Source organism: Pagrus major, chromosome 1 (genome assembly GCF_040436345.1).
Source record: "Pagrus major chromosome 1, Pma_NU_1.0".
Lineage (NCBI taxonomy): Eukaryota > Metazoa > Chordata > Actinopteri > Spariformes > Sparidae > Pagrus > Pagrus major.
The window spans coordinates 14,844,235-14,987,867 of NC_133215.1; the positions used below are offsets into that span (position 1 = coordinate 14,844,235).

General features: G+C 40.9%; 9 protein-coding genes across 11 annotated transcripts in view; 5 read left to right on the forward strand and 4 right to left on the reverse strand.

Moving 5' to 3' along the window:
* The first annotated feature begins 14,503 nt into the window (after positions 1–14,503).
* On the forward strand, positions 14,504–16,760 carry cdkn2a/b (cyclin-dependent kinase inhibitor 2A/B (p15, inhibits CDK4)). The gene is made up of 2 exons (XM_073474955.1): positions 14,504–14,626; positions 15,834–16,760. Exons 1-2 carry the CDS (start codon positions 14,504–14,506, stop codon positions 16,083–16,085), a joined length of 375 nt encoding a protein of 124 aa, XP_073331056.1. The 3' UTR covers positions 16,086–16,760.
* A 1,295-nt stretch (positions 16,761–18,055) lies between these two features.
* mtap (methylthioadenosine phosphorylase) lies at positions 18,056–32,553 on the reverse strand. The gene is made up of 8 exons (XM_073478562.1): positions 32,441–32,553; positions 31,306–31,392; positions 30,796–30,854; positions 30,381–30,548; positions 26,108–26,210; positions 24,929–25,168; positions 20,453–20,575; positions 18,056–18,832 (listed from the first exon to the last, which is right to left on the reverse strand). The coding sequence occupies exons 1-8, from the start codon at positions 32,462–32,464 to the stop codon at positions 18,794–18,796; spliced, it is 843 nt and encodes a 280-aa protein (XP_073334663.1). The 5' UTR covers positions 32,465–32,553; the 3' UTR covers positions 18,056–18,793.
* A 1,399-nt stretch (positions 32,554–33,952) lies between these two features.
* On the reverse strand, positions 33,953–38,330 carry toporsa (topoisomerase I binding, arginine/serine-rich a). Its single transcript, XM_073476990.1, has 2 exons — positions 38,168–38,330; positions 33,953–37,015 (listed from the first exon to the last, which is right to left on the reverse strand). The coding sequence occupies exon 2, from the start codon at positions 37,010–37,012 to the stop codon at positions 34,565–34,567; it is 2,448 nt and encodes an 815-aa protein (XP_073333091.1). The 5' UTR covers positions 37,013–37,015; positions 38,168–38,330; the 3' UTR covers positions 33,953–34,564.
* A 2,395-nt stretch (positions 38,331–40,725) lies between these two features.
* ndufb6 (NADH:ubiquinone oxidoreductase subunit B) lies at positions 40,726–42,983 on the reverse strand. Its single transcript, XM_073464377.1, has 4 exons — positions 42,722–42,983; positions 41,490–41,582; positions 41,093–41,137; positions 40,726–40,860 (listed from the first exon to the last, which is right to left on the reverse strand). The coding sequence occupies exons 1-4, from the start codon at positions 42,899–42,901 to the stop codon at positions 40,795–40,797; spliced, it is 384 nt and encodes a 127-aa protein (XP_073320478.1). The 5' UTR covers positions 42,902–42,983; the 3' UTR covers positions 40,726–40,794.
* Positions 42,984–44,750: 1,767 nt separating this feature from the next.
* On the forward strand, positions 44,751–57,063 carry LOC141006677 (PRELI domain-containing protein 1, mitochondrial-like). The gene is made up of 6 exons (XM_073478906.1): positions 44,751–44,944; positions 46,306–46,512; positions 47,592–47,817; positions 49,698–49,811; positions 50,361–50,439; positions 55,497–57,063. The coding sequence occupies exons 2-6, from the start codon at positions 46,421–46,423 to the stop codon at positions 55,616–55,618; spliced, it is 633 nt and encodes a 210-aa protein (XP_073335007.1). The 5' UTR covers positions 44,751–44,944; positions 46,306–46,420; the 3' UTR covers positions 55,619–57,063.
* A 2,381-nt stretch (positions 57,064–59,444) lies between these two features.
* Positions 59,445–83,127, reverse strand: mxd4 (MAX dimerization protein 4). The gene is made up of 6 exons (XM_073473229.1): positions 82,867–83,127; positions 82,169–82,268; positions 78,430–78,459; positions 65,866–65,980; positions 63,821–63,983; positions 59,445–62,510 (listed from the first exon to the last, which is right to left on the reverse strand). Exons 1-6 carry the CDS (start codon positions 82,928–82,930, stop codon positions 62,344–62,346), a joined length of 639 nt encoding a protein of 212 aa, XP_073329330.1. The 5' UTR covers positions 82,931–83,127; the 3' UTR covers positions 59,445–62,343.
* A 20,998-nt stretch (positions 83,128–104,125) lies between these two features.
* Positions 104,126–114,254, forward strand: LOC141002547 (uncharacterized). 2 transcript variants are annotated; one of them, XM_073473910.1, is made up of 6 exons: positions 104,126–104,179; positions 109,885–109,929; positions 110,340–110,384; positions 111,150–111,294; positions 112,406–112,567; positions 112,702–114,254. In XM_073473910.1, the coding sequence occupies exons 1-6, from the start codon at positions 104,159–104,161 to the stop codon at positions 113,793–113,795; spliced, it is 1,512 nt and encodes a 503-aa protein (XP_073330011.1). In that variant the 5' UTR covers positions 104,126–104,158; the 3' UTR covers positions 113,796–114,254. The 2 variants fall into 2 exon arrangements, with proteins under 2 accessions (XP_073330011.1, XP_073330004.1); XM_073473903.1 differs by lacking the exon at positions 104,126–104,179 and adding an exon at positions 104,905–105,230.
* A 6,670-nt stretch (positions 114,255–120,924) lies between these two features.
* pdcd4a (programmed cell death 4a) lies at positions 120,925–139,468 on the forward strand. Its single transcript, XM_073465882.1, has 11 exons — positions 120,925–121,428; positions 129,386–129,688; positions 129,821–129,918; positions 132,673–132,786; positions 132,934–133,155; positions 133,322–133,419; positions 133,749–133,863; positions 135,356–135,463; positions 136,720–136,830; positions 136,950–137,089; positions 137,663–139,468. The coding sequence occupies exons 1-11, from the start codon at positions 121,383–121,385 to the stop codon at positions 137,712–137,714; spliced, it is 1,407 nt and encodes a 468-aa protein (XP_073321983.1). The 5' UTR covers positions 120,925–121,382; the 3' UTR covers positions 137,715–139,468.
* A 161-nt stretch (positions 139,469–139,629) lies between these two features.
* The window catches only part of mogs (mannosyl-oligosaccharide glucosidase), an 8,136-nt gene continuing 4,132 nt past the window's right edge, over positions 139,630–143,633 (forward strand). Inside the window, exons 1-4 of one of the 2 annotated variants that reach the window (XM_073465862.1) lie at positions 139,630–139,699; positions 142,012–142,375; positions 143,170–143,393; positions 143,524–143,633. The exon at positions 143,524–143,633 is cut by the window's right edge and continues 84 nt beyond it. In XM_073465862.1, coding sequence (XP_073321963.1) covers positions 142,027–142,375; positions 143,170–143,393; positions 143,524–143,633 — 683 coding nt within the window. In that variant the 5' untranslated portion in view covers positions 139,630–139,699; positions 142,012–142,026. Of the gene's footprint in view, positions 139,700–139,886; positions 139,908–142,011; positions 142,376–143,169; positions 143,394–143,523 lie in introns of those variants that run through there. The other variant, XM_073465871.1, reaches the window with a different exon arrangement.

The following is a 143,633-nucleotide window of genomic DNA, read 5'->3' on the forward strand; positions in this document are numbered from 1 at the left end:
CCAAAGTCAGCCACACTAGGAGAGTGCATTTTATAGAAAGGTAAGCTATGCTGATGGTAAAATAATCACCCTAAACATGATTGCCATTTAAAACGTAATGAGTGTTGTAAGGGCATTTTATAATAATCAAAACCACGCGCTCAGAAAGCAAAGGTCTGTCATTAAGTATGACTTGGCACCACGGAGGCATGAAACTCAGGAGCCAAAGTACCTATATGGGCAATAAAGGACTTAGCATTTGCTTATCATGAATTTATTCACTTTCTCTTTCTTTTCGTCTAGCAGGTGGAACGTTTACAAGAACAAGGCCAGGAGTACTACCATCTACACTACTACTATCCCTCATCCATTTTCATTGACTTCTAGCACACTGTAAATTTTAAAAGTTGGCTTTACTTTAAAAAGGTCAGGAAACCAATAACCTATAAGTTTAAATTGTATGTTTAACAACTTAAAATTATTTGTCCACTTTACTTGGTAATTTGGAGTAAGATCACTTTGTCAGATTTTACAGTGTATGAAGCAGAGGAAGAGGAAGAAGAAATGATATCATTGATATTATTAACTGTAAATAGGTGTGGCGTACTTGCAGTATTTGACAGAACACTTCTGAAAGGCACAATGAAAACGAAGGAAACATAGTACAGAGTGTTGTGAAGTGGTGTGGAATCATGGGAGTTGTTGTCTTCATTGTTAAACAACCTCCACTGCCGATGAAAATCTATCTGACTCTGGCAGAAATGTTCACAGTCCAGGTAATGTTTCAAAGTTGTATATGTCCTGGGTTTTAGTTTAGTTATTTTCTGTTGTAATTTCCTCATGTGTTTTGCTTTACCCTTTCTGTCTTTGTATTGTTTTCATTATAGTCCTTCCATATTCAGGCTACGTTCAGACTGCAAATTTAGATTTGTTTCTCAAATCAGATCTTTAAAGGGGCACTATGTAGTTTTGGAGAAGAAATTCATTATTAATATATTAATGAGGTAATAATACAAACACAGAAAATACTTATGTTTTCCACCACATATAAACAATAAAAATTTCTTCCACAAAACTACATAATGCACCTTTAAGATAGATTGCCGGCACGATCGTGCAAATCCAAGTGCAGGTGCTTATGTTTTTGTCAGATTTAGGCACAAAAACCACTTGGTTTAGGGTTAGGAAAAATGTTTTGGCTTAAAATATCTGTTTTGGTTACTACAAACACGCAAACAAAAGCGGCTGGAACTTGTCCCGTGGTTTCCATAAAAATATCCAGTGTTGTCACCCTTACAAATATTGAAACGCTGTCTCAAACTGCGTCCACTGGCTTGCCAGCCTGGTCACCTATGACTTTACCAGCATCCCTTTCACCTCTAGATTTGAAATTTAGGTCATAAACATGTAATGTGAACTTGATGACACCAGAAAAATGTCAATATGGTACATAGCCCATGACACGTACAAATGCAGAAACAGGAACTTTAACTTCCAACATTTTATCTTGGCGACTGGACTGTTGTTCTCTGTGTTGTCTGTGGTACCATGCAGATTTGAAGTTGTTGGGGTGTGTTGCATTGTGAGTGACACAAAAGACAATCTGATATGAGCGTCCAGACTGAGACACACCTGTGGAAATCCAATTTAAATCGCATTTCAAACCACCTCCAAATGTGCTTTGGATCCAATTTGCAAAAATCACATTTCATGTAGTTTTTGCTGTCCTAAAATCAATCTTGATACAATCTGGATATGCCAAAAAAAGGAGAGGTTTTGGCTGCCTGTCTCAACATGACTTTAGTCTTTTTTTCCCTCTTTCAGTTCTCAGGATGTCTGCGTGGGCTTCGTTGCCTTCTGGATACCTTCTGTTGTTGCGTTGGAACGCTCTCATTTGGATTACTCTTAGTTGGACTTAGTTTTGTCATGGACATTCAGCCACCCTCAGTTACTTTGTGTGGCCCTCTCCACTTCTGTTACCACCTTCATGAAATTGATTAAAGTTGACTTTTATTCATTATACCTTCCCGTGTGTCCCGTGTCTGCATGTGGGTCCTCAAAAAGGACATAACCTTGAGATTATTCAGGTCACATTTGGACATGTTCGACAACTTCCTTCCTCTCTCTTTGACGTATCATCACATGTTTCCTCAGAAGCATCAGGCACCCAAATTAAACACACCACCACTTTGTATAAAAATAGATTTCTCTGGATCCGAACATTACCGGAGATGTTTGGGATAATGAAAGTGCACAACTAGACAAATATAGAACAAAGTTCTAGTTGTTTTAGACATTTTAATGATGAAATGTTACATAATATATATTTTAACCTTAAAATTCTTTCTTCCTGAGCTTTCACCCTCATCTTTCTGGCTGTTATCATCATTTAGAGTTTGCTCAGTAACATATTAGGCACGTTTTCTTAAATATCGTTTAAGTAATAAATGTAATGAATGTTTGGATGGATGGAAAATATTTCTTCATGATGAGCTCTTTCCATATCTCTTATCCACACTTCCGTTGTGTCCAAAAACATTTGGAGGGTGATAGTCTCAGGATCAGACCACACTGCATCACTACTGAGTAATCGTCTCAAATCCATTCAGTAAACGCCCCCGCTCCCCCTCAGCAAATGGCAAACACACAGGAAGTCAGCATACAGCAGTGTGGGCAGAACTGGATTTCTCGGAAGCAATTGATTTTACTTGGAAATAATTCACAGTGAGTAAAATTCAAGAAAACTTCAATGTTTACCTCACCAGCTTGACAATCCATCAGTCCAAGACCTCTTATTCTGACAGCAAGAGCAACAGCAGGGAAGAGACAACTGACCACGCCCTCAGTGCAGAGCACACACTTATGCTGAAGCTTGCCTTTTACCAGAGAAGCATATCATCTCTTCAATCTCTGTTCTGTAAATACGAAAACACACCGGGTGTTCTTTTGTATCTCTAATACGAGGTGGGAGTGTGAATGATGCCAGAAAACACGACAACTACAGAATCCTGAAGCATATTTCTCCCACTCGCCTCTCTGTGACCGTTCTTGCTAATCTTCCTGAAATATTACTGTCAGTCGTTTCAATCAGGCTGCTTCTCAACTGAGCATTATTTTGGCCACCCACACATCTCTGAGAGCGGACATGACTGGCTTTGGCCGGAACTCATCGAGGGGAAGAGCTGATCTGATGAAACAGTATACTGAAAAACCTCAAGATAGTTTTACATCCGCCAGACTGAGGAACAAAACACTTTTTTTTCCTACAAATGGAAATTATGTCAGAGGTGTTTAATCCGGATATCTGCTGCCATTGATTAGTTGAACCATGTTTTCCTCTTTAGTGTGTTGAACAGAGGTTTAAAACAAACAGTTATAACTCATAAATAAATCTGTTTGCTGAACAGTGAGTTAGAAATAATACAAAACGATGATGTCCAGCCTTACGGAAACATAGTGAGATTAATGTGGACGTGTTGAGTCACCTATTACTTTTTTCTTTACAACCCTCTCCCTGGTACTTTCCTGCTTAACAGCCTGATTGCATTGTCTGTGTGCCTGAAAATGGACCTCAAGCAAGGCCTCAACCCACGCTCTGTGACAATTAGTCAGTCTTGTTGTGAGTGGCTAGTACCTACAGTGTACTGCACTGTGGAACTACGCCATTGCAAGTGTCTTCAAAACGACACCTGAGTAAAACTTTATGTGTACTATCTTCAAAATGTATTTAAAGTATCAAAAAGTACTTAATGGTTTTACTATGTGATGTTTTTGGATTAATATTACTGCTGCATTAATGTGCCTGCTGTGGAAGTTTGAGGCTGAGCTTATTTTAAATATAGCTACGCCTGTGAGCTAGTTCAGGCAGACAACAGGAGCTGCGCCGCTATACACGTGGCATGCCCTACTCTCCACAATCATCTCCCGAACGCATCATCTCAATTTGGCGGTCTATTCAAACAGCAATAATTTCCTAACTCTCCCTCTGTGCATGTTTTTTCAGCCCCACCACCACCCCAGCATCCAGGTTCAAGATGTTTTGCTCATCACTCCCTAATATCTCTCTGTAGACATATCTGTTGGGAGTGAGCACTTGATGGTTTTACTATGTGATGTTTTGGGATTAATATTACTGCTGCATTAATTTGTAATGCAGCAGTAATAATATTAGGTCACTCCCTAATATCTCTATGTAAACATATCTGCGGGGAGTGATGAGGTCGGAGCCCAGGCGCCAAACTCTAACCGTGTTTTGCTTCTGATAAACATTTCAAACGTGAGCTGTTTGGCTGAACAACTTTACTGGATAGTTTACTCTACGGCATGCTGATGGTCTTATTCTATACGATCATCTTATGTTTGTAGCAGAAAAACAGCCTCTTTTCAGCTCTGTGGCAATGGATTTTCCAGCTGATCCAAGAAAAAGTTTTGTTAACTTAAGAAGAAGGAGAATTTTCTCCTTCATAGGAATACTTAATCCTTCAGTTCATCACAAACATTCAAAATCAGCACTTTTGGAGATACACAGCTTTCATGGACAGGAAGTAAAGTAAAAAAAAATTTTAATATTTGCCCTTGAGATGTAGTCAAAGAAGTAAAAATTATTTATTTATTTATTAGTATTATAACTAGTATTTATAGTACTTGTAGTTATTTTTTTGACAACTTTTTACTTTCACTCTTGACATTTTAACACAAACATCTGTACTTAATACAGCAGAATTATTGATTATTCATCGATCGCTTTACCAACCCAAATCGTCTGTATGTGACATCCGCAGAATGAAACTCAACAATCATCTTTCTTTCTGTTGCATTTACAAACAGCTCGAACAAGTTCAAGTTCAAGTTCAAGTTACTTTATTAGTACCCAGAGGTAGATTTTGTTTGCAGTAGAGTCCTCATACACACATATGGGAAAAACACAGAGGCACATATCACACATCATCCAACTTAGGACAGTGGAAATTAAAAAATGGCAAATTAAAAAGTTCTTACAGGTCCAGATCATATTAAGATATTGAAGTGAAGTGAAAGTGAAATCCTACTGATTCTACCTTTAAGTTTAACAGCCTTTGAATTATATTAATACGACCTGAGGTTCAGCTAGCTTTGCACAGAAATATTTTTTACTTTTATACTTTGAGTACATTTCAGGGCCTGTCCTTTCTTACTTTTACCTGAGTAAAGCAGTTAATTCAGTACTTCTACTTTTACCAGAGTCTTTTTTTACACAAGTATCTGTAGTTCTACTTGAGTAAATCAAGTGTGTACCTTTGCCACCTTTGGATATAGTATAAACTTGTGTAAAATGGAACTACTACTACTACTAAGTACCTCAGATTTGTTATTAAAAAAATACAGTACTTGACTGAAAGTACTTAGTCAGTATTGCTTGCTGTATCGCATATAAAACATAAAAGAGGTGCAATTTTTCCCTGTGAGTAATAAAAACTGGTGGAGGCTTTAAAGCATACTGACAAAATCCCCAAAAGTCCCCCACGAGGTTACACACACTTCATAAAGCCACTGCTTTTGTTTGCGTGAGCATATCTTTAGGTGCTGAGAGTAATCACTGTCATAATAAGGAGGGATGATGTCACCTCCTTGTTAATCATTGACCAACCATCGGAGGTACTCGTGTGCTACCTTTATTACCCAGGCTGTGTTGTCGTTCTGTCCAAATCCTGATCCAGATCCTGGAAAAATAAACAGCTGTAAACTGACTGTACAGGGCGTTTTGATATCTCCAGAGAGAATAAAGGAACTAAAAACTGCAATATTAGCATGTGCCCTGCCTCTGACCTCGGTCAGAGCACAATAGAATCCTTGTTAGAGCAAAACTAAGTCAACGATTTAATTTGTAAAAACTTAGCATTGATGGTTAATTCTTTCCCCTTTTTGCTGTCTCATTCTTTCCACGTGTCTATCTAATACAGCATTACTATCGAGGCCAGTGGCTTGAGACAGTCATACAGACATGTGTGGGCGGTGGCTGCTCCGTGTACATGTGACTGGCACAACAAGAAAACGGCAGCAAAGGCCGAGCCTGCGTGCCCTCCACAACCTCCCTCCCTCCCTCCCTCCACGCTCTGCTCTCGATCTGCAGAGTCCTAGAAAATCCGTGGCCTCAAATGCCTCTGACACACTCACAAACAGCTTATTGATATCATGTGCGTGTGTGATGAAATGAGACCAAGGGTGGCGCACACGTAACACTCGGCAGCTACACTCAGTGTCAAAACTACAAATTAATATGTGTATAAAACTGTCAATACATTCTTAAGAAAACAAGAGCAGAAGCCATTTGAAAAGACACCACTAAAGGCTAGCTTTCACTTTCATGAACACGATAATAACAGGCTTATTTTTGCCAGAAGTAAAAACACATTTCCAGCCAACCATCAGTGACATTTTATGTGTCACGCCAACAGAACATGTCTACCAAACAGTGAAACCACTTCAGTTACAGTGAGAGGATGATTCAGCATTCACCAAGAAGCCTGATAACCTTTCCATCCAGCTCAACACTTCAACAGAAGCAGGAAGAAAACGTAATAATAATAAAATAATTGCGCAAACCAGTGGATATTAAAAGCGTCTGCGTGATTTACACTGAGCATGCACTGAATTCTCCAGCTGATTTGCCACAAAGTATGCGAGTATTGCTCTAAATTGTCTTGTGACAAAAATCTGAAGCATGGGATGAATCTCCTATTTAGATTTGAGGAGCCTAAATTAAAATGTGACGCATCACAAACCCAAAACAGCACACGGCAGGCAGATTTATATTTAGAAATTTCCCCAGAATGAGCCCTGTCTGGTTAGAGGTTGATTTGCCTGGAGGCCTTTCAATCTAATACATGCTGTGGTGTGGCTATTAAATATAAGGGGATTGCTACGTGCATTTGAGTCTAGCTAATTCAATATCTAGCAGAAATGTCTCACTTTTGCCAAACAATAAACAACCAAACGGACACTAGTTGAGCTCAGAAAGGCCACGCATAGGTCAAACCTGCCTCACAGAAGAACATGTTTGAAGCCACTTCCTCTTAAATTAACTGTTTTCATCCTGCTAAAACCATTCGAGAAGTGCAACAGCTTTGTAAATATAAATAGTTGAGAAAAAGATTCGAGTCCTGTTCTGATATTAGCTGTATAGTATTTTGGCAAATGAGCAAGATGAGTAAAGAAGAAAGAATTCAAGACAAACTGCATATTATGACTGAATGAATGGACCAATTATGTGGGTATTAAAAAAGTATAAAACAAATCCCTCCCTGTGTCGGGCTGTTATCCCTCTGCTCATGGAAAGTGTTCTGACAGAAGGACTTCAAAGCAAAAACTGCCACCATAACAAAGGCTTTATCAGCAGTTATATACTGAATTGTGTGTGTTTAACCTACATCATGGTCTGAGATGTGCCTTTGATGAGTGGCTCGATCAGTGTGGAGGTCATATCAGGATACATGAGTCAAACTGCACAATAACAGAGGACCTCACTGAACCGTTGCACAATTTTGCCTCGGCAAGAAGACTGCCGAGACACCACAGGCCTAAAAAAACAGTTTGGATTCGTCATTTTTAATTCTCTAGCAAGTCCGAGTAAACTGAGACATCAGGCAATTAATTACTGTCTTTTATCTTACAGATACAACACTACTGCTGTAACCAAAAATACAGTACATATTAATTACTGTGTTTTATTTCGCAATTGCATGGTTGTTACTGTGTAAAAACACAGTGACAAAACTCTGATTTCCTCCACAGTCAGTTACTTGTCAATGTCTTCCAGTTAATCAATTTCACAGTATGTTTCTGTGCAGGATATATGAGTCAGACTGCACCACGACGAGGAACGTCATTGAACTTTTGCACATTTTAACCTCGGCCCGAAGACCGTGTAGTCACCTAACAGTCTAAAAACAATATGTATTAATCATTTTTAATTTCCTCGGAAGAGTTGGTTGAGTGACAAATAACATCAGGCAATAAAAATAGAACAATGTGGAGGGCCAGTGTGGAAATTATGGAAATTATTGTATTTTATCTTATAGTTACAACACAACTACTGTGACAAAAACTCAGTAGTCTTTTTTTTTAACACTGCTACCGTGACCAAAAATACATAGCACATAGTAATTACTGTTTTATTTTAAAATTATATGGTCGTTACTGTAAATAAAAACATAAAAAATACTGTAATTTCTTCTACAGTGAGTCACTTGTCGATGGCTGCCAGTTAATTGTTGTGCAGGATGCATGAGTCAAACTGCACCGTAACAGAGAACTTCATTAAACTTGAAGACCGTTTGGACAGGTCTTAAAACAGTTTGTATTAATCATTTTTTAATTTCCTGGGAACTATCAGAGTAGATTGGGACAAAAATAACATCAGGGAACTAAAAACAGAACAATGTGGAAGGCCAGTGTGTACAGTACATGGTAATTACTGTGTTTTATCTTACAATTACATGGTTGTTACTGTAAATGTCACATAAAACAATATTGTGATTTGTTCTACAGTAAATCAACAGCTGCCAGTTTTTTGTTATGGATTTCACGGTGATTTCCTTACAGTGCAGGATATGTACAAGATACACCAGTACTTGGAAATTAGGACGTTTTATCTTACAGTTACATGGTTGTTAGTGTAAATAAAAACCCAGTAAAAACACTGTTATTTCCTCTATGGTAAGTTACTTGTTAATGGCTGTCAGTTAATTAATTTCACAGTATGTCTCTGTGCAGGATACATGAGTCAACAGAGAACTTCATTGTACTTTTGTACAATTTAACCTCGGCTTGAAGACCGTTGAGTCACCACGGGTCTAAAAACAGTTTGTATATCATTTTTAATTCTCTGGGAAGTGTCAGAGTAGGTTAAGTCACAAATGACATCAGGCAATAAAAAAACAGAACAATGTGGAAAGCCAGTGTGTAAGTAGGGCAGAGCCTGCACCCTTCACAGCATGGTGAAATACCACATATTGTGTCAAATTGCTTAGCAGCAATGAGAGGCTATCAATAGACGTGTGTCTCTGCATAGAAAAGCTAGCCCCAGAGCGTCTGCTCATGCCACTGGGTGGAGGCAAAACCAAGCAGAAATATGACAGTTATTGGCTTATTTTGGATAAATTGGTTAAATTTGTTTACATAAGGCCTCTCTGAAGGGGCTGAAATATAACATTTTGACTTAGACTATTTGATTTGACTTTAACTACAAAAGGTGCTGTGCAAAAATAGCTTTTTTTCTGTATGCACAAGCCCACTCTTTGATGTGGAAATGACAGAGAAAGAGTAAACAGAGCTAGAAAAAAAAGAAGCCTGCATGTTACAGAGAGCTAAATGTGACTCGTTGCTGCAAATCGGACACTTCAGACTCTTCTGGATCGAGTGCCGATACATGTAATTAGAGTAAAAAAATCTATGTGTAAATCAATGATGTGCCAAAGTGTTACGCACATCAAAAAGGCAGACAATAAAACCATTTAAAACGCGTAGTAAAAGGGGGATTTTGAAAGAACACTCAGCAGGAGGTGATTTCATTTGCCTGGAATCAGAGTGAGGTATTCCCCTTCTCGGCTGTCGAGGACAGTGGTTGGATCAGAAAGTGTGGTTCGGTACAGAGCGAAGTGTGACTGATAGGAAATAAAAAATAAAGTTTCATTCATTTATCCTCGGAACATCAAAATACTGAGCAACCAACTGAGGTATGTAACTCAGAGGAGGTTCTGTGGGAAACACCATCCGACTCTGACAGATTACAATGATGCCCACATCACTATTGACCACTTTTCTTCAAACTAAGCTGCTAAATTTAGCAATGAAGGGGAGGACTTTCTTCCTGAAGCATTTTCCTGACCAAAAGAACGTTCCAAATGCACTGATGTCATGAAGTCGAGCCCTACAAAGAAAAACCGCCATGTAAGACATGTTTGATGATGGCCTTGGTTGTTATTAAAAGCCAGCTTTAATTGTCCCCTACAAAGTCTTTCCGGTTTTTTTTTCACTGTGTAAAACTGTGATCTGTTTACTCTTCCATACTTTAAACAGAACATAAAAGGCATAAGCCATAACGTCTGTAATCATTCACAGTGCCCTTTTTTTTTTCACACCAAACACACACACAGACGAACACACAAGCACAGACACACATGCGTGCGCACCCAGGGGACTTCCAGACCAACACACCTCCACCCACACTCAAACCTCCGTCGCTACAGGCTGTGAACCCCGCGACGAACCCACATTCCACACAGGTCTGCTCACATTTACACAGATAAACTGAGAATTAAGACTATTGACACACACATACACACACACACACACACACACACACACAACACCACCACCACACTTACTGTCTGACCAAACACTTGTACAGCTGCAGCAACATCACACAATCAGTCGTGTCAACGATGATGAGCGCGGAAGTCATGTGATAATCAATAAGCATTTGCATCATTTCATTGCTGTCACACACTCACACACTTTCCATTTAATGCTACTTTATATTACTACTGAGGAGAGTTGTGTACTCCTGTGTATATTTATTTAACAGCTTTAATTACTTTGCACATTAAAATTTTACACACAAAATATATGAACATCTTATAAACGCTGATGACTCAGCATATGAAACAGCTACAACAGTAGCATGCTATTAATGCAGCAATGCCTCAGTAATAATAATCTAATTAAATAAAATACATGACATAACTCTGACTTGTTAAAATTCTTATAAAATTAGACTAAACCGGAGTTTTGATTAGCTGATAAAACATTAAATACTGATTGTTGTGAAAGACTTTTTTTGGTGTCACCCTGAAATGAAACCATCCACGGAGCCTTGTGTCCAAGGACCCGGTGAATTGGCCTACATACAACACAGTAATTGTGTTTTTTTTCCTAATGACATACATTTTGGGGTGTGTTTTAATTTTCATTGTCACCATGACCACACCCACCCCCAACTCCCCTGTCCCAAATTTCAGCCATTCTCATCTGGTCAGACTAACTCAAACAGAGGTCGTTCTGCTGTATTAACAGAACTAAAAATGACTTTTTGATTTTGAATGCAGAACTTTTACTTGTAATGGAGTATTTCTACTTTCTGACTATTTTTACCTAAAGGTGCACTATGTAGTTTCAGAAGAAAAAAATTCCAACTCAGAAAGTTAATATTTACCACAGCGATAAGGCAATGATACAAACTCAGAAATAGTCATCTGAAATATTTTTATATAAACAAGCCATCCTCGAGGGGCATAAGTCCTCAGAACGCTGTTTGAAGCTAAACAGGTAGCTACTCAAAAGGGTCCTACAAATATAAACAAAGTAAAACGGTTTGAAATTGTGTTTTCCTTTGAGGACGGTATGTTTATTTAGTTAATTCAGTTGTAAAAGTGAGGATGTTTCTCTTCTCTTAAAATGTCTTCCCCAAAACAATAGTGTCTCTTTTAGTAGAGGATATTATTACTCTTTTCCCTACTGGTAATAAAAAAAAACAAAATAGGGCATTTAAGAGTTTACCATCTGTTGTTCAAACAAAGTTTTCTGAGAGATGCTTCAGAGGTTTTTGTTTTTATTTCATTTCCATAATAATTGATCAGATTCAGATGTTATTGACCTGATTACATGGAGTATTTAAAGCTTTGAATTATGTAAAATATCCAACTTAAGTCATTACCTCAACTCAGAAAATATAACTTTAAACTTTCTGTTTTGATTTTATGCTTATACGTGACCCTGAACACAGCATCGCCAGACATTATTCATACGAGGAATAAAATCAGGAAGTACACAGCTGCCCACAACTATGCTGAATAATCAACAAACAAAAGATTATCATACGTTTTCTCATAAGACTGGTATTGTGTGTGTCATACTTTGGAGGAGATTTGCAAAATTTGTCCAATTCCTAAGGAACTATAGGCTGAAAAGTTTGCCGGGTGGTCATAAGTTTTGTCTCGGTGTGCTTTGTCATGTCGAAAATGGGATGACTAATGGCCTGACGCTTCAGATCAGCAGACACACGGCATACAGGCCAGACCAGTGAAGGTCTGAATAAACAAATAAATCCCAAACAGTCTTTAAATCCTGTTTAATTAAAAAGTAAGACGCTTACAATGAATCACATTTCAGACTAAACTTCCTCAGTCACCGCCCAGTGTCACCGCCCATTCAATCTGATGGCAAACGTGATGCATTTTATTTTGATACAGAGGCAGCTATTATTCCATCCATGCCAAACAATCAGTGCACCCGCCCTCACCTCAGGCAGCACACATTCCATTTACTGATCAATTATAGGTCACATTCTTATAACACAGGCCTACACACACTGCTCCGGTGGTTGGCTCTCCTCCGTCGTGGCCACGTGTAATTACTGGAGATCACACACAAAAGAAAATTCCTCATCCAGCAGCGGTCAAGCAGGTTAGACGACGGAGAATCACTATGTTACAGTTTCGCTATGACTTATTAAGATGACATGTATGACTGTTGGTCTTAGTTCAGTAGAAAAACCATTGATTTACACATAATGGCTGCTGTCTTTTTCTTCCTGGAGACAGAGGGGCGTTCTCAACTCTCTTTAGGTTTGGTCCACAACCTAGTTGTCATAATCAGCACCCTGTTAAAAATGTATTTTAGTCTAATCAGCAAAAAACAGATCCACTTTTAACTTTCAGTTTGTAACAGGTGACCTCAAACAGCTGTTGTGTTATATTTTACAGAAGTGTGATTGCTGTTTTGTACACTTTAGAGCAGCCACCATGTCTGGATTACCAATCAAGTAAGATAGAAGGGCTCCAATGGAGAAAAATATATTAATATAATATTAAGTGGTCTTCAGCATATGGGAGGATCGTATGAGGTCAGGGTAGATAATCACTGCAGGAGAAGAAATTTGCATAATGGTGCTTCATAATTTATTTCATCTCATTTGTTAGTTAGCATTTCTTGGTACAAGCTATTTTTTTTAATGACATTTTAAACTTATAATGCTTTTAACAAAATTCATTTTTTCAAAGAACTCAGGGGTCCACAAAAGCTTAAAGCTTTGTGTGTGTCCACTGGTTTTAATTCATTTAAATGAAAATGTATTTGTGAATATGCAGCATGAAAAACATGAGAAATGATCAAGGCCTTAAAGGATAAATCCACCAGTTGTCTACATTAAAGTGTGCTGTGTCTTGGGGAGTACTGCTACTATGTGAAAAAGTAGTATAAAGCCTTTTTGTGGCTCCAGAGGAAGCTGCATGTAATCTGGTAAACTGCCTCCAGTGATGTCACCCTGTGGCTAGATTGTATTGTGGGTAATGTTTTGAATGTTTTGACTTACATTTCCCACAATGCATCACTTAACCACTGAGTGACATCACTAAATTATATTGTAATCACAATATCTGTCAATATAATATTTTGACAATATCATGCAGGGCTAAAACTGACCTTCGGGTGTGATGGGATGTACTTAAGTAGCTAACATTTTGTGGTACTTGTACTTTACTCGAGTACTTAGTATTTTTCTGCTACTTTCCACTCCACTACATTTTGGAGGCAAATAACACACTTTTTACACTACATTTATTTAAACACTTTAGTTATTAGATACTTTGCAGATTGCATACTGTTTAGATTTTTTTTTTTAAACAATAAAATACAAAAAAACACTGATATCAATAATCAGAAAAATGCTGAGTATCAGATTCAATAATCAGCCAGGTCGACTCATAGTATATGCAAATATATGCATTTTACTTTTACATGTACTTTTTATACTTCTGTGCACTTAAGTACATTTTATATCAGATGCTTTGAGACTATTTGTATGAGTGACTTTCACTTTTTAAAGTTTTATTTTATAATCATATCTCTGCTTTTAAAAAGCATGACTTCTGGGGACTTTTCACAACACTGATCTTCAGTGAGCTATTTTGAGTCAAGTTCTGTTTCCAGGATTAAAATGTTTCTTTAAGACTCTGAATGAGTTGAGGCATTCATTTGGCCTTCGTACGTGCGCCGCTGAATTTCTCCGTGAAAAACCAAACTCCCGGGGAGCTGCGTTTTTTTAAATTTCGCATTTATCGGGAGTAAGCTGGTTTCCATCTCAGCAGCACAAGATGAGCGCCGCCGAGGAGGAACAGGGTGGAAGCGTCGAAGAGCAGTACAGCAGCGCATGCGCACGATCGCGCCACTGCACCAACCATGACGTCACCCATTCAAAATACAGACAAGTCTAGGCATACACACCGACTGAGCGCTGGACAGGCGATGTAAGCCCGCTTTACTTACGCGACCCAGACAGCCTCCGGCCCGGACGAGCTGACGATCTCTCGGATGGTTGAAGACAAGAGGCGGCGCACCAACACCCGGCCGTGATTGTTCAAAACGCGCTTTGCGGCGCGCGTGTGTGTGTTTTTTTAGAGCTGTTCTTGTTCCTCAAATAGGCATCATCAGGCTACCTGTCAAAGCAATCTGTCACACGGGTTATCGCTGCAGATCGGCGGGGCTGACAATGACTCTGGAGGATGATCTGACAACAGCCGCAGCGAAGGGAAACACCGCAGATGTGGAGTATCTCCTGCAGGCCGGAGCTGAAGTTAACGGGCTCAACTGTTTTGGACGAACCGCTCTCCAGGTCAGTGTCACCAGATGCTCCTCATCGGCCGAGAGAAGCAAGTTTTTACGCACTAAAAATGTGATTCGTGGACAGAGTTAACATCATCAGCCTCTTCACATGACAATACGCAGTGCCAAAAGTGGAGGGGAGATATTTGAAACCGGGCTATAACATGTTTTATTAACTTAAAAAAAAAAAAAAAAAACAACGCATGTGGAAATGACGCGCGGCCCCGTCGGGATCAAACTTCTGCTTGTTTAAATGAGGAAAAACACCTCGCAGCTTTACTTTAGAGGTAAAGTGCGCTAAAATAAATCTCATCAAGCCAAATGAAACGAAACTGTAAGTTTGTTTGGAGCCATTAAGACGACTGCACAGGTCACAGCTCATATGTTGAATGTTGTTGCTGCGTAATTATCATTTCTCGCTTTTGTTTTTGTTTTTTAATCGAGCTGAAAACGACCTGTTTAAATAATATCTAGGCGAGGGTCATCTTAACATGAGGTTGTGTTAAAAGTGGGAATATTGGTGTTGTAATAACGCGTCCAGGTCATCACAACTCACTCAGGAAATGTGCTAAATCTTTTTCCACACACATTTTCATGTCTTTATCTCTAAAATAAGCGTCGCCTGAGCACAAATAACATTACTGCACCACGGCACACAATCTTAAAGCAGAAAATGTGTTTTATGTGTTCATTTTCTCTTACTTTATTGAAGAGGCTGTCAAAATGCAAATCCACAATTTGAAGTGATCCGACTGCAACGAGGAAAAACGCAACCCTCCTTCTCTCTCGTGCCAGTTTCATAAAATATCTTTTCTCTTTAAGATTAAAGAAAACGAAACTACATTTGTAATAACGAGCCTCTTTATGTCTACACACGGGATTTCATTTGCGCACTGCACACATTGTTTTGGTGCGTTCAGTGACACATAATGCTTCTTACTCTCATACACCTACTCTGAAATATAAGTTCAACTAAAGTTAATTGTGGTTCATGTAGTGTAATACTTCACCCTGGTTTTTATAGCCCTGGTTCAGTCCTCGTAATGCGACATGCACATTAATAAAGAAGTGACAATGAAGTAATTATTTTTACCATCCATACTCTGCTCCTAAATGCGCCTCTATAATATTCCTTATAAGGTATTAACCATAAATGACTGATTATTTCTCTGTCTTTAAAACGTTACGTGTGTAAATGTGTTTATGTCGTTATAAAGGTGATGATGATGGGCAGCACGCCGGTGGCGAAGGTGTTACTGAACCACGGAGCGGATCCCAACGTGGGGGACAGCAGCACCGGGACCACCCCGCTGCACGACGCGGCCAGGACGGGCTACCTGGACACTGTGCGGCTGCTGGTGGAGTACCAGGCTGACCCGCAGGCCAGGGACAATGCAAACTGTCGGCCTGTGGACTTGGCCGGTGAACACGGCCACGCAGACGTGGTTGCTTTTCTGGAGTCTGTGTGAGATTGTTTCCTGCTGCTTGTGGTGAACGGGGACTCGGAGCTCTGAGGGAAAAAAACGGGGCCTGGTGAGGCCTGCAGCCTAAATTATGCACATTTGACTGTTTTGCTGTAAAATACGTTTTTATTTATTTGTCTTCTATGCTGTATAGACATCATTATTTTATTTCTAACGAAATCAGGGTTATCTATAGGACGAAGGGTCGCTGTCATGACAATAACAGCCTCGATGCTGATGTAAACCGAGGCTGGCGGATTATTCAGGACTGCTTTTACGGCGACATTAGTACAATTTGTTATTTTTACATCTTCCGTTGTACCACTGAAATATTCCGATAAGCCTGTACAGAATCTCACTTATAAAGTGTACAGTTTTACTATTGTATTTCTACAACGTTGTAGGCTATTTTTAAAATAGGATCATTTTCATCATAAACCTATGAGGTGATAACCGTGTTTTTAAATATCTTTCAATGTCAGATATTTCACCAAATAACGTAAAAGCCATTCAAAAAAATATTTTGCACATTTGACGCACTATTATTTGAGCATTATTCTGCAGAGGCTCGGAGTTTGTACATGTGATACTCACCTCGGACATGATGCAATTTATTAAAGATGTAACATTTATTTTAAGTGTTTTGAGGTTAGACGCAAAGATAATATTGTTGTGCTTCACATATTGTGTGATGGATGGATTAGGTACCAGAGAATAAAAATAAAATAAAAATAAAAAAAACGGAATCAGTCGATGATCGTGTGAGTTTGTTTCAGTTGGGAGTTTGAACGGCTTAAATGAGCAAATCACCCCTGGGCGACAAAATTACTTTCTGTTAGCCGACTCCTCTTCGGGTTTGCTTTTGTTATTAAATGAGTTTTTTTGTTATTGACAGAGACTAGGCTAAGTGTATTTCCTTAACACCGCATGGTAAACAGGCTGCGGGCAACTTCAGTTCAACACGCAAATAAGATCAACGCTGATGTAATAATTTATTCATTCTCCGTGAAATGTTTGAGGCGACATGTCAATTCAGATGGGACTAAAACATGCGTGTACACACTTGAAATATTATAATCTATAGGGTGACAGAAGCTTTTTGTAGAATAATTTTGTATAAAACTGAATTAGGTATAAAAGGACGTCAGCCTTTAAGAGATAATACCGCACAGCGCACTGCTGCGAAGAGAACCACAGCGAGAAAAACAATATAATACACCAACGTGACTCATAAAACAGGATGTGCATCTAGTTAAACATTTGCTTCATTCAGTTTATGCAAAGCCGTTTTTTTTTTTATGGCTTTATGAAACCAAAGTAAGATTTGAGATGAGCAGAAAAGTTCCCAAAACCACGAGGCGCATAAATTACACTGATCTCCTTTGAAATGGGAGTTTTGCAGGCTGTTTTTATCTCAACAATAATTATGTGGAGGTCACTGTTCAATGAAACCATTGACAAGCTTCTCTCTCTAAAGACATTCATGCCTCAAGATCAGTAATTCAAATCTGAACTCTCAAGTCAGAGGGGCGTAAATGCACCATTACTGTAAACCTTTTTTTTTTTCTTTTACTAATTCCCATTATTTATTGCACATTAACCTTTTTAGCACAGAATCTAATCTGCAAAAGACCATGTAGATTTTACTAACTTAAAAAAAAATAAAATAAAATACCACTTTTTTTTCATTAAGTGATTTTATGCTGTGTATGCAGCATTCATATCGTTGAGACAAGACAAACGGAAATAGAAGAGGAAATACAAAAAGACCAAACGTTTTTAGATTGTGTGCAGTGTGTGTTGAGGTGCAGCAAACACGAGTGGCAACAGGAAGTCCCAATACTCCTATAAAAGGCTGATTTCATTCTGACTTGAAAGGATAAGCTTTCATCTTGCAGTAGGTCAAACATGTCAGGCTGGCAAAAAAAGTCTTTCATCTCCGTCAGTGTCGACAAATGCTGTCAAATACATGTATATAAAAAGTAAAACACTGATGGGTTTTAATTCATGAATCACATATAACCATAATGAATCTAAAACAAAAATGAAAGTACTTCACAAAATATAAAAAATGTGCTCAAATAAGCAAAGATGTAAACATGCCAGTGTTAATAACAAGATTTTATAGCCTAACTAGCTGGAATGTATCCAGTCACTGAAGAGATTCTACTTGAGTAAATACAACAAACGTTCAAGACATCAGATTTGACATTTATAGGGATATTAATTGTTCCTAAGGCTGTAACAAAGTTTTCATGTGCTACACTTGCAAAGCATTTGGATTGAAACCTGCATTAATGGCAATAAAGACACCAGTGGTTTACAGGCAGCAAATACAAATTTGAAAAGATCACAAAAAATATAAATCCACAATTATTAATATACTCTTAGTAGACTTAAAATCTTTTTTGATCTCAAGTGGTTTCGTACGTAAAACATCAGGAAACACCTGCTGGACTGATGATACTGATGAGTGTTCCAGAGAAAAATCGTGACCTGTGAATCAGTAGGAAGAGGGAGGGGTGGGTTATGTGTGTATTTTGAGTCAAGAAAAACACTGAAACTCCAGCTGAAGACAGAGCACATGCAATATTTATGTGAGGCACTTTCTTGTGATTCACTGATGACAAATCCACAGGCAGGGTTGAGTCTGTTGTCCGTGTCGGTGCGGGAGGTGTCTGGGATCCGTGAACGTTTTCTACTCCATTGTTTTCTCAGTGTTTTGGTAACATTACTGAAGATTGTGCCATCGACTGTAACAGAAGAAACAAGACAGCTCATTTTCCATGTACGTCCACGATTATAAGACAACAATAACTACACAGATCGTGTTAAAGTTGACTAGCATTAGTTTCAGGGCAGGCCGAGGCCAAAAGTTTCCAGAAGGTAAGTTAATTTGGTTAGACAGTCGATGACAAAAACATACTGCATAAATTAAAAATTAAAAATCTGTTTCCAAAAGTTATTACAAACTAATGTGTTAGGGATAGAAAAATACATATTAAAAAATAAATATTAGGGAGCATTAATGCAACAAATTAATAATGAGCAAATATTTAAAAGTTTTGAATAGAAATGTAATTACTTACCTTCCTGTATCCTCGAAGTACTTCAAATACATTCAAAACTATTGTTGAAAATGGATGCAAAGGATGTACCCAGTCTAAAAACACGTGTCTTCCTGAAGTGCAATGAAAAAGTTAGGGAAGACAATTCTGGAGAAAGATAGTTGAGTGTTGAGTCGCATTCCCAGGTCGTCAAATACCAACGCTTTGGGTTAGGATTTCGGGCCCGAAGCATCAGAATTTGACAATCTTGGAATAAAACTCAACAATCAACGATCTTTCTCCAGAATCGCCTTCCCTACGTTTAATTTAGTCATTATCTATTCACTCTCATGCTGATGGAAAGTTGAGTTGTAGCATTCCCTTTAACAACTGAAGTAGATGGGGACTTGTTTCTAAGTGTTTAAAAAAACAACTGAAAGAAACGTAAATGGTTCCATACAGCTGGTCTGGCATAATCCAAGTGTCCAGAAGCCCAGAGAGTCCAAATTAATTTGAAAAGACGTAACTTACACCCTTATTAAAGCCGAAATCTTCACTTTAGCTGCTAAGCTAAAAGCGTCAGCATGTGCCCTGTCTAAAGTGGGTGCACATGCTCAATTGTGTCGAGGGTGTAAATAATGTCTTTTCAGATCAATTTGGACTATAGATTACACCGGATCAGCTGTATGAAGCCATTTTAGGATTGTTTTGGGGTTTTTTCCCAGCCCCCCATCTACTTCAGTTATTTAGGAGAATGCTGCAACGCTGTTTTCCTGTCAAGCTCCAAAAAATGTTTTTTTTGACAACAAAACTTCACACCGCTTTTCCACCGGCACGAGAGTGAGTAGATAATGCTACATTTTTATTTTTGGATGAACTTATCCTTTAATCCCGCATTTATATACACAATTGCTAAATTTAATGAGTCAAGACTGTAATATGTGTGTTTTCATGCTCAGTTCTGTTAAATACAGACTTCCACTCAAAGTTAAACCAGCTGAGTTTTACTTTTTAATAGCACAAAAGGTGCACAATGACAGTGAGTCAGCCTCGCTCATGGAGGTAACTGTCATCAGCTCTCTTGTGCCTCATGATAATAACGGTAATAACCACCTTCTTAAACAGGCTGTGTTTAGAGAGCGGTCATGCTCCAGACGGTTTGATTATTCTCACAGTTTAAGGAGGTGGCTGGGTGAGACGAATACATAATTATATATTAGATCTCAGTTCAAGATACCCAGCTGAAAAAAGTAAACAGACCCTCTTTCACAACTTCTCTAAAGACTTACTGAATGGAAATGAATCATCATAAAGTTGACAACTTACTTTCAAAGTCTTCATTGTCTGAGCCCAATCCATCTGACTAATCTGTGGTATTGCAGTTAGCAGGATGCTGCTGGCTTTGTTGGCGTTTTCCTTCATCGTCTTCAGCACGTTGTCAACACAGACCTAGGAAAAAAAGCAGCAGCCGTGTGGTAAGAATCCTGTACAGCAACACAAATTTCACTTCCTATAAAAGACTCAGTCACTTTGTATTTCCCGAAAATGTACTTTCACATGTATCCTTACAGATGCTAAAAGAATATTTGCACTGTGAAGCACATTGTGTGGAATCAGCAATGTAAAATCAGACCTGAATATCAGATGTGTTTATACATCTTTCAGAATTAACATACAGTTTACATGTTTACACTTTTACAGGGAGATAATAAATGATAAAACTTTCAGCAGTGAGGCACATTATGAAGATATTTATGTGAGTATCCTATGGCAACGCTGTGATAGCAATCTAATAGACTGTGATATCATGGGATGGTGTAGAAATAGCACGCCGTTTTGTCATGTCTACACAGTTTAAGCTTTTAGTGAGTCATTTAACAGCGGGTTTTTTGGACATGCAAGAACGGTCAAAGTCAGGTCATGTTTGTCAGGTGACTGCCGTCATGGTAACAAAAATAAACATGTGGGTAATGTTGTCAAAAGTTTGGTTAGGTTTAGGCACCAAAACTACTCGGTTAGATTAAGGAAAAGTTCATGGTTTGGGTGAGACATTCACATGTAAGAAATGCAGTTAAATGACACAGGAAGCAAAAAAAGTGTTGTGATAATACGCAAAATAGCTTAATTATTAAATAACATCATTCTGTGTTACCAGGCTGAATGATATTTGAATTAGGGCAGGGCGATAGTGTTGTCACAACACTGGAATTTCTCATTTCTTTAGGATACCTTAAAAAAAAAGAAAAAAAATGTTTTTTTTGATATTCAATACCATGTTGGGAAAACTGACAACAATGAGGGTGAAATCTTTAGATTTTATCAAAAGATGTAACAAAACGTGTTACTGTGTGTACATCAGCATTAAAGATACATTTATTCAACATCAATTTATATATAGTAAGTACAAAACATGGCAAATTTAGGACCTAAAATAAATTATTTTAAAAAAAGTCTGTTCAATTGCAAAATGAACTGTTACTCTTCACACGAGTAATGCATTTTTTTTACTTAAGAATTGGACTTGTACGAGGGACTTTTGTACAACAGAGCACAGTCTGAAGAATCTGAAATTCGATAAACAATAACACTGAATTATCACCCAGGCCTACTTTAAAGCCCATTTCATTTCGAGAAAAAGCAGATGTTACTGCACAGATGTCAAGCAGAACTCCAGTTCAGTCGTGGCCAACCGGATGAGCTGGTGAAAGTTTGTTAGTTTCATCTCCAGTTTAACCAAATCACAATCAGATCTCAGCCACACAAACACTAGCCAACATAAAAAACACTTCACATCAGTGCAGATGTGAGGATCAGTATACTGTTTTTAATGTAGCCAGCTGTGCCTTGTACTCCATGTGACTCATTATGTGGTATTAATGAAGCATTTAGTCTTGAGCCGTTTCACCTGCCATGTCTTGGACACTGGCAATCATCACAGTATTCATATTATTCAGCACTGCAAAGAGAGGGGAAATAAAAATCAAAACATTGCAAAAAGCATGTTTATTCATCTGCTGTAAAATGGAGGCCTGAGTCATATGTTCAAGATAAAATATCTACGTTTATCTGCATGATATTATGTGGTAACTACTCAGCCAGACATACAGTGTACAGCACAGAAAGTTACGACATTACTTCCGTCCTGCGCTCGTGTTTACCTCCTGTAACCTTCATTAACCCGTTCCTTCCTTAAGTGCTTTGTTTTCATGTCAAACTCGCTGACTAGATTCATGTTTTTGTGGTGTTTGCCAGGATGAAGACAGTGAAGCTGATGACTCAGTGTGACTCAACCTCCTCTGGCAGGGCTTCCACCGGAGGCTGGCAGGCAAGCTGACTGAAGGGGGGGGGGGAGAGAAGGCCAGGAGGTAGTATGAGGCTGGGAGGGAGTAGACAGAAAGGGGGGGGCGGAAGGATGTGGCGAGTGTTCTGCAACAGGAGGGGGAAGAGGTCAGCTGCAGGAACTCGGAAGTGGAGTTGTGAGTTTGGCTGGATCTGTGACAAATAAGCCGAAACTCGCCCACATGCAGTATATCAACTGCACTATCCAGAGTGTCTGACACAGAGCATAGGTCACTCGGAAGCCATTGGAAGCCACAGATACTGTAGTCTGCTGGCAGAGCACAAATGGTAAAAAACCTCTGCTGAGAACGCATCATACAAAAAGAAATCTAATTTCTGGTCTGGGAACATTATTCTTTTCTTAAAAATGTAATGTTTTAGTGATGTACCAACTTTAAAAACTGTAGAAAGCTCAAAATGTTACTTGAAGCGACTGAAACTTATCATGAAAGAAGCCTTGTTATTCTGATCTCGCCTACAAGTCAATACTTCTGCAAATCAGCTGAGAGCAAGAAAGAAAAGTTAAACTTCATACAGGACTGCCCTAAAAGTGATCAAAAAGTTCATTTTTATTATCCTGACCAAACATCATTTTGGCTGTTTATGTCTGTTTGCTTGTTATTTGTTTGTTTGTTTTCATTAAATATCCTGGAAAAGTACACATCATATCTTAGGAGTGCAAGAATCCATTGATCCGGATTGATGTGTCGATTCAATGGTCAACGATCATATATCATCAAAGCAATGTGAAAATATCAATCCATATCATTTTTGTCATACACCTTTAGACATTTCTGTAGCGCCTGTGTCACCTTTTGTCAAAGCACCTTCCTAAACATTGAAACAGCGCTATCATTATTATTATTATTATCATTTTTATTATTATTAGTATATGGCCAACTGATTGTTAAATGAAAAATATGACATTGTCTCATATTGATCGCAGGGCCCTGAAATGAGTTGAAATCAGATCGTGGCAGACATTATGATAATGGTGAATATTGTACCGTTGACCAAAGAAATGATATCATATCACATCATATCATATCATATCATATCGTGATGAAACTGGTTATCTACACCCCTAGTCTGGCATAGCCAGCACCTGAGAAAGGTGATGGTACCCTTGCAAAATAGTGTCGAGGGGGAACTAGTTTTGATGGAACACTCACACAAGGGGAGGCAAGTCCTGGCATTAAAAGAGCTAAATGGTAAAAACTGCCAGCTGGTATATGTAAAAACCGTTAGCGAGCAGGTTATGGTAACTTGCCTTTTTCAACATGTAGCTTGCTAGTTTGGAGGTTGTTGTCGTTTCCCGTAGAGAAGGGGATTTAAAAAAAGTGTACATACACATGTATGAGAAAAAGGCTGCCAGAAACAGGCTTATACCAACAGTCTACATCCAGTGAGTCAGACATGACTTAATGCCCAAAACAATGTGTAACTATTTATAGAATTATTATTACTTTTAAAGATTATTCTATTTGGTATTTCTGCTTTATATGATAGTGATATTAGAGAGACAGGAAAGGCAGGAGAGGGAGAGAGGATGGCTTGCAGCAAAGGGCCTGGGCTGCAGCAGTAAGGACTCCCCCATAATAAATCAGCATAAAGTGATCAAAAATAGAACGATCTGAAGCACAAAGTGAGGAGGACCTCATGCACACAAACGTTTCCTGTTTGCATGAGGACACTGATCACTACAGTTAACAGTGAACAAGGTTGTTTTGTTAGAAGCACAACTCAGAAAATCTTCCATCTGAAAAAAGTGAAGAGAAAACAAGCTAGTTATTATAGTCTATCCATGGTTGTAAAAAAAAAAAAAAAGTCATTCAAAAGAAAATAAAGAGCAGTGATTACTGCCCTGATGTGCTGTGTAGAAAGACTAACTCTGAGTTAACGTGGGAGGACAGGGGATAATTGAGCAATAATTGTTTTATTGCATACTTTGGCACAAGTGGCCCACACCTGCACATTTTAATGGCTCAGCACAATTTTATCTGAAGAGATTATTTTTGCAGAGCCATTGGTAATGTGTCATAGATCCTCAGGGGTTCCTTGACCTTATTTTATATCACTGGCTAAAGGGACCTTGGCCACAGTTTAGAAAATCAGCTGTCTGATTAGGAGGAAAAGGGAAAATAGGGAGGGCAAATCCCAGAGAGAAGGTCTAAGCAGTAGAGGGATGAATAAAATGGAATGAACATATGAAGTAAACAACTATGTAAAGTTCTGATGAGAATGAACAGATACCTTTGGATGGTATCTGTCAAGCCAAAAGGAATAAACTATAGTCAGGAATACAGTCCAAACAGAATAGGAAAGAAGTCACATCACCTAACGTGCAGCAACCGTGCATCACTCTTTGCTGACAGTGACTCACACATGGCACAAACAAACAAGGACAGCAGAGACATCAAGGTAATAAAAACCGAGTGTTAAGACCTCCAGCCTGCCACTCACCGCCTCCTCATGTTCCTTCCAACAGTCGTAGTCTGTTGCCATGGCGATGCTGGCATAGCACAAGCCGGCCTCCTTGGCGAGGATCACCTCTGGCACAGTGGTCATGTTGATGACGTCGGCACCCCACTGGCGGAACATCAGGCTCTCAGCCCGCGATGAGAAGCGGGGCCCCTCGACTGTCAGCATAGTCCCTCGCACATGGCACTTAATCCCCAGGGTCCGCGCCACCTCCACCAAAACCTGCACCAGGACAGAGCGTTAGTAACCGTCTCCAAAAGGCCAGTGACAGAGGAGGGGGGGAACTGTTGACACAGTTATAATGCATTCATAACAATCTCTACCCTGCGGTGATGAAGGAACAAAAACATTTTTATGGATCTACTCAACTGTGATCTCAAAGTCAGTTCTTTTTGAAAAAATGTATTTCATTTTCTAACCAACTAATTGTTTTACACCACAGGCAATGATGACCTGTGCCTCATCCAGGTAAGTGTTTACTCGCGTAACGTCATTCCTATCAAATTATTGCGTTTGCTGTAACGTTACTGTGCGATGCTCACGTGAAATTGCAGGACAGTTTTTTTTCCCCTTCTGCGAGAATGATAATCATGAATCTGTGTTCAGCATTGCTTGTCTCAGTGTTGACATCTACCCGACGCTTGTTGTTTTAATCGTTGAGCAGACATATTCAGGTAGGTGCAAAGTTCCTTGTTTATATGCTTAATTCTTTATGTGTGTGAACTGACCTGACTATGAAGCATCAGTAGCAAAAAATATTAACTTAAGTTTCTAAAGTTATTAAACTGTGTTTCTTAGCTTTATTAACAAGTGTGTGACAGTGCAAAATAATAGAACGTTTCTAAAATTATAAGAAGGAGTCCTCTCTTTTCTGTTTATATGTTTTACTAGCACGTGTGTTAATTGACATAGATATGAAGTGTCCATTGCGCAAATCATAAAACGTTAGTTAAGAGGAAATGCAGCCATCTCCACTCCTCCTCTCCTCCTCCTTCTTCTTCTCTCATGTCTCCTCTCCTAAATTAATTCAGCAGCAGGGGTCACATTTCAGTAGTGAAGATGTTTCATTTGAGACCAACGTTTTATAGAAACAAAGAGACAAAAACAAAGTGTCAGGGTAGTGACTGAATGACAAGGGATATGTGGTACTTAAGGACTCACCTCTCTGGTTTTGTTGCAGAAAGGTTCAGCCATGGGGATGTGACACACTCCTGGGGGACTGGTAGGCTGTCCATCATGCAGCGTCTGAGCTCTCTTGGTAGTCCTGGACAGAGAAGTAAACAGGAAGTACTGACAGTTATTGTCAACATGAGGCCAATTCAGATGCAGACGTGTCAGATTGAAGAAGTTAAAAAACTTCGAAATACTAAAAGACTAAAACTGATTTCAAGAACCAAGCATTAAGCAATAGTAATTAGTGTCACAAACATAATCTCAACAATTAGCCCGTTTAAAATCTTCTAAAGCAGCCACAGTTTTAGTGATAAACTTTATGTTTATCAGAGTGGTTGAATTTCTCCATCATTAAACTATTTAACATGTTATGAACAAGTCCTTTCACAGCTTTCCAGGGCTATAATAAAAGCATTAACAGACACCAGCAGCAGCAGCCTGGTCTCTTGCACCTCGACAACAATGGTTGTTCAATTCACAGCTGTGCTGAGTCAGTGAAGTTCCACCAGGCACGGCGCCAGCATGCCTCCCTTCAGTTCTGTATGGAGACGGGTCGGGAGACCACAAGAGACTGACTCAATTAGCACAGTGACCTGAGAAAATTCAAGATTCTGTGTCTTCCTGCATCTCTTCAGCTTGTTTGCTACATACTGAATTCTATTTAGTATGTTCAGTTCTGTGAAAGGTATGCAGATCATTATGTAATCGAAAATAATTTAGTCATGTAAAGTCGCATCAAGTGGTTTTACAATTTGCACAGCATACAGCACCCTCTGTCCTCAGACCCTTGATTTGGATAAGGAAAACTCTCTCCCAAAAGAGAAATTAACGAGGGAAAAAAGGGCTTGTCTATGGCATAACTCTGGTTTTCTTCCTTTTTCCCAGGGATTACCTAGTCATACCACAATTATCTCAAACATCTAAAATATGAATCTCTCCATTGACGGTAATCTTTAAAGTTGATGCCCAACCCCATCTCTTACTCATAACCCTGGCAGTAGAAGACTTAACTCAGTGTTTAAATAGTTTGAGCCAGCTGCAGCTCCACCCTGCTGCAAAAAGAAACAGTGTGTGAGATATAAACTATGAGTAGAGGACAATGCCTATTTATGCTATAAAATCGAGTTATCTTGGCCTGGCATTTCATTAGCAATGTGATTTCAGAATGGCCGTTGCAAATAATGGCTCTCACAGTCTATAATTATCAGCTGTTCAAATTATTCCTAAAATGCAAAAATAATCTGCAACGGACAAATGATAACGAGATCTATACGGTGACACTTCCAAGATCAATGAAGTCCGGCTCCTCACTTGAAAGACCAAGGTTTAATTTTTTTCATGATAATCCAATATTCAAGTGTGTTTTTAATACTGATACTTTTTAAATAGAGATATCAGTGATTCTGAGATGCCACTTGGTCAGTAAGAGCAAAGTAAGCACTATTAATCAGATGTCAAGATTAACTGTAGTACTAAACAAAGTGAATTTGAAAACAAAAAACAAACTGGACAAAGCCAGCAGCACTAACGTGTTGACATTGAGAAAAAGTATGCAGCCAGAGCTAACATAACAATTGTGACGTCATTACAGTGAGACACTGTACAGTGAGTGCCTTGAGAAAACATGTTGTCACATGCTGTTGGACAAGTCTGAACAAGTCCCAACAAGAAACTTCCTCATTTCTGATAAATAGATGTTGTCTGTGCTCACTTGATGTAGGTACTAGTTGAGCCATTCATCGGCTTCACCAACACAGCCACAGCACAGCCACAGGCAGCGTGACGGAGGCGATTATAAGTGTACTGGAGAACACAGTGGCACAACTGTGAGAAGGCAGTTTAACCAGCTGGATGCCAACTCGTTGGTAACAAATAAGCCATCCTATTTAAACTGCACATATCGAGTTATTTAATGGAATTTGTGCAATCAGCTAACAGAGAGCACAACACACCCACAGGGTCGTGCTACACAGAAAGTGTATATGCATATGCCTGGAGGTCACACTCTGCTGAGTTTTCCCATGTCAATAAATGAAAAAGATACTCTTAGGTTTACCAGCAAGTGTGACTAACTCTGAGTGTTACTTTCCAGTGATTATAACCCAGAAATACAAGATTATTTACAAGGGTTCTGCTGCAGCTGGTATTTATTACAGATAGTCACATGGAATTAGTCAAGCTAGTTAATTTGGGGTCAGCTCTCAGTATCAAAACCACAATGCCACATTCAATATTAACCTTAAATCATTATTTTATTGGACAAGGAGACCTATGATGCTTTTTCTGTTTTTCCCTTTCCTTCAGTTATATAGCTTCTTGTGCATGTAAAAGGTCTTGAAAGTTAAAAAGCCCCAAGTAACAACAACGGTAGCTCCTATCTCCCACAGAAAACACAGCTGCTGAAGTGTCTGAAACGCCTCATCAGCAGTCCCGCCTTTAACTCTTCTTCTTGACATCACTTCGTCACCATGTCACACATTTGGCTAATATATAACTATATTCACAGTAAAAGTCAAGATAACTGGAAGCTGAAAACGCAACGGAGCCAACCAGAGAGATGGTGAGCGGTGCTGGCTCAGGCGTGTGTGAACTAACCAAACAGAGCAGACTGGGTATTTGGGAGGGAGGCCTTAAAGAGACGGGAGTTAAAAGAGGGTCTCAGACAGAAGGGGACTATCGTGCTGCCGTATGAGAAAACTGGTGTGTTTTTTTGTGCATTAAATATTTTAAACCTATTCTAGCAGTAACCCAACAAAAGTGATTAACCAAAAATTAGCATAATGTGTCCTTTGATAATAAACTCCAAAATTAGGGAGGGAAAGCACATCACTGTGTGAACAAGCGCTCTCCATTACAGCCACTTAAAGGTGATAGTGGGTGTTAGCTCAGTGACTTGAATGAGAACTGAACGCTGGAATTCCAACAACTCATTGAAAGTGATACATTAAATGAACCCTGAGACAGACAGGAAGGAAACCTGAATGTTTACACAGAATAATCTCTCTTTGGAAAGTTCATGCTCCAGAAAATAAGTCATTATATATTGGCGTGTATTGTCTCAATTCTCACCAAGCAAAAGGTGACACTTGAGAGCTCAACAAAAAGTCAGAAAGGGGTTAACAAGTCTTCCCACTGGACGTGATAGTAAAACACATATTTGCTTTGATAAAAGTGTCAACTGTGGTGAGTCAAGCCCTCCCTCCCTCACTCAGATATCTGGACACTTTTGTCACACAGTAACTTGAATCCTGTCAGTGAGATGTGTGGGAAATTGCTTGAATGTTTGCACAACAAACCTCCTGTACAATCTTGATCGGGTAACAACCAACCAAAACCTTTAACAGAGGATAAAACTATTTACGGGCACACATTAAAGCTCCAGTGTATAGGATTTAGTGGCATCTAGTGGTGTGGTTAAAGATCGCCTCACTCTCCCCAACAGTGGCCATTACAAGTCATGAAAGTCTTCCCTAGAACCAGACTTTTGTTTGTCCGTTCTAGGCTGCTGGACCCTGTGATTATACATTAATTAAAGCATAATTATGAATGGTACATTCCATTTCAGCCAATATCATATTCAATTTCTGCCCCTAAATCCCTCTAAAACAATCAACCCATTTACATAAACAGTCATATACTTCCCCTGTGCGAAGTCAGATGATGACATGACATGAATGTTGTATTTTAATAGCAGTGTTAATAAAAATATGGCAGATATATGATTTAAGGGTCTCAAATAGAAATGAATGCGATTGGATAGACTTAAAGGGGCTCTGTGGAAGTTTTGTATTGTGCTGGAAGCTGGTTGTTTGCTCATGTTTGCGGAAACCATTTCTAAAATAACATTAGCTACTGTTGCTCTCTGTTAGCAAAGCGGGGAGAGGAACTGAGACGAGGCACTCGAGAAGGTGCATAAAGTCACATCCTTTGGACTGTCGCAGATAATCCGGCCCGAGTCCTTCACAAAGAAATCCACAGTCCAGCAGCTTTAAAAAACTTAAACAAAATCATCCACAGGTTTGTATAGGCAACTGAGAGAGACGTTACAATCGGTTCACATATGGCCAACAAAAAAAGTGATAAATACCTGTAAATTGGTATAAACATATATCCACTTTTTGAAAACAAAGGATAATAACTTTAAAACATAAAGTATATTAAGATTACAATTTAAATCATTTGACATTCTCTGTTTCATATACATTCTTAAGAGTATGTGGAAAGACACATAAATTATCTGTTGTGGTCACAACCCACTCACCTGTCAATGAACTGATCTATGATGACGATGTCTCCTGGCTGAATCTCCTCACGGAGTGAGCCACAGGCCGTAGTAGCCAACAAATGTGTACAGCCCTCTTCTCTCAATGCCCAGATGTTGGCCTGGAAGTTCACACTGGACGGCATTATAGTGTGTTGCCTCCCGTGCCTGAGTATAGGGAAAAGAATGATCCATTATACATTGTTTGTATTGATTTTTAGGTCAATGTCAGAAACATGAAAATGCATTTAACTTGCACTTTGCTATTAGACTGAGGGAATGAATAGTGCTCCGTAAGTGCAAGGTTTTTCCACTAGATGGTGCTAACAGATCACATTTTCATAAGTCACATTTTAAAGTAAGGTAGAATACTATATAATTACCATTTATAACTATAATATATACCCTTTCTCACCTTGCAAGAAGCACGCATTCCACGTTTTTTATCTTCCCCAGGATAAGAGCATCGGATGGCTGTCCAAGAAGAGCAGAATAATCCAATTATAGATAAAAACACTACTGTTAGGTATCATTTGCTAGTAAAATAGGCCAGAGCACCAGTACACACTGCTCTATTTGGCAAGAAAGATATTAGAAGAAGTTCTTGAAGGAAAAATAAAATGTGGAAATTAAATTTTTTAACTGTTGTTTTCATTACTAAATACTGCTCATACAAATGCACACACAGTCAGGACATATAGACATGCATTAATTGTGGAGTAATGTCAGAGTCATAGAGCTGCCACACAGTTGGCGCTTCAAGCAGTTAGGGGTTCAGTGCCTTGCTCAATGGTAACTCAGAAGTGCCCAGGAAGTGAACTGGCTCTCCAGCTACCAGTCCAAACTCCGTACTGTGGACTGTGCTGGACTTGAGCCAGCTACCCTACTGCCGCCCCCAATTAAGACCTCACAAAACACAACTGACCTTTCCATATGGTGTGTCAACATAACGCTCAGTCCTTCCCTCCAAGATATCTGGATCATCGAGTCCTGAACCACCGATTATTCCAATCTAAATGAAGAGTGTGAGAAAATCATCAACAGATTATGACATGAATCACAATATGGCCAGGCGTATAATGAAGTACTGTAGTGCTGCAGAGATGCCCGGTCCTACATATCCTGTTCTCCAGATGTAAGAAAACATGTTAGGTTTGTTACACACCCCAACAAATGTTACATGATCATGATCTTCATGATATTTTTCAGGGAAAATGAAAACAGTGATGCAAAAATGATCATTCCCACTAATCAATGAATCATACTGCAATCGCAATATCTGTAGAATAATCGTGATTATTCTAACTTTTTTCGGCAGCTTTGATTACAAACAAAACATACTACAGCCAAGTTTTGGAAATCTATTTATCTACAGATGACACCTTGATGGGTTAGTGCATTGTTTGTGTGAATGTAAAACTGAGAAAGAGCCAAACGTCTTATATAACCAGGACATATATTCAGCTGACAGGCTACTTCAGCTGATAATCCTTGTATTTGTGTAAGGTGTGGTAGGTGTGGACCTGCTATTTTTACTCCACCACTGTTTAACTACCTGCTGACAGGTGTCACGTGGAGCGAGTCAACGCTGCAGACCACGTGCCAAATTAACAGTACCTGAGATGGTTCACCTTTAGCTACTTTACAGTACAACTACAGCAGCCCTGCAGTTAGCATGCACAGGTTAGCTTGTGTTATTCAGCCACAGTCGTTTAGTTTGAGGGCTGCACATTGTGAGTACAGCTTTGCTAATGCCATGCTAACAGCTAAGATGTTGATGAAGCTTCTCAGTCATGGTAAATCTAGGTGCTGCATCGTAGGCAACTGGACTTTTCTTGAAGAAACTGAAACAAGTCCAGTTGCCTACGATACAGCACCTAGATTAACAGCTAAGAGCTTTTCCCGCACTTCCAGGTTGATCATGGCTGCACATCTGGCATTAAACACGCTAACTTACTCAGCTAGCTGCTCTCATTGATTTTCCCTCTGCCCCCCCCGTTCAAACGCACCGTGTTCCGACAGCAAGACTTCTCAAGTGACATTAGATGTTAGGTTATTACCTTTATAGGCAGTGCGGAGGCCATGTTGAAACTATTCTTCCCTGTAAAAGTGTAAATTTGGCTAACTTGTGAGGAAGACGCTTTATAGCCTCAACCGCTAACATCCGCCAGCACGCGGACGTCACTCTTTTCCTGTTTGATATGCGCGCCTTCAAAATAAGAGCATGTTTGCGCCTTGTACTTGCACTGCTGACCGTTTCTCTCCAAAACAAATGACTTATTTACCTTAAAAGGTGCACTGTGTAGTTTTGGGGAAGACATTTTAATCAGAAGAGTAAGATCTTCATTGACTGATTTCTTTTTATACCTAAACAATCTACACTCTTTGTTTTGATGACTGAATAAACTTAATAAACAAACTGACCATAAAGGACAACAGCTTCAAACAGTGTTCTGGGGACCTTATTTTCCTCTGAGGACAGTTTTTTTATTCAGTTATGGACAGAATAAATATTTATATTTTATCAATAATATATTATATATTGAGTTTATATACTGTTTCTGTGGGAACAGACAGTTTGCTTTAGCTGTTAGTATTTTTGTAGCTAACAACCAAAGTGAAGAAGACAGCTTATTCTGCACATCCAACAATATTTACCACACCCCTATGAGACTTAAATAACCGTGTATTGTGTCCTCATTGCCTGTCTCAACCAAGTTGATAACTGACTTTCATATTATAATAAAAATGGATGCTGGAAAGTAGAAGAAACTGCACACTGAAATCCAAAACACAAGACGATGTTTCAGAAATGACCTGTGGCCCTGTAAATAATATTGTGTGTGATTTGTAGTATTAAACTAACCTATTCAAAAACAGACGTATGGCCTTTGCCACTGTTCCCTTTCTCTCATCTCTGTCACAACCCTATAGCAACTGTTTTTTAATAGTTTAGTATCAAGATCAGTGTACCATGTCACCTGTGTGCTGTGTGGAAACACCAATCCTCAATACGTAGCAGTTCTATAAATATTACAGAATATATAAAGAACAGTCTGCAAGCACATTTGCACTGCCTGTTACGCAACCAGCAAGTTTGACTACATCATTCTAGTGCTACTTCTACTGCCACACTTAAAATATACCTACATTTACTGTACATACATATTCTACTGCACTGTCTACACCTGCTTCCTGTTTACGACCTCTTTACATCTCAGGATATATATTTATTACTACAGTATATCCTTATTTTACTTTCATTTACAAGCTGTTCTCTCGCTGAACTTTTTACTCTTCATGTCTTACTTTGATCGCAATTAATTTGAACATTATTTTTACATTTTTATATTTAGATATATTACATATATAATATACCTGAGACCTTAGAGTACAGCTACTTGACTGCAATTTTTGTGCAGTTGAAACAATGAACAAAGCTTTAGTCGAGCTGAACTCCGATTACAGTTGGCAAACGTATGGCCACTGGTTATTATTAATATGAAATCAACACAATACAACCTACATGAAATTAACAAAAAAAACCAACATTAATTAATTGGCACATCACATATGCTCATGACAATTTATTTTAAATAAAATCCATTACAAAAGAACCCACTCTGAAATCCATAACAGGTATTACTCGGTGAGCCGCAGGTAGAAATTGTTTTATCTCAAGAATATAGCTGACTTATATTAACAACTAACATCACTGTAATCAACAATATCCCTGAGAGCACCTTAGAAATAAATCCATTAAAGAAAATTAATTTCAAGAATATCTATTGACACTTAGAAAAGATGTGTGAACAGTATTAGTCCATTAGTCCATGTACACAGTGGCACCTTGAACGTAAAATAGGATGCTTTTCGGTGACAACACAGTCAAGAAACTCAACCTAGATGGTCTTAAACGGTCCTTTAACCAATGATGAATACTCTCCAGTTCAACACAGATATTTGTGTCTGTCATGAAAAACAGCGTCCAATGATTTGTCACAGTAAAAAATACCTATGGTGGTGTTTAAAGGGATATGTGTATTCATCATATCCTTTAAAAGGTCTGATGATGACCTTCAACATATTAATCTTTATTTTGATCTAAAATACTGCTTGCAGGCATTAGCAGCTCAGGGTAAAGCCATCAGTTCCCAACCCACACAGCGGGAATTTCAATTTAACTACGCATTGGAGGAGGGAGAGGCAGTGGCCAGTGGGTCATCTGTGGTACTGTCCATCAGGTTGTCCTGGTTAGTGCTGCTGGCCTGGGTGACACCGTCGTTAGCAGCAGAATCACTGTCACTGTCAATGGTAATGACCGAGGGTGAGCCCTTCTCTCTGCGTTCACTACTCTTGTGCCTTTTGCTTTTCTTCTTGTGTTTCTTCTTTTTCTTATGGTGACGTTTGCTTCGCTCGCTCGAGTTTCCCTCGTTGACGAGCTCCACACTGAGGCTCCTGCTAGTCTTTCTTGACCTCTCTTTGGATTTTTTACGCCGTTTCTCTTTGCTCTTTTTCTTGTGTTTTGTTGACAACGCGGGGGAGTGACCTTCGGCATGTGAGTTGGGAAGTGCGTTTTCTGACGGTTCTTCCAAATGCCTTGTTTTGTATTTCCTCTTTCCACCAGGCTTGTCATGGTGAGATCTCTTTTTTGCAGAAGGGGAGCGACTGCTGGAATAAGACTTAGATCGAGAATGCCTCCGGTCCCGTCTCCGTGAATCCCTGCTGTGGCTCCTGGAGCGAGAGTACGAGTGTTGATCTGAGTACTTGCGGCTACTGTAATAGTAGGACCGTCTCTCTGTGTAATGTATCCCACTATCACTTCTCTCTTGGCTGTAATGCCTATATGACTGATAGCTGTGATCACCATCCCTGCTTTTATAGTTACTGTCACATTTTGAGTAGAAGTCTCTGCCACTGGAGTGAGAATAACCACTTTCTCTGGACAGAGTGCTGACGCTGCTGTGGGAGACTACTGGGCTCTTGCTAGAGTGCCAATTCTCTCCAGTTCTTGACCACCTTCTTCTCCTATGGGCTCTGTCCTTTGACCAGTGCTTCTCTCTAGATCCGTCATTACCATCAAATCTTCGATCCGTGTCTTTTCTGTCTGACTTACTGGACTTCCTGTGCCTGCTAGATGTTGAGGAGCTACATCTTTCTTTTGTATCCAATGGATGATAGCGGTCTGTTTCTACATTTTCTGTCTGTCCAGCACCGCTTCGATCGCTGCTCTGTGATGCAACGGGACTGAGACTGGAGAAGCGGATGTGTTGAGGTAGCAGCGGCACTTCTTTAGTATCTTCACAGGCAGATTCATCAGAGTCGGAGGAGAGCTTAACCAGCTCAGGAGTCCGATCTGCTGTCGGCTTAACAAAACCTACAATGACACAGTCATCGCTGTCAGAAGACAAACAATCATCTTTGTGACCTTCAGCCTGAGTCACATCGGTTTGGTTTAAAGGACTCATTTGCTGTGGCGAAGCCCCAAACTCTTGTGTCTCCTCCTCTGAACTGCTGTCCGAGTCCGAGTCGAGGACTGACAGACACTCTGCTCGGCTCTGCTCTGCTGTCGTAGAATATGATGGCCCAGGCGTCTCATCGTCCCACATAGAGTGGCTCAGAGTAGATGTGGAGTTTCCTGGAGTATCCAACTCCACCGAGTGTTCCTCATCCTCCGAGATGGCTATTACGGAAGAGTTGGAGCTGCTGTCTTCATTAGAGGAAGGGGCTGGGCAGTCGTAGACAGCATGCTGGTCATAGGCCTCAATATTGTAGGGGGACTTTGCATAGCTGATGAACTCGTGCAGAAAGTGCTCTGTGCGCCCCTGGAGGAACGGCCGGAGCTCTTCCTGAATAGCTCCATCCTCCATGTCAAAACGTGTAATGCGAGACATGATGATGTGTTGAACTATGTTGACTAAAGTGCCATGGGCCCCATATAGCACTATGAGTTCTCTCTTTAGCCAGGGGATCAGTCTATGTAGGCAGGCAGGATTTCTTCTGAAGAATTCAGCTGAGGTGTCTCGGCAGCGTCCGCCATCGCGTACATTCCTCACCCTCACCCCCTGTCGGTACAGTTCCCTCCTGAAGTTGACCATTTCCTGCTCTCTGATACGGTTCACTGCCCTCCCTTCACTCGCTGCTTTCTTCTTGGCTGCCAACCTCATCATCATGCGCCGGATGTAACGGTCCTGTGGCTGTTGGGGATGGTTTGTTGAGGCTTCAAACATAACTCCATTGTCTGGAGGTGTAGAGGTCCTTCCCTGCATCTGTCGATGGACTCCAGTGAGAGTTGTGCGGTATCTAAAGCGCACTCCCCCAAAAGTCCCAAAAGAGCCATTGTCCACCGGCTGCAGGTCATACTTCTTAAAGTTTTGCTCTGATTTTATACTATGATAGATTGAATTAAACGGCTGCTTGCATAGAGGGCACTCAGCTTTGTTCTTGGACCACTCATGAATACAGCGGAAACAGAACTTGTGCAGGCAGAGGTCCAGGTAAGAAATGTTGTTAAACGAGTCCAAACAGATGGGACACTTGGAGTCTGGTGACACCTCTGCAGACATTGTTTTAGAGGTTTTCCTTTTGCCACTCTTCTGGCTCTGCTGCAGGGCAATCTTGATTGCTGACATGATCTGACGAAGAAGAAAAAACATAGGGTTTAAATTTTTACGAAATGGGAAACTGTCATACTTACCCAATCAGAATGGTAAGGCAAACATAGAGATATGACCACATTACACTGTATTGATAATGTTTTTTTTAACTTCTAGTACACCTGCTCTGCACATGAGAACAAAAATGCTATTTTTTCCAAATACAGTATGCACCAGATTCTTTGTGGATGATTATGACCTGCTGCTGTTTACTTTCTTGTTATCATGAACATTTTCTCATCACTATAACATTAAAATAAGTCTTCAAACAATTATTTTCTACACATCATATACGTTTCTCTATGGACAAAACTGTTATGTCTATTTTTGTCGTGATAAACCAGCTCATTCTGTTACATGAACATTACTGTCTCCTCTCCAAAATGTAAACAGTTCAGAAACATGCATATCTAACTTGCATACATTCAACACCCTGCATGTCCTTACTCTCTCCATATATGACCTATCTTATAATAACGACAAGAAAATCGTGTTTTGACAGGTAGCCTAACTGCTTGTCACTGTGAAGAGAGTATAGTAAATAACAGGAATTGGTGCTTAACTCGAACAGACAACGGATGGTACTATATGACAACGTTGTGACAATCCATGATACGTAACCTTATGTGGTACTGTGGCGGTCCTGACGTTATATTAGGTCGCTGTCCATGTTAAACCCTGAAAATGTCTCACTCATCTATCGCTAATATTGACAGACATGTCACCACTTAAAAGACCACGTTAGTATAAACCTATCATTTGATTTGATACTTGTTTTTGGTCCTTCGTCACCTTCAACTGCGTTATTGTTTTCGGTTTGTTAGCTTAGCAGGCTCGGCTAGTACAGCACCTAGTTACCTCCCAAAAAGTGAGAAACGATAGTGTCGGTAAACATTTTGAAATAAGGGCTGATATTAATTGAGCAGTCCGTGAAATACAAAAAAAATATTCTGTCGAAAGTATTTTCACATCACCGCTGATCCAAACGGCGAACACGAGCTATATTATTAGTTAACGAACTGATGAACTTGGTTAGCTAAAGTTAGCAAGCTAGCTTAGCAGGCTAGGCTAGGACGTTGTCGCTAGGTAGCTACGGAGGCTAGCATAGGGGAAAAGTTGTGCGATATTTACCTCTGACCTCCTCAAACACGTTTACAGCTGGCAACTGATACGCTCCCTCCGTTTTGTGTGAACACGTTCATTTTTACATAAATGTTATTCCGCAGCGACTGTTTAGGAAACCAACAGCTCGACTTCACAACACTCCTCCCATGTCGGAACCTGCGCGGAGCGACACGCTCAAATCCACTTCCGCCCTTCAGAATAAGAGCGCCGTCTTCATATTGTGAAGAGGCACCTAAAAGTACATTTTCACACGCAAAATGTAACCCTGGATATTTTATAAGGATGCAACAGTTTTTTTAACCATCTTTTTTTGTTTTCGTTTGAGATAATATCTGTTTAATCATGTACTTGATGTAGTGTAAGCCGCAGGAAGCACACTTCCGGCGGATATTTAACAGAATAAGTGTCATTGAGGCCTTGTTTGTATGTTACATGATACCAAATATTGAACATTCATAGTTATTTATTAGATGAGGGGTCTGAATCCAGTTAAAAGTAGTCTGAAGCATGTCTGAAACATCTTTCAAGTCGATTTATGTTCTACCAGTTTTACTAGATCAAAAATGTACAACCAAAACAACATTTTGAACTGCCCTACATAATATACTGTAATCTGATATTCTTCTTTCAACTGGCATTTATCAATGTGTAGCATTTGAATGCTTTTTCCTCACATTACACCCCTCCCAAGCATTCTGCCTCAAAAGAAAATGCATCAAACAAGCAGTGTTGGGCAAGCTACTTGGAAAGTGTAGTGAGCTAAGCTACCAGTTACTCTACATTAAATTAAGCTTCACTACACCGAAGCTACCCCCCAGAGAAATGTAGCAAGCTAAGCTACAGCAACATGGCAAAAGTAGTTTAACTACATTGAAGCTATTTTTTTTTTTATATTGGAACAACTTCATTCCAAGGCAAAGCTATCTCAGTGATCAATAAAACTGTCAATCAGCTCACGTTCCATTTCCATGGAGGCCATTTTAGTTGGGTGGACCCTCTACAAAAGAAATAAAATTCTACAATTTTGTATATTGTATTATTCAACTATCAATGCACACTTAATTCTAACATCCATGGACAATCATGCACCTTACTACCATAGCAATATCCACCTGACTTGCACTAATGTACAGTGTCCTACACTGTAGCACATTAACATAATTAAACAGTGTATACTCAGCAAATAGTATATTATAGTTATAGTTTTCGTTAGGGTTCTCTAGGCTGTATTCTAGTTTCAGCTTTTATATTTATATTTTATATTTGAGTTAGTCTATTTAGTTATTTATATAATTCAGCCTTTTAATTGTATTTGTTTCTCATTGTTTTTGTATTTTGAATCATGTCAAGTGGCTGTAACACTTTAATTTCCCTTTGGGATTAATAAAGTACTCTATCCATCTACCAGTATCCCATATAACTGGCAGTTTCAAAAGTGGTATTTTTAGGCCCACTCTGTACTAGTAGCTATATCTACATACATTTTAAGCTGATAATTTTGACTAACCACCATACTTTGATTTTGTGTTTCTCTGTTCCCTCATTTCCCCACCTCTTACCTCCTATATGTAACGTTACTGTATTTGTTTATTATTTAAGTTTGTCTTTTGCAAGTTGTTAGCTGGTGTTTGCAGACTGCACTGACTTGTGATAATTAGCTTGGTTGGCGATGGTTGTGTTAGCTTATTCTGGAATCACCTGAATGTGTGTTCTTAAATTTGTGTTCGAAGTCTTGGACGTTGAGAGCAGCTTCTTCTTGGGGTTGCACAGCAAGCACCTGAACACATAATTTTTCTCTGTTGTTTCATTCAAACTCATGTATTTCTCGAGGTACGGCCACGGCGACTCCCTCGGGATCAATTCGTCTCCGTCCTCCTCACCCTCTGCCATCTTTCCATCAAGTAACGTAACTCACTCAAGCAAGCTAACTTGTCTGTATTCCCCTGCAGCAGAGACGTTGTAGCCAGCCCAAGGATTGGTCCGTGATGTCACCGTCATACGGAAGTGCTTCTGTCGGCTCCACATACACGGCCGTGTATGGCGGTGGCGTCACTGACTGATCCTTTTATTTCAGACCGCAGCAGAAAGCTCCGCTACGCTGAGCTTCAGAGATGTTTGTAAAAATGTAGCTTGTGTGGACGCTACCGCACTACTTGGTTAATAAAAGAGCTAAGCTACTGAAAAGCTATTTGATTCAGAAAACAGCGACGCTACCACCACGCTACTGAGAAATGTAGTTAAACTAGTAACGCCGCTACTTGTAGCGACGCTACTGCCCAACACTGCAAACAAGTACAGTAACGTGTCAAAATGCGATTTACAGCTAACTGCTCCACTACTAAGGTTTTGGATTTTTACAAACAATTTTTTGACATGATTTGTCAGTGAACTGAATAAAATATATTCAAAGAAATACTACAGCTTCTGACTTGTGAAAGCATCAATACGTGCTGACTGTGTACTGAACGTGCTTACTTGTTTGTGTCTGTGTACAACTACTCCTAAGGTTGAATTGAATATGTGACCATTTACATTCATGTTTCAAGTCACTAATACTCGTGGACTGACTTTGAAATATTTTATTGGCATATACACAGTTTTTACAACAGAAAAATGATTGAAACATTTCAACTTCAGTGATGACCATGGGACTCAGGCAGATCTGGAACAACTTCACCCGTTTCCAGGATGGTGTCACCCTAAACACAAGAGCAAGGACAGAAACATTTACAAATACTCTTTTCCTCCATCAGAGAGCAGCTCCTCTAGGCTACTATCAAAGCATCTCAGGACAATGGCCTGTTTGCATGGAAACACCTGCCATGGCTGGTAAAGCAAGCTAATATGCAGCTGTACATACAAAAATGACAATAACTTTTACAGTGACCACAGGAAAAACAATGTTAGAATTAATAAATGAGTCATACTTACTGGGAACAACTTGGGTTTCAATTCCACAATGCCATATGGCCTTTTCTGTGGGCGACAAAAACCTTGTTATTTAGTATGACTACTGATCAATACATTGTCACATGACCATTTATCTATTGACAGTACACTTGATAGTAATAAAGTCACTGCTACATGTCTGTTATTTTCACGTGCTCTTTTGCTTTCTTTGCAAATCTACCTGCATGCTACCTCAACAATGACAAACACTTCAGACACGATGCATACAGTTTTCAGTAGTCCTGCTTACCAAGTCATAAAATCCTGTCCATCAGATATGTACCGCATTTGTAACATGTTCTATGTCTCTATTCATTTAATTGTTTTTTGTTTTTTTTACTAATATTACAAATAATGTGAAACAATTCTGTTGACTTACAGCCACATGGTATTTCACGTAGTAGTGAACAACCCAAGCAGGTATCAAGACGCGTGTTAATGCGAAGACTCCACCTTTGTATGCTTTGTAGGTCTGTAAGGAGATACAAATTAGAGGCAGGAAAATATTCACATTAGAGAAGTACATAATGATTGACAGTGTCTATTCTGCATGTTTTAAACAGATAACGCATACTTCAACATGAATGGAGCTAGGCAAGAAGTTTATGTATGTGAGCAGGGTTCATGTGAATGTTCTAATCTGACCAGACACTTAATTGATTGCCATTGTTTTTGTTTTGTTTTGTTTCTTGGCCAGTGAGAGAAAAACCAATCACTTGCATATTTTATCAGCATTTGGCTGGAGGCTGGTGTCAATTTTGCCCCCTGCATGTTAGATAATCAGCTCTAAGATACTTACAAGTTTTGTTACGTTCAAAAAGGAAACTGAATCAAAATAGTTGTTGTTTTGTGGACTTGTGGTGAAACATGTCGTGGACTCAAGCAACTCACAACAAGTAGGACTGTTACAAATGACTATACGTAAAAAGATATTATCTCAGTACTTATTATCAAGCAAGTTATTAATTAACTAATAGGTCAATTTCAAACAGTATCAAAATTCTCTAAAATGTAATTCATATCTGCTGCAAAAGATAACTTAGGAAGACCTTTGCACCAAATTATAATGTGGTGTTCACTGTAGATATTGTAAAGCTCACTGAGGTAATGTGATTGTGATTTCGAGCTTCATTAATAAAAGTGATTTTGAGTTTTTCCTTTCATCAACATGTACAGAATCACAGGTCACCGTGCAGCATGTAAGAAAACCATCTAACGCAGACTGACTAAACTGTTCAGTCAAATAGCAGCAGGTTTATTTTGCTTTATTTAACCATATGTAGTCACAGCAGAATATAATATAGCGGTAAGACCCTCTATACTAAATAGTCAAATGCTAAATGTAGTAGTTACAGCACGCAGTTTTTTTATTTTGACAGTCTAAAACCAGAGAAAGCAGCAGTCTAAGCTGGGTTAGCATTAGCTGTTTCACCACACTGGAGGCAGATGAACTTTTAGCTGTGTAGCTCTGAATATGTTAGCTTTATTCAAACTGACAGCATCCACATCATGTAAACTGTTTAGCTTGTTTACTGATATATCGGATGTACTCTGTCATCTTCAGTGCTTGTTTTGCTAGCTAGCTAGCATTAGCTGTGTATCAGGACTCACGTAAAGTCTCCACAGGCTCTTGGGCTCCAGAAAGCCAGCCCAGAACTTGGCGACGGCGCCGGGAGGTTTAGCTGGTAGCACGGGCTCCCGCGGGCTGAGCTCCTGGTCCTTCAGCCACTGTCTCCGGAGCTTCGAGAGCTGCTCGAAGCGGAGCTTCTCGTCTGGTGTGTACCCAGACATTGCTTATTTCTAGATATTCAACCTCGAGATACCTACAATGACACCATGGAGGACACTTCCCTTTGCTTGCAAGCGCACCAACGAAGAAGAAAAACAGGAAACGTGTCACAGATAAGAGAGTCCGACAAAATGTGGTGCGACATCTACTGGACCGGAAGAGTAATGGTGACAAGGTGTACTTTTTTTTTATTCTCCAAATTAGTATGCAATTATAAAACTAATTTAGTGAGCGACAAACTGCTGTATGAGAATTGTGTCAGAAGCAGAAAATCTCTCTGACTATATGATGGTCAGGTTTATTCACTGCAAGTAAATGGTTCAGTGTTTTTTTATGACATTCATGACATACAATATGTGACAGGTGTCACACTTCCCCAGAGGTCAGCATAGTGACAAGTTGCATTGATAAGTGTATTATGCCCACTTTTATCCACTAGATGGCGAAAACCACAAGGATGATAAGGAGCATTTTCATGAGCAGCAGGTGTTTTAAAGAGGCAACACTGATTTCATGTCATAATTCAGATTGCTGGTCTTGGTTAGTACTCCACTGCCTTCAAATATAATCCCCGGATGATGTCATAGTGGTGTCACCATGGTTATCTCGGCTTGGGTTTGGGTGCTAACAGGAAGCATGTGTTACAAACTGAAGGGGTGTGTTTGGGAGGCAGAGAGGGCCTAATCACTGAAAGGCACTATTGAGCGACGTTATGGGACGGGGAGAATCCAGTGATTTTGTAGCTTGACCCATTCTGCAGCTTAAAAGTCAGGATATCTCAGCCTCTCCTATACGTTCCCCCAACTCTATCGATGTGCAATAGGAAGTTGCAGGAGAGCCCTGTCAACAAATGGCCTTTTTCTCCTGATTCCTGCTGACATCAGTGCTTGTTTTTTTGTTTTGTTTTTTGAGTACCCAAACCCCCAAACCACGTGTCTCAGCTGAAAACCAATGTATGTGGGTATTTAGTACTGTTCTAGATTGATTCAGATCCAAATACTGACATTTAAAATGCAAGAAAACATACTGAGCTATTCTGCTCAAATGTTTTATAGTACAAATTAAGTGCATGGCAGTTTTAATTTATTGAGCTGACCAATGCCTATGCTGGACAGTACGCCTGCGTCTGCGGACAGCAGACTTTGCAGGCCTCCTGCGTCTGCGAGCAGATGGATAAAAGATAAAAGATATCCTAAATGTAGGGGGTTCGATTTAAAACCTCCCGGATATGCTCCCATGATGTCATAGGGATGTGATTTGATTTAATTTAGTTCATTTAAAACATAAAATGCAGTACAAATTATCTGTTTGTTTAGTCCCTTAGTGTATTTCTATGGCTGCAGTGTCCATTTGAAGAAGGAAGACGTTGTTAAAAATGTAATGGGTCCTATTTATAACTCCACCAAGACAAGTTTAACACTTTCACGCTCATGATTAACCCTTTTGGTACCAAGCCTTTTTACGCTGACACCACTCCAGCTATTTGTATTTTGTTTATTGAGTTATAATGTCATCATTTGACCTACTGATTGGTAGGGTCTTTGTGGTATGATTACACTATTTTCAGTTTCACATTTTTTTAAATTAACTCCTTTGTTGAAATATTTTGTGTATTTTTGATACACTTTTGATGCTCCACTCAAAAAGATTGAGTCTTGAAGAGTTGTTGTGGATAAAGAGCGGGTGGTAGGGAGAGATTAACAAGAAGCAGGTCTAAAATCCAGATTATAAACTCTGCATGAATCCATGATGATGCACACTCCGGTACAGTAGGTGGCGACATGCAGCTGTCACGTGGGTTCGCTATCACACGAAGAAGAAGCAGAATAACTCGTAGAAGAAGAAAAAGAAGAAGAAGAAGAAGAAGAAGAGTGTATACAGTGCGGCGCTCTGACCCACCGGCTCACTACTTTGTCGGTCAAACGTAGGATAATGGATGTAATTAGCTAACATTAGATCATTTGTGGGGTTACTTGCTACAGGCACAACATGCAGGGTGTCTGCGGATATGTTTTAGCTTAGCATTTCATTAGCAGTGACTTCAGGTAAGACCTCTTGTTTCCCGTTAACCCAGAGCGTTTGAAACTTCACCTGAGTCTACCTGGCGTTAAGGCTAGCCAAACTTAATTGAGTTATTGTTATGCTAAGCTAGCTGTCAAATCCTCTACACTCAGGATTGAGCTGTAAAATAAGTAATGCACGGCTTGCCACTCAGTGTCATCACCACTGTAACACGTCAAAACTGTTAAATTAGTTGAGCATTTTAAGTCAGCTTTAAGAAGCTAGCTAGCTAACTGTTAGCTGTCAAGGAACTCATGTTGTTAGCTGTGACATAAGCCACCCAGCTTGCAACAACAAGGCACAGCCTCACCTATAGAGCAATGTAAAGCCATAAGTCAAGGTGACATGTGTACAACTTGCGCAAGAAACCGTAATAATCAATCATCGATTGTGTAACTGATTGTCCAACTGTTGGAAGAATTGAGACTTAAAGGGGCACTATGTAGTTTTGGAGAAGAAATTCAAACTCAGGTTTTTAATATTTACAATATTAATGAGGTAATAATACAAACTACATTTTTTGCCTTAACTGAATAAACAAGCTGTTCTCAGAGGAAAATAAGGTCCCCAGAACACTGTTTGAAGCTAGAAAGGTGGCAGGGTCCGCCACATATAAACAAAGTAAAACAGCATGAAATTGTGTTGTCCTTTAAGGTCAGTTTATTTACTCAGCTTAGTTTAGTTAGTTTGTTAAGGCATAAAAAAAAAAAACAGTCAATGAAATCTTTATCTTCTGATTAAAATTTCTTCCCCAAAACTATAATGTGCACCTTTAAATGCAAGAAAGTATATCTTATAGGATCTGTTGTGAAGAATGTAAACATAAGCTAACATATAATGCCAAGGATGTTTTAAAACTTTTTAATCGTCATTAATAACAGGTACCTGCTCATTTAATTGGGAAAAGATACATTACATCATATCACACTAGCAGCATTTACATTCTGCCAGGCTCCAGTTGTACAAACACAGAACAACATAGGTGTGTAGAGAATGCTGGAATAACTATTGTATTGGTAATGTAATAGGTTAATCTGTACACGCATGTATTGATGGGTGTACAGCAGGGTTGGGCAATCAGGAAAAACCTGTCGTGGTATAAATAAATGTATGTTGTGATATGAATAAATCTGGTGTTAAAAAAATTCTAGAAATAAAAGTAGGATAAAGCTTTTTATACATTAAATAACCAGATAGAACTGCAAAATTAAATGTATAGCAAATTAAGGTACATAATCGTATATTAAAAAAAAAATTCTATAAAAATCTAATAGTGCCATAAAACATTCCTGGTCATTGATATGCAGCCAACGGTTGGTAAATGCCTTTCTCTTCACCTCTGCAGGACCGTGCCAGACTTTGGATGGAGTCAGCACCCAGGTTTTCAATTTCTTGTGTAGTCACAGCGAGGGACCTCAGGGTTCATGATTCAGGCCATCCTGTAAATCAGCGAGGGAAGAATGGTCAAGTATTTCTGTAACACCGCAGACATCAGGAGTACGTGGGACCATGTTGTCTCTGCTTTTTGGCAGAGGTACCCTAATCCATTCAGGTATCGTAGTATGTTTCGTCATCAGTATTTTAACATAGAAGGTCATTGTGAATGTGGTTGGTGTCAAAAGTCAACACAGTCTTGAAAATATTCTTGTGTTTTAATCTGATATTTCAACGGCAACAATAATTTGGAACAACTTCATCATAAATATGATGGGAAAGTGTTTGAATTTTCTGATCCTTATTGATGAATTAGGACTGTCACACTTTCACAATGTGATTTGGATGACAACTCTTACATACTTGCAGGTATCTAATTATTACATTGCATTAGAATGGATGGAGTGGAGTCTATTGCTGAATCCTACTATACGATTTAGTTAAACTTTATCTACATTGCTTTGCATTTGTGAACCAAGAACTCAAAAGACCCTTCAGTCGTGATTAAGATGGAGAACTGAGAAAACATGTCAGAGAAGTAAAACTAAGTTCAGCATATTAATAGTTGTGTGGTCGACCTGTTTTTATTTGCATTTGACCTGACCTAACAAATGTCAGAATCTAGGGGTCTTTGTCCTATTATATCTCACAAACATTACAGTAGCATTAATGAGCAAAATGTAGCACCGGGACCAAAAAACACACGTACATGTTTTTTTTTAATTGACTGTTTGAAACAGCTGAAACTATTTTATTAAACAGAAGTGAAATTAATCAGAAACTGATACGAAACTTGAAAGTTAAAGGATGGGTTCACATTTTTTCAAGTCTGTTTGAATTTACATATGGGCACGTGAGTGTTGTTTAACGGCAATTTTTGCTTGCTATAATCGTTCCTAATATTCATACTGGCCAGAAAGAGATCCCTTCCTCACATGCATTCAGAGGAAGTGTCGGCGGACAAAATCCACTGTTCTCCTTCTGTGCAAAAATGTATTCCAGTGTTGAACTGTGAGTCAAAGTTAGTCTTTTTAGTGTTGAATCCCACATTTCCACAGACAGGGTTTCCTTGCTGAGCTGCAATGGTGGTATAGTTTCTTTAACTTAACCCAGAAAATTGTGATCTGATCTTAAAACATGAACAAATAACTGTCTGTCTGACATGGCTGTGTGTTGGCTTGTGTTTTTTTCGATCAGCACCCATGTTCTCACAGAGGACGTTGTGTACCGGGAGGTGACTGCGGACCACCGGCTCCTCTCCAGACGCCTCCTGATGAAGACCAATCGTATGCCTCGTTGGGCAGAGGTTCTCTTCCCCGCCGGCATGTCTCGCTCTGTATACATCATTGAGGACTCCATCGTGGACCCTGTGAACAGGAGCCTGACCACCTACACCTGGAACCTCAACCACACAACTCTGATGGTGAGGTGTCTGATTCTCTGTGGTTTGTTGCTTTAAGGGAAAAATCTGAGCTCTTGTTGCTGCCAATTTCCCATAAGCCTTTGCAAAATATCTAGATCTATGTTTGTCTTTATCACCCAAATCTTAAGTTCTTCCCATTCCAATGTAAATTTAGTTGACGTGTTACTCTTCACAAAACGTTTTTGGAGCTTCACAGCAAAACAGTGTTGCAGCATTCTCTTAAACAACTGAAGGAGAAGGAGCCCCAACAAGGCAAATTGGTTTGAAAAGACATTATTTACACTTTTATTAAGCTGAAATCTTCACAAAGTGGAGTTGTATGGAGCCATTTTATGTTTTTCCCCCCATTGTTTTTACATTTTAAAACAAGTCCCCATCTACTGCGGTTGTTTAGGAGAATGTTGTAATGTTTGTGTTCCAGGAATGTTTTGTGGACTACTACTGAGTAGATAATGGCGATGATTTGTCAATCTTGTGTTTATAACTTGTTTACACTGCCCTCAAATGGTCTGAAAATTCAATTATCGTGGATTGTGGAGTACAATTCTGCTTCAGAGAACTTTGGTTTGACATCACTGTTAGATGCCATTGTAGATACCGTATTGCAAACGTTTTACCTCAAAATCAGCTCAAAATTTCAAAACAAATAGTATTGCAGTCTCTCTTCACTTGATACTGTACACTATGTTGGCAGAGTATAAAAGACTGAACTGTGTGCCATGACTGCAGTCACATGTAGCTGCTTACCTCAGAACGGAGGAGGAAATATTAATTAATCCAGCCTGATGTTCAAAGGAGGCAAACGTTTGAACACAGTTCAGATGTAATAATCTCCCCGGGAAGAAGGACCTTGACATGAGTTATGCATTATGCAGCTATAAGATGTGCTGTTTTCACTCTCTTACTGCTGTACACCTTACGCTAAAGCATGAGGGATTTATTTTTAATCTACAGCAGCATGAAACATAACTGGAAGTTAAACTAACTAGCTCGTGTGATCAAAGCATTGACAAATGCAACCAAGAAGAATCTGGGGGGATACAGTGTTTTCTGTTGGAAAGAGTTATGGAAACTATTAAGTAGCATCTTCAAGACAAATGGTGAGATGTCTTCATTAAAACAGTGGTAAAGCTTGGTAGCAGATTTTTCTAATTTAAAATAGATTTTAAATTGAGAAATTTAGGGATGCAAGATATGGATTGTTTTCCTTTCAGTCGATACGGATATGCTAACCAATAATTTCACATTTTTGTATTTTAAAAATTACTTCATAACCTGTGGTTTCTGCATACCTGAGAAAAGAAAGGCCAAGTTGTAACGAACAAAAATGGATGATTTAATATTCCATAGCTTTATTAAGATTTGTTGTGTTAAAATCCGTAGACCTCTCTTGTGAAACATTTCGTCCTCCTCTGAAACTGTAAAAACGTCCACACCGGTGATGACATGCTTGACGACAATTATATAATATTATTTACTCAATTTATTGGCTATAGTTTCACAGATACCAATATGTAGCCGATAATATAAATTTCCCAATATTGTGCTGATAATTTGCATCATGCATCACTTGAGAAATTAATTTGATCCAGTTATGACCATATGAATCCAAATGAAATGATAAAATTCCCAAATATTCCCACCTGTATTTGGTCTTACTCATGTGTTTAATATCTATAGTGGAAGTTAAAATGAATTCTCAAATGTTTTAAAGCTAAACCTAACAAAAATTCTCACCACATTCATATGAAATTATGAAGAACATGCAAGAAAAGTGGATTTATAGCACCTGTATGTTCATAAAAATGTTCTTTTACGTTTGTTCCTGAACTGTGTTCCTTTACCTTAACCTGCCGTCACTTTTCTCTCTCCCATGTCAGTCAGTGGAGGAGCGTTGTATTTTCCGGGACTCAGTGGAGCAGCCAGCCACCACCCAGCTAAAACGGGAAGCGTGGATATCCTCAGGAGTTTACGGCTTCTCCAGACCTATTCAGGTACGTTTACCCTCTTTGTACAGTAAGTAATTACCATTAACTATTCAGGAGGGTAATGTACATTAGAATAAAGTGCTTTTTCCATTGCATTTTTTTTTTCCCTTTTTAAAAAGTCTTTCTGATTTCAGCTACTAATAGCCATTATGTTCTTTACACAATTCATCAGTATGGAGGTTGAATAGCAGTAAGATCAATAAGCTAGTATTATCTAGCCTAGAGTGTAGAAGTGTCTGCTTCACTTGTTTTTATCCTCGAGTGAACGTACAGAATCCTATTTTCAAAGCTTTAGTTTGATTTGTGGGTCACAGTATGAGCAGCAGAGGCGTGGGAGCCTGTGTGGAAATGCCAAAATAAAGAAGTTGGAGATATGAGGGGAGTGAAAACGGTGCCAAAAATATGTCAACCTAAAATTGTTATTATTAGATGTGGAAGATGCCAGGCTTGCTTTAATTTCCCCGGAGAATAGGAGGGAGAGGACTGCTAGCTAAGCGTTGTTTTTCAGACGGTTCCCCCCCATGTAAAGCCATTTCCTGTTCTGTCTTTTCCCAGGAGTTTGGATTGGCCCGCTTCAAGAGCAACCAGGTGAAGGCCATGAAAGGGCTGGAATATGCGCTGTCCAACTTACAGGGTACGTACACTTCAGCAGCAGAGACGAGAGTAAAGTGCAAGGGAAATAGAAAGGGGAAACAGAACAGTTTATTTTTAACTGTTGCCATTTCTGGAAATGAAAAAACGCATACGAGATCTAGGGCTTTCTTCCCTCCAAGCATCGGACTATGGCAGATCATACATTATATATTTTACTTATTTATGGCTTAATGTAAACATTTCTATGCTTTGGAGACATGGCTGAACATTTGTGAAACATACTGATGATGCATTTTCCCAAATCTGGTGAAAGAAATTCAATTTTGAATGATACCCTCCCAAAAATGATTCACTTTCTTTTTGTGCAAGATCAACTCAAGTGTAACCGAATGGCTTGAAGCAGTAATTACTTTGGAGTTGGAAACTTGTCTCAGTTAAACCTCTCAGCATTGCCTAAATGTTTGTCATGGAAACAGGTTAATTTAAGACGCCTAAAGGTCCTTGTTGTTGATCAGAAGAGACATGTGACTGGAGAGGAGACATGAAACCATGACGACTGCAGTGACAAACCGCTTGGATTTCTGAATTCAGGCTCTGACCAAAACTATTTATGTAGTCAGTGCTGCATAAACAAAATACTGCATGAAAGGCACTTAAGAAGCCAATCGCCTGAAGGACAAATAGGGAAAAAACATCAATGACCTGATACCACAAACATGATTCAGTTTCAGACAACTTTATTTAACCCACCAGGAATGTACACACAAGAAAAAGTAGACGCATAAATAAATAGATAAATAAATAGATAAATACCAAGGAGCTCAGTGGCATAAAAAGATCATAATAATCTATGAATTAAACATTTAATAAATGGTTTGATCAAATCAATTAAATCAATAAAAAACATCTACAGATACATTGTAAAACTAATTAAAGGGGAAGTCTATAAAATACGAGTCTGCAGTAACACATAATGGCTGCATCTAACAGTTAGTTTCACTGTTGATTAATCTGATGATTTTCTTGACTAATTGTTTGGTCCATTAGATGTCGGAAAATAGTAACCGCTACCGTCACTTTCTTCCAAATGCTAAGTTGACCTTTTTGCATTTCCGTTTTTGTCCAGTAGGTGGTCAAAAACACAAAGGTATTTAGTTTGATATCAATGAAGAGCAAGAAAACCAGAAAATCTTCACATTTGAGAAACTGGAAGAAGCTTTTGGCATTTTTGGTTTAAAAAAAACACTTCAACTGGCAGAATACCAATGTTTTGCTTTAACATATCATTATGAAGTAAATGTTGATTTCACAATATAATGGCTATAACATAATGACACCATCTGTGTTTAGATTGGTCCCTTATAAAACTCACTATCACTTTACTATTAATAACACCACTTGGAAACGCTAGGGCAGAAAAGTTCTTTAATTCAGCTCTCATCACAACCCTTTATTGATCCTGCACAAATCTTTTATCCATCATCAGACTCAATGAAAACTTAACTTAAGAAGACAAATCAATGCAACACTTTAAAAGTGAATTCTAACCATCAGGGAGGTGATACAAAAGAAGGGATGTAAAAAGGGTTGTGCCTTGTTTGGCAGTGGGCCCTGATCAGTGAGGATTGTGTTGCGCTACAAACTGTGTGTTGTGCTGATGCAGCGTACTGTTGTCTGAAAGGACTGTTGTGATTCTGTCCCACTGCCCCTTTGTTGATGGCACTGCAGGGATTGGCATCTGAGCGTTGTGGTGAGTATGTTAGCAGAGGTGCATCAGTTTGCCATCCCAGGCCTTGCCCAGGGTTGTCACATGATGCCATTAATGAGCCTCCCACAGTAGAGTGTGTAGCAGAGGTAGTGACTGTCTCGCTTTGTGTGTTGTGTAGGCGGATACACACAGTCAGAGTTAGAGTGACTGAAAAGTTCATGTGGAGTTGGTGTAGAAGTAGTTTATAGTTCAGTAGTGTGTTTGAGATGAACTGAACCTGAAAGTCCTGAACTTATTCTTTCTTGTCAGAAATGATATAATATCCAGATAACAAATTAATCATCAAGTTTTTTTATGACTGCAGAAAAAGCTTGTAATCAATATTGTGTTTTTGTTTTTTTATGTTTTAAATCACAATCTCTCAACTTTGATCTTTTCACTTATGATCTGGCTGACTTGTATATGAAAAGGAAAAACATTCCAATAAGAATGCATAAAAAATGTAATATTAATATATATTTTTTTAAATGTAGCAGCGAGTATGCTACATAAACACCAGAATAAAGTAAAATCCTGGACATGTATCAAAGTGCACGTTACATTAACAAAAAAAAAAATCATTTGTAATACAGTAGTGAGAGGCAAACATTGTGTCAGTTACTGCATTCTGCCATTGTATGGCAGTATAATCAATGAAACGTGACGTAGAGCAGAGCGGACCTCCTGTGTTGTTGCTTTAATGACTTAAAGACATTATCTATCTGTAATTAAAATAAATCTGTTTGGACAGCATGAGTGTGAGACAGCAGAGTCCTGTGTGTCTGATCTGTTAGCTGAATAGGTGTTGAACTGTAGTTCTTCTAGATTAGATTTATGGCCAGATACAATACTCAACTCACTGGTCCATATACAGCATCTTTAACATTTAGCTGAGCAGCCTTCTTGTGATCTCTGCTGTGAATAAAGTGTAGGTTAAGTGGCATTAATGCTATCATCTGCTAGAAATGCCCCGAGTAAAGGCCGATGCAAAACTATGAAATTTAAAGTTCACTTAAGATGTTGCTCATGATGTTATTAAATCCCAAACTTCCGGGTCACAGTTGTTTGATTAAGGTGATTGAAAGTGTTGCATTCAAATTTAGATTTTGCAACATAGACAGAATCATTAACACACTGATTCTCACATTATCATGCCAATCAATAGCTGAATGACGATAGTTAAATATTCAATATTACAAGTCAAGTACAATTTATGTTAATCCCATCAAGTAGAAATTATTTTGGTGTGTACTATTCGTTTCCAGCTGTGGCCCTTTGGCATTTAGGAAACACTTTTTGAGAGGTCTAATAATTAAATCTTGGTTACATGTACAACGTATTAAACACTTACAAAACCTATATTATGATACAAATTGCACATGAAATGTGTGTGTAATTTGCAGCGATTGTTCTTCGTGATTGTTCTTGGTGTGGGCGACCCCAAGACTCTTAAACTCCCAAGATGTCAGCTCTTATTAGTATTTTGATTATTTTAAAATTCAATGCATGAGGTCTTAACTTCAACAGTCATTTGAACATATATATATATATATATATATATATATATATATATATATATATATATATATATATATATATATATATATATTTACAATAAATTACTGAAAGGAACAATAGGTGTACACAAATATATAATTACAGCGCTAATGGACATGATTGTCCTTATGTTTTCTGCTGTTTTTCGACCCTCACCCATTGCTGATGCAAAAAAGGTTAAACATGAAATACTAATAAATAGCATACACATTAATAGTAATAAGAATACTATACCCCTTTAAACTGTTATATTGCACTGCAGAGAGAAATCAAAACATCTTTCCTAATACAGTTTTAAAGCCACCTGAAACACCTTTAACAGTGTCACTTAACAGCAGATAATTCAAGTAAAGAGCCAAATATCGACTGTGGGAATGCTGCCATTTTTCTGATACGGTGAAAGTACCCCGCGGAGGATATGAACTTTTTTTTTTTTTTTTATGGTGCTTTCATATAGTCTGCGAGTTCACCTTTCAGTTTCAACAAGAATTAGTGGAGCCGCTGCAGCACACTGTGACACAGTCGGCAAAGCAAACACAAACGAGAAATCCGAAACAGTTGCAAGTGAAATCTGCTGCCAGTACTTCACCTCTTAGAGAATTTATTTTTAGTAAGGGACACGCATGGTGACCAAACGATGGATCACATTGCTCAGTGAGTTAAAGCCAATTTACACTTATTTGTGTTTGTTTTCATTGTGTAAAAGATGTATGAATCAACATTTAACACATTGGCTTCCTTGTTTTTGGCTGCTATAAATTCCCAACATCTCCCCCCCAGTTATTGTCAGCCTCCAAACATGAAGAGGTTTCTCCCTCTGCCACCCTCCCAGGAAAACCACTTATCTCTGTCTGAAAGCAGCTGAATGTGAAGGAAACCCCTCGACTCTGCTCTCTTTCTGTCTCTCTCACAGTCGAGGGAAACTGCTCTGTGGTATTATGATTCTGGTGGTTGTTGTTCTCACGTGAGGTACTTTAATTTTGAGGGTTCACGGCCAGGTCGGGCTCAAATAGACTCTTTAGCCCATGGCACTGAATCCAATGTGAGGCAGTTTGTAACAGCAGACATATATGGGTGCGCTCACGTCAGTACTTTTTAAAAAACATTTTGTCTTTTTAGAGGAAGATCCATAATGTTTCCACCTTGTGTGGTGTTATATAAAGACTCTTTCAGACATAAATATGACGGTAACTTTGCATATGGGTCACGTGTCTGTGTAAGACCGAGTCATTTTTACATAGAAGTCATGTTGTGTTTCAACACATCTCTGAATCGAATCCAGTCAGATAAACGTAAAGGCTGCAAAGGCTCAAGGAAAAACACTTACTATATTATACTAATGATATTGATAGTAAGTATCATCTCCTATAAAAGAGCAGTTTAATCGCTTATAAAACATTGAATGAGCCGGTTTTCAGATCAGTTTTCCCCATTTTGCAGTACCACCAGGGTAAAAGAGGTTAGAAAACACTTTGTAAAGCCACTGTACTCAACAATAAGTTGTAGCTTGTTTGTGTGCTGTCAAACACTATAAAATAAGCAACAGAGAAAATGTGAACATGTGAAAATCCATCACTGATGCTGCCTGTGAGAAAGTATGAGGATGAGTAGATAATAAACAAATCTTCAATTTTGGGTGATCATTTCCTTTTAAATGTCCCGTCACGTTGTGCTCGATGAAGCAAGCAGTGTTGCGTACTTACGTTTAAGAAAGCAGTGATCCTCACTCTTGTCAGTGATCCTCACTCTTGTCATCCTCATTCTGTCCTGTCCGTCTCTTTCTGGACACACAGGAGAGACGCCCCAGCGGCTGCTCAGGGACACGGTGAAGGACGCGTCAGAGAAGGCCAAGGAGGCGGCCAAGAGCCTGGCTTCAGCTGCTGCTGTCCCTCAGAAACCCCAGCAGTACGTCTGACGGGGACGGTGTGACATGAACTCCACACAATGCCTTTTTGATCATCTTGACTGGACTGAAGTTTTCTGGGATCCTGCTGATTCTTTTTTTCTTCACTTTGACTTTTTTATCTTTCTCTCTCACTATTCTCAGCTTTCTGTCTTCCCTCTGCTTTCACTACATCTCAGGTCTCTGAGTCTATGTATGAGACATATTGCCTTTGCGGAAACTTTCAGATTGTGACCAGCAGCACCCTTTAATGCTGTAACTACGTCAGGTGTAAACGCACATTTTTGTGTCGTTACCATATATTTAATGTATCTACTTTATTATGATAAGCTTATTTTCATGCTTATAGAAGTGACATTAATCACCAATTCAATATGTATGATATTTATGCTTTAGGTTTTAGGTTTTGGTCCGGCTTAAACACATTCACAATAGACCAAATCATTATACTGTGACTGTGTAGTTTTATTTTCACTCAAGCACAGAAGTACGAGGAGTAACACTTTTATAATAACCATCATTGATAAATGATACATTTATAGTTAATTAAATCTTAGCTGATATTTATTTGGATGTTAAAAATCAATGAAGTGCTTTATAAACCATTTATTAAGCAGTTGTTGATCATTAAGTTGCAATTGATGTTAATGAATAACTGTGGTTCATCTATAAACATTATTTGCATGACCATCACAAAGTTGCAACTGATGTTTTTATGAACCTTTACCACTGCTCAATAAATGGTTAATTAAACATTTAATAGTTAAACAGTGAAATAACTATTCATTATAGTTTTATTAACTATAACTTTACTGTTTATTAACGATGGTTATTATACAGTGTTACCTTTGGTTTAATGCGCACACAGGTGATATTTAAACAGTGAACGAACTGTTGATGATGAACTGTTGATAATCATAACATACCAAAGTGACTTATATCAAAACAGTCACATCGAGTGACGTTTTCTCATTTCTGTGCACAGGTTTACTCAGTGCAGCGGTTAGCCTTCAACAGTATGACTGTTACACTGACTGAGGTGCGTTAGTGAAAATCATTTAGATTGTTTCAATCTGCTGACATGAAGCTGAAGTTGTGAAGAAGATGATATTGTAAACATTTAAGTGAATGCATTCCCTCTTAGATGGAATTGTCTGGATTTCTCTTATGCAAGACTTGAATTATAGTTGAAAACAATAATGTATTTTGAAGGATTATTTAGCATTAAGCATTTTTAATATGGTGCATTGGGTAGATTTATTTTAAGCAGATGGTCGTTGGATGTTCAAGGAATATGTACAAAATAGAAACCACTGGAGTTTCAGTTGAAGAGTTGAACATGTTTTTCCACTCATTCAAAAACATTTTCAACCATTTCTGTCAAGTGTTTGTTGTCTTGTGATTTCTTCTCATTTGTCAAATTGAGTTTTAATAAAATTTGTTAAGTTATTGATAAATTGTTTCCCCTTTGTTGGTTTCACTAGTTAACCTTTTGGTGACACTGCATTAACCTTTTAATAAATGATACATTTATAGATAGTTAAACTTCCGTTGATAGTTATTTTACTGTTAATAAACAATTAACAATGATGGTTATTATATTATACATTATAATATAAGTGTTACCAACTTTTCTCTGCCACAACAGTGTCAGTAGATGAACTCTGACCTTTAAAAACGACTTAATATTCCAGACTACAGCTCAGTTTCACAGCTGCACAAACCAAACAGGAAGCCGTGTAACATCTGAACATCTTCATCTGCATATCCCTGCTGCTTTGTTCAGTTGAAGGTTGTCACAGTGCTGTTTCCCCCCACAAAGAGCAGCGTGTAAATCCATACATCATTTAACAGACAATAATCAGGCAGCAGCGACTTTATGTATAAAACATTTTAATTATATTACAATGAGAGAATACACAATACCTTCAAGTGTTTGCTCAAATGTAGCCAGCACCAGGTAGTCGTGTACACGCACTCGCACACACAAAACAAAAAAAAAGGAACTTATATAACATCTTCTGAATGCATATTACACATCCACTAAAAAGGAACATATTCACAGGTCTCTGGCACAGAACTCTCCCTACTCCCTAAACAAAGTCCCCACCATCCTCCCTCTCAACTAGCCAGCTCACCCTCCTCTACAACCTCCAGATTCACGTGGGTACAAACGATGAACCATAATGCTGGTGTGACGCCCGATACACAAAGATGCAAACTAAGGAGAAAAGACATAAAAGGCTTGGAGTCCGGAAAGAGGGAAGCTGACCTAAAGCCTACAAGTAGTTAAAGCTATCATCTGAAATCACATAAAAGGAACTAATCATTCAGCATGGAAGGTTTAAAAGTGACTATTTATTTGGCAGGAATAATATTTCTTGGAAGTCCGTGTGTTGATTTTGTAAGCACCGTTACTCAGCAGGCTGAGGCAATGGAAGGTGTGTGATTTCATCTGCGTGCACAGGCTTCTCTGCCTCGACCCCGCTCTCTGTGCTTCACCCGATTTCATCCCGCCGCCCTCTCTGTCTCTGCCTCGGCCTGCTGACTTCCCCAAACACCACACTGTGCTTTTGTGCTCTAAAAAAAACCCCAACACACTTCAGTAAAATCTCTGTGCAACAGCGACATGAAAGCAAATATCAAACCTTGTCTGTACTTGCTCTGAAGTCAACAATTTCTAAATCGAGCCCCCTAATCTCTCTGATGACCGTTCAGCTTCTTGACATGAATGTTTTGCAGTAAAGCAGGAAGCGGTAACATCTTCCGTTGCCTCTTCAAGGTGTTTAAAAAAATAAGAGCAACTCTGACTGATTTAACAGTCTTAATTAATTGGTACAATCTCTGCTTTTTTCTTCTTTTTTTTTTAAAGAAAATAACTTTTTCCAAGGCACATCATTAAAAGAATTTCCATAAACACTATCCGTCCAGCATTCAAAACAAAATGTTACCAGTCAACTCATTCTTGAGCGTTTGTGCTATGTACATTTTTCAATGACGCCACTGAAAAATTATAATCTCATATCTGGCCCTCGGCTCATCCCATTCACTCTTGTCGCTTTTCCGCTGGGGAGGTTCTGTGCAAGAGAATAACTTTCATGCCATCAATACGGTTTATCGAGTTGTTCATTTTTTGACCAACAAACTGCAAAAGGACATTTTTGCTACAAACAGTCATGTACAAATCCTTTGACATGAATGTAAACTCTCAATGACGAAAAGAATAAAAACAGCTTTTCAAAAAAAAAAAAGAAATCTCGATTTTTTTTTTGTTGCCCTCCTGCAGTGTATGGAGAGAGTGCAGATAGGAGGTAAAATTCATCAAAATAAAATATCGAGTTGGTCACCAAAAAAAAAAAAAAAAAAAAAATGCACCACAGAGTCAAAAGCAAAACCACCTGCTTGTCTTTTAAAAAACCCTGCCCGCCCACCCTCCCCTCAGAAAGCACACGATGGTAAATATTGCTGTGTCTCAAGAGGTCCCCTGATCAACGGGTAACACTATTTCTGGGACGGACCACTGGGAGCTGCGGAGGATAACACCTTAAGCTGCCATCGATTGGATTATTCTTTTATCGCTCCTCTCCCAGTGACTCCCAATTGAACAAACACATAGTCAACATACAATAATAGTAAAATGACAAAAAAAAAACATGCGCTTCAAGCCCAGAAGTTTTGAACCCCGTCGGTGACCATTCGGGGCGACTGGAAGCTGCCATGGGAGTTTACCAGTGTGTTTTTTTTTTTATTATAAATTTTTCTGCGACAGAGGCGGCACTGGCAGACGAGCGGGCGTCAAGAGGGTGGGGAGTGCCTGGACGAGGGTGTACTACAACAGCGGCTTCTCAGTAGAGAACAAAGGGGCTTTTTTCGTCTTCTTCTTCTTTTTTTTTTTTGAAACTTTATTTAAAATGAGGTCCTCTCTTCAAGTGCCCCCTTGCTCACGGAAGTGTTTTGGCATGGTGAGGGTTGAAATGGAAGTTTTCAGCCCCGCCGGAGGACGAGAAGAGGGAGGAGGGGGAGGAGGAGGAGGAGGGGGGAGTGTGACCTGAGTAGGGAGGAGGGAGGAGGAGGAGGAGGAGGAGGGAAGTCGAAGGCTCACCAAGGCACAGAATGACAGCAGGAGAGTCACCCAAAGGGAGAGGGGCCAGTGTATCAGCTCCCCTGCCCCCACTCTCCCTTCAACAAGCCTGGCCTCATGTCTGTCTGTCTCTCATATATATTTATTCATATACTGTATATATAGATAGATATACTCACTCTTTTTTGTCTTTTCATTACAAGAGAACATTTAGGAAAATATAATACAAAATTTAATACAAGAAATATAGACTACACTGGCTTATATCACTTTTAGTGATGCGTAGCTTCTTCTGTATGCAAGTTTTTTTTGTTTTCTTTTGAGTCTTTTGTTGATTTTTTTTTTTTTTTGGTCAGACCTGCCGTGGTGGACTGGCCCTAGTTTTTGTAAGTGTCGGGACGCCAAGCTCCAAAAACTGCCACAGACTGAGGCCTAAAGATTATTAAATGGTCAGAGAGCTACAGAAGCGCCTCCTCCGTCAATAGTGACTATTGTGCATGAGTTACAGACGAGTTAGAGAAGAAATTGCATCTACGTTGGTCTTCAGCAGTGCCCACAAGCTCCAGAAACAAGCAACAGAGAGAAAATAAGATCATTCGCATCGTTATAGAAATCAAAAGCTCAACTGGATGTGATTAGTTTGCGAACTAAGCTAAAATGAACACCTCTACACAGAACAAATCATTAGAGCTGGCCCTTTTTTTTTTTCTTTTCAGATTTTTTCTCCACTTTCACAGCTTTGACTTGTTGATCGGAACAAAACAAAATCCAGACACACATGAGTGAACGCTGCTTGAAAAAGTAACGAAGCTGTAGAGAAATGCAAATTGTGGATTAACGGCGTCGTGAGCGTAGAGACGGATCCATTAGTGAAAAAAGAAAAAGGGGAACTGCCCCTTTTTCTGCAGGTCCGCTCTCTGCGGGCGCCGTCTACAAGGTAAAAAAGTCTCCCATGACACCTCGTGGTCCATCAGAATCGTTTAAACACTCAGAGGAAGCATCCTTCCTCTTGTATTTATTGCTACATCAATTCGCTACTGAGGAAACACAAGACTTGAATCAATCTTTTCAGGAATAGAGTTTTAGTTCTGAGGCAACTCCTTTTTTTTAATTTGATTTAGTAGTCCATCCACACCATAGGGTGGTATAGTGTAGTGGTCAGTAGTGTGGAGTAGTGGTTAGGCAGCCCAACCAGAGGGAGACATGAGGGTTTGGACAGTAACTGTACATCTATTTACATTCTTTCTTCTCTGCTACAGCTCCGTCACTTTTTCAGCTCGTCTTTGGCCAAAGATCGGCCACATTTGGTGATAAAGACGTGACTACGTGTGCAGAAGTAGCTGTTGGAAAAGTCTCACTTTAGGTTACGTGGACACAGTCCTAAAGGGCGGAGAAATTCAAAGAATACTTTTACATTTTGGGAAGTTGGCTCATAAGATTGACACCACTCTCATGTCTGTTTGCTTAAATCAAGCTAAAGCCAGCAGCTGTTTAGCGTAGCTTAGCATAAAGACTGGGAACGAGGGGAAACGTCGAGCCTGGTTCTGTCCAAAATTTTAATAAATTCACCACAAAAGCTCACTAATTGACATGTCATATCTTGTTTGTTAAATCCATTTAAAGTTACTGTTTTACGGAGGTTTACATGCCCAACTGTTTCTTGGCCAGAAGCAGTGACTTCCTCATAACCTCCCGTCAAACAGCACCTTGTAGGTTTTACACTTCAATTTATTTACGGATCAAACAAGCAAGATATAACATGCTAATTAGTGAGCTTTCTAAGGACAGAGCCAGGCTAGCTGTTTCCCCGTTTGAAGTCTTTATGCTGAGCTAAGTTAAGCTAATTGGCTGCTAGCTCCAGCTTCAAATAAGTGGTAGTGATTTTCTCATCTAACTCTCGGCACGAAGGCGAATAAATATATTTCCCAAAAATGTCAAACTATTCCTTTAATCTTTAACCGTTTCTCAGCAGTGAGATTGTCCACAGCTACTCCTGTTAATCTTGTGTAAAGGAAAGATACTGTATGATGTAAATAACTGTTTGTTGCATTTATTGCTGAACAAACCGAAGTGCTTTACCTTTTACATCACAAACTTTGTGCAAAAGCTTTGTCTGTGTGTTATTGCCTCATAGAGATGACACAAAGCTTATATTTTGTTTTTGACCTCTCTTTAACTCACTTGGTTTCTCTCTCTTTTGCGCACGCACGCACACACACCCAAACACACACGCATACCTAAAAAAAATCCTGATCAACAAGTCAAAGCTGTCTACCACACCACAGAAGTCCCCATCAAAACCACAAATTCTGCTCCGCTCGCTCTCTCTCTCTCTCTCTCTCTGAGCCTGCAGCAACACTAGGTAGGAATTGCGAGGGCAGCGGGAGGGCAGGGCGTGTCAGGAGGGGCAGGTTCAGGCAGGATACAGTAGGGTGAGGTAGGGTCAGTGGTCAGGAGGGTCAGGAAGGCTTGAGTGGCATTTGAGCCCCATGTGCTTCCTGGAGAGCCGGGGCCAGGAAAGGAGGAACAGATTCAGGGTGTACCGCCGTCGTGGACTGGTCTGATGTAGGTAGTGGGCAGCGTTGGCAATTGCAAATGGTCGGGGAGGGAAGCATGGGTGGGGGGGGGGTTGGAAGCTGGATGGCCGCGCGGTGTTTTAACAGTGGTGCGGCTGCAGTCTGTGGGAATGTGTGGCTGTGTAGCTGGTGTCGCTGGAGCTGCTCTGGAGGCTGTAGTGGTCCTCCTCCTCCTCCTCGCCGTCGCTGATGCTGTCCACACTGTCCGCTTCAACAGGGGTGAACTCCATGCCCTCGATGTCCACCTCTGTACGTAAAAAAGAGAAAATACACCAGGTTATTTCCAGTACTGCTCGAAAACGGAACAAGAGAGGGGGAAATGTTTATTTCCACCCAACTGTGGGTATATTTATTAGGGAGCCTGCTGCGCCTGTGGATTAAACCCGGATTTAGGCAGCCATTAACTCTGGGCAAACAGGCAGATCTTTGTGCTCCCATGGCTAATCCTCATCCATTGATAAACAACTGCATGTGTGTTTACCTCGTCCAGGATTAGTAAACATACTGTAACAGTCCGAGCTAAGCATTTCAGGGGAGTCTGTGACACTGGTGTGCAGCACGTTGCATCCCTTCAGCTCGAGTTATGGTCAAAAAGAAGTGGATCATACGACCATATGAAGCGTTTGTAGCTGTTCTGAACGGCCACACTCGATCGTAGAGAGGGGTGAGACAGGATGAAATATGGGAATGAGGGCACACATTTTCAATCTGGTCCTGTTCCGGTTCATGAACCTAATTTTGAACTTCTGAACCTGCACTTTGTGTATTGGTCGACATAGATCCGATACTACTGCGCTGAAAATGTAATATTATATTTTAAAAAGTGTATCCTGCTCACCCTGTATGGATGTGCTTGAAGTTACAAGTCGCTAGCAGTTTATGGATATTGACACGGTACACTTTGGTACGGGATGCCGCTGGGAAGCAGAGTGGTCTCGTTTCTAATGAATAAATCATGTGGTATCTGATCAGTGCAAAGATCTAGACGAGACTAGCCAATACAGATTCCAGCCAACCTGCACCAGTCCACAGTAGACCAGATGAAACGTAGTCTCCTGTCATCAGTAGCTAAAGGGCAGAGCTACATTTCTTCACCTGCAATCTGAGGTGTTAACCTCTGACCCCGGGGCATCGCCTGCAAACAAGGCCCGGGGCTAATCATCGAGTTGTTTTTCGCCTGGATCTCAGTGAGGCTCAGAGTTTATCAGTAGACAGCGAGAGGAATGCAAACAGCAAAACAGCTCTGAATGGGTTTACACTGGAGGTGAAAGCACGAATAGCAGTTATTTCCAGATATACTGTCGCTGCAGGGTATACAGTGTACGTGTCAACCTGAGCCATACCTTGGTCATTATTGATTTGCATTAAGAGGTTTTACATTTGATTTACATCTCTTTGTTACACAACAATGCCCAGGGCTGTCAACATGAAACAGTACAGCTGCACATTCTGAGTTTCTGATTATTCTCTAGAATGAAGCTACATTTTCATTTAAAGCGTTTCAGAACATGGCACGCCATCTAAACCCACTTTACTATGGCGTTTGAGTCAGCGTACCTTGCTCTGAGTCGGTAGAGATGGTGGAGCCCATGCTGTCGGTGCGGATGCGCTCAACGGATCCGGACACAGAAAGCTGCTCCAGGCGGCGTTTGAGGTAGCGATGCTCTCTCTGCAGCTGCTCCTTCACATTTAAAGCCTTCCTGTCCTGCTCTTCCAGCTTCTGCAGTGACACATAAATGAAGGAGAAGAAGAATCAGTGATAAAGTGGACTAAATAGGTGATATATCTGGTCCTGCTGTATCGATTTTTACATTCAGCTTCCTCTGGAGCCACAAAAGGCTTTATACAACTTTTTTCACATATGCAGTAGTACTCCCCAAGACCTGTGAACACACTTTAATGTGTAAAATTGGCGGAGATACCCTTTAACAATATACCTGTATACTATATTATTGTTGTAAATTCCCCCCCCTGAGAGGTCACTATGGAAGATTTCTTTCTAGTCTTGCATTACTTTGCAGAATAAATCTTAAAACTATTGTGAGGAAGCACAGAAGTAGTTCAGAAACAAATAAATCCCATTGTGACCTTTCAGGGGCTGTGTAAATAAGGTTCACAATAATACCACATTTAAATAAATATTTTCAATATTTGACATTTATCGCTGCACTAAAATAAAAGAAGGTGAAACATGTTTTACACCCACAAACGAGAAAAAACTACCTACATATATAACCACATTTTTTGTACTTTGTGCACTTTATCTTCCCACAAAACTCTTTTAAATAACACCATCTAAAAGTGTCGATGTACATTAAAAGATAAGAAGTGAGCACAAGTATACAAGAGAAGATTATCATATTGTCTTTGAAGAATCATTTCTGTTGTAAGGATTCGAGTTCATTCCAGGTGATGTTCGTGGTCTTATGACATATGAATGTGCAGGCTTATGAAATCAGTTTTTTTTTCTATCATCTCCTGCCAAAGACACGAACGAGAGCAAATTTCAACATGTTATAAGGAAGCAGCCATGCGGCTGTGTGACGTTCGGAGGTTAGAGGGTAAAAATAAACATCAAATCTTGTGAAGATTTGACTCAACTTGGGATTAGATTTTGCGCTCATTTGCATATGAAAGTTTTCGGTGGTGAATCAAAGCGAAGCCTCACCCCTCCTGATACGAGAAGACTCAATAACAGCTACGAGAATTAGCGGAATCTGTCTGAGCAGAGGGGACACACATGATAAACAGGAAATGAAGGGTTAAAACTCGCTACGTCTGGATTTTCCACCAACCGCACTGTTGCTGCTTGTAAACAGCTAGATCAGTACAGCATGTCCTAAACTGCACTTAAGATTTATAGCCCATCCTCGGCGTGACGTTAAGGATCAGATAATACTCTGCAAACGCTGATGTTCAAAGTTTTGTTGAGCCCTTAAAAGTATCTTCCATGTCTCTCAGTGTGAGCGAGCTGCAACAGTTAATGAACCGTAGAAGGAGGAGTTTAACAAACCTAACATCCAATTATGTGCTTTCACATATCTGAAGATCAGCCACCAAATGTCCTGCATATTCCACTTTGTTGACTCGTTTGTTAGGGTTTTCTCTTTTCCTTTCAGTCTTGGGAGCAATTTTTTCTGGCAGGCCCTGAACCGCTCTGATTGAAAGATTAGACAACAATATAACACTTAAAGAAGGCAAGGCAGAAAACCAAACAGCTCAGAGAAACAGGAGAAGTAGAGCATGAGTTTGGCGCTCACGAAGCTTTTCCGAGGGACTTTTATCTCGTTTTTCTTCACACTAGAGCTGAAACTGACAATTATATTGCCTCTTTAAATTATTTTTCATTGATCGATTTTTTTTTTTTTTAGGTCTAACAAGGTCTGAAGGGGAACATCTTCAAATTGCTGGTTTTGTTTGACAAAGAAACCAAAGATATAAAGATAATTTGAGGATGATTTGAGGCGGAGCCAGCAAATGTTTGACATTTTTTAGTGAACAAATAATAAATGATGGCTCTGTAAGGCTAACTTCAATCAGATATGTCTCGAGCACTTTTTCTTTTATGTGGCTGTGGTTTTTTTTTTTTTTTTTTAAAGTACCTTGATGTGCATCTTGGCCCTTTTCAGCAAGCTCAGTGTGGTGTGTCTCGTGCTGTCTGGACCTAAAGGCACCAGCTTCTTCAGCTGCTCCAAGTACAGCCGTAGTTTGGCACGTCTGCAAACACACAAGCACAAGGGTGAGTCAGCAGACATCCACCAGCAGAAAAGTGAGAAGGCACCTACACAAACAGACTGTCGAGAGCTTATCCCTTATGTCCCTGAAGGGCGAAACAAATACTGTTCCTCCCACACTCTGAGTGTCATGTTCTCCTCCTGTGATGGAAAACTGAGTACTACATGATCTGGGTTGATGCTCTGCTGGTTTGGTTTCACTAGTGACTTTTGGATTGAGTGTGAGAAGCTGCATGTTCAACGGGTTGAGGGAAATCAGAGTTTTGCTGGTTACACGTGTTCAAAAGCTTGCAGAGGCTCCGGTGAACCACTTTTAAATCCCTGTGAGAGGTTTCATCCTCTTCCGTCTTCCCTCTTCAACTTAAAATTTAATTATTTTTATCATGTCAGAAGTTCCAATGAATAAATAGTCTGAATCCCATGTAATTAAATTTAGAGCAGCGTGATTTGAGGGCGATATTTAGTTGTGCAGAATGGACCAAGATTTGCAACGGGGTCTTCCCAAACTGCACTTCAATTTACTGTACATGAACAACTGACTCATGATCTCACTCATAAATCGGACAAGTTCTGGAGACTCTGAAAACACCACCAAAACCTTTCTGAGACTCGTTTTTTTACTGCAAAGCGATGGTTAAACACCTCATTTGTACAAGCTCTTCATTTTCGCTCAGTCGTTCATAAGCGAGGACGGGGCGTGGTTCACCACTATGAGAAACTCATGATTACCACATGGGCTCAGGAAGACTTTGTAAGAACCTTTCGTTTGCAAATGATCGCACTCTGTTTTTATTGGGGGTTTGTAGTTGCCAGATGCCTCAGTGCAACCTACTGGCTTCAAAGTAACAGAGGAAGAGTCCTTAACCCACAGTGACCAGGTGCAAAAATCATTTTTGACCAAAATGACGGCCATGAGAACTTTCTCATCCGCTCTGGTCGCTCAAGACGCAAACTGTGGCCTCGGAAAACCCTGCATCCCTGCCAAAGTCCTCCAGGCCAACAACCCTGGACCCTCACAAGTAAACAGCTCCCTGGATGCGGCATTTAATTCAGTGATGATGACGAGAAGTCCAAGTTAACTTCGGTGCGGACGCTGACTAACTTTGCATGGATATTGTGTTTTATTTCAAAGGACTGCTTTTTATTTACAACATTTTTATCAGCAGATTACCCTCCCGTCTGTCCTTGGTCCATTCAGATTTGTTCATAAAGGCCTTTCAATCATCCATTAGTCAAGCTTGTCCATGAACCGTTCCTTTGTTCTGAGCTAGCCTTCCCCCATTTTCTCCCGTTCCTTTGGCTAACTCTGTCTGAACGGTAAACAAACTCCAACAATGCAAGGTCTCCACTGGCCATCGCTGCAAGCACAATAAACCTAATCAGAGAAATGAAGCTCTCTGGGGCCGGCAGCAGAGCAGAGCACACAGGGGAACACAGCGAGTACACAAGTACACACTCTTTACACATGCACACACACACACAGACACACACACATACAGAGTCTTTTCCCTGTTTCTTTTTCAGGAAGGGCGTCGCCTGTGTTTCTCACATAGAATAGGACCCTCTCACTAGCCCCGTCTGTTTCAGTTAGAGGTCAGCAGAGGCGGCCTTTGGGCAACAGGAGAGTCTCAGTGACTAAATATTATAATCCTTAAAAGATACTTGCATCTTTAATTTCCTGGGATTTGGCTGTAGCTATAAAAATGCCCCGGATTTTTAAATATATATATAAAGAGGATTAACAAAAGTGCCCTTTAAACCATCTCTACCTCTCTACAGGTGCATACAGGCACTCCCAAAAACAGGGCGTGTGAAAGTGCTCTTGGTCTTTTATTTCCTCCTCTCCCAGGGGGCAATTCCTCCCCCCCATCAGCCGAACCCCTCCGCTCCACCCTGCCAACACCAACACACCCCATCCCACTGGAAAACAAGTGTCTTCTGAGGACAGGGGCGGGGGCCCACCTCCAACCTGCCCCAGTCGAGCCACATGAAGCAATTGGACTCTGGCCAGGGGAAGCAGGGCAGGAAGGAGCTGGGGGTCTGGGGGAGAGCTAGGAGTGTTTTTTTGGAAGGGAGCGGGGTCCGAGCTCGTGGATGACTTTCACTTGGGTTGAAAAAAGGCCTCTTTGAGTGCAGTGTGCTCAGCTGCACTAGGCAGCGCTCCACACACATCATCCAAAGGGTAACTTGAGCCAATGGGCCACCATCTTGCACCCCGCTCCCCCCTCTCTCCCTCTCTTGTAATGAAAAACAAAAACAAGGCGTTCCCCCGAATACTCTGCCTGACTCCCCTCCTCCCCTCCAAGAAAACTCTGGCGTTTTTACCGACTTATTCATCACAGGCCCCACCTGTGTGCTCACCACATATTTTACCTGGCATGCAGAGGGATAGAAATGTGCACAGATGCACTTTCACCATTGCTTTTACCACATAAAAACAAACATGAATGTCTGCACTGTTTGGTATTCAAGCCTGCAGAAAATACCGCTTCTTTTCATTACACCTTAAATCAAAGGCAGACAACCAGGTGACCTGGAGGAAAACCGTACCCATGTTTTTATTGAGTTTCACTAAAGGAAAACCTTTCAAGAACAATTAAAATCCAACCAAAAGGATATTATGTAATGGAATATGCCATTCCTAACAGATGATCTAAAGTATCTCAGGACCACTGAGGAGTTTACACGATTAAGGAAATTTAGCTTCTGGCTAAAAAGGTAGGATAAAATTTTTTTACAGTAATAGCTGAAGATTTGGCAACCCAACGCTGACAGTACTCAAGGAAGTCACTGCGCATATGGCGCTGATTCCACACAAACTACCCGAAAGTTTTAGTCTCAGAAACTACCTTTTAAGAACCTAAAAGGTTCCCGAAGCCCGTTGTCATCTGTGTTTCCACTGCTGTCCAGAGACCCGTGAAGATTAAGCAAATTTGTCCACTAGCGTATGAAATAGCTTTTACACATAGGCATAGTGACTGACAGGCATCAGCACTTCTGCGATCAGAAAAGTTCAAGCTGCAGGCCTCACCCAAAAAAATCCTGTACAGTTGGGGAGTACTAACCCTTGAGCAGGGACTTTTTGGCAGGTAAAATCCTCCAAAGGTTCCCCGTTCCTGGGGAAAGTTGCGGTCGTGGAAATGTGGCGTACGGTACGACAAATGGTCATACTGTTGTGTGACTTTTGATTTTGGTCATATGTTACCAGTTTCAAAAATGTAAATATTAAAAAAGAAATACCTACTCCTTAGTGGCACTTTTCTCTCCCTACTACCCAACTGCAGCTTTTGAATAGACATAAACAAGCTCTTTCTTTTAATTGAGCTTCTCTTGCAGATGCATTAAATGCTTCACATCTTCCTTCTATCCAAAAGCTTCATGTTTCTGATGCATATCAATAAGACAGGACCTGGTTAAACCCAGCAGCGTGTCCCTGACAGCTCCCTCCCAGCGGCACATGTTCCCCTGTCGAGAGACACACTCGCTTTTTTTTCCTTCGAGTGCACACAGCAGATTTGGAGCTGGGGGTCAGGACCCTCTCTCACTCCTGATATTGTTATTCCTGAGCCGAGCCCTGGTCACGCAATGTTTATCAAATTGCCTCAAACAGCCATGCAAAGTGTGGCACCAGATGAACGTGAACGGCAGTGCCTGGCCCACGTGGTTCTGAATCACATCAAATTTTCCAATTTGTCTGGCTTGAAAATAGGACGGTCCTTTCATATTCCAGTAATGAATAGTGTCACAGTGCGGGACTATTTGTGTGGAGTCACATAAGGTTTTGTAGTGAAGGCAGATTCCTGGCTCGTGTGTGTCAACGATGTCTATGTACAATGGACAGAGAGACTCAAGATACGTGTTTTTAAAACCCAAATAATCTAATTTTAAGGCAATTTTCTGAAAAAATTGTGCACTGTTATGATGCAAAAGCAGCATTTTAGCACTGAAAAGTTATTGTGACTGCCAGAAATGAAAACTGCAAAAACAACAACAAAACAACACAGCCTTTAATTTCTTTGCAGCTGAGGATTTAATAGTAAATCTGCAATTTGATTTGCTCAGAAGTCGTGTCCGCAGGGAAATGACCACCTGACTGTTCTCACGTGCAGAGTACCACGGGATGATTCCTGTCTGATCTCCGGCCCTCCCCCCTCTTCTTCCCTCTCCATCAGTGCCAAAACAAAGCGAACGCAGAGGAGAGGGAGAGCGACAAAAAGTAACTTTTGCTCCAAACGCTGCACGCTTCTGAAACTGGAACGAGCCGTTTAAACTGCTGACTTACGCTCCAAGGTTACTGGGTGCAGACTCTCACGGATGTGCTGCTCACACTTTGGGCCTTGGAAGAACCATGAGATATCTTGTTTTGCTGCTTAAGTCAAAGGCGAGCAGTGTATCTGCAGCAGCCTGCGTATAATGAAAGGATAGTTATGTGTTCTGCACCAGTGAAAAGAGGTGACCGTGACCAGTTTTCACAGTGTCTCCACAAACACACACACACACATATACACACACACACACACACTCAGATCTGGGATTGGAGATCCATTGGTACACAATGAGCTGCAGGGCCTGAGAAGGCAAGCCAGTGCAAACAACGGGCCTTCACCCCTCACTCACTGCACTGTTTAATGAGCTCGCTGCAGCCCAGCGCATTCCTCAACCCATACGCACAGGGCCGAGTGGCTTGTCTGGCGAGGAGCCAAAGCCGCTAAACTAAGGTCAAAGGTCATCAGAAACACCACGGCAATGTTTCCTCTCGCCGCCAGAGCTGACTCGGTTTGTTCCCCGCTGAGTCTAGAGAAAAGAAAATGCTATACCAGGCCCCTGGTGTTGTTTTGACTCGAGCCCACGAGACATCAGCGTGAGGGATTCACTGCCCGGCCTGCTCGGCTTTAAGCAGGAACAATAGTGACTTAATCTGAAAATGCAATCTATCAATTTGTCATTTGACATCTCCAAAATGTCTTTAAGCCCTTAAACTGTGTTTTTAAGGGCTTAAAGGATTCCAGCCAGTTCTAATGTGGATCTTATTTTTAAAGTTTGGGCCAGAGATCTGAAAACACGATAACATTGCTAAAAAGACGTCTGATCTACTGTATTTTCCTACTTACAGGATAACTTACATTTCGGATGTTTTCACTTTAAGTTTTACCTCCGAACATGCTCTTTTTTTTTTAGGCCTAACCACTAAGTTGGTTCAAAGGTTGTATGAACATCTGGCTGCATCAGACTTGCTGTTTCTAGACATCAACAGTTAACTTGGTGAGTACAGTCTTACGGTTACAGATTTTATGGCTATAAAAAAAAAAAAGATTCAAGGTGTACTAAAAGGGAATGTTTCTTCTTTTCCCTTAAAAAAACCCATCTTTTTTAGTCATCCAATACTCTTTTCAGTAACTCTTTCATATGTTAAATATCTTATTTTGTATTTAAAGCCTTCATTTATCACTTGACTTTTCAGTAGGATCCAAAAACACCTATTCCAAAGCAAAAACTTTATGCATCTGGCTGCTTGTTTACAGCGCGGCACTGTTATGTGAAGTGAAAGTGGGGGCTGCGTTGCGTGAGTGTGATCACCAAGTTTGAGGTGGTGGAATTTGGGGTTGCCAGTGAAGTGGCTCCACATCTGGCTGGCAGGTTCCTGGGGGAGTACGACGCAGATGGAGGGACCCTACCCAGGGGCCGGCCGACAAACACAACACACGCACACACACACACACGCACACACTGGGCCTTTCAGCAGCCCTTCATCAGTCACCATCCTGCCCTGCCCTCAACATGTTTACATTGAACAGATTTCTGATGTGCCGTCAGAGGGCAGAAAAATAAGACGAAACTGGCTGAGCGGTTTGCCGCGCCTCCCATGTCTGAGACACCAGAGACACACAGGGAGGCACGAGACGCTTTTATCACGCTGATACAAGTTGAGCTGTATTTGTTTTCTGTCATCGAGGACGCCGCACCCACCTAATGTGTGCTGTGACAACTGTGAGCCGAGACAGACAAATACAAGTCCCCCCCCATAAACACATTCTCCTGGCGGCAGGAATATGGAGCTCGTTCTCACATGACTCTGCTCTCACACGCAAGCAGCAAACAACCACAACAGCAGCAGCACGCAGAGGGAGGGGCCTGCTTACTTCACAGCTCGAATGAGCTCTGCGTGCTTTGCTGGTGATTAAAACACAGGAAACTGCAGAATTAGGTAGCGCACTCGGTGTAGTAGTATTTCCACAAAACAAACTGGAATTTCCACTGGGCGTACAGGGGGGATGCCTAGCAATTAGATTCATTTGAGTTTTTGGCTTGTACTAAAACGATCCCCTGTTAGAGAGCGTGGATCATTACAAAATCCCTTCCCCAGCACAGCCGTTTTACACTGGTGTTAACAGAAAAACAGATGTCAGATAGAATTTAAAGAGCAGAGCGTGTGAGCAAACAGAGGGAGGGCTGAAGAAAGGTCTCCCTGTGCATCCCTGAATCATTTCAACACAATGTCAAATGACAGACCTGGACATTAATTGCCTTCCGCTGAGTGTGCACCGAGAAGTACATCTGCACACGTCGGACGGACTAGCAGAGACAAGTTCAGCGAGCTCAATAAACACATTCCCCTGACGAGGGGAGCTCTGGCTCTATAATGACTCCTCGTCAATGATTAACACGTAGGAATCTAGTGGCATGAGAGGATGTTTCCAGCTTCCATGTTTAGTGTAAAACTTTGTCTGTTTACGTCTGGAAGGAGGTGGGGTGGGGTCCAGTCTGAGAGTCTCGATAAAAAAACAGAAGAGGAAACATTTCTACTGCACAAAATTATCCAGATTGTGAGCCAAAACGTTCACAAACTGCCGTTGTTGTATTTGAAACTAAAACCACACCAGAGAGAATAAAGGAGAGACAAAAACAGATTGACGAGTGACAGACCGCCTGCAGCTCTAATCCGCTCTATCAATGCATAATCAAACAAATATTCGCTTGTGACTCCCTGCTTGCCAAAAACACAAGCGAGCGCCGAACGTGGAAGCGGGGCATTCAGCTCGGCCTGCTAGTTATGTGACCCCCATCCACCCACCAACTCTCCCCCCTAAACAGCCTCTCTTACTTAACTCTGCATTCCAGCGTATGTGTGCATACTCCGCTGACCTGAATTTCAGGCTGCATGCTCGACACACAGAGCAGCCACGTCCTACACTGCCTCCCGTCGCTCCCTTCGGCAACGCTCAAGAATGTCTACACTTCTCCAGGCTCACACAAGGCCTGAGGGACCCCCAACCGTTTTTTCTTCTTTCTCTAATTGTCTTTCCTTACCCTTCAAACCCAGCCCAAAGCTGTGTACGCACCTTGCTATTAAAAGTGTGTCCTGTGCTCTTGTTTTTAGGAGCATCAGCTGCTTTGTGGCGGTGAAACAAGTTTACTGACACAGAAAGGTGCAGCACCCTGCAGCGGCAACACCTGAGAGGGAGCAGGAACGTTCTCACCTAAATGTAGGTCTACGTTCTCAAATATCTCCGTGTGACAAAAAGCCTGAGAAGATCCTACACAGGCCTTACGCAAACACACAATCGTCAACAGACCGTGTACGTACGTGCAGCCTCGCTGCGATCGTGGCCGGGCGTGACCTGAGCAAGCCAGAGAGCTTCTCAGCGCCCGGTGACCTTAGGGTGGAGAAATTCCACATGTGACCTCTGCTGCTGACCTCCAGCTGTGGCTGGTTTAGGACTCTTTGTCCATATACAGCAGCCTCTCAAGAGTTGCAGCCCAGACTGTCCTGAGGCCACATCCACCCACTTCAGTAAACGCACAAGAACAGTTTGGACAAACCCAGTCTGACGTAAGGTTGGGCAATATGACGAAATATATGAGGAGAGGACAGAAATGTGTCGACCAGTTTTGCCACACGAGATAGCCTTATATTATAAATGGTTTTATTTTTGAGAGCAATATCTCAATATTAAAGTACATATACCTTAATTTTAACTTAAGTTGAAGTTCACTGATTTCATGTGAAACATACGTGTCGCTACAGATTACTGCCTGGCCTTCATGTGCCTTCATGATCCGAGCGTGTACAGGACAACATTCATTACTCTGGCTTATAAACTGCCCATGGAGGCCTAATGACTCCAGGTCACCGCACACACACGTGAGGAATGTAACTGACAGTGTGGCGTTTGAGGAACTACAAAACCCCGCGTGCAATCATGTGAGCATGTGAATGCCACACCAAAAAATCCAAACTGGAAGGAATAAAGAAGCTTTCCACTTTGTTTACATAGCTGTCTGTAAGAGACAAACATGACATTTAACTCTTTAAAGAATGCTTTCGTTTTTAAAAGCAGGATGTGGACACAGTATGACCTTAACTTCAGATGTATTTACAACGGCTGTGCAGTTTATAATCCACATTAAAATGCAGATTAACAGGATTAACAGGCCCATCAAAGCCTGGCCTGTCACAAAAGAAGATTTATACCTCAAAAGCAGAGAAACGGGCACAGATGAGTTTTGGCAGGAGGGCCAGTATAGAGTGATAAAGGCCCTCTGTGAGGAGCGAGCGCTGCCTTTCTCCTCCTTACTGCCTCAGGTTTCTGCTGACTCAGACACTTTTTAGGGGTGAGAAAAGAGAGCCACAATGAGGAGAGGGAGGGAAAAAATAACAGAAAAAACAGATGTGGTCTCCGGAGAAAGACGGAGACAAAGAAAGAAGGCATGGAGGTGAAGTAACAGGACGGCTCTCCCTCCCACCGATACGCCGTCGTAACTCAAACAGCTCAGTGAAGTGCCCGTCTGGCCTATACACACACACAGACAGGCACACACACAGGAGCTGAGCTTCACTCGAGGGGAAAGAGTTCCTCGAAGCCAAATAAGTCATCCATCACAGCTGGGAGTACGAGACACTGGGAGAGTAAATTTAATTAGAGAGAAGATTAGACCGTGACAAACTGAGTGCCTGCTCCTGTGGCCATGAAGTGCATGTAAATTTAAAGTTAAGTTCAAAAGGTGTCACACAGTTGCTGCACATTATCTGTCGCCTGACAGACATTGTAAGAGAATCCTGTTTGTTGAAATAAATGTGCAAACTTTGAGCATCATTCTGGCTGATCTCAGAAATGAAACCAAGAGCACCTGACAGTCATGGGCGGTGTCTGTGTCTGGAGAGGTAAAAATAGAAACTGTAAATCCTTTTTTCAATTGAGGGAAGCAGCACGAACATACCAGATAGAGGCCTGAGACGAGTGGACTCAGATTTCCTGTAAACAGGTGATATGTGGGAAAACAAAACCTCTGCAGTTTCGCAATGTCTTGGCGTTTCAAGAGAAGGAAACTTGTGGCGTGGAAGAGTCGTCATAGGCACGATCGAGAGCGGTTGAAGTCAGAAATGGGAAGGAAGCAATGCCAGCGAGAACAACCACACAGTAGCTTTTTGGTTGCACAGAAACGTCAAGCTGATTCTGTGCAGCCGATGCAATGATGAGAGAATAAAAAAGCAGCAGAGTCACCCTCGAGATGGTCTACACAGAGCTGTCACAGCCGCGCTCGGGCTGCAGCAGATAAGCGGGTTATGTCAGGACAGGCGACCCTGTGGGACGCTGCTGGCACCCGACCAGACGTCTCACTCTGATAGCAGGGCACAAATATATGCAGGGAGCCTCCTGAACGGCTGCCAAGGCAGCGGTCAGTTTCATGAGAGACACCTAGCATGCATATGAGAGCCTGATGTCCACAGGAAGAAGATAAATTTAGGCAAGAGAACATATGAAAGCTGTCACATTAGACACTGACACTAGCTCAAAATGGACAGATGAGTCAGAGGAGGGCTGGGTAAATTTTTAGACAAAATTCTTCGAACTTTGGCTTGTTTTGTTGATGCTGATATTTCCTTATATAATTCTGATATTCCTACAGAACATCTGGTATCAGTTGCATGTACACTCATCCTTACTTGCAAGATAACATTCGTAAACCACTATTTGACTATTCATAATACGTTCAGGGCCTTCCGGCGTCTGAACCAGACATTCATCAGTCACCTTGTCTGCCATGTGAATGTACAAACACAAGGATGGCTCTGTGCTGCACCAGCGTGAACCAAACACACCGACACATGACCAAACAAAGACAGTGAGTCAGGGCTCAAGCAGCAGCACCTCCCTGGAGTGGTGTTTGAGGGCGTGAGGGAGGTCGAGCTTTTGGAAACGATACCAGGACTGCCGTAGATTAGACGTGGCTGAAGCTCAGAGTGGATGCACATTAAACTGGTTGAACAGGACTGCTGGAAAGGAACAGGACTTTTCTTATGAATCAGCAACAGACAGACAGAGATCAACCGAGGATACTGAAAATTCCTTTGAGTACCATACCAGTAGGGCCGGAACGAATCTAACGTTTCGCTTTGAATCACTGTCTTGTATATTTTTTCTGATATTAATTCATTTGCTTTGTATGGCTGCATTTAACACATTTTTTGGTTATTGATTAATCTGCTGCTTGATTTCACAATAAATCGATAAATCTTTGTATAAAATGTAAAATTATTGTGAAAAACACTCATCACAATTCACCAGAGCCCAAAGTGATGTCTTCAAATTGCTTCGTTTGTACAATCAATGGTCCAAAACCCCAAAACTCTTCATTTACGGTCATAAATGACAAACAAAGGCAACAAATCCTCACATTTAAAAAGCAGCACGAGTTTGACAAACTTGATCAAAAAATGTATCAAATGATTAGTAAATTATCAAACTCAAATTTATTTTGATCAATCATTTGTTGCAGCTCTATTGGTCTCTAAATTGTAACAACACACTGAAAAGGGCCTGTTGCACGTCGTTCATGTGCTTGTTTTGCTAAACCAAGAACGCAAAACCAAAAGATTTCAATACACTTCATACAAAACTAAGGAAAAAAAAAAACCTCAGATTTGAGGAGCTGAAACCAGCAAATGTTTGTCACTTTTGCTTGAAAATAACGTTAAAATTGTGGTCGATTAATTTCCAGCTGGTGAACTTAATTTCACAAACTGCAACAGGAATAATACACTGTAGATGATTGTCCTAAAGCCTGAAGTCAACTTGTATGTTGGAGGTGTTGGATGCATTATGTTGCAAAGGATCACAATGATGACTAACACTGCGGGGCCTGTCATTACAAATAAAGTAGGTTGAAATGTTTCCACGGTCTGAGGTGAAAGAAAAACGACGGCAGGGTATTACTTTTAAAAACGCGTCACTAGTCGCTAAGAAGCGGTGCAGTGTGACCTGCATTTGTTCGTATTTTTATTTAAATGCTTCCGTCATGGCCAAAGCAACAGTGAACAAATAAGAGAAGTCACGATTTTACATGACACAGTGCCAGATGTTAAAAAAAAAAAAGTATTCTCTGAAAACTTGTGGCTAGTGATGGCAAAGGAAGTGAGTAACCTGATTATGGAAGACTTTACTGGCACTTGCATTTGTCAGTTTGACTGGACGTCACTTCGCTGGTAACCATGACCACACCCGTCCCCGGACGCTGAGGTAACTGTCGTGTCTCAACACCTGCAGTGTGTAATAATCAGCAGGGGCCTTCTCTGTCTCTCAGGTCAGGGAGGAATATGTCTGCACTTGTTTCTCTCTGCACTACAACACATCCATTACTCACTCACAGACATGTGACTGGCAAACCCCGATCGTTCGACGTGGTTGACAGTGTGTCATGCACACACAGCCCTGACACGCCCCTCTCGGCCTTTGCTCATATGCTGATAGTCACATCAGCTGTTTCCTAAATCCTCTGTAGCTGGCAGTTTTTTTTAAAAAAAAGAAAGCTTTGGGTGACCTTGATGCAAAAAAGCACCAAAGAAAAAAAACATTTTCCTGAAAGCAGCTCGGCTTCTTTGTATCAAAGAGGGGCTTTTGCTTCCTGACAAGAAACCCCTTTAGATCTGTAAAGTCACTTCCCCTGTTGGTGAAGTCAAAACAGAGCAAAAACAGACGTCGGTGCCTTTAATGAGCGAGAATATCACATCACCATGAGCTGAAAAAAAAACCAATGTTTGTGAACTGGAGTTAGATGCATGAGTGTGCGCGTGCCGTCTATGGGAGAGGGCCAGATTCAACCCGCTTCTGTTCACGGCGTCAGTCTGGGCCGGATTATCACATTACTGACAGGATTCCCTCTCTATACAAGGTAACGAGCTTCATCCGTAAAAAATGAAGACAGATCTAATCAACATGAGGGTGCTCTTTGAAATCAGCCTATTATCCATTTTCAGACACAACAAATTAATTGATTAAATCTCTCTGAAGATGACCCCCGATCCGATCTGGAGCTTTTGACGGAGAGGAAAACATCTGACATGTGACTGTAACAAAGGGTTCAAAAGGGTGCCGGGCGCATGCAAATCAGACAAACGTGAGAGAGGTCAAAGGGCCTCAGATGTCACCTTACCTGTGTTTCTCCAGCTCATTGTGCGACGATCTGAAAGGACACAGACAAAAGACAAGGATTAGCGTCAGGTGCGCCACAATACTACACAAAGACTTAAAATCAGATGAGAGTCAGGATGTGGTGTGATGAATAATCCCAAGGTGTGAGGCCTGGTTAGTTAATGTTTTGATCTCAACATGAGACAGATGAAAGTAAGAAGTTTGGAAGAAACAGGAGATCTGAGGAACATTCGGGAAAAAATATGTCAAGACATCAAAGAACTGTGTCGATTCGCCTCTGGCTTCAGGCTTCAAGGCTTTTGAATTTTGCTGTAAGCTGCTGCTGTACAATAAAGTTTTACCTGAGAGAAAATGTAAATAACGGGTTTTATATGCTGCACATTCATTCATTTGCAGAGGATTTAAGTGGAGCCTGATCGATGTATCCGTTGGTCGATGTTGGCCTATCACACATATATCGCTGTTGGCGTTCATGTTGCTGGATATGCACAGATATATATATTTTTGGGATGTTATAATGCAGAAAAAGATGTTTGGGGTCACTTAGACTTTCCCTGTAAAGTTTACTCTTTCAGTGTGCTGGTGTCATTTTTGACGATGAAGTTTATGGTTAAAGTGTAAAATACCCTGCCTCGGTTACATATTTATATCAGGCCTCAAAAACAGAGTACTGGTCGTGCTCTAGAATTAAGGTCACAAACACAAAGTGTGGAAAAACAGAGCTTTTTAAATCTTTTTCCATGTCTGTGTGACATCTGTCAGATAGTGTGAGCGGAGGGCAAAAATGAGCCTGGGAGAGAGAGAGAGAGAGCAGTATCTGTGACACTGCACAACAACCCCCCACCCTCTACACTCCCCCCTCTCACACACACACACACAAACAGCATGCACACACACACACACTGCTGGTGTTGCTGCACACAGCATGGACATGGGATAAAAACACACTCAGACGTCTGGAGGCCGAGACGCTGCAGAATTCCTCAGCGTGTGGGCTATTCCGAGGAGAGCCCCTGTCCTGATGTGCAGCGAGGACACTGCAGTCCATCTGAAACAGGCCCTCTGTTCATGAGACCGCCATGGATACCACCACGGCAATAAAAACAAAAACAGCAACAACAAAAGGCCAGACAGACAACAAGCCTTTTCAAATTTTTTTCCGCTGTTTGAGAGCCCTTGTGCTCGTGAAGCAGGGGTTCCCACAGCTGTGTCGAGGAGACTTCTGCACAGCGAAAAAAAAAAAAAAAGCGGGTTACAGTTGAACGTGCAACTGGGATAATGTGGCGTCTGCACAAAAACATCCCAGACGGAGCTCTGGATGTCGCACTGCTGCGAATAAACTTGATCCAAAAAGGACAACAAAGAGCTTTATGTCATCATGCAGGAAGTTTTGCTATTCAAACGTTTCCCCTAATTGGGGAAACGCCCCAGTCAAAGCACAGGGCATGACCAGGAAATCATATAGCAGATTGACAAGGAAGAGTATGCACATGGTTAACACACACCTTTACATGTTATGTAAAAGAATGATGTGGCATGCAAATGTCTCTGCTGTCATAAACTTGGCCCTGCTGATCAAAGGCCTGTGAATTAGCCTTATATCGCCCTTTTTATGGAGCATAACGCTGCCAAACGCTGCTCGTCCTCAGAGCACCTCGCATATGTTCTCCCACATTGGCAGCGAAGGATTTCATGGATCCAAAAGAAGCAAAGCAGGTTTTTTCATGTCATCTGCTCTATTTATACTTTTAATTTCACATCTAGCGTGACAAGGGGGTGCAGCAGGAAAGCTCTGTCTTTTTTTTAAGGAGCATTTTGATCTACGAGCAGTCTACGAGTAAAAACAAAAAGGAATCTCAAGCAGGGTTTCTTCTCTCTATGTGCAGACTTTTTTTTTTTCCTCCACATGCTCTGAATATTGCACCATGGCAAAACATGTTATCTGTTTTAATTTGCAGATTTAAATCATGATATCAAACGCTGAAACACCAGTTTCTGCTTCTACAAAGCAAAGCATTGTGCTGCTCAACCAACAGCCAGCTTCTGTTCAGCTGAAAATAAATGTAAAGTTCAAACATGAAACGTGTTTTTACTTCACTTCTCCCAGCATCCTGTTGATGTTTTAAAAAAAACTGCAGGAGAGTATAAAGGGAATTGGGGAATTTGCCCTCGGTGCAGTCACTAGAAGAAGTGTGTGTGTGTGTGTGTGTGTGTGTGGGGGGGGGGGGGGGGGGGGGGGGGGGGGGCATGCCTGGTGCTGGTGTGTGTCACAGTGTGTAAGTGTCTGTTTCAGCCACCACACCCACCTGCCACATCGCCACACACACCCTCACACACACTAACACACACTTTAAAATAATTGTGCTCCTCTGTCAGAGACTGAATAAAAGGAATGTGGAGGAGAGTGCATTGTCATTCATAACAATATCAGTTTCAAATTCACAAAAGTCTACGCCTTTAAAGGGAGTGTAATGACAACAGTGATACTATGCCGTACGTGCACTGACGTAACTCACTACTGAGGAAATACACTGCGCTTCCCTAAACTAATATTAGCCAATGGGAGATTTGACTTTTTCATCAGATCTTGATGTGCCAGAGCTCTTGGTGATGAAACTTCAAGCGAATGTTTCAGGAGAATTCCAACGAAAAAACATTAACAGAAGAATGACATGAAATAATCCTACGAAAATGTATTTACATGTAGCCTAGGATGTAAAGTCCCCAAGTTAGGGTCATGTGACTTCAAGATAAAAAGGGATTCATGATGAGGGCGCGCCCAATATTTGATCGATCAGTTTAAACCCTCTTAGAAAAACATAGTGAAAGAAAGGATTAATCAATTAATTGATCGAAAGATAATCGATTGAATTATGCATGACTGTCAGCTAAGAATCTTTGGCTTTTGGATTGATGATTGGACAAATCAAGTGATTTAAGTGGGAAATTCCTTTTTTTAATCTAAATGGCAAAACAATTAATTGATTAATCGATAACATAATTGGCAGATTAGTCAATAATGTTTACAATTAAAGGTTAACGTGCTGAGGTTTTAATGACCTTTAACCAGCTGTCCAACCCGAAAGTGAAACTCATGTCCTCCTGTATTACTTTATGGCCTTGCAGCAGTATCTGCAGGCTGTAACAGCACATGAATGGGGTCAAACTCTGCACGAACCCGCCTTAATGACACTTTAATGAGGAGAGAATGAAAAGCAATCGATACTTCCGATCAGGAGCTTCGATCCACGACGGCAACGGTGCAAATCTAAAAAAAAAACGCGTGTGAGGAGGTGGAGGAAGGAGACTTTCATTTGACATCACACACACACACACACCAAAACCCACATGAAAATAAAAAGGCATTTCAAAGCTCTGCACTGGTGTTTGAGTGATAACCGTGTGAGACAGGGTGCAGAAATGAAAGGTTATTACACGTCCATGTGTGTTTTCTTAGCTCGGGGAGGGTTTGAGGTGTGTGTGTGTGTGTGTGAGACAGAGAGAGAGAGAGACTGTGTGTGTGTGAAACAGAGAGAGAGTGGGAGCAGCAGAGTTGACAGTGTACGCGTGGCAGTGTTTATTGGACAGACCAAAACAGAGAGCCCAGCCCAGGCAGGCAGCAGAGAGATGGCAGTGTGCATGAAAACAGCTCTCCTGCTCCACTTATGTGCATGTGTTTTTTTTTACCCTATAAGGTGAAACAAATGAGGGGGGGATGAAACAGCGAGAGTTATATTTACCTATTGTTCTGAGTTTTTCTGGAAATTGGCGAGGCTTTCGTTTTCTTTCTGGAAAAGTCGCTACTGTACGGTAAAACAGACGCATACCCGTGCTCTGCCTCTATGGAGAGAAACAAACAAGACACACGTTAATGCACTGTGCAGAGAATAAGCTGTCAGTGAGTCACATAGCAAAACATGACATTGCTGGGAGAGGCTAGAGGAGCAAAGCGTGATCGATCATCAATAATCGCTTCCAATACAGCCATACAGACCTCCATCGAGGTCTACATTTCACACAATCGAGGCTACGTGAGCACGTTTGAAGCATCTGTCATTTTGATACAGGCTCACATTTTCAATGTCACTCTTGTTTACTCATTTCCGACGAGCTAACGCACAAAACACACCGCATACTGAGTGAACACAACACACGTCCTGTGACAGACGTACAGCAAACACAGCTCATAAACACATGACACGCTTTCCAAGTCATAAAATAAAGCTAGGATACAGGCTGCTAGGTCCACTTTGCTCCCAAATGTCCTGCCCCATGTCCCATTGTCTGTAAAGTGACATCATACCTGCACTATGTCCGGGCACGTTAAAACTTTACACACACACACAGATATTAAGCTAGCTGCCATCCTTAACGACCCATTCACGAGCTAAACGTTAGCTTAGAAATGCTGTCAACTTCTCAGTTAAGCTTGAAATACCTCTGTCTCTTCTTTCCAAGTACTCTGCAGCCTCCAGCAGAATTAAAAGAGAATTAAGTTCCATCTTGTTGTTGTCTCGTTATATATATATATATTAAAAAAAATAGAAGTAATCTATTTACACAAATGTACACGTCATGAAGTAATGGAATGGAGATTTTAAAAACTGTGTCACAGCGATGTATGAGCGCTGCTATATTCAGTTCTGAGTCTTGATGACTCCAAACTACAGTCAGTATCAACAGCACCTAACTAAAACTCAGGGGAGGTGACTGATCGCACCGTTGGCCAATCAGAAAAGCCGGCGGGCGGGCTCTCCGGGTGTGTCTTAGCCTATGAGCAGGCTGAGAACGGTGAGGCGCGATTTGATTGGCTTGACGGCGTAAAAGTCATTAGGGACATACCCTAGCAACAGCCCGAGCCGCCCGCCCCCTCCGCAGCTGAGTGGTTTGACACGGACACAAGCGGCCTCTGATTGGCTGGGATGAATTCTGGGCGTGTGTCATAGTTGAACTTGGGGTGTTGTTTTGGTTGCCAAATGTGATAACTTCTCAAAAAAAAAAGTACGCTTTTGGATTTGGAGCGTGAGTAAACTATATTCAACGGCCAGTCAGTCAGCAAGGCTGTTATAATATACGTCAGCTGTTTCCCATAAGAGAGTGTGACATAGCAGAATTACCCACAGGGTTTGTGTTTTGTATTCACTTCCTGTCCAACTCATCATGAAAGTGTTGTGTGAGGCTGCAGAAACTGAAATGGTTTATGAGCTCTGCAGATACAAAATGAGCTAAAGCATTAGTTGCATGTACAGAAGAATGGAAAACTTGAATTTTTTATTTTTTTTTTCAACCACAGCTAGATCTGGGCCAGTGCTGTTGTTCTGCAGCCCACAAACAAGTCTCAGGTTTTTGCCATTAAGTCCTAAACTTAGTTTTCTTTTTTTTTTAGTATTTTGCTAGTCATTGAGCATCTTTTACAAAAAGTAATGCCATTTTATGAGTTTAAACACAATAATCTATATGCATAGGTAATAATTGCTTTTAAAAAATCTTATTCATTACTCAAAAACAACTTTGAACAATTAAAAGCAAAGTTTTAGTTGTGTCTCTGTACTGTATGTTACTACTGTGACACAGAGCTGAAACACTTTGACAGAAAATTCATCTACAACAATTTTAGTAAGTGATCACTTGATTAAAGGTGCAATATGTATATATTATATAAGAATTGTGGTGGAAAATATTCAAAACTTAACTAAAATTATCAACAGAATGTAAAAGAATAACAGTTTTGACATTATGACATCTGTGCTACAAAGCATGTTAACCAGCTAGCCCCGGCCCCTTCCTGGTTCCAAAGCTCCTGTGCTAGCAGTGTAAACACCAACATTTCCCCGGTGCTCCAAGCTCCCAGTCCAGCTTGCTAGCTGCACGGCTAACTGAGCTAACTAGCTAATGGCAGCTACAGTTGGCAGCAGTCAGCGTTTACTCTGGTGATATGCTGTCCCCTTTTTGTTGAATATGAATTCAGTAGGTGGCCAGTTCTTACATATTGCCAAAAATATTCTAGTTTCAGCTTCTTGAATGTGAATACTTACTGTTTGCCTGACAAAACAAACGTTTATTTGCATGGGGAGAATATAGGACAGTTCAAGTTGAGAGGCTGAAGTCCAAGTGAAGTTGTAAGTGTTTGGTGTTACGGTCAAAGTCCAGTTGTGCACGTCTTTTTAAATTTAGTTTAATTAACGTCTAATGTCATCAGATTCATGACTCACGGCTGACTGAGGGCCAAGTCATGTGACTCGAGTCTACACCTCTGGTAGCACCTACTTCTGCCTCCGGATTTAGCACCAGTGCTTCATTTCAGAGGACCAATCCCAACAGAGTCAAACCTTATGTTGCTTCATTTTGTTTTTTCACTGTGTATCATGCTTCAATTGTGGTCATGAGCAAACGTGTCACTTTGCAAGAGCAATGAGAGGGTTATGAATATCTTAGCAGGAGTGCTTGAAGAGTCTAAATGTGGGCTGATCTGCATGGCAGGCAGTTTCTATGTAGCAACCAGATGTTTGTGCCTCAGATTGTTGGAGTGTATTCTGAAGAAATCACAAAGGCGTCACGATGAGGGAAGTGACTTTTAGTATGAGTGATGAGGAGCAGGCCCTTGAGGACCAGAGCCACAAACATTGTTTTTGTTGTAGTTTCTTGGTAATAAGTGTCACGCAGGATCCCAGTGGGACCTGCAGTGCAGACAGTTTATCATAGATTGCAAGATTTCAGTCAGTGCAAATTGCTGGTTAAGTTTATTGCTGTCAGCTTTTTACAAGTGAACAGTTTTGCAAGTGGGATGTGTGAATTAAAAAAAAAAAAAAAAAACCTTAAATGTGTAAAGCTGTGTATGATTGCAACTAGCAGCCACAAAAACACTGGTGGAAATATATTAGAGCAGCTAAAAATGTACTGTATCCATTATATCCTGTCTCTTTAAGGCCCCCCTCAGCTAATTTCAGTCACTGATCTTCACTTTTTGGCCGTGTTTGTGGTGTTGATGCCTTTTGGACAATTTTAATGCAGATATTGAATAAATAATATGGCTTTCTGTGCAGTTAATTGGACTAACAGACTGGGATGGAGGGACAGACGCCGGTGTTTTGGATTAATGACCTACCATGTTAGCATTAACCAGCAGACAGCTTCTGGAGCTGGTAAGGTCCACCTCTTTGCCCATTATTGCCAAGATTTCAACAGCTGGTAGCTACCACATTGAGCTCCACTTTGGCATTATTTTCTTTATAGTGGATGGTTTCTGCATTGACTCTGATCACATTTTTGCAACCACGGCTGTGCTGGGGCCGTGGCTATGCGCAGTGACTGTATAGTTGTGGTATCACGACCTTAAAGAGGTCACGACTGCTTGTTTTAAGGCACAGTTTCTGAATACAAGCTGTGAGCATTTATCTGTGGATAAAGTGTTTTGATACTTTCACAATATTTATGTTGCACCTGCTTTATAATGAAAAAGGACATGGAAATCTCACTTTCTACAATATGGATTCTGTTATTCGGTATTTTGGCAGTTTATTTACATCAAGCCAATGCTGTATACTCAGAGGTGTTTCTAATATTTCTAATTGACCATAAAGTTAAATCAACATCTCTCTGAAACAGTTTGACCCAGACTCAACATTATAAATGTCACAAAGGTAGGATTAATTGCAGAACTCTTGTAGTATACTGCATTTGTTTTTGCTGGGTGTACAGAATAAACAAGTGTATATGTGAGTGAAAACTTTAAAAGACATTCAGGATGCAGGTGAATGTCGATGGTTTGACATTTACAGAAATTGTGATTATATTTGGTCCACACAGCTGAAGCCATGCAGAAACCACATTCAGCTGCAAAAGAAACTGTAAATGAATTTATGTATATCAAGGGCTTTTATTTCCTGTTTTTTTGGCCTGCCTTCGTTTTGCATGACTTAATTTAAGTGTCGTCTGAATGGAGCGGTAACTTCTGTTGAACTCCTTTTGTGATTCACAAATATTTCGTTGTTGCCATGATGCAGACCTGGATCATTGATTAATGATCTCTCCTTCTGTGCAGTTTTAATTCACAATGTTCTCATCAGAATAGGAGAGATTTTTTTTGCTTTTGTCCCTCAAGCTCGATAGAATACAATGATTTATTTATGAGGAGGTATGACAGCTTTTCACAGGCGAATACCGTTCGCTTTCGTCTCTGCATGTACGTTCTTCATGGTGTTATGAAGACACAGTAAACAAGAGACCAAATTAGCTGCACTACATCCTTGTTTGAAGCAGTGCAGCCGCTGCACAGTCATAACGAAAATATAACCCAGACACACGTACAGTGCAAGTATTTCACAACAGCTAAGCTATTACATTTCTGGTCAAGCCTGATGCTGTGTTAGGACTACACCTCATGACTATTACCGGGGTAATTACAGAAAGACGTTATGCCACTTGTGCATTTCTTATCACAGGCCCACATATGCAGTCACGCCAATTTACTCTGAGCTGGACTTTGTACATCTGTAGCTTATTTCAGTCTTCGCAGGAGGTCACAGGTTTATTGAGTCACACGGTATCTCTTCAGGTTTTGTTGTGTGAGCATTTGTTTGACCTCACCCGGGGTCATGAGAAAGTTGACCTTGACCTGCCATGGATCTGTTATATAAGCAGGCATTCATCATCTTGAACATTGGTTCATCAAGACTATTTATTCACCCTGTATTGTAAATACTGAGATCTGGAAAATGGCTCTAAAACACTATGCACCGTACAAACGGATCACAAAGTACACAGTTGATCTCTTTTAATCAATTTAAATGCTTTGTAATAGATATTGAGCAATGTGAATGTAGTCGTTTTAATCCATTTAATCACTTTAAATCTTATTTAAGAGACAATGAGCATTACAACTGTGGGTGTTTTTATTAGAATTCTTGCTTTATATGTCTCATAATACATTTTATTGGTTTAGTTTGGTACACTGCCCTGTTAAAATAAAGGTAATAACGAGTCAGAGTGTGGAAGACTTTCAAAATAATAGCCTTATCTGGGAAAGGACTGTTAATATCACAATTATAATATCTTCTAGAAGGGAAACGGTACCACTGACGTGTAGACATCTGCAAATGCAAATCCTTTTGATCAGCAGAAGCATTTTCACCACCATAAAGAAGCCCAATCATGAACTAAATGGATCACCAGTTTTCTTGGTATCTATATTCATGGTTGTTGTTGTTCTATGCAGTGTTTCGAGGATGCTTTAATTTGTGTTTTTCCTGACAAAAAAATTTAGTTTTTGGAGTAAACGGTTCTTTATCTGCTCCTCAAACCCACATGGTGACGTGTGTTTAGCACTTAGCAGCCTAATCTTATGACATTTCATTTAAATATAATATGGTCAGTGATCATGCTTGCATGTTTTATGTCATCGAGGCAAAATAGAAGAAAAACAAATTGCGATGATAACAGGTCATGCTCTTAAATGCTCATTACATTATCGAAATTCAACCATCCATTGCATCATATGCAAGGAAATAGCCTTTGTCCCTCCTGCTGCATGTTTCTATTTATAGACTTATCATCTGCATGCTCTATGATCAGAGTGGCTCAGGCCTTGCATTGCTCATTGCCTCGGGCCTGTCAGCCAAATGACTACTCTCTCCACTCCTTCTTTGTTTTCCTCCATCTATCGGTCCATCTTAGCCAAACATCTCGGCCCTGTCGATCCTGCTGGTAACCAGTGATCCGATCTGTAATATAAACAAGTGCATTATGACTACACTTTTAAAAATGAAGGTCGTTATATAAAGTGAGAGGGGATGTTGAAGAATATTTGAATATTGAATATCGAGGATCAGCATTTTTAATATTTAGATTTAAGTAACTACAAATTAAGCACGCTACCATGCACCACTATTATATATTTATATTTGGTTAATTGTGAGCATAAAACATATATATATGTGTATATATATAACTATTTCAGACTCAACTGAAACTACAGGCTTCATTGTGGTCTTTTAAGGCACTATCATAATTTTCTCATTTCCCTTTCCCCTTGTTTACTTGTATGTTACTAGGCAAACTGTTTTGAGTTAAATTTAATACATACCACACTTAGGCCTGTGCTGAAACTCTGCAGAAGTCTTCCACATGTAACCACCAACAAGAACTGAGACTCCACTAAAGGTCCTTTTTTTAGGAATTGAAAAGATAATAACAATTATATTCTCCAATTCACAGTTATTTTTTAATGTTAAATATAAACAAGATAACTGACAAATACCTGAATTAAGGAATGAATAAAAAATGGAAAACACATACAAAACAGGGCCAAAATTTACAGTTCAGCCATGTGCAATATTCATCAATCATAAAAAGAATCGACTTCATGAGATGACAATGTCAGGTTTCATTCTCCTGCTCCGCTCGATTTCCATATTTAGGCATAACCGAGGAACAAAATATCAGCAACATGTGTTTTCTGCTTCCTGAGCCACAGCAGGCGGTCTCAAAGTGATAATCCCCCAATCAAAGTGATGTTCTCAGGAAATAACCCAAATGCTTTCAATATACGACTGGAGGGTGGTTCCTTTTTTACACGAGACTCCTCTGTCACTCTGCATTTACAGTCGAGCTTGTGGCTCATAAAACCTTCACCAGTAAATGGTCTGGAGACTCAGAAGTTACCCGAGTCTTATAGTCTTTAAAAGACAACGATAAATAGTCTGGAGCCAGGACAGACGAGCAATGTGTGTCATTAACAGTTTGTGTCATTTTTTTTTTTTTTTTACCTCTCTTTAAAAAGGATTGTTTTCTTAAGACCAAATCTTAATCACCACCATCTCAATGAAGAACCTGAGTGCCTTTAATGTGCAAACTGTAAGGATAGCCCACATCAATATTAAACACCCTTTTCCTGCAGTGTTTTCTTATTAAATTAGACATATTATGTCTTCAGGATCATAATATTTTAGGTTACTACTAGAATATGTTTACATGCCTTTAATACTCAAAAAAATGCATCAGTTTTCTCATACTGTCCATCCCCCCTCTGTCTGAGACACTCTCTTTTAGCTCCTGTCTCTTTAAGGCCTCCTGCTGATTACCCAGTCTGCTCTGATTGGTCAGCTCACACACGCCTGAGCCAGCACCGATCACAGTGTCGCTGGTCAGTTTTGTCGTGTTTTCAGCTTCCAGTGAGCTTCATTTCTGCCATGAAATTATGCAAATGTGTGACATGGTGACGTAGTGTGATATCGAGAAGTCACGTAATTAAAGGCGGGACTACTGACGAGGCGTTTCAGGCACTGAACAGTGTTTTCTGTGGGAGAGATGAGCTCCTGCTTGGGCAAAACACACTGAAGGAAAGGGAAAAGGAAAAAAAAAGCATAATAGGTCTCCTTAAACCATGCCAAGCCCTGGTACAGTGTGCTAATATGACTCCAGTGACTGTTGATCAAGAAGAAAGAAAGCCATTGAGAGACGAGGGAGGAGGGACTGCAGATTGTTTATCTTGTGGACACTGATTGTTTACTGACTACCTTCCTCCCATATGCTGTCCATCCTTTAGGCCAAAGGTCAGTTACTGTAGGCTGCTTTCAACCATCTTGGTTCCACATGTAATCAGGATTAGTCCTATTAATGCCCCTATAGTGTAACTGCAGTAACGGCAAAAGTCCACAGACACATTTTGCATTGCACGGGCCCATGATCAGATTATTGTTAAAGCTTTTTTTTTAAATACAAATCAAGCCTATAGGTCTCCCTGCGTTGAAATAGATGCTAAAACCCTGAGCTGATGGAGGTAAAGCCTATTACAAGGCTAAGATCAGAAATCCAGCGTTCATTCCCATACTGAACAAGGTCACATCGTATAATGAGAGCACGGTCTGATTAGTCTCGAGCAACATCTCGCGTTCACAGGACTAATTGTACGTCCCATGACAAAAAGGTGCTCCTGACACCTGCAATCCACAATTTTCCATTCAGCTTTAGCTTGATGCAACACGCCACATGGCTTGCGTCGTAGACACTGACACATTAGTCACTGAAGTTACACCTCAAATCATCCTCCCTCCCCCCCCGGTGTGTTTTCAGGAGCATCCTATGTGTCATAGGTGGTGACGTACCAGAGAAATACCAACAGGTTAACTGTCTGGAAATGTTCTTAAAGGGCGAGGTGGGGTGTGTATGCCTACCGTAATCCAAACATCCAATTGCGTGATCCAATGTGCGCTAGTTATCTGCCTTTCAGTGATCAATTAAACCAGCAACAACAAATGTTACTATACAAAATCAACCCTGAAATTCCATCATTTGTTTGAGCAATTTTCTGTCACAGTGAATGAATGTTTCAGCCCTGAAGAGCACAAAGAGGTTCTGTGTAGTCTGCCGCATCATGTTATTTTGATTTTAAGGCAGGGCACTCTCATGGTAAAGCTGGCAGTTTGCATCACATATCGAAACCTCAATAAGCCTGAGACTCATCTCAGCCCCGACTTGAAAGCTTTGATGTTGCGGAGCTTCAAACCTCAGTCCGTGGGCTTTAATTTCATTCTTTCAACCAGAATATCTCAGATGTATAGGGCACTTCACCCACGCACATTCACACGCACATATTGTTGCAGTCGGTCTAGACATTTTCCTTCCACAATCATTGTGGTCGATATTTATGTTTATGTTTTGCAGCAACATTTAGTGGTGTCCCTGTCAGCTGACTCCAGAAGGCCGTCTTTTTTTCAACAACAATATTTACCTTGTTAGCTTTTACAGCCCAGCTTCCACATGCTGGCTGCCTCGTCCGTTTGAATCATATCTACCATGCTTATCTCAGCCTGCGAGATGAGCTGATGATAGATATTTTTAGGTCACAGCTGGGTTTGTTTTCAGTGACATAGAAGGGTAGACTAAAACTGTAAATAGATGTTACTAAATACTTACTAAATCTCTTCGGTAAATTTGAGCTGGTTAAATCATCAACGCCCACAGGCTGCATGACTATTATCACTATGTGTAAAAGTGTGCATGTCCATTATATCATAAGTCATCTTTCTATCTAATTGTCAAGCAAAACTGAAGCAAACTTCTGAAATGTCGCAAAAAAGAAAATGCAGTCAGTTGTGTTTCTAACTTGGAGTGATTATCTAGACTATGCAAAACATAGTTTCATCAGAAGTTGGTGGTATAAGCTGTAATAATGGCTGAGAAGAAGTAGGTCACATACAGGAAACAAAACCAGTTTTAACCAACTCCCAATAAAGCTTTAAGAAGAAGAAGAAGAAGAAAGAAAACCAGCGGCCATCCAAGTAATTTGGCCTCCTCATTCGCCCACATGTTCTTGTTTCTATAACAGCCTTGTTTTTGCAGAAACAGCTTCTTCTTCTTCTACTTCTACTTCTTCTTCTTCTTCTTGAGTTGGTGAAAAATAGCTGATCAGTTGTGTACAAAAGCTCAGGAAGTGTGCTAGGCTTTAAAGCCGATTTTACATAGTGGCTTTGCATCATCACATGATGCACAGGGGCCCAAAAGACTTTTTTCCCATAAGATTACATAGTGAAAGAAGCCGTGGTAAAACAGTGGATACATTTATTTAAGCGTCACAACTGCCGCCATATAATTAGTTCAGTAATTATCAAAAGAGCTGCAACAGAGTGTGAAGAAATAACCGTAATTGTATCAAATACGTCTCTGTGTTGGGTTGCAGAGATATCAACTGAAGTGAGCATGCTAACCAGCTAGCCCTTAGCCACTTTGTAGGGTGGTAGTCCAATAGACTACCACATTGCAGAAGATGTGGGGAAATTGGTCATTTTATACACGACGTCAAACTTTTATGGTTTCATGCACAACTGAGAAGCTCTCATAGCAGTGAACAGGGCGACACCTCCGATGTTATAACCAGTTCTCATTATTCATCCATGGTCATGTGACCTTTTTTTGCCATTTACATCAACCTTTTCTTTGGTGATACTTCAAAATGCTCATGAAATTATGTTTATGGAAACACAACTATTGGTAATCATAACCCACTATTCTTTCTTTTTGATATTGTGATTCTGGAGACTACTCCTTGACATTTTTCGTGCACTGCAGTTTTTCCTTCTGCAATTTGCATATAGCTGATTTTGCATCTCTGGATCACTTTGTTGGTAATTTACTTGTCACCCTCACAGCAGCGTGTTCTGAGTCTGTACATGTGCATAAAGCCCATCTAAAAGACTCTTTCTTCCCCTCACACCCATCTGTTCTGCTTTCTCGATCGGTGTGGTTCTGCCCACAGAGCTGACGGCTGTTCACACAGCAAGAGGCTAAAATGTGGCAAACTATCCGTCTATACTATACCGATTCAGTCTTGTCAACCAGAATCTTTTTTGTGGCACTAGCCTGGACGAATTTCTGCGTCTGGCACTGCTCACCTGGAATCTCCCCAAGTTCCTGAGTTCCTCAGTTCCTCTGCCTCCCTGGCACGAGTGCTGCGGTAGAACAACTGTCGCTTGCTTCTTCGTGCTCAACATGCCACATGACAACACCATGTTGCTGTGGCATATGTCCTCCATGGGACCAGCAACTCAAGTGATGATAAAGCATGAGCGCATGGGGCATTTAGATATGTCAGCGACACAAATTTGCATTTTTTTCCTCACTAAATGTTTTATTTTAACATTAGTGCTGATTAACTAGCGAGGTAACATCCAAAACCACGTAAAAAAAAGAAGCTGTACAGCCACTGAAACTCTGTCTGAAGTCTGAAGGGGGGAGCAGGGGTGTGTGTATGTGAGGTTGAATGGGCTCAAATAAAACAACCATATCCGTGACCATGGCAACTGGCGAACTTAAGCTAATTCATACACTCAAACAGCGGGTCTCTAACAACAAACATCCTCCCTATAAATATGCAAACCAGGCCTATCTTCTCCAGTGGGTGGGCAGCCGAGAAGGATGGTGACAGACCACCCACCAATGGATGTCATTCTCTTCTGATAATGGATGAATTTTAGAAAATGAAAGCGCTCTCCAGATGAAACAAGAGGCACAAGTGAAGGCCCTGTCCCAGTTTTAGACTCGAGTCTGATATCCCACTGAGAGTCCTTGTCAGGATGTCTGGATTTACAAATCCCTGCCGTGCCTTTGCGTCTAACCTTGTTTACTGTGCATTTCCGTGCATTCAGAGAAATGCTACTCCACCCTAAATCTTTCTTTGAGTATCAGCCTCTGGAGGCTTTAAAGGTGGCTTTGGAGTTTTGTAGTTTTTCTGAAAACAGTAGCAGTGGTCAGTTTGGATGTTGATCACTCCAGAGTTTTAAAGATTTTATAGCCCTAAAAAAACATTAGTATTTGATGTGACGGTCAACACCACTCTCATGTCTGTTTGTTAAGCCAGGGCCAGGGGGTTAGCCTAGCTTAGCATAAAGACTGAAAGCGGAAGGTATAGCTCAGAAATTAACATACATATCCCTTTTATTTAATCCGCATACAAACCAATATGCGAAAAAAAGGGGCAATTTGTGGTTTTATGGGGAGTTATGTGCTTTTTTTTGCCGTACCGTACGCCTTCTGAAATCAAGTTTTTCTCTTTTACCAAACAAAGACAAGCTTAATTGCCTCATTAAATCACATTTTACTCAAACTCGACTTAAACAAAATTAAAAACGCACAGACACAGTCTTGGTTTGTCTTTATTGTCGTCCCCAAAGTCATAGTCTTGGTCAGAGCTGCTGTAAATCACCTCTGTTCTTTATCCACAAACTGAACCGTGAGCTCATTAGCTAACGGTAGCTAGCTACAGCCGAGGATAGCTGGCAAAGAGCAGCAGTTGTCACTTACTCTGCTGATATGCCGCCCTCTATGTTTCTGTGACAAGCTTCTTGAGCCTCTCCTGCAGCACAACCCAAAGTTCTCGCCTAAATATGGCTAAATATGCTGCAGGCCTGAAAACAAATTACATATACTGTTTAAAACATCACAACAAGACAATTCAGTCACGCAAAACAGTCATCACACAGAGAGACACTAATTAAAACATCCACAAAATATGTAGCTTTATTTTGGAGAAACTGTGGTTGGAGTATCACTCAGTGTCTTAGCTAGGAGTTAGCAACTGTATGCATTGGGAAAAAATGTGCTCACGCGCTCCACCAATAATTAGATGCATGCGTGTGTGAATACCTGCGTCGCTGGAATGTCGAGCTTAATCCTTTCATCAGATAGCTCACGAGTGGTAAGAGGGCGTGGCAGGGACAAATGTCAGAGGCAACGCGCCACTGTAATTACTACCATCTCTCAGTCATACAGCGTGACATGTGTTTTTGTGAATGATTGCATGTGAAGCTTTGTTTATACTCTTTATGCACGCACACTTGGATTGTGAGTGAGCTATATGTGGATGAATGTAGTTGGGTGTCTGTGTGCATTATTTTGTCCATCTGGCATTTTAGGCCCGCAGCTGCAAGGTACGGGGTTTGGCTCATATCCGGTGCTGAGCTGGCAGCGGAGGGAGGGGTGTTAAAGGGTCCGGACTGAGGAGAGTCATCACAGCTCTCTTCCTGCTGCACTCGTCCATTGCTTCGCACAAACTTCAGTGGTGTGTTTTCATGCTTGTGTGGTTTTGTCTCCGGCTTTGGGGAGGGGTCTCTTTGTGTTCTTGTGTAATACTGGATGTGAAGATTGATATGTGAGGCGCTCCACTCCACAAAAATAAGCCATCTTTCTTTTCTCCGTACACATGGTGAGGCCCCTGACAGGTGGTGTCCCCATGGGCCGGGGCAGGTAATTACCCCCAGGTGCTGTTCGTGTATATATGTATATAAGAACCAGCGCTGGCAATTAGGGCAGGTCTGGAGGGGCATCGAGGGCTAATCCAGACATGCTAGAACGGTGTCACCTTCAGGACCACCGCAGCTTTGAATTCAGCTCAGGCACTCGCTGGTTAATTTATGTTACACATCAGCTATTGTTCAGAGCAGCAGGAGGGAAACACATTCTGTAGTTGAGCAATGTTTTCATCCGAAAACAATAGGCAGAACCACAGATATGCCCGGCTGTTTTGAAGGGCTCGGAGAAAAGGAGGGCAATGAACCTCCAGGGGTGTTTTTATGAAGGAACCAAAAGAGCAACAAGAGAGGAAAAAATGCATGTTGGGAAAGACAGAAACATGCTAATGCATTTTTTATTCTTCTGCATGCACAGAGATCAGTAGGACAACAGTGATGAACAGGATTCACGAGAGTTGTTTGGAGCGTGTTTCATAAGAGCTGACCAAAAGTCCACATGCAATCCCCTTATTCATCATTTTTACGGGAGGAAAGTGGAACGAAGTGCAGGGGTTTCAGAGCAGGGGGGCAACTGAACGGCATTCAGTTCGAGCCCAGTAAGGCTCTGCGATAGCTGCTGGCCTCAGCAGACAGAGAGAATGGCCCACAAACGCACAGCTGTTTCTAATCGGTAACTCAGCACCGATGGCTGACCTACATTCTGGTGCTTGCACGTCTTTGAACCCGTGGCCCTGCTAGACTCAGCCATGGGGGAAGGTAGAGGGAATGAGGGAGAAAAACAAGAGGGAGGAGAGGCTGGAGTCAAGAGGGGTAAAAGAAACAACAGGGGAAAAAAGATGAGAAAAAGAAGGATTTTTTTTTTTACTTTTCTGTTCTGCTTTTATGTTATAATGGATTTTGCAGGTACAGGTCTGACATAGGTTGTGTGGCGTGCATGCATGTTTAATGACAGAGTTTGTCAGAGAGCCAAAGCTGGCTGTGTGTGCCTGCAAATGTTTCCACATCCCTAAAAGTGCAGCTGTGCACACCTAAAAAAGAGAAAAAAAGCAGGGGGAAAAAAACTCATAAAAACCGCCTGACCGTCAATTTTCTGGTCCTCTGGATGGACTTGTAACGCTTGGAAAATCCTCATCTTTCAAAATTGCTTTTCTTTGTCAACACCCTGCTGTCTATCAAACTTTCATAAAGTTCTGCTGTCTGCATCTGAATGAGTGCCCCCTTTCATTAAGGCTGGAGTGCATCTAGCTAGCATTCCTTGCATGCAGAGGAGGGGTACACCCGAGTGCCAGGGGTCCCCTGGTAATGACTCATGGCAAAGATCCCTATCCACTCCCACTTGCAAACAGGACGCTTCCCTGGGTCACGCAGAGAGTGCGAGTGAGTGGGGGTGGGTGTGTTGTATGGGAGAAAGAGAAAGAGGGGCGGGGGGCCTTCGGAATAAAAAATGCTGCAAATACAAAAACCGTTAGCTTTAACATTTACGCGCACACACCGCTAGAGAGAGGAAGGAACTGGAAGTGGGTCACTGTGTCTCAGGACTCTAGAAAAAAAAAGAAAGAAAATAGAGAGCAGCAGAGTGGGGGAGAAGGGAAAACTGAGAGAGAGAGAGTCAGTGGTGGACGCAGGCCAGCCAACTATTCACTGGATTGAAATGCAGCAACAAATCTGCAAGCAGAGGAAGAGTGCGAGGGTGAGGCGCATTAGCTGAGAGATGTTTTACTGAGTCAGAAAGAGAGAAAATAACAAATTAGTGTTTGCAGAAGCGTTACTCCTCATAGGCAGGGTTTCATCTTGTGTCACCCAAAACAGGTGTGACACAGAAAAGTGCAAGCCTCAAAAGCTGTTTGTAATATAGCACAAAGGGGCATGTTTCAGTATCAGTCAGTCCCTTTTTATAGACGCCATATTAACAGTTTCATATATGCAACAGGCTGTGGAACAAAAAAATTGTTTTTCTCTTCGTGCATGTTTCCGTGGCTACAGAGACTTGAATCAGTTAGTCCTCTTTCAAACAGCGTCACTGAACTCAAATAAGACGCGCAGATGGGGAAACAGATACATTGCAGACATGCACTGGGAACCATCTTTTCCGCTTGTGCTGGAGTTTCCTCTGCTGACAGTCGGTGGTGCAACTCGGCTTGCTGCACTTGTTGTCCTGCTCATGCTTCTCTGTTCCTCTCTGGGCCCTGATGGCCCTCCGGGTTCCTCTTGTTATTGTGCCGGGCTGAGACAAAAGCCTTGTGTCAGCAGCAGCACCGAACACCAAAGAAAGCCATCGAGGTCCTGTGGAGGGAGTGGAATCAGCAGGGGGATAAAGAGGGGAACTGTGCTGATATGGAGGCTTTTTTTTTTTTTTTTACTTATTCATGAATTTTCCTTCTCTGTTTTTCCTATGTGGCTCTTTTAATTCCCTACCCACATGTCATCCAATGCTTAAGTTATTCTAACCAGAGTCTTAACTTTTGGGCCTGAGTCTGACCCCTCCATGGATAATTCATTTGGAAAGGATAGAAGCTTTGATCCCAATGGTTGGTTTAATCTCCTTTGTCTTTGATATACTGTGTTTTTCCAGCGCTCAGCAGGGTAAACCACTGTTGTTTGTGTCGCTGCTGTGTACACATTAGAGTGTATCAGAAATAGACTGGCTAAAAGCAGCGCATATCTAATGGGACCATTAATTCCCATTTATTACATCAGGGAGTCACAAACATCATTGCTCTATATTCATGCAAGTGCATGTGTTGCTTGCAAACTAACCTTCATTATTACTCACTACTGGTGTTGGTTTTTTATTACATAAATGAGCAAATGGTAAGATATGGCCAGAATTTTAGAAATTACAATTTGGAAATGTCTACGGAAGTAAGCATGCTAACAAGCTAGCTCCAGTTATTCTTGTCTCTTAATACCACTTTTGTCGTTTTAGTTTCAACTCACAAAATGTCACCAAATGAAATATTCCTACTTCTATTTTCCTTACTAAACAGAAAAATACAACTGAACACCTTCATGGCTAACTGAGCCATGAGCTAATTAGATAACGGGGGGTTAATGGATAGCTAGATAGCAAAGGGCAGCTGTTGTCGGTTACTCTGGTGATATGCTGCCCCACTATGTTTTTTGAGATACCCTTGAATTCTCACATATTACATCTTTAACACAAGAACTAGACTTATTTTGGATAAATGTCTGACTTCTGTCAATGTTTTAAAAATTAAAGGTGTTAGTGATAATATTCAGCCACTTAGTGTGGTTTTCCAGCTCCCCCTTCCAACGCTGGTCTTCGAATCATCAGTTTCGTTGCACGACCTGACGTTGCTAGCGCTGGCTAGCTAACGTTAGGGCAGTAGATTGTACAAATCAGCCATTTTTAGTTGTTTTTTTCCCACAAACTGGCAACTACCAATACTGTTGAAGCTGACAAAACGCAGATACCACGCGATACCAAGGAGCGTTATACTGTTGACTCACAAACCTTGTTAGAAGCTGGACACAGAACACAGACATAAACAAAACAATTAGCTGTTTTGGTACCTGACAAAATGTTTTAATATTATTAATCCTCAATCATAATAATGTTTTTAAGGAAAAGTGATACTTCCCACAAGCTCTGCAGATGTATTATTTAAAAAATGATTTGTCAACATAAGAATGTTATCAATATGACCTTATTTGTTTGTGTTCTCTGCTTATCATACTCTGATGTGCAGCTACAAGCAGCAGCATGAGGTAATCTGATACAAGCCTTCTCATATGATGTTTTGGTTGTTTCACTCAACGGCATGATAATCATATTTGATGGCAAGCGCTTGTGTGTGTTTGTGTGTGTGTGTGTGTGTGTGTGTGAGTGTGCATCAAGGTCTCTACTACCCTCATTAAGTTAACTACGGATGACTTGCCAAGACTTGTCATGAACCTCTGTTTGTCCTGTGCTTCCAGACTGTGTGTGTGTGTGTGTGTGTGTGTGTGTGTGTGTGTGTGTGTGTGTGTTGGGGTTGGCGAGAGGAGGAGGGGGGGGGGTCAGTCAGTCTAATCCGCTGTCAAAGAGAGGAACAGGAGAGTAGAGGTGCAAAACAGCCTGTCAGTCACATGTGCTTTCTGTCTGAGTGGGAACCAGAGTTTGTTTCCTCGTGAGCGGTACATTATGTTTGCTTCGACTGCTCTCATGCCGAAAACAAAAACTTTTATTTACAACAAAAACTCAGGGGGAGGAAAATGTTAGGACAGGACGTTTTTTTGTTTGCGTCGGTGAAGAAGAACTTTGTGCAACGGACAGCAGATCGTCACCGCCGGCTCATTATTTAGCAGTATGCACTTTTAGCAAGACAGATAGTGAGTCACATTGATACAACTGTCGTGTTTCTGTGGAAGCAAACACCGCACATTGATTGGGCACACATCAGCAAAAAAACACGGTTCCCACAGAATATCGCATGATGTCTGCTCACATGAGGACTCATCATAAAGTGGGAAAAGCAGAATGCTGTACGCAGCGCGGCCCGTCGTGTCTCCGTATTGACATTAAGCACCGGTATTGTGTTTTTCTGTGTTTGGTTTGCGTGTGGTTTGTGTAGGGCTGCACCTCATAATGTCAAATGTTTGCAGCCGGATTAGATGCGTGATCCTTCGATAAACATCAGAGGAATAGCTTTGTGTATGTGTCCCCTTTCTGTTTGACAGCTGTAGTATATTAGCACAGGGACAGCTGATTTACAATGCTGATGATAACACACTGCAGTCGTACTTCAAACAAAGAGGCCAGAGACACTGATCCAGTGACTCGGTCTGTCTTAACCAGTGACAGCTGGTGGAGGATCTTCTAGGGGGTACGTGAAGGCCTCAGGCTGGACGTCAGGTATCATCGGCAGGGACTTGATTGACGGGACGAGTGATGACGATGTGTCTAAGTACACGTCGTAGTTGACGAGGTTTAAAGCACTTTTTTTTATCTTTATCACGTTAAACATTTAAAGCGATGATCAACAGATAGGAGTAGGTTATAGAAACAGATACAGAGTACATAAACAAGAGTTAAATGCACAGCATGTGAGTTAGTTTACTGACATCGTGTTGGGCCTCTGTAAATAAATGAATTAGAGAGTATGGTCTGGACCTGCTAAATTTGGGAAGTGTCATGAGATGACCTGCTGTGAACTGGCGCTGTACAAATAAAGATTGATTGATTGACTGATAGTAAACAAAAGAGTGACTAGCTAGCTAATTTCCTTCCTGTTTCGTGTTTTTAGAGGGATGTAACACCATTGCAACACTTCTTTATCCCTTTACGACTGAATAGGTCGCTTGTCAACGACTACCAAAACGACACACGTGAAGGTTCTCAGAAAATGTTCCCATCATCATCACGTGGTGAACATACTGAAAAGGTCACAGTTTGGTTCGGTTCAATCACAAAAACTACTTGGATAGGTTTAGGAAAAGCTCACGGTTTGGGCTGAAATCAGTAAGTTTCATCCGTAACGTAAAAAAGATCACCTCGGTTAAGTATGTTACCAAAATTAAAGACCTCAACTTTTCCCTGCACAGACATCGTCGCTCTATGTCACCCAATTTCCTCTTCTGCTCCCCTCATAATTTGGGATAATGTAAGTACAAAACTCAGCAAGATATAGAGCAACGGTCAAGTCATTTTAGACATTTTGGAAGGGTGAAAATGTTACAAGTCATACCTGTACTGTCAGCGCTCCAAGACAAAGACTGCATCATCAGGACTGTGTGGGCGTGGTGTAGTCAGAGATGACAGTGGCATCTCCCTGGCGACATAACAACTAACCTAAACAAAACTCACATTCTGATGCGTCTTATGAAATCCCTCCCCGTTCACTGTATAGTACACTTAAACTACTTTATAATATGTGACAACATGTGAGAGCCTATTTATTATAAGCTGATTAGGAAAATTCCTTTTTATGGCCTTTAAGCAATTCGTTCAGGATGAAAAACAAGAACAGAAGATGTAGAATAAGATTTTGTTGACAATCAAAGTCTCAGTCGAGGCGTGTTGGACTTGAGTTTTTGTCTGGAGCTCTCTCGCTGGGCAGTAAATAAATAAACCTTTTGCTTTGCATGTTTTTAGAGTACCAAGTCAAATTCAGTGCAAATCAAGGGAAGGGGAAGAAGCAAACACAAAGAGAACAGAGCTCACGTCCCTGCAGATATTGAGGGTTTCTGACGAGCACGTATAATCAAAAGCACACACAGAATAAAAGACAAACATAAGTGGCTGTAATTTCATATGCAGATGTGCAAAAAAAAAAAAGCTCCGTGCTCCTCGTCGCCTTGGAAAAAAGGCTGGTAATAATGCAAAGTATATGGAATTTTTCTCTCTCCCCTTCAGGGACCCGTCGTGCACTGTGCTGTCATTTACAGTGGCATTTTTAAATGTCACATGTCCACGAGGCACAGGATGTGACTTGACAGTGTGGTAAGTGCAGGCAGATGCGTGTTGTTTTTGCAGCACCAGACCACTTTGCATTTCCCGGCATTAGCAAATTATTAAGCTTCGGTGGCTGATTTGTGGACTTTTTTGGGGCATTTAGAGAGAAAAGGGAAGTGTTAAGTTGCTTTTTTTCCTGATCAGCTTTCCAGACTGACATCATCGTCAAGATTTATGTGAATCATTTGATGGATGGGTTTTCAGCAACAACGTAGCCACAGGAAACATTCTTTGCTGTCTTGTCGGGGCTTTATTTTTTGACAGCTGTGTCAAAGTCTCCATGAACTCTTGAGTTCAGGTACAGGCTGCATCTAATCCCTCACAAAACAACACTGTGCATACTGATATAACTAAGTCATATTACTACAAATCATGCAACTTCATTCGCAGGTTACAGGACACAGCGACTTATATTTAGAGGGCCGTAATACGTCAAGCCCTTTTAACGACTGCTCTTAACACCGTCTGCTTTCTGGAGAGAGGAAGAAATACATCACCCCGTGCCAAGAAATGCTTTGGTGGTTGTGAGCATGCCTTTTGAACATCACGTGTCCCTGCTGGCTCAGGAGGATTCAGTGCCAAACAAACTTTGATCAAAGTCTCCCCTAAACTGTCACCTGAAACTGTTCCCCGAATAGTTTCTGTTTGAATCAAAAAGCAAACAAAACCAAACGTGTATTTGTGTTAGTGCAGCCCTTAAACACACACACACACCTCCTTCATGAAACATGCATTTTTTAAATGTATGTGTAGCTGCTGCTGAAGCTACTCCCCCTCTGTGCATCCAGAGAAGGGTGACGACTGTGGTGTGAGATAAGAGAAAGGCAGAGACGTGCTGCGAGGCCACATCTCCGCACGCCGAGTGCCAGCGTGCATTTTGCACAGCCTACATATTCCTTAATTACAAAGCAGGATTCATTACTGCACGGATCACATGTCTGACCTCAGCGTGGAAAGAAAATAAAAACATAAAAAGAGTTTCATTTTGAGTTTCCTCTAAATTACACTGCAGCATATGTGCTCTCTCAAGGATTCGTGTCACTTAAACTGAACTAAAACTAGAAATGTAACTTCTGTCGCCGATTGCGTTGACAGTATTTACTGAGCCGGTTGTTTGTTTGTGTCAGCGCGTGGGCGTGCACGTACATGTGTATGTGCTAAGACGGGTCAGAGGAAGTGTGTTTTGTCACATTGTGTCATTACGTGGGTGAGCAGACAAGTTGACCACATGTGTCGTCGGAAAATTACAGTACATCAGCTGATTGAATCAGCCCATTTCAATAACCGATCACTAGATTGTTGGTGAAAATCTACCAAACAGGTAGAAATTCCTGTTTTCCATGTGGCTCATCGACACGGTATGAAACATGTGATGGTTGCCAACCAATTAACACCAATTGCTAGTTAACCACAACACCTTTGAGCGGCTAACACACCCTGTTTATTTGTGTTTCCTCTAATCCAGGTGGTTTAATGGGTTTACACTCACATGCACAAACGAAACTGGTGAGCAAGACATGCAGGGAAAACAATAGGCGGGGCGGTGGAAATACTTTAGCTTCCTCGTTCCCCTTTTGTGTCAAGGGGTTCACACACACACGCACACACACACACACGCACACACACACAGAAAAACAGAGCAACACTAAGAGAGAATTGATTGATTAATAAATTAATGAGTACAGATGAATAATTCTACATAAACACAACTGTAACTCTGTGTCCAGGTCTTATTTTATACTATGGGTCACTCATCCTACCTCAGGGCCTGAGTGCAGCGGAAAACTGACTTAAAAAAGCAAAAGCATGTAGTCTGCTGCCCTCTTGTGACGACCACAGCAATCTGTTCTTGATGCATGTTGCTGGAACCGACCCTATCAAGACACATGACAGTCAACCATTTCCTGTAGATGCCATGAAAGACAAAGAAGATAAATAAATAAATAAATAAATAAATAAATAAATAAATAAAATAATCAGGCCTATTACATTGATTTTGTTTTACTTTCATTTTCAGTCCTGGTCAAGACAGCAAAATAAATGATGGAAAATCAAATATTATTCATGAACACATACAGGCTTGGCATGGATAAATATAGAGGCTATCAACTGGTCAGGAATTGTTTTTGTTTTTTTAAATGTTGACTGAGATATTTTAACTTACAATGACACGAAACATGAAAAAACAGTGGGCCTATGAGTCTAACCTATAACATTTTTGTGAAAGTAGCTGTATCAAAAGCTCTGTACAACATGTTGAGGCCTTCAACCAGGCGCCCCACCAACAACTGTGGTCCAGGATGGGCAGGGCCTCACCTCTGAGGTAAAGGATGATGGCAACACCTGAGCAAAGATCACAGGTGTGACTCTAGATGTGGCGATTTATAAGCTGGTTAGCATTAGCTAGCAAGACTTTCCTGCACGGAGCTGTTTGGCAAACTAATAGTTTGATGAAGCGTTTATAGAGCAGAAACTCAATTTAAATCATTCACCGCTCTGGTTGAAAGTCTGCCAACTAAGTCCCTCAGTGGTGGATGTATCATGCCTTCAGCCAGGTAAGCTAACGCTTATGTTTGAATGTTTTTTTTTGCGAACATCACTGAATTTATAGCTAACAGCTAGCATGATATACAAGCGCAGCATTTTCTATTTAATGTTACATTTTGAACTACTAGCTACATTTCTCTTTTATTTATACTACTTTTGGAAAGAAAGAAAGAAAATAAGATGAAATTTCTTCCAAGTAATGTTATCATCACCATGTAGCAGTCAGCTAGCGAATTAAACTGTCGAGTTCAGAAGTAGGTTAGCTAGCTGGCTAACGTAACACTTTTCTTAGCTAAGTTTTTTTAAGCTAACTTTGTACTTGAAGTATGAAAGAAATCCAAATCTGACTTGCTCACTCATTTCTTATGCACATTTTATTTGCATTTTGGTAATTAAGTATGAAGTTTTTTGTTTATTTCCTGTCTTTGTCTGGTTCTCACAAATCCCCACTTGGCAAAACTGACCGTGAAGGCCACACACACACTACCACACATCACGCTTGTGTGTTTTTACTACATTTAACACAACAGACACGTGTTGCGGTGCTTGGCCGTAGTTAATAAAGCGACAGTAGCGTGTATCGCAGCCCGGCGGAGGCTGCCTCTGTGCGGCTGTTGCTGGGAGCTCCGGCCAATCAAAGCCGCGGCGCTGCCGTACAAGTACTTCAGGGGGCTGGAGAAGCATGACATCATGCACGGCTCCAACCCTCTCTGCGAAAACAAAGAGTGAAACATCGTTATCTCACCACAGCAAAACAGCAGTCGACGACAGGACCGTCTGCACTGTGACATCCCCGTCTCCATCCGTTACCGAATACGCGCTGGTTGCCCCCCCGGTGTGTGCAGCGGAGTCTGGGGAGGGGCATCCGTCTGTCCGTCCGGGCAATGGCGGATGGGGAGGCCACCGTGTCTGCGGAGCGGGACAGCGGTGATGGGGGCTTAGCGGACTAACATCCCACTTTCCTGCGCTCATCTTTTTCTCTGTGTAGCTTGGTATTCAGCTGTCGCCATGGATCCAGAGAAAACGTTGACTTTCTGCCTCGGGCTGAAGGCAGAGGAGGTAAAAAAAAAAAAAAATGCGCTGCACAGCTTTGCTTTGACACAAACACCGCTGCCGACAGCTGCTTCTGCAGAGCAACACGCTTCTTCCCTCGGCCTGTTGTTGTTGTTGTTGTTGTTGTTGACAAACAGTGGCCTCAACTTGTTCTGTACCCATCTGTCTTGTCATGTCTTCGTCTTTGCATCTGTTGATGTATTTCTGGGGACAATGGGTGCATGCTTTTTTTTTTTCTTTTTTTTTCTTGCACCACTGCAGCAGATGTTTGGTGAGCAGTAAAGTCAGCCAGGTCTGGTTTGTGTTGCTGTAGTCCCAAGTTTTACAGTTGTGGGCCTTCAAGTGCACAACGAGAGTATTATGGGGATTTTCTAAGCTCACTGAAATTCACAAATTTACAAGATTGCTGCCTAAATGCAGTCAGCTTCCTCCGGGGCCGATAAAGGAAAGCTGTAAGTCAGTGTATTATCGACTTAAAGGAGTTGTGACTTGTTGATTTGTGCTGCTGAAGCTGACATTTGATTTCAAGTTGATTCCTTGAAACGTGTGTGATAATGCAGCACGGAGCATTAAAGCAGGTTTTACTGCCAGACCATCACAGCCTAATCACATCTAATGTACAATTTCCAAACACCACACTGCTGATTCAGGACCCTGTGCGTGAAGATACTGTTTCCTGTCTCAAGTCTGTTATGGTCGTCTGAAAGTGTTTAGGCTTTTACAACTGTGTTTATAAGACCACAATGAAAATGGCGATGGCTTACATCTGGAAACTTTGAAAGTGCTCAAGGAGGAGGCGTCTATGTTCAGCCTGTGACATGTAAAACAACATAGACCACAAAGCCTCTGGCACTGTGAAGTGAGAGTGTTGAGGGGAGAGAAAAGGTGCATTAGTGACATAATGAGCATAATAAAGCACAGCAGTGCCTAACAGGTTGTACTAGATTTACAGTCCAAGTCCAACACTTTGTTTTTATGACTTCATATAAGCTTCATATACGGCTTGATTTTTTTTTTTATAGGCTTCATTGTGTCCTATTTGTCTGTCTTGAATCTGGTCTGATGTTGAAATTGAATTTCTTAGACCTGCACGATGACAACAGTTTGCTCAACAGTCTCAGTCTCAGGAGTCTTAACTTCACACTAATCACATATAAAGCCATATTCCTGTCAGTTTTATAATTCACATCCTCTGTCATAACCTTGATTATGTCACACGATGGCACGCTTTCAGTGCATGTTGTCTAAGACCACAACTTCTGATTATCTTCACTATTGATTATTTTGCTGAAGTGACGTCTTCAAAATGCTTCTTTTGTCAAACGAACAGTCCAAAACCCAAAGATTGTTAATTTACTATCAAGTCCTCACATTTAACTGACTGCAACCAACTGAACACCCCTCGTCCCACCCTGCCCTAAGGGAAAAAATGAAAACAGCCCACTCTAGAGTCATTGCTCGTTCTTGGCTATTGTAGAAACATAACAATTCTTAATTTCAGGTGATTATACACAAAAGAAAACATAATTATGATTATTATATTCCATTTTTGCCAAGAGGTCTACCCTAAATCCTGCACACCGGACCTTTAAAGCTGCATTAATTGATATTGTCAAACGAACAGTCCAAAACCCAAAGATTGTTAATTTATCAATTAATTATCAAGTCCTCACATTTAAGAAGCTGGAACCAGCAAATATTTGACATTTTATCTTGAAATCGATTATCAAAATAGTTTTCTAATGTTGTCTCACTTTCTTTAGCCTCTCACAAAGACTCACATTCCTCAGTGATTTCATGTAGCGTGGGTATAGTGAAGGTATGTGGCGGTCCCCTGGATACGTTTGGGACCCCGGGGGTGGAAGTTATTTGTGGTTGGTCTGTGGTCTCTGGGGAAGTCTGGATGATCACTTCACACCGCTGTGCCTGTACTCGGTGCCGTGTGGTGGGTTTACCACAGGATCTCAGCTCCACATCAACACTTCCCCTCTTGACTCCGACTTTCAGAACAGTATTGAAGCCTAGTGAGGAACCACATGATCAGAAACAAGCATACAGTTAGTTTCTACAGTTCGCAGTAGCAGTGTAAAAGAAAAAGTTTAACCGATGTTTAAAATAACAATTTGGCTGATAGCCTTTGTTGAGGGTGTGCCAGGGAAACCAAGAAATCATAAGCTACATAGCCTTACAAACTGACGGCAGTGACGTCATGAGCCGGCACCACATGAATGTACCGGGTGCAAAATTGATGTGTCACAACAGATAAACGTCGCCCGCTGCCGCTGGTCGATGTTTATCCGTCACCTTATTCGCCGATAAGCTGATTGCAGTCGACAAAGTGAATATCAGCTGATTTAATCTGCATCTTGATCTTGAATCTTGAAGCTAAAAGTTGATCGTCAGAACTTAACTTAGTCTTTGATCAGATGGTTTCTCATTTAATATCCTCATCGTGCCACTCTGTGACTGTTAATTAAGGTTCATGTCTGGCCGTCAAGATTTGAGCATGTGGGCTTCTTTTGTTACATAAATTAAATGTTTTGCAGAAAAATTAAGTTTATTTGGTAGCGCTACCAAACCTTGAGTATTGTATCAGCAGCGGCATTGAAAAATGTACCCGGCTGAGAGAGCACTACCTGTGAAGATCATGTCCACACAGATCAGCTTTAAGCAGAAAGGAGGAAGCAGGCAGTATGTCCTTGGTTAGACATTGCTCTTCCACCATAGTGTCATGTAATGTTTTGACTGATTGATTGGTTGTTTGTTTTTATTTCTGCGTTATCAGACGAAAATCTGAAGGATAACATGTCAAGTAAAAACACTTATTTCCGACATGTTTCAAAGATATTAAAAGACACAAAGAAACAACGACACAATCCTGAAATTAAAATACACATGACCACAATTTAACCTCATCATCCCTGTCCTAAAGTCCTGCATTGACATTATTACTCGCATAAAAGTATGAAATTGTTAAAAACCCCTAAACCCTGCCGGATCCTACGATTGCTCCATCATTACGGCTGCAGGTTGTGTGGACAAGGCCCTAACCTTTCCAGAAATATTAAATTCACCAGGTTGAATTTGTGGGAAAATGCTTAAAATGATGCAAGACATCTTGAAATGTTTCCATTAAATGTAACGTATCATCATGTAGCTGCGCTCACGTGTTGGGACGGACCAAAAGTGTCATTAATATAATTTATTCTAACTGTGAAGCTACAATCTGTTAAAAAATTAAAATCAATACCCATATCAACAGACAATGTTACTGAAAATGTAATTGTTTCATAAAAAACTCCTGACCTACTTCTATAAGACCCTCTCTTATTTACAAACTGTGAATGTGGATGCATCAGCTGTTGAATAAGTGTATATATAGTTTATTATGTATTGTTGCATGTTGTACAGCCTCAGGTCAGTGTGTGGATTCGTCTGCTTGTTGAATTTTGGCTCATTTTTTCATTTTGTCCTGTGTAAACAGACCGTCGTTGTAATTCTGGACCTGCTAATAGCTGTGTGTGCATTGGCTTGTATGCATGTACGCACACACACACTGCAGTTGTAGGGCCAACATTGTTCCCCATGCTGAGTACATAACCGGTAGCCAGTTGTTAACAAAAGAGGTCTCATTTACATTGCTGCAGGCCTGGAGCACAACAAGCCAGCGAGCCCTCGGTGTGTGTTCACATTGTTCGTGACAGTGGCCTCACATCCAGCAGCACACACGCTGGCATTTTTTCCCCTTTTTACTCACAGTGGGCCTGAGTGACATTTGCAGAGGTGTGAGTGACACGCAAAATTTTTGAATCTGCACAGTGACTGGGTAGCGAAAACGCACATATAGTGTTAATTTACTCTGCTGATGATATTTGGACGCTAACGGTGCCGATGTGCTAGCATCCATCCTTTTATAGGTAGGTTAGCCTGTTCATAGGTTAAAGGTTTCATTGCCTGCTGATGTGTCAAAAATAATCCCATGCGGAAAATGAATGTTCTTTTAAAATGACTGGATGTTTCACGCTGTATGTATGTGAGCCTTGTCGATTAGCAGATCAACAGAAAACTAATCAGTTTTCAGGCTCACACATGTTAGAGATTTCTGTTTTTCTCCTTTCAAATCGTTGTAAAATGAACATCTTTGAGTGTTCAACTGTTGGGCAGACAAAACCAGCTATTTGAACACCTCGGACTTGGAGAATGCACGTCCAACAGTTAGTTGGTAGACGGAAAAAATAATCTGCAGACAACTCAGTAATGAAAACGATCCTTCGTTGCAACCTTTGACTACTGTAATTCAGTTTCAGAGGTGAGGTACCTTTTGCTTGAGAGAGGGAGAGAGCTCACGAGGTTTTAGGAGTGTGCCTGGGAATTGGTGCTTTCTGTCTGCTCATCTCGACCCACAGAGAAGAAATAGCTTTTGTTAAAAAGCCATTGACCTTCCTGTCTCCTTGAGGAGCCAGCATCTTCAGACTGGAAAATAGGCCTTTAGTGGCCTTTTCTCGTCATGCTTGATTGTAGCGGTGTGATTTGTTTCTCGTGAAGCGTGTGCCCTTGCCAGTTGCAACACGTAGTGCAGATCTTCTGTTTATTATTCACTGTATCATTTTTCTCTCTCCTGCTATATCTTTATTACTGTATGTCTCTTGTCTTTGACCAGATGACCATGTCCCTGCGGGTGCTGGATGGGACTGAAGCTGCTACGGTAAGGAGAGCTCGACCTTCACAACCACAGCTAAACATTTCATACCACTGGATAATATAAAGCATTGTCCACATGAGAAGAAAAAGCCTCAGAGCGTAACCACGGTGGTTGCCATGGCAATGCATAATTATTTGTTAGCACTTCTCAGTCTCATGTGTGGTAACTATGTACATAACAGATTTAGAAACCTCTTCTTCTTGCTGCATGATTGTTGTAGTTTACGGTTGTGCTGAAGTGTCCTGAGCTCATCTCGCCTCATCTCTTCTCCCCAAAGCATTGAAATGTGTCAAACATTTAATATTTAATGTCGGCGTTTAATTCTTCACTTGCTTCTCGCCCTCACACCGACTTGCTAATGATTAAGATGTCACTGTAAAAATTCTCAGAGGTCCTTTCATTTCTCATTTCAGGTGGCGGTTCCTCAGAAGGAAGCTGACATGCGCACAGTTAATATGGTGTGAGATTTTCTACATTTAAATTCAACCTGTGGCTGCCCACAAACATACCGTCATCTAACAAGATAATCTTAAAGGTCCCGTGTGTAGGATTTAGCAGACTGCAACCAACTGAACACCCCTCGTCTCACCCTCCCCATCAGGGAAAAAATGAAAACGGCCCACTCTAGAGTCATTGCTCGTTCTTGGCTATTGTAGAAACATGACAATTCTTAATTTCAGGTGATTATACACGAAAGAAAACATAATTATGAATATTATATTCCATTTTTGCCAAGAGGTCTACCCTAAATCCTGTACACCGGACCTTTAAAGCTGCATTAATTGATATTTTTATGTTAAAGATGGATGAAATATGTCATGTGTAATATAGAATTATCACCCGCTATGAAGCATATTAGCATTTTCCAGCTCACAGTTTTGGTTTTACGGCCCACAACCGAGGATTTAGCAGCCAGATATTTAAACGGAGCGAAAATACAATACGAGAAACAGGACTCTATGATACTCCAACGACAATATGTGATATGTGCTGTGAATACAGATATTGTGCTATATATAAGTTCAGTCAGATGATAACAGGTGGTCGTGTGTCCTCTTCTGCTTTATCCTGATTAAAACCTCTAAATAAAAAAAAAAATAAGGATCTTAAGTCAAGAGTATTTTGTCAAGATTCTTTTGCGAGGGTCAAGAGCAACTTTAACACTCATACTGAGTCTGCTGTTTTCACTGTGGTGATATGTGATGCTGTGTTTCATCCACTAGGTGGTGAAGCATCAGGGGGGTTCTGGTAGCCGGCCTGTTGTCAGCCCCAAGTACTGTCCTGGGGTGAACAATCCAGGTTACCTGTGTGAAACTGGGCACTGCTGTGGAGAGACAGGCTGCTGTACCTACTACTATGAACTCTGGTGTGAGTCAACTGACTGACTTTTCTCCACTGTAGCGTAGACAGGCTCCTGAGGCTCAGGCTGTAATTTGTGACATTTATCGTGCAGTGCTGCCAGGGCTTTATATGCACTTTAACACACTGTGCAGCTAATTGTTGTGTTTTTATGTAACCAACCTGTTGTATTTTAGATATTTATTGGTCCGTTGCACTGCCATGGGCTGGAAGGAACAATATTCTGTTTTTTATGTATGCAAGTACACAAAGAAATGACAGTAAGTTGAAGCTTGAAGCTTGAGGACACTTTGAGTCCAGACAGAAAAATGAGATTTTACTTAAATTGCTCTTCCATATTAAGAAGAGCTTATAACAGTATTTTGGTTCTCCTTGTGATTTGATTTCTGTTGACGTGACTAGTTATATATGAAACATAATATGCAGACAAGCAGAGGAGGAAATTCAGAGAGGGACGATGTCAAAATCATTTCATGTCTCGTTTTCAAACTAATTCAGAGATTCGCTCTTCTTCGTCAGACAGACGGTGATAAAACATAATATTTAGGTATAGTTGATGAATAAGCTCGTTTGGTGCTTTACCTTCATTGTTGTCATTATGCCATTTGTTGAATTTTAACTCTAAACAAAAAAACAAAACACTGTACTGCCATGGTGAAGTATTTCAAATAAACACTAGGAGGCACCAAACAACTGTTTTAAGCTACATGTTGTAACGCTCTCTAATTGAATCTGATTGTTAGATCTTACAAATCACTTTGAAACTGTATGTTTTTCTTTGTCAGATCAGAGGATCATATAAAAAAATACATTTACAGATTAAAGGTTAAGTACATGGTTAAGTTTGACATTAAAGGATTTTTTTTGCCACTCCTCCAACTGTTAGCTACCAGACCTCAACCATACATACATACATATGGTAAAAAAAAGAAGCAGCAGCAAATATGAACTGAAATGAATTACTTGTCTCTAATATGTAGTCGCCACCAAAGCCAGGAAACAAATCTAAAAGTCTGAGTAGATCTGAGATGTAATTCAGATACCAGGTCGACAGTTTAACGTTCGTTTTCATGATGATGAATGCTCGGTTCATGTTGGATTCATTTCCTGTTTCGTGCAGGGTTCTGGCTGCTGTGGACGGTGCTGATCCTCTTTAGCTGTTTCTGTGCTTATCGCCACCGCCGGGCCAAGTTGAGGATCCAACAGCAGCAGAGACAGAGGGAGATCAATCTGATCGCCTATAATGGAGCCTGCAACTACCCTTCCTCAATGCTGGACCTCAGTACGTCTATTTATATTATTTTATTCCACATATTTATTTAAGAAATATGTGTTTTTAATTTTGGGGTGAACTGTTCCTTTAACGAGCCAAGTAGCAGACCGCACATTTGATCTGATATATTTCTTCTGTCACAGGTTTTCTGGCTTCCTTCAAGCTGCCCTCCTATGAGGAGGTGGCAGCACAGCCCAGCACCCCTCCTCCGCCTTACAGCTCCGTCTTTGCCCTGCAGGGAGGTGCCATGGGAGGTCCTAGCTCCGCTTACCCCCATCACCACCACCACCGTCACCCCTGCCCTCCCTATCTGGGCCCCGGCCCAAGTGCCCTGACCTCCTCCCAGAGCTCTGATAACTACACCAGCTGCTCCTGCGAGTCATGCTCTCTCACCTCCCCCTGCAGCACCTCCTTCTCTGTCCAGGTGACAGACGAAACATATGACAGCAGCCACATCTCCACACCCAGTGAAGCAGGGGGCGACTATGTTGTCATGCCAAGAGGTGTGGCGCACTATACAGCAACACCTTCCCCGCCACCACCGACACAAGTTCCACCCGATGTTATACCTGCAGTCACTCCTGATGTCATACCCGTACAGAGACGGTCCTCAAGTGGCAGCGAAGGAGTCTCACCCTTAGCTCCACCACTCTCTCTTCCTTTACACTCTCGTCCCTCACACCCCTCTCGTCTCCCTCTTTCTCCTCTCATTCTGTTATCCTCCCTCCCTCCCGGTCAAATCCATCCTCTCGTCCTCTCAGACCCACTCGGAGCAGTGGCTGTCCAGAAAGAGCAAGGAGAAGAGGCCTCACTTTGTGGTCCGATCCGCAGACCAGCTCTGTCTCCCCCAAAACAAGCTCTCTTCTCCTCAAATGTGGCTGTTTTCATGCATTGCGACAACAAAGAGGAGCACAAAAAAGAAGAGGAGGAAGAGGAAGAAGATGACGAGGAGGACCATTTCCGGCATCGACGGCTAACGGGTGACTCGGGCATCGAGGTGTGTCGCTGCCACGTGAAGAGAGAGGAGCGTGAGGAAGAGGAACTGCAGAAGGGGCCTTTTGGTAAAGGAAGGAAAGAGGCTGTGAAGGAGGCAGAGAGGGCAGACATGCTGCACGACAGCGTGGACTGTTCCCTCCGAGCAAAGGGTGCCGTTCAGTCACCACTCCTGGACGACTCCTCATCCTCCAGCATCATCCAGAAGGCAGGCGAGGCCATCATCACTGTGGAGTCCTCGTAAGCTGACGGCCAGGGAGATGCAGTCACACAAGTGGAAATAGTGAGATGCTAATGCTTGATAGCATCCACATAGATCAAGACTAGTAGGTGAAAAGTTGAATCACTGAAGGATAGTCTTGTAGGTCTTAAAAACAAGAGGAATGCATCCTCTTGTTTTCTCTGTATTCTAACTCCAAAATAAGCTGACACCTGAAGGTCCTATTTTGTAGTTAATTTATTTGTGGTTCAGCAGAAGGCATATCTTTTTCTCTAAAGTGATGAAAATGCTAATGAGATTCTCTTTCTCTGACTCCATTTTTCCATATGCTAACCAGATCTGTTTTTCCCTACACCCCTCACCCGTTTGCTTCTGATCTCTCCTTTCTCTGTCTGCATGACGCAACATTGCTGAAATAGCATTTTAGCTCTTGAAATGAATTTTCTTATAGTCAGTGGTTCCCAACCTGGGGGAAAGGACCCGTCTGAGGTTTCACAAGTTAAATGCTTAACAAAAAAATCAGTTTTTTTATACAAAATTATACACTTATTTTCTGGTGTTTCTCTAATCTAATTATGGATTGTTTGACCTCTTTGGACATTCAAATGAAACAATCTGATCTGAGAAGTGGAAAGCAATCTTTGGGGGAACTGCTCACAAGGTGTTGACATATGCAATGTGCGATGGGGTCACATCAATATAGTCTTTCATTTTAAAGGGTCACACAGCAACAAGGTTGGGAACCACTGCCTGATTTAGCATATACAAGAATCAGAAATGACCATGACTGTTTATCATTAACTGACATCTTCTTGAATTGAAATATATATATATAGGTATATATTCTAGGAGTTTATGAAGTAAAATTACTGAACAATTCATTTTCAAAAGAGCAGCTCAAACAAACTGTGCGTGGATCACTCTATTTACTTTTTAACTTTTGAAAGGGATTACAACTCTATGGTTGGAGGTCACAGGACTAACCTGTGACCTTTGTTGTTGTGGGGTGAATTTTTGCTTTCACCAGCCTACTTCTCTCTGTTTATCAGAGGAAATAATGAGAAAAGGCAACTACTATAACTTGTTCAAGAAGTGTGTTTTATACATTGTGTCTTACGTTGCTCCCTAAAGAAAAGGGGGTGCAAACATTGATTAAAATGTGTAGGTGGCAAAGCTTTACAATGGTGTGATGATTATATGTTGTTGTATCAGATTGTTACATGATTATGCTGTTTAATTAACTGACTGTATGACTTTGGATTTAAGGTGTTTGAACACGCTCCTGGTTGGTTGTTGCCATTTTTGCAAGGCAATGTAAATCTGACTCCTCCACGGACAGACTGTTGAGTTTTTACGAGGCAGAAACTTTAAGCCTAATCTCATCACTGATAATGAATGTAAAAGGTTATGCATCGCAGCAACAAAATATATATACTTAAATTGTTTACGGAGAATTTTTATAGCATGACGCTTGACTGAAAACCTCTGGAAAAGTGTCCAAAACTGCATCAAGTGCAGGCTTTGAGAAGACACTTTGAAATGAAGTGCCCATTGTAATGTCTGTCTGAGTCAAGTAACGCTTGTGAAGTGTTCGGAGTGAGGGTTTAAAGTCAGGATAATGCAGTTTATTCTTGCTGTGGCTAAAGATGTGGTCACACGTGCTTTTCTCTAAATGTGTTGATCCTGTTTTCTGATGTGAAATAATTTGTCAGCTGATGTCCAGTTTGTTTTACAAAGAGAGAAGTCTCTGCCTCAGCCGGTTGATACCCTAGATTGATGCTCTGTACTTCCTGGTTTTAGCCGTGGCAATAGCACACATGTACTCTCTTGTATTTGATTCACAGTACAAAATGTACTGAAGCTTAGAACAGGATTTAGAAAGAAAGAACGTCTCGCATCACATTTATGTACATGTGTCTCTGTAGTTCATTGACTAGAGGCCACTTTGTTGTGTCCTTGACTCAGCAAAGAGCCAACTTAATTGTCTAATGCCTGAAGGCAAAGCTTTCAACTCATTTAGAGTTGTGTGGACAGAAAACGCTTTCTCGGTTCAGCTCCATAACGCCTTTATTAGTCATATAACCGCAATACCAAAAAGGTTGGGACGCCGTGTAAAACATACATTAAAGCAGAATGCAATAATTTGCAAACAAACTTTATTTTGTGACAAACGGATTTAAGACATTTTCCTGAGCCCATTTAGTAATATTCTTTGTACAATCATGTGAACTCAGAGAGGCAGGCAAGTTGAAAACAAAAAGTGAGCTTTAATAGCTGATGTCTAATGAAATCCAATGTCGCAAAGCAAAAATCCAAAAAGCAAGTAATAAAAGACAGGAAAGTCCAAGGAGAAAAACTAAAGAGAAATACAAAGGACAAACCAGAAAATCACAAGGAACAATCAAGAACACAGGGAACACATGAGGAACAGGCACAGGAGACGCGTGGATGGAAACAGACAAATCGACAAAGAGTGAGGAAACAACAATACAAACTAAACTAACAAGAGGGCTGTGAACTGGGCAGTAAAACACTGGGAACACTGTGAGCAGGAAGTAGAAAATGACAACAAGACACAAGAGGATATAACTACAAAATAAAGCAGGAAATAACTAACCAAAAACAGAAACCATGACAGAGTGTATGTCAAAAAGGATCAGCAAGTTAGCACATTCTGTTTTATTTATGTTTCCCACAGCGCCCTAACATTTTTTGAATCGCTCTTTTGCATTGACCGACAGCGTGTCTCAGAGGTGACTAATGCTCTGACTCTCTATCCTCTGAACATATCAACATGAAAACCTTTCGGCTCCTGTACATTTTTTGGCTTAAGAATGGACAGTTGTTATTTTCTCATTGGGTCTCGCTAATGTGTGTTTCTCAAAGTAAATGGTGCCTAGATGAGAATAGACTTTCTGTTAGGCATTTCTATAGTTTACTGCTGCTATGTGAGTGTGTGTGTGCGTGTGTTTTCTGTAAATTGTGTATAGTCGTACATGAAATGGGCAAACATTTTCTAGCAGTGCTTAGCAGTCTCTTTATAAAATATACGCAGTATGTAGTACATGTGAGACCTGCAAAAATAGTATTTAGCAATAGTATTCACACTTTTTTCCTTACTCTAGTTAATGCTGGTTGATAGGAAATTAGCTGTTGTGAAAAAGACATTTACCTCTTTATAACTGATCCGTGAGCTGTGCTGGGCAGAGGCCTGTGATTGTACATAACACTGCATTTTGAATGCCTTTGGCTTAAGGTTTCTCCCAAGTGCAAACTCGGATTATCTGGTTTTACTTTAGCCTCATTTTGTGCCTCTCATGTGTTAAACATTACATTCAGGTCACAGAGTTAAGCATTCGTGTTTCTGTAAAAAAAAAAAAAAGTGACACCACTTACCGCTGTCCTGTAGGTATTTCCAGGTTCCTTAAAGACTTTTCTGGATAAAACAAAACATCCTTCTGCTGATGTAAAAGGTTTTTAAGCTATTTCCACTCAAAGATGCGAGCTGGAAATAACGTCTCCTGTCCTTCCTCCATGTGTATGATGTGAACCAAACTGTAAAAGCATCATTATTTGTTAGATTTTCTATATTGGTGTTTCTCTCCAACTGTTTATATTTTCATACAGAAAATTGAATTATTTGACCCTGAATCATATGTCACGTCTTGTTTATGCACATTTGAAAATAACATCTGAGCAGTGAGTCGTGTTATATGGGGGAAGTCGGAAGCGAGTCCCATTTTCTTTCATATTGTAGACACTATGAAGATATGTGAGTGTCAGTGATACATAAAATGGCTCGACAAATCCATGAAAATATTATGAAGTTATGCAGTTGATTAAAAATGGATGGCTGTGTCAAGTTTGTCTCAAAAGACGGAAAAAGAGGACAAGATTGATTATTTTATCATTATTTATTCTGATTTCTCCAGTACATGTTTTGTCAGTATTTGATTTTTATTTATTATTTTTTTGTAGACATGAATGCTTAAAAAACTAAAAATAGCTCCGATTGGTCGCTGCATTTTTAGACTTTCATTTGAAAATGTATAAGCAGCATTCTGAATGTGATCTTTATGAATTTGTAGCATCTTTTAGGATGTATTTATGATATATCATGATGAAATGTGATACTAAACATTGGAAAACATGCACAGGAAATAAAGTCTAGACTTAAAAAGAGGGAAAGAGATAAAGGAAGATCTTTTCTTCATGCAGTGGACTGAATATTTGTTTATCCAGATGTTTTAAACAGTCCTCGAGGATTCTGACAGTGTAATTAAATCACCTTTTTCAAAGACAGTAATACACAAGAGGCACAGACGGAGGCTAGTTTTATTCCAACTCTGATTTCACATCCAAGCCAAACTGATCTTAGTTCAGTGTATATAGAACCAGTTTGATTTTCTTTTGCCTTGTCAGCAGCTAGTATGTACAGACAAAATGCCCAAACTCTACCCTCAATGCCACTGAAGGCCAAGGCCTGATATAAGACTGTTACCTCGCTGAGTTTTGACTGCAAAGGACTGTTTACTTCTCCTTATCAAGATAGTATTTACTCTATATTTGTACTGACTTTATTTTGTAATGCCAAGAATTGAAGAATTGAGAAAAAAAAAAGAAACTCACAGAGCCCACATTGGTATAGCTGAACTCGTTTGCCAGGAAAAAACAAAACTCTAGACTGTTTGACTCCGGGGAAACAAAAGCGTTCACCTTTTCCTCCTTGCAGCTACGAGGCAGCAGGATTTATAAAAGTATCTATATGTGATTGTATGTGGAGTAGTTCAGATTAATATTACTACAAACTGTGGTGTTCTTTGAGGGTATCCTTGTGCAATTCTACCTGCAGCTCTTCAGTGTGTCGTACGCATGTGTGAGAGAGTTATCGTCAGCCGTGTTGTTGTGGTGTTAAATCATTGCCGCTTATTATTATGAGGCCAAAGTTGACTGTTGTTGGTATTTGTTAACATGATATTTGTCGATATAAATATCCAAACATTTTTATGTCATCACGAAGTTGATTTTCTATCTTGGTGTATAGCATAGAGATTTCTGATGTAAAATCCAAACAATGAGATGCTCTCACCTTTTTAAGCGTTTGTTTGGTTGCACATATCCAGGTGCTTTTCTCCAGAAGGTGAGGTTGTATTTAGGTTTCTTCCATTTGAGGTTTTTTCATTGAGATTCTACCACGTTGGACATCAACGCTACTTTATTCGACAAAAAACTGTGGATTTTGTGTCAAAATAAATGCTAACAAGTGCTACCAAATACATTTCTGTGCTTTTGTAAACTTTTTATACATATCTATAGGTGTAGCGTCCACAGGTACCAGCGATGTTCTGCTTTGCAACACAGCACTCACATTTGATTTAAGCAGGGAATGAGCTAAAAAAAAACACCCACTCATGAGTAGCTGTCACTGTGACTCAGGATGAATCATCGAGCACCACTCACCGCTCTGAAAGCTTCATCTTTTCAGGAGTAGACCACAGGAAAATGAGATTGAGTTGTGTGACTGCGTCTAGCTGACAGCACTGTGTATCAGTGGACAATCACAACATGCAGCATGAGAAGATTAACAGTCTTTTGTTTCCTTACATGCTTATTATATACCAACCGCTACAATATGCCTTGACAAGACCAGTCTGTTTGAATCAGTTCCTATCTCACTAGAACTATTACTTATTGTTATGATGTGGAGCTGAGATGTGCGTCCTCGAGTTTGTCTGGTTAAGAAGACAGATTCAAGTTTCAGAAAAGAAACAAAGCCTCCAATTAAAGAAACCTTTTTGATGATTTCCCCCCCAGAGAAGAGTCGTTAAATAACCGTGTGAGGTACAAATATGACAAACAGCTTTTAAAATAAGTAGAAGAAAAATGTAAAATGAATGACCCATGTAGTTTTGAGGAAGAAATTCTAATTTTGAATACAAACTAAATCAACAAACTTTCTTTGTTTTCATGACTGAATAAACAAACTGACCTTTAAGGGCAACACACTTTCATGTGGCGGACCCTGCCACCTTTCTAGCTTCAGACAGTGTTCTGGGAACCGTATTTTCCTCTGAGAACAGCTTTTTTATTCAATTATGGAATAAATAAAATATTTCTGAGTTTGTATTATCACGACATTAATATTGTAAATGTTAAAATTCTGACTTTGAATTTCTCCTCCAGAACTACATAGTGTTCCTTTAAATGAACATTTACACAATAATCATTTAAATCGAGCCCGAACACAGAATTTCACATATGATTGTTTGGAGCACCTACTGAGGTTTTTTGAAATGTAATGAATTGTATTTTTTTACGAGGCATTCAAAGATGAAAACATTAAGAAATAAAGTGGAAAATTTCATTGGAAAGTAAATAAATTAGGGGACATTGTACACAATTAAATAATATACAGAAGCAAATTAACAAAAATATCAATTTATGCCACATTTTGTAGATTAATTACTGCCCAAATTTATTTTCAACATTATTTTTGGTGCGTTCAATGGCATATTCATTTATTTACTGAGTCTTCTTTTTATGCCTTTGGCTGAATTCAAATTTCCGGACATTTGAGGGAAGTCTGCGAGTTCTGTCCAAACCCACAAGGGGCCTCAAGTGGACTTTCTGCAGACCTTTTAGAGTAAAGGTTACTCAAGCAGCTACCATAATGTTTTCATCCATTTAAATATAAAGAGTTGGCTGATGCTGCTCAGCTGCACGTGTTTTCAGCGCCATCTGGTGGTGTGACTTTGGATGACAAAAATACTTCAATGAGGATTGTAAGGTTTTCTCATGTACAGCAAATTTAGCCCTAAAATTAAGCAGAAAATTCGTATTTTAGGGGCCATGTTTGACAAACAAACAAACAAACAAACAAACACAGCACTGCTAATGAGATGAACAATCTGAGAAAATTAATTAATCAATTAAAGGTTATGTTTGGGGACATAAACTGGCATATAATGTGTAAAAGCAAACATATCGGAATGATTAAAAACATCAATGAGATCATTCAAACAGAAATGCTCCACATTTTGAGGATATTTTTCATTTACAGCAGGCAGGTTTATCCTGCTCTGTGATTGGTCAGGAGGGACCAGCACCCACCCCCTCTTCTGACCAGTCCCCATCCGTGTTTCCCCCCCACGTGACTCGGATCGCTTCTGCAAAGTTAAAAACAGACTTTTGTTTATCTTGCAGGCTGTTTGTTTGAAATGCTCTTTCCGACCAGTTAACCTGCCCTCTCAGTCTCGACTCTTTCCCAGCCGTCCGCGCTGAGAAGAGCGTGAAACCTTTTTTTTTTCCTTTCTTTGCATTTACCTCCTTCACTCTTCAGCATTTCTGCTCTTTGTAGTTCAACCTGAGCATTATTTTTTTCTCTGTGTGTGTGTGTCTTCAGCTGCACGTTAAAAAACGAGTGAGGACTCCTGTTTTTTTTACCCCCCTTTTTTGTCCAAAGATCGTCTAAACTCTGAACATCTTATTCTGCAGACGTTTTGCCTTGCAGTTTTTTTTGGGGGGGGGGATTTGTTGCTGGAAAGGAGGAGCGCACAGTGAGGAGGATTTTTTTTTTTTTAATCGAGCCGTCGGAGAGAGAGAGAGAGAGCCATGGCGACCGAAGTGGAGACGTGGTCCACCGCGCCACAAGCCGACGGTGAGTGACTGAATCCGGCCTTCGCTTTGTGCAGGTGTGAGGTCTCGCGGAGCTGCCGCTGGGCCTGCTGGCGTGCTCTCTCCCCGATCTATTGTCCCTGCATGGGATGGGCTGCAGAGCTAGCCGTGCTCCACCATGTGCTCTGCTAAAAAGCCACACACACACACGCACACACACATACACACATCGAGCACTGGTGCAACAATCAGTGCACACGGACGGCTGGTTTTGCACTTGGCGTTGCAAAACTCGAACCGAACTCCATTTGCTTTTTGTGGTATTTTAGCAGCTTCGGCTCGACGTGTGTTGTTGTGCTGCGCTTACATTTAACCCTTTCGCGTTTCTGATTGGACGAGGACATAACGCTTACTTCCGCCTTTGTGTGCACGCTCAGTGCATTCTTATACACACACTTTTCCTATGTGTACACTCTTTGTGTATGTGCATGAGTGAGATCGAGCCGTTTTACTTCCTGTTTTTTTGGTGGTGGTGGTGGGGGGGTTATTCTTCCTCAATTACATACTTGTGTGTCAACACTTTCTGTGTCAGCCTGGGTATTTAACCGTCATTAAGCTCCTTGGTGCAGTCAGGATCACACCACACGCCCCTTTCCTGCATGAAATTATGTTTTTGTTGAGCAGACGCCTCCATCACACACCAGGCTGTCAGTCTCACCGCTGAGAAACACAAGAAAGGGATGTCAACTCGATCGATCCAGGCAGCAGCGATCACTGATGGGTCGATTCTCTGTAATACACTCGTCTTTAGCGCGTACAGTGTGAGGGCAACGATTAAAACCGTGCCACAGTGGCTCTTCCTGACTGATATCCGAGCTCACGGCACACTCAGTTCCGTACGTGGTCTCTCCTCTCAGCCTGGCGATGACGTCGACATGTATAGCCTACTATAAGAGCCAGTAGGAAAGCCTTACATAATCTCTGCGTTGTTGTGTATTTAAAGCTTACATAAGTGGCACAAGTGTATAGTTAGAAACCTGTCCTGATGTGTCAATCCGGCGTACCACATGTGGGATAAGCCCTTGATTGTGTTTGCTTAAAAAAGAAAAAAAAAACCCACAATAGATTCAGTCGAGGTGACACAGAGGTAGATCGGTGCACGCCACACACCACATGGTATCTGGGATGTCATGGCGCGTTGTTGTTGCTGTAGAAAAGCCAGCCCATGCTTCAGTGCACAGATGGGCTTTTCTGCATGAGCTTGACCAGCCCGTTTCTCAAGGAAGGTCACCCACGCTTGATCAAGCTGTCTGTGTCGATGAGGTGGTCACACACTCACACACAGGCTGTCAAAGACTCTATTGTCCTGGAGAGGAAAAAAAAGGGGGCAAACAACCCCTCCATACGTTGTGGGGCAAGTCTGGACGCTGAACTCAACGGTGTGGGAAATATGAAAACCTTACAAGTCTTGAAAACGTAGATCCCACCTAATGATTCATTACTCCTGACCTGCCCAGTGAAAGGTCATGTCGCAATTATCCTCTCCAGCAATGTTTGTAAAACTGAAAATATACCGAAATCAAATATACAAGCAATCTCAGACAAGTAATCATAAATCAAAAGGTCTATACAAAAATGAAGGATAAATAAATGGTGGTAACCCCGTCTCCCTGTTGTGGTTTTAGTTTGAAATCCACGTTATTTACTGGGGTTAGACCGATTATCGACCCTGGCTGATCATCTAGTCGATTTTCAGCAATTTTCCGATTATCAGTATCTGTGATTTTTCTGTGATAAAATAAACAAATGTAAAATGTCTCGCACACTGTCCCGCCCACAGCATCTGATCGGTAACACGTCACAATTACTAGCCTGTAAACACTGAATAATCTGAATCCGCAAAGGGACTAGAAACTATATGCATCCAATAAATGTAGTGGAGAGAAAGTATTGAGTAGCAGAAAATGGAAATACCCACGTAAAGTACCTGTAAAATTTTTCTTAGGGACAGAACTTAGGTTGATTCCATCACTGGGTGACACAAAGAGTTTCATTTTAGCTTGTTCCCAAATGTGATTTGTTCATTGTCCTTGATTTATAATGAGTATCGGCCCTGAAAAAGCCACATCGGTCGACCCCTGGTGTTTACACTTAGACAAAGAAATCAGGAAACCAATATAAGACTGTACTGTACTGTACTGGGGCAACCAGTGATGGGTCGCTAGGTCTTCGCAGTGCTGAGTCTCATTTCCAGATCGTCAAATAGCAACGCGTTGGGTTAACAGCTAGGGTTCAGTGCCAACACTTTAAACAGTAGATGTAATTTGCTTGATTGTCAGGTCTTTTTTCAGTTAACATTTATTTTTAGTGCGGCAATTCAACACATAACGAGCCCCTGATGTGAAGTTTTTGTAGTTCTGACATACAGTTATGTCTTGATACAGTTCTGGTCAGGACTAACTGGAAACTGCACATGATTCAGTGACTTATCAAGGTTCGTTTCACTGCAAATAATCTAATTGGCCTGGGTGAGTTTTCGAAGCGACACATAGCAAGCCTGTGCTTTGATAAACAGGCCATATGTGCAGATTTAAAGCCTGTGTAGATCCCCACCTGTGAGAGCATTTACATAGCTCCTTAGGTAAATACATGCGTTAAGAGCATCATGGAAGAAACCCACGGAAGTAAATGTCAAGCCAGATCTGTTCGTGGCCTGCTGAGTACACATTATGTTATGGTCTCTGGCCCCGCTCCTCTTTTGTTCAACCCTCCTCCCTCCCACATACATTCATGAAAACATGTTTGCTCACACCATCCGTTTGCATTAAGTTCTTCAGTTTGGAAACCGAAAACACTATTAATGCATATCAGTGTTTTATAGTGCATCTGTGCGAGCTATGACTGATTGTATGAAAAAATAAACATGTTATCAGGCCGAGCCAGTCACTTTATCTGAGTAGCTCTAATCTTTTGTATGCCCTTTATCCGTGTTGTTGTTTGCAGCTGCTACAGAAGCACAGTCAGCAAAACTGTAAATGATTTCTTTTTTTTATGTTCCTTCTGCATTGATTAAACAAAAAGAGATTGTTTCATATGTGGCAACCCTGCGTGTGTGGCCACTTCCTCGGCTCATGTTACTCTTGTATATTTAAACGCTAAATCACCACACGCACACAAGTTAAGGTGATGCATCTGAAGCATGTTTTTAAGTCTTAAGTCTCCTTTCATTAAACGAAATGACAGTTAAACCCCCTGAGACATCCACACCCTGTTCTCCTTTGATAGCCAACCACCGCAGGACCACATGCAGCCGGGCTGTGTTCTTTTTGTTCCCTTATCATTGTGCAGATGCTTGACCATAGAGGGACACCACACATGTTTTTACTTAAGTCCGTCCGTGCGTGGGTTGACAGAGAAAGATCTCTGTTATTAGATTTTTGTTTTACCCTGTTGACCCTTGTTTTAACCAGGATGTTCAACTGAGATTGAGATTTGTGTCTGAGCTACAGTGGTACAACATGTGTTACATAAACTAATGTAGGCATGAAACGCAGAAGGGAGAGGAATAAAGGAAAGGAAATATATAAAGGTGTAGAAAAAAAACGTTTGCCCATAATGTTCTGCTTCTGCCTAAGTCCTTGCAAACAAACAACTTTCTTCAGTCAGTGCGAGTCGGATCACTTACTGCTAACGTCTAACTATAAACAGTTTACACCGACATTTCATCAACAGTTGATATATTGCCCACGTTGCTGGCAGTTTCTTGAGATATTTGTTAAGATGCACAGGAAATTTAAAAGCTTACTGAATCTAAATCAAAGCACTTTGCGTGTATGTTTTTGACAGAAGGCCTTTAAAACAATGTTGTGTCATCTGCGTAACAGTCAAAATCTACAAGTAACTTTTAACTATCTATGAAACGATCTCAATTTAATACTGATGCCGACTGAACGCGACCTACATAAGCAAACAAGACCATCCGCGAGAAGATTCACTATTTCACTATGTCGGACCAATCCAAGATCAAGGAGGAACCTTTGGAGGGAACTGTTGCATTTCCTCCGCAAGGACCGGGGTCTAAATTAAGTTCCAGGGACATTATTGACCCCTGAAAAAACTACTTTAAAACAGTGGAAGATCTCTTACGACGCTTCAAACCGGTTGCATATGACAGATGGACCAGCATTGTTGACTGTGGTGGAAACGATGACGACAACACGCTGAAGGAACCTTTTAGTACCTTGAAAGTAGTTAATGGGACTTAAAGTTACTTTTATTTTTACTGTGGCTGGAAACGTGTCTTTCAATTTTAAAGCGAGCACAGAGAATCTTCTCCAGCTTTTACGTGTGAAGCTCTTCTCATAAATCATGAAGAGAGACAAAAAATGTTGCTGCATTTCAATAATTCACCCAAAAATGAACACTGCATACTTGAAGTTACTGTAAGTCTTGTAAACTAGGCCTGGCCCTGAGGAGGAATGTGATCCACTGACCTCCCTCTCGCTTATAAACACTGCTACTGTACAGAGACCTGAAGCTAAACACCTTGACACTGTGGAGAGCTCCCACACGGCTTATAGACCAGAGGTCCTCTGCTGGTCTGCAGCTGACTGTGTTTTGAAAAACTGGTTAACTGTGTGGGCGGTTTCGAAAACCATCATGACAGCGTTGTGTGGTTTGGTGTTCATTTTGGTGTGCTGTGGTGGGCGTGCAGGGTTAAAGACAACAGAGTGAGTTTGTCGCAGCAGCTGTAAGCGACTGTGACCGTGACTTACAGACCTTAAAGTAACGACTCGTTGCAAAAAAGTTCTGCGTTACAGAGGCACACGATAAGAACTTAGTTCGGTTGCATTTTCTGCTGCTTATTTTGCAACTCTTTGTCTTGGCAAACACCTCTGACTTTTTTCGGCCTTCCCATTTTTCTGCTTCTTCCCGATTGGCCGGTTGTGTGTTTGGCAGTGTGGCCTACTTAAGTGGAAAGAGGAGGAGCAGGGGGGGGAGGAGATGACACATGGTTGCCTGTTTACAGATTTTGAAGGCCAAGGGTGTGGTGCTGGTCTTACTGCAACAGGTTAATGCAGGGAGGCGTCCTGCTTTACTCAGAGGTGCTTCCTTTCATTTGTTAATCACACTCCCAAGCTGAAGTCTGAGATCTGTTGAATAACTTTTTAGTAGATTTACTTTTCTTCTTCTACACCAGAAGTATGATACTTACACTACTTGTAACTTTTCCAGCACACACTTTTTTAGATTGTTAGTTTTATCTGTGGCTTGGACCTTTTCCCCTCTCCTCGCTCTGTGTATTTTCTACATGTCCTGTAATCTATAGGGCCATAACTCCTCAAACTGCCATTTGGGGCCCATGCAAGTATTCATTACACCCTCAGACATTCCTCCTCCTCCTGCTTTTCCCTTCTCTCCTACAGCTCTGTGTCATGTGACCACCCATGGACCCAACCATGCCATATGTAGTCAGGTCCACTCTGGCTGCTGCGGAGCGATCGCGAGAAGACGGAGGAGTACAAAAATAATGTAGTGTCAGCATTTCTGCGCCATGTGTTCCCCTTTGCTCCCTCCCTTCCTCCTCCCATGCCTGCAGGAGCGCTCCAGTCCCACTTGTTGTTGTTTCTGTCTCTACAAGAAGCCACCTGGGTAGACGTTTTATGACTAAATACAGTGTTTTCTACACACCCACAGAAGAGTAGCAAAAAAGTTGCTCGTTATTTAAGTTAGATGGCACTTGTAACGCCTGCTGATAGAGCTGGTGAGTTTCACAAGAATGCGTGTGTGAATTGAATTCTGCCATCTTCTTGTGTTATGCTGCGGGTGCTACGCGACCTTTGGCTCGACGTGCAAAACATGGCCGTGACATGTGGAGGTGGCTGGAGCACACATGCAGTCAGACAGCATTGTTTTCACGCCTTGAACCGGTGTTGCTGTTGTGTGAAAGTGTTTGAGCAGTTGTGCTGAATGCACTGAGATGACCTGATTGTGCAGACAATCAAAGCTAAACAATATAAGCAAGTTGAACACAAACAAAGTGTTGTCTCATTATAGATATGAGCTGAATGTTTAATCTACAGCAATAATGTGCAGAATGTTGCCATGTCTTTTCACTTGTCGGCGGACATTAACCTTGTTTAAATAAAGTTTTTTTTTAACTGGAGATTTTTAATAACATTGTTTCAGAAGCGGTAAATCCATTTACTAGTGTAGATGAGATAAAATCTCTCTGGATCATCTGAAATATAGTTTAGATTATTAGCAGTGGTGGAGAGTAAATACTCAAGTATTTTTATTATTTGAGGTACTTAGGTTTACTTGAGTATTTCCATTTAATGCTACTTTAGGGTAGACGATTATCAGGGCCGATATTCATCATTTTTCATCATTTTTCAACACATTAATGCATGAAAAGTTTTAATCCAATAATATAGTAAACAGTATTATGAAATAGGCCATTCTGGATGAGTAAGTATCTTTTGATGCTAATACTTTTGTATTTCTACTTAAGTAAACATTTGAATGCAGGACTAAAGGTCCTGTAGTATCCATGATTTCACCTCTTGAGCATGGTTTGTCCTAATTTTTCTCCTCTGCCTCTTCGCCATTGGCAACTTGGTGTCAGAAAAATGCTGCTAAGTCATAACAACGGTTTGTATATCAACAGAGAGGTAATTCTTATCACACAGGCGCAGAACGTACAAGCTTGTTGGCCGACAGCTGTGGTCTTTGCAGTTTGTTTACGTGCAGCTTTTTGGCCGAGATACAGGAGATGTGAGGCAACGCAACAGTCTGCGCTCGTCGCAGCTACCTCTTTTATGTCTGTTTAGTGTGAGACTTGAAACAGTGTGGTATTGATCCGAGTCCTTATTCGACCACTAATTATAAATATTTTTTGGACACGGAGACAAAATAATCTCTAGTAGTAATGCACATATTTCAGACTTTTTTGTTTGGTTTACATTCTTGCTCTTGTCACCCAAGTGACATTAAAGATATACATCGATCAGTCAAAACATTGAAAGGGCTCACAGGTGAAGTGGAAAACAGTGATCATGTCGTTACAGTACAGTGGCCTGCTCGGAAACCTTGCGGGCGTTCATTTGGATGCCACTTGACATGCACCACCAATCCAAATGACATTGCAGAGCAAATACACCCCCTTATGACAACAGCACTACTCAAAGACGATGCATCCTGCTAGACCACAAAAACCTGCTGAGAAATGGCCCGAAGAACATGACAAAGAGATCAAGGCCTCGGCCTTCAAATTCCCCAAATCCCATTCCGATCGAGCATCTGTGAGATGTGCCAGAACAAGACCGACCCATGGAGGCTCCACCCCCCCAACCCACTGGACTTAAAGCATCCCCAACCAACGCCCTGCTGCTAGACACCACATGACGCCCAAAGAGGTCCTGTGTCCATGTCTCGATGGGTCAGAGCCGAGTTCAATCCAAGGTCGGGCCTCCATGGTCTGCTACAGTGTTTGGAGGAGTGGTGCGTGTCAAGCGGCATCCCAAGGTGTCTCAGCAGATCATTGCATTGTAACGAGATGATCAGTCGCCTCATTGTCCTATTAATACTGTGTCTGATCAGTGTAGGTGTACACTACAAGGCAAGAATCAGACCCCTAACCTAAACTATGTTCATAAGAATAGAAACTGGCCAAAGGGATTTGGTCCTATTCAGCCTCAAGAGGATCGTTGAGGTCCAACGTGGCTGATTCATCATGACCACAACCTCAGAGGCGTTGGATGGGGCGGATGGTCAGGGTTGTGAGCCAGCCAGTCGGGTTCCTTCACACCAAAAAACAACTTTTTGGACTAAGCATAGTCTATGATGGGATTTTTATGTCTTCCCGAAACTGTTGCTGTTGTGTCAACTTTTAGCCACATAGTGTACCAATAATGTCTCCACTGACTTGCACAGTTTTATGGCAGTATAATAACAATCATCATTAACGGCCATCATCTGTTCTAATTTTCTGACCGCAGGAATGTTCTCTTTCGACGAGAAACTGGCAGACGCTAACCGTGCCTACAGCGGTGACGAAGATGCGCTGAATGACGCAGAGGTGAACGGCAACTGGACGCCTCAGGAGAAAGCGCTCCACGAGGCGCGACTCAAAGCCAAAGCCAAGCGCCGCCTGCGCAAGTCCTCGTCCCGCAACTCTACCAGCGAGTCCTTCTCCGAGTCGGGAGATGTGCCAGGGGGTGACCCAAACAGTCCAAAGGGCAAAGTCAACACCAATGACCGAAAGTCCAGGACGGGCAAAGGCCGAGGCCTGCCCAAAAAAGGTATGTTTGGTGTATGCATCTTTCTACTTTTTTAGTTTTTCAGAAGCTGCCACAGACTTTTTACAGAAACAGTGAAGGAGAAGCAGCTACTGTTGACAGTATCTAATTGGTGGTTTGTCTGGTTGTGTGCAGGTGGGGCAGGTGGTAAAGGAGTTTGGGGGGCTGCTGGGCTGGTTTATGAAGTCGAGGAGCCTGATGTACGGGACCCAAACTATGATGAATCTTCTCAGGTGAGTGAGTGTAGCAGACTTGTCTGGATTGTGAACTCTTCATAGAGTAATATGTATATTATTCTGTCTTAATTAGACAGATGGCAGTAGAGAGATGACATAAGGGGTGAGAGAGAGAGATGGGAAACTGAATGCAACAAAGGTCCCTGCTGGGATGTGATCAGGCAGCGTCATGGCTTATGTCGACTAAGTCTTGTTTGGAAAATGCTTGATTTAAACTGTAATGCTTTCAGGCTAAGGAATACACTTGAATTATTTTCTCATTTAATTGATTCATCATGGGGTCTGTAATTTTTGTCCAAGGTGACATTTTCAAATTGCTCATTTTGTTCAGGCCACAGTTCAAACCTGAAGACTTATCTGAAGAAATAGGACATTATTGACTGAAAAATGACTCCCAACATGAATCGATCAAACTAGTTGCAGATTATTAACCAACTAATCGATTAGTCGTTACAACTGGACATATTAAAGGGAAAGGTCTTCTTTTTGGTGCACTCTGGAAGTTGACGGTTTAATTTTCAAAGTGTTTGCATTACCTGTGCATCAGCAACCTGTGTACACACACACACACACCTACGCCAGACAGTTTTCACCACAAGAGAAAGAGCATCAGCAGCAGAGGTTAGTTTGAGGCAGTTGTTGTTGCTCTGACCTGTTGTGTGCAGCCGCTTTTTGTTCCAAAGAGGCCCACTGATCAAAGCCGTTTCGACTGGCTGACAGCTTTTATGTCTTGTGTCAAACGAACGTGCTGATGTTGAAGGGCTGCTGCTGAAACACACTGAATATAAACGAGGCTTCGCTCTGTGAACAAGATAATGATTGTCCACACTCAGACAGCAAGCGTATGCACTCCTGCATCTGTAATGAATCACACAGTGTACTACTCTCTTGTGACAAACTGCAATATCTTGCATAAGATCAAAGACGAGTTTGTAATTAAACTGTATTGTTCATAAAATGGGAAATGTGTTTCATATCAAAGTCTACATGATCTGGCCGAAGCGCATTTAAAAAAAAACGCCTACTCGCATGATTCATCCAGATGGCTCCGTCCCATCACAATCGTCAGTATTTTCAATCTTTAACCCTGTTATCAAGCAAACGCTCCAAGCGATGCTGAAGTTTGTTTGTCTCCTGTTGCGCTGACCGACTAGTAGAGTGGGAATTGAGCTTCTGTCTGTAAAAAGGTGATAATGGTTTCGGAACGGCTCAGAGAAGCCGGTGTGATTTGGCATTGGATGTTGAAGGAGCGTAGCAGAAAAAGGTCAGTGTGTTATCAGGGAACTGGGTCAGAGTGGTACAGAAAAGTAGCATGTGCAGACGGTACTCTCTGAATCAGAATGAGGGGGAAGAAGGCTTTCTGTGTGGTACAGGTTGTCTTGTCCTCAGGAAAATGACAAAAATAATTTTGCTTGAGAAAATCCCGTTTCCTCTCCTTTGACCAATCCTTGGTTTCAGTATAACCGGCCTCCTCTCTTGAATCACAAACAAAGATCTTGTGCAGGAAGTTCATTCGTTTGCTTGTGCTCGGCCATAAAAGATTGTTTTGGTTCTCTTGCATCACCGTCACAGTCCGCAGACACTTCAGCCAACATGAGCAGAAACAGGAAGTGAATCAGAGTTTTGGACTCTTGGCTACAATCCGTCTTTATACTAATATTTGTATTCCTGTTATATGAACTTCGGCTTTTCGGAATAGGTCAAGACAATTTAGTCCTTATTTATTATGCTCTCACTTTTACAGGACATTAAAAAGTCAAAGTAGTTATTCTCATTTTTATAGTTTGCACAGATTGGGTAGATTATCGGCCCACAAAGATTATTATTTTGTCAAGACGCACTATTGTTCTCCAGGTCTAGCAAAGCCACACCTGAAAAGTTAGCTGGACAGGTTTGTACTGACATTCCTGGCAGTTGATGAATGCGATGATGCAAGTGTTGAAAAGAAAAAGAGAAAACTTTATGTTACGTTATCACAGAAGGGTAGAAAAGGGACCGATAACAAAAGGCACAATCAAAGCAATCTTGTTAAATTGTTAAATTAACGTCTATGTATATTGTGTATTGAGTTAGCATGCTAACAAGCTAGCCCCGCCCTAACCTGTCTCGTAATACCACTTTGTACCAGCAGGATGCGGTGGTCTGATAACCCCTATGTTAGCGTAATAAATGAACAAAACAAACTCACAGCATCCCAAGAAAGGAATTACGCTGTCTTCTACAACCTTCTGAATTCACGTTTCTCTCTTTTACCAAACTAAGACGAGCTTAATTGCCTTGTTAACTCACTGTGAAATGCTCCTCACTCTCCCTGTGAGCCGAGGTAGCCAACGGCAGCTAGCTACAGCCGAGGATAGCTAGCAGAGCAGCAGTTGTCATTTACTATGGTGACAAGCTGCCCCCTATGTCTTTGGAGCTACCTTTGAACTCTCGCCATACTCTACAAATCAAACCTTTAATTGAGTCGTAGTGCTTCAATTTCAGCGCAGAGATGAAGATGTGGAATGCTAAATACTGGGAAGTGAAAACTCGAAGAATACTGGATATGAAAATGCAACAAATGAAAGGTCCAGTTTGTAGGATTTGGTTATATCCAGTGGTTCTGGTTGAGGATTGAAACCAACTGAACACCCCTCCCCTACAGTGGCCACTAAATCCTACACCCTGGTCCTTTAAAAAACATGCAATAAGTAATGTAAATGAACTTTGTTGTGCATAGTTTAGGCTGATAATGTGTTTGTTCTCGCACAGGGAGACACAGTATATGCAACAGTTGTGCCAGAGGTAGATGAGAAGGAACTGGAAAAGATGGTCAACCCAATTGTACAGGAGTACTTTGAACACGGAGACACAAAAGAGGTCCAGGTGAGTGATCTCTTCACGCCAGTCGATGCATGCTGACCAGGAAGGATGGATGGATGGATGGATGGATGGATGGATGGATGAACCATACCTGTATAGCTCTGTAAAGTCTGTATATCATACGGTTTACTTTGTCCTACCTCCTGTCAGATGCTGCTGAAGGAGCTCAACCTGGGCCCACATAAGTACGAGTTCTCCTCTCTGGCTGTGTCCCTGTCCCTGGAAGGCAAGGCCAGCCACAGAGAGCTGACCTCCCGCCTGCTGTCTGACCTGTCGGGCAAGATGCTGTCACAAAGTGACATGGCCCGCGCCTTCGACAAGATGCTCAAAGAGCTGCCAGACCTCATACTGGACACACCAGAGGCTCCACAGGTAGCAACAGTGGCACGGTGCATTAATGGTTCAGTTTTTATAGTGTGATTCAGGAAAAACTAAATTCTTTAAGTTAACTACTATTAAATAAGTATTAAGTGAAATTTCATAATGTATATATTTTGTCATATTGCCGTTGGACTAAAAAGTACATAATGTCTCCCAGATGTTAGGCCAGTTCATAGCCAGAGCCATAGCAGACCACATCCTCCCCATGTCTTTCCTGGACTGTTACAAGGGCAAAGTGGACTGTGACCATGCCAGGTGAGCAAAGACAGGAACAAATAGCAGATCCAGCAGCTTATACTTGAACAAAATCAACCTCTAAGCCAACAGCTGTAAGGTTTCTTAAGCCTCTTTAGGGTTCTTTAAGGGGAGTTTGTGAAGCTAATCTTATTATATCATTAAATTTCCTCCCCTCTGTACTTTTTCAAGAGAAACAGATGTCGTCCTTTCCTGTAGTGCAGTGTTTTTATCTGATAATGTTTAAATAGAATAAAACCTCTGTTGTGATGTTATTTTTGTATTAGTCACACTATTTTCCCATTTCCGCGCAAAAAAACCCAACTTTGTTTGTGGGTATTTTTTTCCAGAGTGGCTTTAGATCGCGCTGCCGTGCTGCTGACCATGAAGAGGAAGATGGTTCGTCTAGATAATGTGTGGGGCGTGGGCGGAGGCCAGAGACCTGTCAAACATCTCGTCAAAGAGGTGAGCTCAGGCCGAACACGTAGAACATTACACGTTGTAAAACGAGGTGAGGACTGTTATGTATTGACAAGCTCCCCTTCCTTATTGATATTATGTCTTACACATAAACAGAAGGCAGGAATGCATGCTGGGTAGAGAGCAGCAGGCCAGCCCTCTGCTATGTTGCTGTGTCAGCAGAGAGCTTCTTTCCCCTGAGAAATGGGAATGGCAAAAAAAACGAGGGCACAGGAGGGGCTGACACAGATACACACCCTGGACGTTAACTGAAATGCACGCACGCACACACACAGACACACACACGCTTTGTCTTTGTTTATAATTATTGTTCCATGATCTTGATTTTCTGGAATTATTCGTGCTAATGTGGGCGTGCGAGTGTGGGAGTTTCAAGTGCACATCTTGTCAATCGTAAGTTATGCAACATTGGAAGGGATTTTGTGCATGTCTAGAAATGGGAGAGTGGTCCGTCAGTCATGTAGCATTGTGTAATCCTCAGTAGCCCTCGGACCCACGGGCTCTCCTGTCCAGTTTTGATTTCCTGCCTGCTTGTGTGCAGCCTCAGGGGAACACTGCAAGAGGCCTTTTTTGACTTTCTGATTCACTCTGTTGTTGTGCTCCCGCTCGCAGCTTCTTCTAATCCTCTCAATTTCCTCGTCCTCTCCCTTGTCACCGTCCTGCCTTACCATCTCACATCCCCTCGTGTGATTTAGTCCCACCCACCCACCCCCTCATGCTCAGACAAACCACACATTCCCCCAGCTCAGTGAATTAGACCCAGAGTTGACTCACAAGTGTTGGTCTCGCTTTGAGGGTTTTGAACTTGTTGCATCAATCAAGCGCCTCTCAAATCTCAAGCGGAATGAGTAATTGTGCCATAAATAAATTTTAGGCAAAATGGTTGATGTGTATGCAGCTCAGCAGTGAGAGTGACATAACCAAACGATGCTAGCAAATGAAGCTGAGACCAAGAGAGGAAGAAATGTTCTAGCTGCCTTCGAGTTGTCAAGCACGTCAGGCATGTGTGCCAATTTTATTTCCCAAGGAAATCAGGTTATTGCTGGAGTAAATCCCTTTTATGTGCAGTGGCTTGATGGAATAGTTTTAAGAGACAGGTATTTTCAGGGTGTTATTGAACTCTCAGTTCGGCTCCGTCTGTATCCAGTCTTGTGAATACAAACATATTGTTAATCCGGCGTCTGTTAGAACAAATAAAGGTTTTCTCCTCGATAAGGGCTGTGGTGCTAAATAAAATTAACTGTTCCATGGTCATACCTCAATCATCACTCCTTTTTAACAGAAAGTGACCAAGATTTAACGCGTCTGTCCACGTGTTTTCACATAAATTCCCAATTATATTTCAGACATGTGACAGACGTCAAGTCAGAACAACTCCCTCCACTGTCAATAGTTACAGGTCGTACTTCATTCCAGCTGTGTTTGATGCACACAGGAATCTGAATGAATGTTTTCTTTGTGTGTGTCCTCCTTCCAGATGAACCTCCTGCTCAAGGAGTACCTGATATCAGGAGACGTGTCAGAGGCAGAGCGCTGTCTGCGAGACCTTGAAGTCCCACACTTCCACCACGAGCTGGTCTATGAGGTATTTAAGACCTGATGGTGTTGTATCAGTATTGATTACCCCGCCCCCCTTACCATCTGTGTTTCGTGAGGTGCAGTCACACGGGATAAGTCTCGGATTTTATTTTCCTCTTGTTCATATCCTAGTTTTTTTTAAAAACGTATTTATTGTTTTTTTATTTTTTTTATTGATGCGGTCTATTTTGCTATCCTCTTTGCTGCTGTAACAATGCAAATATCCCTGTTGTGGGACTAAGAAAGGATTAGATGATCTTTTCATATCTTAAAACAACAAAAAGCACACAGATTCAAACCAATGTAAAACTCTGACATAAAGAAAGTCAAATCAAACAAAATAAACAAAAGTTTTCTGCATAAAATTGAGGGCCCGACAGGATGTAGTCATATATTGGCAATGAAAATGTCCAGCATGTATTTAGAATTGAAAGTCGGGTATATCCATGTTATCCCCACTGTATGATAATAAGTCCGCAAAAGGGAACTTTTTGGTGTGTTGTCTCTTCCTGGTGCTCGGTCGCGTCGACTACAGAGGACAACTGGTTAAAAAAAAAAAAAAAAAATTCCTCCTGGTGACCATTAATTCTGTTTCCTGCCAAGAACAGTGTGCGTGTGTCTGGCAGAGATGTTCTCTCATTTGCTCTCCATTTATTAACAGAGCCCAGTCCAAATCAATCGATCCAAAATGGCGAATCACGTTGCAAAACATGGAGCTGTCCATGCACCGTACAAATGTCACTGCTCTGTGGGGGTTGCTGAATGTATTTGTGCTAATTTAAGTAAAGAAAATGGACTTTCCTCTCTGTGACGTCTCGTTTTGTAAGTGAAAACAGATGATGAATTGGTCGCCAAATGTCCGGTTGGATTTTAATATTTTTTATATACACAGTGTGCTGTTATTTTGGAGCCTGCTGCTGTTTGTTGTACATGTCCAGCACGGCCTGAACAATTCACCCAGCTGGACTTTCTGCCTTTCTCACTAGATTTTTTTTTTTTATCATCTAACAAATTTACCACAAATTAAAACAAGAAACCTTTTTTATGTGTTCATAATAGTGAAACTACTACTTCTCCTCTCTGCCTATACTAATGGCAAATGGCAAACGCTGCCACCATGTGGCGAAATGAGCAGCTGTCCCTGTCGGGTTGTTTCTGATCAGTACTTGTTGATTCGACTGTTCTTTGACTTTATTGTTAGATGATGGCTGCATACTCCTTTTTCTTACACACATTAAATGTTTTATCATGATTATTTTTCAGGCTGTGGTGATGGTGCTGGAGTCGAAAGGAGACACTGCCAGTCATATGATGATAAAGCTGCTGCAGTCCTTCTGGAAGACGGGTCTCATCACTGTGGATCAGATGAACAGGGTCAGTGCCTTTTACGTGTACCAGTTCTTAGCCTAATTGAAGGTTAAAATAAACATTTTCTATGAAAATTCATGTGCGTTTGACATTGTAGTCCATTTTCCACCATGTTTTCCATGTAGGGCTTCCAGCGTGTCTATACTGAGCTCCCTGAAATCAACCTCGATGTGCCACATGCCCACTCTATCATGGAGACCTTTGTGGACCACTGCTACCAGGAGGCTGTCATCACCAAACAGCTGAGGGATGCCTGTCCCTCCAGGTTAGTTAGCATTAATTAGCACCTGAAAACACTTTAGTTTTACTTCTTACAGATTCCTTTATTCCACTGACCTCCTTGGCATATTTTATTTTATTGTATTTTATTCTTATTTTATTTATTACTCATCTATTTTAGTGTCTACATATTACTGTATGTTTTAGTATGTGTGCAAGGGAAGCTGTGTAAACAAATTGCCCCTGGTGGGATTAATAAAGCTGTCTGTACATTGAACTGCAGTTCAGTTTAATGCTTCATGTTCTGCTGCACGCTTAGCTCCATTAGCTGTTAGCTCCGTTAGTCGAACACAGTAGCCTCAGTAGTGCTCAGTTAAGTTTGTCAATTGCTAGGCGAAAGTTATTCATACATATATACATAAATCCCCTTGATTCATTTGTGTTTTTAATTGTTTTCTTTATGGCACAGAGGAATACGCTGTCTCAGGCTCCTTTGGCCTAAACATATAATTAGGGTCAATAGATTTTGGATTTGTCCACAATAAGAAAAATCTATGTGTAATGTAAGTTACCCAAAATCTTCCCAACACTACTCTCAAACTATCTTTTCCTCCAATAGAGGGCGGAAGCGTTTTGTAAGCGAAGGCGATGGAGGAGTGATCAAGAACTAATCCACAAGAGGAAGAGCAAGAACAACAACAGCAGCAGCAGCAGCAGCAGCAGCAGGAGGAGGAGGGGGAGGAGGGGGAGGAGGAGGAGGAGGAGGAGGGGTGTCTTCAGGTTCTTGCACCCTGTTTCCTCTCCAGCATGTTTCCTCTGATACCGGTCATGCTGGCAGTCTAACGTTTCCTTGTTCCTCTCTTGATAATGTTGTCATTACACAAACCAGCGTTGACGTTCGGTGAAAGTAGACTGAAGAGTGGCCTGGGCCTTCAGTTCTCTTCATCTTGTTAATCACTGTTTTTGACTTTTTTTTTTTTTTGTAAGAATATTCTTTATTTCTGGGGTTGATGCGCCCCTCTTGCCTCAGTCTTTGTACCTGTTTCTTAAGAATAATTCAAGTCAGAGCGGCAGAATGACGGGGGGACGGGCAGGGGAGTGTGGGAGATGATTCAGGGTGTTTTATCTCTTGCTTTGCTTCACCTGTTGCCATGTCTGTAAGTTTTTTTTTGTTTTTTTTCTTCACGCAAAACGCTACAAATGGAAATGGCACTTAAAAGACAGAGCATACTATACAGCCAATGAGCACTTAGTAAATTTAGCTCAACAAAAAGGATGTAATACTTTTTTTTTCTGTCGCAAATGATTTGAAATAATTTCAACAGGCTTTGTAGCTTCTGGTTTAACTGGTTCTATCGATCCTTTATGAACAGTTTATTTTGATTTTCTTTGGTTCTTGGTCTCTGAGGCCAAATGTTCACTTTGTGAAGCACAGCAGTCAAAACGAGAAGTGTTTTGGCAATTTTTTGGTGTTTATTTGAAACTTTCATTTGGGCAAATGTACTTCTTTTCAAAAGAAAAAAAAAGGAAAAATTGGAATGTATAAAAAAAAAAACAGCGATGTTTAAGCACTCTGATCTTGCTTGCAGTTAAATAATCTACAGCTACATTGTCAGTAAATGACCCTGAACAGGTAGAAAGCCAAACCTTCTGTAGAGGGCAGAATTATTATGGAGTTATCTTGAAAAAATGAATCTGGTTAATGTCTGTTTAATGGCAACCTTGGAGGACGACTTGTTAAGCATATTCAGACTTTTTTTTGCAACTGTCTGTAACAGTTTTACATGTTGACCAAAGTTTATGTGGCTAAGAAATATATTGCATTCATTAAAAAAAAACAAAAGAAAATGAAGTTTTTGTTTGATTTTGTTTTTGCTCATGTCAGCGGTGCTGATGAAACGAGGATAAGTGATTGGGCAAGGGTAGTAGAGATGTACTCCAGTCATCAGTTGTGATCTTCGATGTATATTTCAGTTGTCAGTTTATCTCATGTCCCATCTTTCCCTCGACTAACGGTCAGAGCAGGTGCAAGAATTTAAACCTGTAACTGAGAGGCAGTCTGAGGCCGATGGCTGGAATATTTTTGTCTCCCAAGGCTCTGACTCATGACCCCATTTACGGTACATCTAAGAAACTCGGCTATGTGTCGTCACAGCAGAGCTTTATCACGCCTACAGTGTAAATAACTGGTCGAGGGAATTTATGTTATATGTTTCATATTTGGAAATTGGTGGTGTAATTCACACACTCTTTCATGCATGCAGGCTGTCCACTGTCGAATAGAGGCTATAATGTCAGTGTTTTGTATTACTATAGTCATCTTTGTACTCTTGACATATTTTGGATCGGCAAACTGTCGACAACACACTCCCCTGCATAAGAACTTCATATTATATATTTCAATAAAATGACATATTTCCCTCCACGATGTCATATTTGCATTTTTTTCATGATATTCATTATATTTTTTCTTTGTTATATTAATTATTATACATATTTTGTGTGTGTGTGATGAGCAGGCAGCAAGGGGATTGATGACGTCACACACATACACTACACAGCGAAGTACACGTCAGTGGAAACGAGTAGTAACCAGGAAGTGGCTTGCCAAGCTAGCACCGGATAATGAGCAGCTGAGATTCTGGTATTTTGACAGGTCGGTAACCATTTGCTCAATGAACATTACGCTAGAACTGCGAGTTGACTCCGTATTTCAACAGCTGCCGACTATTTAAAGCCACATTATGTCGCGACTGCCGGCCGGTTTTCGCTGAAAGCTAACGTTAGCATTACTACACCGAAACTAGCGAGCAGCGTTGCAGCATGGAGAGGCAGCGTTGCATCGAGAACTGGATGTGTTCAGGGTAAAAAAAACAAAAACAGGTGTCGGTGGTGGCTTATTTAATCGGAGAGACTTTGAACTGAAGCCGAGTTTGGTTTATAAAATGGTCGGCGACGCAGAAACGGCTTTTCTGCCATCACTCACTCACCACGCAGGGTTAGCGTGAACCTAGCTAACTTAACGTACTCCTTCAAGACTCACGGATGTGTCTTTAAAACTCATATGTCATTATAATCCAGAGCAAATGGATATACTCGAGTTATAATAGATATTCATCCTGATGCTTGGGTTAATGAATAACTACACTCAAAGCTAAAACAGTCCAATACAGCAGCACTGCAATAAATCATCTTATCCTTGAATTTAACATAAAAGAGGTGTTTCTTATATTTTGTCCACCTCATTTACATCATTGATGCACCACACATGATTTCAGTCATAGGCATATGTCTTGCAACTGTTGCAACAAAAATAGAATTTTACAGTCGTAATGAGTTTATTGCAGGTTTGTTGTGTATAAACTGGTCACTGAGTGTAACCATGTGTTTAAAGTGTAAACAGAGAAGCTATAAAACAAGTAAAACCTGTCTTCCTGTTGGTGTTTTTGTTGGATATCAAGGGTTGAGTGGTCTGGCTTTTTCAGGACTGACGCCGATGATTAGAAATCAAGGGGAAAAAACGATATTCGGGACCGATATTCATTCGCTTCATTCATTTCAAACTGTGTGTCACAATTTCAAACAACCAGTGATGAAATTAACCTAAATACAGTTTACTTAAGTACTGTTCTGAAGCACAATTTTGAGGTACTTTACTTGAGTATTTCCATTTTCTGCTATTTTATACTTCCTCTCCACTACATTTATATGATGAATTGAGTTAATAGCTACTTTGCAGATTCAGATTATTCAGTGTTTATAGGCTATTAATTGTGAAGTGTTATCAATCAGATGGTGTTGTGGACAGGACACTGTGTGAGAGGATGTTGCATCAGAGCAGAAGCAGCACATTTTAGATTAGTTTATTATTATTGGCAATCTGACAGAAAGATTACAGATACTGATAATTGGAAAATGCTGAATATAGGTCTACCCCTATTGGATACCTGCCCTTTTGTTGGAAATAAACTAGAATTTTGTGAACCTGTGTAATTTTTATTTCATCAATCATTCGGGATCAAGATCTCTGTTTAAAGAGAGACCTGAGAGAAAAAACAGTAATAGTCAACCAGCGAGCACTCAAGAAAGTCAATTTCAAGTAAATCTTGTGGTGTAAAGTCAGTGTACAGAGCACAGGCACTTATTTACAATGATGTACAGTAATATTAAAAGATACAAAAATTAAACCAATAATTTAAACAAGTATATATCTGCCTTACAAGATACAATATACAAAAACAATCAAATTGAAACACTGACTGGTTTGTGATCATGGATTCAGATTCACCAAATGGTATCAAAGCACAAATTATAAATTTGCCTCAAAGTGCTTTGCAATCTGTATGGCTTACATGACCCTCTATCCTTAGACTCTTTACTTAGATAAGACGTTTTTTGTTTTGTTTTTTTGTCCAGAAAGGTGAAATGTGCAGCTTTTTGTGAACCTGTTATGACTCAACTATATTTTTGTGTTTTGGTGGTTCTGATCTAGTCTACCTGATAGTTTAGTCTATTTATGTGAGTGAGGGTAGACATAAATATGAACTCAGCTTCCAAAATGACCATAAAGATGAAACAACACCTCAAATGTATTGCCTGTCTATTGCTTTGGTTGCAATAGTTTTTGCTGGGTGTATCTAATAAACTGGCAGATAAGTGTACATGTCAACTGAGTAGTTTAAGTGGGTTCACCGTTAATCAAGAGACAAATATTATATTTAATACAACCCAGTCATAAAACACATCAGATAATAAATCGTCAAAATTTCTAAGGGGAATGAGAGACTCAAGGTTGAAAGCTGTTTGCATTTCATTCAGTTCAAAAGGTGTGAAGTACCTAAACTGAATTCTGCTAAAGTTACTGCATACGGTGGGGATATCTAAGTTAAAATAATTATTGGATCCTGTACTGTTGTGCTGTACTGTTTACTATTAAATAAAAATATCTTCCTCTCTTCTATTCTCCAGCTTCAGAAGAGCAGGATGGGCAGGCAGAGGAAGAGGGTGGTGACTGGTGAAGCTGCTCCCCCTCCAAGGAAAGATGAGAAGCCCTCTGCATTTCACCGCAAAGAGAAGAAAAAGAAAGTCGATATCGGCAAAGTCTTCATCAACATCTCCATTGGCCTCTGCATATTCAGCCTGATCTGGTTCTTTTACGCCCTCTACATGCGGTCCAGCCTCGCCAAACGTGTGGTGAGCCTGCACCCGTCGCCTCCTGTCCTGGATGCCAACAGCAGCAGTGCTAAGGTTTCCCCTGCGAGGTTCTGGGGCTCATACAGGCCTCAGGTCTACTTTGGGATGAAAACCCGGAGTCCCAGGTCGATTGTGACAGGTAGGCTGACACGATCAGAGTCAAGACAAAGCTGACTGCCAAGTAAATCTGTGGTGGAACAGTTAAACACAGAGTATGTCATTTTTGGTGCTAGGGGTCCCTCAATCAAAACATAAAACAACAGACACAAGTACAATATAGTCTGAAATCACAATAAGATATAATATCGATATATTGCCATCCCTAACTCAGTGTAAACATCATAAAGCTTCAATGAATTGGAATAAGCTGATACAGAATATGTATAATATTGACAGACAGTTTGGAATAAGAAGACTTGTAAAAGTGTGCATATATCGGCAATTTTGTGTTTTGTTGATGTCTTTGCTGTCAAGATCACAAAAAGATAATTTAATTGGAATACCACAATATAAATTCTGTTTGAGGGCGGATTTTAATTTTAGTATTTAATCATTTGCTTTCCTAAAATACTTGCTTTGGTGCGTTAATCAAATCTTCAACGTTTAATTGCTTTGGATCGGGGACAGGGTGGGAAACAAGCCCAGACACTCGTCAAATTCAAGTAAATTTTGGCCACAGTTCCTAGGACTGTCCAATTTGGATGACCAATATTGTTAATTAGTTGACGACACAAAGTGCACTACAGTTTCCAATAACAGTTAGTTAAAGCACTGCTGTTCTCAAAACCCAGTTGGCAGGATACATGCTGCATATAGCCAGTGAGTTTTGGGACTTACCTTTTGTGTGGAACTGTGGACCGGTTATTTTTCAAATGATTAAGTTGTGCGTCTTTTGTGCTGCACAACTAAATGTAGTTACTTTGATTTGTGCAGGCATGATGTGGATGCGTCAGTTTTCGGACATGGATGTAAACCTGAGGCACACATGTGAGCAAGGGGATCGATTGCAAGGCTACGGGTGGCTGATGCATGATGGGATCACCTTTGGCGTCCAGGAAATCCGAGACAACGATTTCACACTTACCACAGAGTTTGTCAAGAGGATGGGAGGGGATCACGGAGGAGATTGGACCTGGAGGATCACTGCCAAACAGCATGTGAGTGCTGACTGTTCATTCAGCCTTATGACAGCCTTATTTTTAGTGTGGTGAAAATGTACCATTTATTAAAAATGTAACAAGCAATTACAGTTATTTCTTATGTGTAATTTCTGTTTTTACCCACCAGAGCTCTGCTCCTCAAGCTCCAGTCATCTCCCTGATGTTTTACGCAGCAGCAGACACACAGGGCTCACTGGAGGCTCACGTTGAGGAGAGAAACCGGCTTGCATCCATTGC

Bases quoted from the DNA above. Each gene is read 5' to 3' on its own strand.
- cdkn2a/b (XM_073474955.1), top strand. From the start codon at position 14,504: ATGACTCTGGAGGATGATCTGACAACAGCCGCAGCGAAGGGAAACACC. The intron at 14,627-15,833 runs GTCAGTGTCACC...GTCGTTATAAAG, and splicing joins TTGGACGAACCGCTCTCCAG to GTGATGATGATGGGCAGCAC.
- pdcd4a (XM_073465882.1), top strand. From the start codon at position 121,383: ATGGCGACCGAAGTGGAGACGTGGTCCACCGCGCCACAAGCCGACG. The intron at 132,787-132,933 runs GTGAGTGATCTC...ACCTCCTGTCAG, and splicing joins GAGACACAAAAGAGGTCCAG to ATGCTGCTGAAGGAGCTCAA. The intron at 133,864-135,355 runs GTGAGCTCAGGC...TCCTCCTTCCAG, and splicing joins TCAAACATCTCGTCAAAGAG to ATGAACCTCCTGCTCAAGGA.
- LOC141002547 (XM_073473903.1), top strand. From the start codon at position 105,180: ATGGATCCAGAGAAAACGTTGACTTTCTGCCTCGGGCTGAAGGCAGAG. The intron at 109,930-110,339 runs GTAAGGAGAGCT...TTCTCATTTCAG, and splicing joins ATGGGACTGAAGCTGCTACG to GTGGCGGTTCCTCAGAAGGA. The intron at 110,385-111,149 runs GTGTGAGATTTT...TTCATCCACTAG, and splicing joins ACATGCGCACAGTTAATATG to GTGGTGAAGCATCAGGGGGG.
- ndufb6 (XM_073464377.1), bottom strand. From the start codon at position 42,901: ATGTCTGGGTACACACCAGACGAGAAGCTCCGCTTCGAGCAGCTCTCG. The intron at 41,583-42,721 runs GTGAGTCCTGAT...ATCTCCTTACAG, and splicing joins AGAGCCTGTGGAGACTTTAC to ACCTACAAAGCATACAAAGG. The intron at 40,861-41,092 runs GTAAGTATGACT...TCTTGTGTTTAG, and splicing joins TGAAACCCAAGTTGTTCCCA to GGTGACACCATCCTGGAAAC.
- mtap (XM_073478562.1), bottom strand. From the start codon at position 32,464: ATGGCCTCCGCACTGCCTATAAAG. The intron at 26,211-30,380 runs GTGAGTGGGTTG...TTCTCTGTCCAG, and splicing joins ATAGATCAGTTCATTGACAG to GACTACCAAGAGAGCTCAGA. The intron at 20,576-24,928 runs GTGAGTGGCAGG...TTTTTTTCCTAG, and splicing joins GGAAGGAACATGAGGAGGCG to GTCTGTGTTGACAACGTGCT.
- mxd4 (XM_073473229.1), bottom strand. From the start codon at position 82,930: ATGGAACTTAATTCTCTTTTAATTCTGCTGGAGGCTGCAGAGTACTTG. The intron at 78,460-82,168 runs GTAAATATAACT...GTGTCCTTTCAG, and splicing joins AGAAAAACTCAGAACAATAG to ATCGTCGCACAATGAGCTGG. The intron at 65,981-78,429 runs GTAAGGTGACAT...GTGTGTTTGCAG, and splicing joins AATGAGCTGGAGAAACACAG to ACGTGCCAAACTACGGCTGT.
- toporsa (XM_073476990.1), bottom strand. From the start codon at position 37,012: ATGTCAGCAATCAAGATTGCCCTGCAGCAGAGCCAGAAGAGTGGCAAA.
- LOC141006677 (XM_073478906.1), top strand. From the start codon at position 46,421: ATGGTCAAGTATTTCTGTAACACCGCAGACATCAGGAGTACGTGGGAC. The intron at 46,513-47,591 runs GTATCGTAGTAT...TTTTTCGATCAG, and splicing joins AGGTACCCTAATCCATTCAG to CACCCATGTTCTCACAGAGG. The intron at 49,812-50,360 runs GTACGTTTACCC...GTCTTTTCCCAG, and splicing joins GCTTCTCCAGACCTATTCAG to GAGTTTGGATTGGCCCGCTT.